General features: G+C 51.2%; 3 protein-coding genes and 3 pseudogenes across 4 annotated transcripts; 3 read left to right on the top strand and 3 right to left on the bottom strand.

Annotated features, from left to right (window-relative positions):
* The window catches only part of LOC116994220, an 18,028-nt pseudogene extending 13,097 nt beyond the window's left edge, over positions 1–4,931 (top strand).
* A 5,858-nt stretch (positions 4,932–10,789) lies between these two features.
* Positions 10,790–21,130, top strand: LOC116994224 (annotated as a pseudogene).
* Positions 21,131–28,502: 7,372 nt separating this feature from the next.
* SELENOI (selenoprotein I) lies at positions 28,503–53,985 on the top strand. 2 transcript variants are annotated; one of them, XM_033055814.1, is made up of 10 exons: positions 28,503–28,686; positions 42,218–42,286; positions 42,554–42,662; positions 44,602–44,676; positions 45,469–45,731; positions 47,429–47,537; positions 48,956–49,004; positions 49,394–49,574; positions 50,336–50,518; positions 52,239–52,304. In XM_033055814.1, exons 1-10 carry the CDS (start codon positions 28,639–28,641, stop codon positions 52,302–52,304), a joined length of 1,152 nt encoding a protein of 383 aa, XP_032911705.1. In that variant the 5' UTR covers positions 28,503–28,638. The 2 variants fall into 2 exon arrangements, with proteins under 2 accessions (XP_032911705.1, XP_032911704.1); XM_033055813.2 differs by having other exon boundaries at positions 28,545–28,686; positions 52,239–53,985.
* Positions 53,986–69,311: 15,326 nt separating this feature from the next.
* Positions 69,312–94,009, bottom strand: LOC116993660 (interferon-induced very large GTPase 1-like). Its single transcript, XM_033054489.1, is given in 5 exon segments — positions 69,312–69,978; positions 70,198–73,775; positions 73,888–76,313; positions 76,316–76,420; positions 93,897–94,009. Coding segments are annotated over 4 exon segments (6,774 nt in total). The 5' UTR covers positions 76,419–76,420; positions 93,897–94,009.
* Positions 84,999–130,915, bottom strand: LOC116993556 (annotated as a pseudogene).
* On the bottom strand, positions 111,434–122,817 carry LOC116993558 (interferon-induced very large GTPase 1-like). Its single transcript, XM_033054310.2, has one exon. It carries the CDS (start codon positions 120,733–120,735, stop codon positions 113,425–113,427), a length of 7,311 nt encoding a protein of 2,436 aa, XP_032910201.1. The 5' UTR covers positions 120,736–122,817; the 3' UTR covers positions 111,434–113,424.
* Positions 130,916–141,169: the final 10,254 nt, after the last annotated feature.

Here is a 141,169-nt window from a genome sequence, read left to right as displayed (position 1 = left end):
ACATAGGATGCAGAAAATATGCACAGACCTGGAAGACACTTTCATAACACCTCAGTCACCCAGTGAATCCCAATCCAAGTCAGACAGTAGCCAATCCAAAGCAGATGAAGCAACTGCAAGCCAGGAGTTCCTCCAGTTGCTCAAACGCCTTGGACTTGAAAGTCACTATCCAAGAAAAATGGGGATGGGAGATTTCCACACCATCAGCAAGACATCTCTGCAGGACAGCCAGCCCAGGAAGGACAAGGAACTGCCATTATACTTCTTACAAAAGCTGTTAACTGTGGATTACCAGGTGAGGTACCTGACTTGCTGGGATGACAGCAACACAAAATCTGCAGCAGAGCCGCGAAACACAGTGAAAGATTACCAAGACTCAGTCTCCTTTAAACAGTATTTTTATGATTTGAAGAAAGCAGTTACTGAACGTACAAACAGGGACGGCCATGTGCACCCCATGGACCTGCAGATGGCCATTTTCCACTGTGCTGATGACTTCCTGAGACAGACCCTTGCAACCAAGCTGGCGTTCTGCCAACTGGCGCTGCCTCTGCTGCTGCCCAACCCGGGCACTTCACACATTGAGTTCCCACTCTACACGTTCAGTCAAATCCAAAGGAGCTGGAAAGAAGTGGAGAAATCAGGAAAGCAGGCCCAAACAAAGAGTTACAACAACAAACTCCTCTTCCAGGCACAGACTCCCATCGTGTCCTTCATCCGCATTGGCAGCTCAGCCTCCTCTTCCAAGTCTCAGCTCCTGAACGCTCTGCTGAGCAAACGCAAACACGACACTTTCTTCCACCGCCACTGCAGAGGCAGCACCAGAGAGCGCTTGCTGATGGAAGGGGTGGTGGAGATTGCCTGGTACTGCCCCCATGGAAGCCCTGATGACACCTTTGAGAGCTGCGTGGCTTTCTGTAACCTGCATGGAGACGCCAGGGATTACGGAGCACAGCTGCAGTTCCTGCAGGACATCTCTGCTGTCAACGTGGCTCTTGTGTCTGATTTGGAGAAAATGGACAACAGGGGGGAAAAGCTTCTGCAGGACCTGTGGCAGTCACAAAGGCCTTTGGTTTGTCTTCTCACGGAAGAAGAGAACATTGAAACTGCACAATCCGGCAAAACCATAACAATAGGGATCAGTAAAAGAAATGAAGCAGAACTGATGGACCAGCTGACCAAAATTATCAGGAATCTCCTGGAAGGGTCTAACCCATGTTTCAGCCTGGATGCCTGTGCGGACAAAGCTCGCCAGCATGGATTTGTGGTGGATGCAGACCGATCCGCGTGTGTGACAGCCAAAGCAAAGGCAAAGGAGCTGGTGGACCTTCTGAAGAAAGAGAAGCTATCTGAGATCAAATCCCAGCTGCTGCCACTTCAAGGAAAACTGTGGTACCAGTGGTGCAAAAAGGACAAAGAACTCACTCGCCTGCAGGAGAAGGGGAACAAGAGCATTGAGCATCATCGCAGCCAAATTGAAAGTGAGAAGAAAGCAATAAGAAGAAAACAACTTGACCGAGCTTTCCCTCTCAACACACTGATGAAATCATTCCTTGGCTTTCTCCAGGTCCTGCCAGCAGATACCAAGAAGTATTTCCTGCAGTGGATGAAGGTCTTTATGGATGAGCTGTCCTGTGGTCGCCTTGGAGAACTGAGGAGAGACTATCACAACTTATGGACTGAAATCCAGTCACGAAAAAAAACCAAGAAAAAACCTAGTGTGAATGATCCATTGCAGAGTCACTTGGATACTGTCTCTAATGAAATCAACGATTCATCCATTGGCCTGGAGCACCTTCTGAGGGAAGCAGGGCAGATTTATGAAGCTCTGGAATTACTGAACTGCAAGAAAGAAAATTTTGCCAAACTGCCAGAAATTGCAGCAGAGCTGATGGTTTCAGGCTATCCTGTGGAGCTGATGGATGGGGACGCTTCTTACCTGCCCCTGCGCTGGGTGGGAGCAATCTTTGACAGCTTAATTGAGAGGCTGGGGGACAAACGAGTGTTTGTGCTCTCCGTGCTCGGCATCCAGAGCACAGGCAAGTCCACCCTGCTGAATGCCATGTTTGGTCTGCAGTTCAACGTCAGCGCGGGGAGATGCACCCGCGGAGCCTTCATGCAGCTCATCCCAGTGGCCCAGGAGCTGCAGCAAGACTTGGGCTTTGAATATGTGCTGGTGATTGACACAGAGGGACTTCGTGCCATTGAGATGGCCAATAAACAGTCCCTGAACCATGACAATGAGCTGGCCACCTTTGTCATTGGTGTTGGCAACTTGACTGTGATCAATATCTTTGGAGAAAATCCATCAGAAATGCAAGATGTTCTCCAGATCGCTGTGCAGGCTTTCCTGAGGATGAAGAAAGTCAATCTTTCTCCAAGCTGCATCTTTGTGCACCAAAACGTGGGAGAAGCAACTGCCAAGGAGCAGAACATGGAAGGACAAAGGCGTTTGCAGGAAAAGCTGGATGAAATGACTGTGGTAGCTGCCCAGCAGGAATTCTGTGATGTCTCCTCCTTCAGCGATGTCATTGGCTTTGATGTGAACACCCACATTCACTACTTTGCTCACCTGTGGGAAGGAAATCCCCCAATGGCACCACCCAACCCCACCTACAGCCACAACGTCCACCAACTCAAGAGCAAAATCCTCCAGGCTGCCAAGCAGCAGTCACAGCGCAGCATTTTGAGGCTCTCGAGCCTGAAAGATCGTATTGGTGACCTCTGGAATGCTTTGCTGAATGAAAACTTTGTTTTCAGCTTCAAGAATTCCCTGCAGATTGCTGCATACAGGAAACTGGAAAGTGCCTATAGTCAGTGGACCTGGAGGCTGAGGAGTCACTTCTTAGATGTACAGATGAGACTGAATAACAAAATTCGGAATGGGGACTTGCAGAATGTCACCAGAAAATACCTTGAAGGGCTGGTGCAAGAGACAAGTGATGCCATTGAGAAAGAAGTGGAAAAGTATTTCAGGGAAGACAAAGATCATGAGACACTTGGGCAGTGGAAATCAAGCACAGAGCTGAAGCTGAAAGAACTAAAAGAGACTCTTCTTCATGAAGCGAAAAAGAAATGTGAGAATCTTATTGAGCTACAGAAGGAGCAGAGGAAACTGGATGAAAGGAAGTTGGAATATGAAGCCAAGCTCCTGAGAAGGAGTAGGGAACTGGCTGTGACTCTGAAAGGGAAGAGCCTCAGTGAGAGAGAACTGAAGGACAACTTCACTCTTGTCTGGAACAGTTGGATTGCTGAAGTCTCTCGTGCTGCTCCTCCACCGGAACGGGTGGATATCGATGCAGATATTGAAGATGTCCTCCTGGAGCACTTTAAGGAGCCAGGTTTCCCTGCACAGGTCAGGTCGTATCCCAAAGACACAGGATTTGATTTTGTCTTGCAGAAACACATCTCGAAGAAAAAGTGGTCAAGGTATTTCCCAGTTTTATGGAGCATTTCCAGTGCTGATGAGATCAAGTTTCATCACATCACAGATGACATCATAGCATGTGTGAAGGCAAATATTGATAAGAAGGAACAGGAGAAACAGGATTACAGTCGAAATTTTATTCATGAAATACTCAATGAAGTACAGAAAGGAGTTAACTCTGTCCCCAGCAATTCAAAATGGACTTTTAACAGAGAGTACATCAAAGATTTGTCTGTGTATCTGTGCAAAATGGCAGCAGAAAGGTTTAAAGCCATGCATGAAGCATTCCAAAAGGCAAATGACCCAGCTGTGTACCTGAGCAGCAAGAGAGAAGATTTCTTCCAATGTTTCCAGATTTCCTGCCAAGGAGCCACGTCAATCACAACTTTTGCTGTTTTCCTTTGTGACAAGATTGAACCAGCTCTTAGCCGGGCAGTCTTTGAGAGGACGGCTAGAGACATTGCTGAGGACATGAAGAGCAAATTCCCAGACTTCAGGGGCAACAGAGCCAATCTAGAAGTTTGTATCCTGAGATATCTGGCAGAACAAGAAAATTTCGAGTATTTCAAGCAGTACCTTACCTCTCCAAAAGAGTTTTTTCAGAGTTACATTGAGACACAAGTTAAGAGTCATTGTTTAGATGGGAGTAGGAGGCTCAGGATGTTTTTAGAGTCTTCCCTTGAATCTCTCTATGGAAACATCCTGTCAGCTGTTTCTTTATCAACCCAAATTGTCAAAGACAAAAAAGACAGAGAAGACCAAACCTCTCTTTGGCTGGACGAATTTTGCAGGCAACTGGCAGAGGTGATCAACTTGCCCAGAAGTGAGCTGAAGGGCATTGAGCACCAGGAGGTCACAGACATTGAGTTCCTGAGCAGTGCCATGGCAGAAGCTCTGGTTGACCTGAGGAACAGGCTCATGAAATTATTGGCTGATGCTGACATGAGCTCATTTCCAAGGCAGCCTCACACCATCCTGGCAGAGCATTTCTCAGGGTGCTGGGAGCAGTGTCCCTTTTGTGGGGCTGTCTGCACAAACACCATACAGAACCATGATGGAGACCATCAGCTGGTCTTCCATCGCCCAGAAGCTTTGAAGGGATTCAGACGGTTCAAGAGGTTAAATGATAGATGGTATGATACACAGGAACTTGTTATTGATATTTGTTCCAGCCGTGTTGCAAGTGACTGCAGATTCAGAGTTGATAGTGATCACCCATTCATACCTTACAAAAAATACCGTGATGCTGGACCTCCTTATTCCATTTGGAGAATTCTTCCTGATTCATCCATGCAGGCATACTGGAAATGGTTTGTGTCTCATTTCAGGACAGAGCTGGAAACTTTCTGCAGAGGGAAATTTCAGGGAAGTGGAGAAATCCCTGAGGCGTGGCAGAGAATTTCCAAGCAGGAAGCACTGTCTGAGCTGAACAGGCTTTAGGCCACATCCATGAGAAGGAAGAATCACAGTGGCTTTGCAGTTTAGGAGAATTTTGTACCAGGCTCTCCACAAAACATAGTAACAGTGACGACATTCTCAAGCCCAGTGAAGACAATGGTATCCAATTGTTCCCAAATTTGGTGAAATAAGGCACATTACCGTGGCCATTGCTCTGCACATCCCTCGCTTCACGAGAAAGCCAGAGTCCTCCTGTCTTCTTGCCATAAACATTTCCCTCAGCTTTGTCCTAGAGCCAAACCAAATCCCTCCTTGGGGTGATCAGCCTTGTGGCCAAGCCTGAGCCCAAGGGCCAGGGCAAGGGCAAAGGCAGCACTCAAAGCGCCCCTTGGCTCAGCTGCTGAAAGACATGAAGGGATTGCTGGAGTGTGAAAACAGAGGGCTCTCTGAGTCCCTCAGAGAGAGAACAGTATGTAGGAATTGAACTAAAATTTTTAGAAAAAGTAAAGGATATTAAGCCACAAAGGCATGAAGTAGAGGTGTAAGTTTTAGTTCTAAGTAAGAAAAAGTATTATTAAGTTGCATAGATATGAAGTAGGAGTATAAATCTTAGTTTTTAAGTAAGTAGAAAAATGCTTTAAGTGCCTTTAAAGAGCAAATGCCTTTGAATCTGATGCAAAAAACAAGCTTCAAAAATAAGTTTCAGAAAGCTCAAAAATATAGTTTTAGACATAATAAAAACATAGTAAGAATATTGTTTACGTTTTCAGATAGTACAGGTAAGGATATAGGTACAAATTTTACACGGACTTTGATATTATAAAACCACAATTCTAATAGATTTACAAAAAATACTTCAAGTTTGTATTTTTAGCTCATTAGGTAATTTGGAAATAAAAATCTGTGCACTGGGGAGAGACTTGCCTCCCTTGCTCTCTCTCTTCCTCCACCATCATCATCATCACTACCACCACATGAAAGAAGAAGAGGAAGAAGTAGAGGAGAACAGAAGAACAACCAGAGAGTTTTTGCCTTTACTCAGGACTCTGTATTAGACTGCAGCTTCTGTCCCTGGTTGAAGCTCAGTACCAGGCCACAGCTTCTACCTCTACCCAGGATTCTGCACCAGAGAACTGCTGCTCCTGCCTCTGCCCAGGACTGTGCACCAGAGAGCTGCTTCTGCTTTAACAGGGACTCTGTGCTGAAAGCTTTAACACAGACTTTATAGCTTTAGACTCTTGTATTTGAGACTGAAGTGCTTCTGTAATAAAAACCTTGACAGCAACCAACACCTGCTCTGCTCTTTTGAACATACAAACCCATAACAATGGCAGCAAGGGACAGTGCCCCAGAGGCAGTTTTCCTGCAGCAAGGAGGTGTCCTGCTCAGAGAAAGGGCTGTGGCACCTGAGGCCAGCTCCATGCTGGCTGCAAGCTGGGCTGCTTGGCTTTTGGCTGTCATCCTTCCCTCCCTCACTGCAGCCTCCTGGATCAACTGAGGCTGTTCTCCCAGCAGGAGCTGTTGTGCCTCAGGGCTCAGGAAAGCAGCTTCACTGTCTGCAGGGAGAGCACAGAGGGCAGGAAGCCCCAAACCACAACACAGCGGAGCTGTTGGAGCGGAGCGGCAGGACCGGGGGTGCTGTGGGCGGCTCGGGGCACAGCCCGGCCGCGCTGCAGCCGCAGCTCTCGGCACTGGGGGGGTCCGGGTGCCGCTGCTGAAGATCTCGGCACCGCTGCTGCTGCTGCTCGGCTGCCTGCAGTCCGCAGCTGCGAGCGGAGCCGTCGGCAGCGGGCAGGAGGCGAGCGGGGGGAAGGAAGGGGCGAGCATTGCGGCCAGGGCAGCCGGCAAGGTGCTCGCCGCCGGGCACAGCGTCTGCTCGCCCGCGCCTGCTGCCGCGGAGCCGCCGAGGGTGGCGGGGCCGCCAAGGGCGGGGGAATCCCGGGACACAGGGGAGGAACCGACGCAGAGAAACTGGCAACAGCTCTGGCACAGGGACACAGGAGGTCGGGACAAGTCCGGGCATCCAGAGCCGCCCTGGGCCAAAGGGCTGCGCCCGCCTGCCGATCTTCCCTGAGCCGGGAAAGCGGGCTTGGAACACGGGGGGAAGGAGGGAAAGGGCTTTGGAACTGGGGACCCCATCCCCAAAGCGATCCCCAAACACTCCCCGATTTTTAGACTCACTTAACAATAACGTGAAACAAAGGAAAACCTTAGAGACAGAAAAAAACCCTGGAGCTTGGACAGAATGAATTTTGCTTACCTCTTGGTGCCAAAAAGAATTTATATGAACAGAGTCCCAGGTAGAATCAGGAAAATGCTTAAAAATCTGAAGACTAAAAAACTTAAGATAGTCGCTTAAAAGATTTTCCCAGAAAACTTGAAATCTCCCTTATAAAGGATTCCAAAAACTTTGTAATATAAGCCCCTCTCAGGAGGAGTAAACCTAGGGTTCCCATCCAGGCGATCCCACTCCCTTCCTCTGAAAAGCAAAGCAGAAGACCCGAATAGAATTCAGTGCACAGAAAACCCCAAATCAGCCAACTCACCATCTCTCTCCGGCAGCGCTGGGGCCCACAGGCTCTCAGGAAATCTGCTGGCAGGTGCTCAGCCCCATCGGCCGCTCCTCAGAGATCCTCTGCTCATCTCCCAGGGCAGCCCAGGCTCCCGGGCTCTCCTCACATCGCCTCTGCTCAAACGCACAGGGCTCTCCTCGCACAAGCAGCGGCCCAAAGGCGGCTGAGTCCTGCAGCCCCTGCAGCAGCCGCTCTCTCCAGGGACTCCCTGGCTACAAGTCCCAGCGCTTCGGGGGCCACTTGCCGCACTCCGGGGCTCCGCTGCTCTTCTTGCCGGGCTGCCGCCACCTTCCTGCACAGGCGTCCAGCAGGGGATGTCCCCAGGGCCACAGGCACGGCCCTCAGCGGCGAGTGACTCCAGCTCTGCTCATTGCCAGCTCTCCTGGGCACTCACTCTTCGGCCACACGGGGATAAAGGACACGAGCCTCCCACAGCGTTCCACAGAGAGCAAAGCCTTTATGATAGGAGACCACTCTGGGAAGGGTGCCAGGGTGACACCTGCCCGAACTTGGAAAAAACAGGGATTTCTATGGGAAAGGCAGGGGGAGGGGCAGAGCAGCAGGGCAAATAGTCTGAGGGCTCAGGAACCAAAGGCAGGGCTGGAGAGCAGCGGATTGCAGGCTATTAGCACAGACAAACAGAGCACGGTGGGGGCACTTTCTTCTGCACAGCAACTGCTGGGGACTCGCTGGGAGGTAAATCTGTGGAGAGAATTGTAACTGCTTCTGGCCCCCAGGCCTTGGCCCTGCAGGGAGTGCAGGGAGTTCCTGTGCTGAGGGATTATTGCCCTGCACACCTTGGGACTGCTGAGCCATGCTGGGAACATCTGTAAAACGAGTTTACCTTTTCTTTTTGTGTAGAAGATGAGAAAAATAAATCACACTTTGTAAAGCAGCCCAGAAGTCCTGTCTCTCTGCTTCATTCAGAAAAAAGAAAAAATCCCCATAAGTAGATCCTGGGAGCAACAAGCCCACACTTCAAAGATGTGACATGGGACCAATAAATCCACAGGTAAGAAACCTCATTCAAACTGAACTCATAATCTCTGTATCATATTATCTGCAAAGGGCCTTTGCAAGTAAAATGACAGAAAACAAGTTACATTGTTTTAATCAAAAAGAAACGGGGAATTGTCACAGCACAAGCTGGCTTGTAGCTAGGCAATTAATTCAGCCATAGATAAGAAATGCAATTTAATTAGCCTGCTTCAATAACAACGCCACTTGGTGAACAATGATAAGATATATTCAAACCCAAACAGAGATTTCACCCAACTACATTTCATCCTAAGCTGCAGACACCTCACTGGTCAGAGAGCTGAGCAGCCTGAACTCCCAACCAATCATCTGTCATGAGCAGGGAAATTTCAACGCTCTATTTAAGAAGGGTTAAGAAGAATAAAGAGGATTTTGTCACACGGATCACAGAGGGTCCTGTCTTTGTCTCCAACCATGACCCCAGTTAATGCCACAGGGGCCCAGGTGTGCCCAGGTGGGCAGGAGGCCAGTGGCCCCTGGGCTGTGCCAGCTCTGGGGTGGCAGCAGGGCCAGGGCAGGGCCTGTCCCCTGTGCTGGCACTGCTGGGGCACCTCCAGGGCTGGGGGCAGCTCTGGGCCCCTCCTGCCAGGAGAGCCCTGGAGGGGCTGGAGCGTGTCCAGGGAAGGGAACAGAGCTGGGCAAGGGGCTGGAGCCCCAGGAGAGGCTGAGGGAGCTGGGAAAGGGGCTCAGCCTGGACAAAAGGAGCCTCAGGGGGGACCTTGTGGCTCTGCACAACTCCCTGCCAGGAGGGGACAGCCAGGGGGGGTCGGGCTCTGCCGCCAGGGAACAGGGACAGGACAAGGGGAAATGGGCTCAGGCTGGGCCAGGGCAGGCTCAGCTTGGACAGCAGCAGGAATTTCTGCATGGAAAGGGTGCTCAGGCCTTGGCAGGGGCTGGCAGGGAGGTTTGCAGTGCCCATCCCTGCAGGTGTCCAAGGAGGGGCTGGATGTGGCTCTCACTCCTCTGAGTTGGGGAAAAGGTGAGGATGTCCCCTGCCAAGAAAGCTGCAGCCAGGCACTGTTCCTGCTTTGCTTTCTCTGCTGGAGAGGTGTCCAAGGAAGGCCAGGTTGGACGGTGCTTGGAGCAGCCTGGGACAGTGGAAGGTGTCCCTGTCCTGGAATGGGGCAGCCACTGCTGCTCTGGGAATACCTGTCTCACAAATCTCACAGGGAACAATTCTGTCCCAATATCTTATCTACCGCAGAAAGAGAGCAGTGGGAAGCCATTCCCCCTTGTCCTGTCTCCCCAGGAAAATAATTCAATCATCAGACCCAAAAAGAATACTTCCCCTTTCACATTCTGCTGCAGTAAAGCGCCTGATTTCCTGTAATTACCGAGCTGCCTCTGGAACAGGAAAAGCCGCTCCCAGCGGAGAGCCAGGGCTGCATAAAGAGGGGCTGTGCTGGACTTGTCCCGTGCCAGGAGCTGCGGGACACGGCGGGAGAAGGTCGGGCCCTGGGGATGAGCTGTGGGCTGGGAGCCGGGAGCAGCAGGGAGCGGGATCTTGTTGCTCTCCTGCCTCCTGTTGCGTGTGTTTGCCACGGCTGCGGAGATGGCAGGGCAGGAGCAGAGGGCTCTGAGGGCAGCGGGCGGGCGCTGTCTGCTCCGAGCCAGGGCTGCAGGAAGCCGCCTTTGCTGGCAGCCGCTTTGGGGGAGCTCGGGGGAGCCGTGTGCGCTGCGGGGGCTGAGCTGGGAGGGGGCCGGGCTCAGAGCTGGGGCCGGATGGCTGCGCTCCCCGCAGGGCAGAGCCATGGCACTGATGCCGGGGGGGCTCCTGGCCCCCGAGCCGCTCCTTCGGGAGCAGGGCAGCTCCGTGCCCATCAGGGGCACGCACGGCACATCGTGCTCTGGCCCCAGCCCAGAGTCACTTCTTCCTTCTCCTCGCCATGCACGGAGGGTGGCATTCTCCTCTCTCCCAGTGGGAGCGGCACCACCCGGAGCGCTCTGCTCCCTGGGGACAGCCCCACAAAGGTGTCCGTGTTCCCAGAGCCCCTTGCCCGGGGGCAGGGCTGGGGAAAACACTCTCGGGGGGCTCTTCCCATCAGACGGGCTGCAGGCATTGCCACGGCAGCTCCTGCTGCCAGCCTTGCTGCTTCCCTCCTTTGCTTCCAAGGCTGAACTGGATGCCGAGCTGTGCCCTGAATGTGCTTAGTGCCTCTCTGCGGGCACTGACACGGTCGCTGGGGCTTTTTCCCTGTTCCTGCAGCAATGGGAAGCCGTGCAGGGACTGCCAAGGGTGCCTGGGGGCAGGTTCAGGCTGTGGCTGGGCTGGAGTTCATGTTGTCCAGGGCAGCCTCTGGCTCCTGAGACTGAACCAGCACTGGCAGTGCTGCAGTGGGAGAGGATTTGGGAGGGGACAGGGCTGGGACAAGTGGCTCAAGTGGACAAGGTGCAGCAGTGACCCTGAGGCAGCAGTTCCCTTCCTGAGCAGCTGTCCCACACTGGGGCTCTGCTGGCCAGGGAGCAGCTGGACATGTGCCCAGCGAGGGCACTTGGTGCCCAAAGTCCCTGCTGTGCTCTGCCAGCACGCCCAGCTTTCCTCTGCTGCTGCACTGCCCTTCTCTGGAGCCAGTGGCTTTTCCTGTTCTGCTGTCCCCAGGGGAGGAGAAGGGTTGGCCTCCAGTGCTGCCTGCAATGAATCTGCCGTGCTCATGGGTTGCCTTCTCCTGACTGGCTGCTCTTCTCCTTTAGGATTTTGGGCCTTTCCTTCCTGCTGCTCTCCCTCCTGAGCTCTCCAGTGGTTCCCATCTCCTTCTGCACAGCCTGCCGTGTGCCCCAGGCCTGCCCCTGCTGCTGTGCTGTGTCCCCTGAGCTGGGGCCCTGGGCTGCCGGTGTCTGCTGGAAGCCAAGGCTGGGAGAACGGGAGCATCTGCTGTGAGGTGGGTGAGGGCAATCAGAGCACACAGCCCTTGCTCAGATTGCCCAAATCTGCAGAGATTCCTGAGGGAAAGCTGCCCTTGAAGGCTCTGGATTGGACTGGAGCCTTTGGATCTATACCTGAGTCCAAGTCCCTGGGATTGATACCTGTGCTGGTAAGAGTGTTGTGGCCTTGGTGGGATGGAGGCTGAATGCTCAGAAGGATTTTTTTAACGAAATAAATCTCTTTAATAGCCAATGATGTAAGACTGGGAGAATATTCAGGGTTTTCAGACAGTTTCAAGAACCCCAGATGTTTAAAGGCATGTGTCCATTGGAAGGGCCAGGTCAGTTAGGGTGAGGGTTATGGAATGATGGAATGGCCTGAGTTGGAAGGGACACACCAGAGTCCTGGGAGAGGCATAATGGAAAGCTTTACTGAAATCCAAAAAGCTGGCTGTCCTCTGTCAACTACATAGGTCAATAAGTTATGAAAGTAAATTTAAGCTTATGAGCAGAACTCTCCCTCTCGAGTCGGTAGTGTCTGTGACCCATGATTGCCTTGTCCTTCAGTGATTTTTCCATAAAAACTAAGTAGCAGTGGTGGACATGTACTCGCTTAAAAGACAAGTGTCTGTCAAGAAAGGTGGGAACCTTCCTGGAACCGAGAATATGACCCCCTTCTCTCCATGTTATTATAACTTTGAAATTATTTCAGGCAAAGATGTGGATAAAGGAATAGCAGGTATTTACTAGAGTATAAATATGCTTATATGTGTGCCCAGAGAAAAATAAAAACAACAGCAGCAGCAACAAACAGAACCAGAAACCCAATCTCAGCCTTGTCTCGCCTGTCAGGTGGCCACCCCTTGGTGCAGTTCCAGGCACAGCCAGCAGGGGCGCTGGTGGCTCCTGGCCAGGCAGGGTTGGTGCAATGATTCCTCCACGCCTGCAGGGGGCGCTGTGGCGCCTCGCCGCTGGAAATGGTGGCTCTGGCACAGGGGAGAGGAGAGTTGGCTTGGCCTGCACAGCTCACAGGGAGCACCGCTCTCAGTGCCACTGCAGAGCTGGGATGGTGAAATGGAGTGGAGCAAAACACCCCGAAGGAGTGGGAGATGGCTGGGGGATCGCTCCTTTGTGCAGATCAGCAGTGATGGCTGGTCCTGACTTCAGATCTGCTGAGGTTGGGGGTTGCTCCCACGTGTGGGTTCCCAAGAAGCTGAGGAGTAGAGAAGCAAGCTGGCATGACTTGGTCACTGAAGAAAAAAAAAAGAAAATCCAGGAGGGGAGCAAAAAAAAAATCCACAGGTCAGACCGACTGCGCTGCATGGTCCCTGTGTTATCACCCCTGCTGGAGGGAAGAGCAGCCCCTGGCCCCAACCCCACAGAATCCTGGGCAACCGTTCATCCATTGTCATGTTGCTCAGTCAGTGGGGGAACAGTGACAATTGCAGACACAAACCAAAACCAACCTCGCTATGGGTAAGAACCATCCCTAAAACAGGACCCAAACACTTCCAGACCCATTTTCCAGGGACCCTCTGCAATTCACTCCTAAGCAGTCTGAAATACACTCCCCTACAGCCAGGGTTAAAGGTTTGCAGAAACTTTTCCTACTGTCACCAGAAATTTTAAGTTCAGTGGCTCCATGGTGGCTTTGGCTCAGATGGCCACCAATGGGCAGTTGGTAGACAAGACCCTCTGTTAAAACAAGCTGAAGACGATGGAGGGCAGCTTTCTGAGTTGGATCCCAAAGTCTCCAGCCTCTCCTGAAGGGCCACCAGGATGCCCCAGGCACAGCTGTGGGCAGGGACAAGGTGGATTTTCCCCCCTGAGTGTGCCAGGAAGCAGCTCCTGGGAAGAGGCATGAGTGGGGTGAGGGAGGGGCTGCGCTGGCAGCTGGAGCAGGAGCACAGGTCAGAGCCCGTGTGGCCGTGCTGGGCAGGAGGGAGTGTGTCTGGGGAGTGTGGGGTGCCATGGGGGAGTGGAGTGTGTGAGCACTGCCTCCGGGTGCTGGGAGCAGCAGGCTGGGCCAGGCAGAGAGCAGGGCAGCCGTGGGGCTGGGCAGAGGGTGCAGGATGCAGGCAGGGCTGTTGGGTGGGCAGAGGGGCTGTGCCAGTGCTCCAGGGAGCCAGGAATGGCCTGGGTGTGTGCACTTGTGGATTCAGGAGTTCAGCTGGGAGGATGTGGGTGATGGGGAAGAGAGCACCTTGTCCAGGGCAGGTTGTGGGGCTGAGTCTGTGTGTCTGTGTTGTCACTGGGAAACAAACTCAGCTTCAGGGTTGAGCCTGCAAACAGGAAAGCAGCAGGCACATCCAGGCTGCTGGGAAGGACACCCTGGCTCTTGTGCCATCCCAGGCTGCGCTCCAGCAGCCGGGTGGGAGCAACCCCAGGGCCGCAGCTGCTGCAGAGCCTCTGCCAGGAGGCCGGGGCCTCTGACAACACCTCAGGGAAAGTCTCTTTGCTTCCTCCACAGCCATGGCCTCACAGGACGACACTCAAGAAAAGGATGCAAAGGCAGAGCTCCTGGCAGAGGCATTTCAGAAGGAAGGACTGGATGCTGGATACTGGCTGCCCAAAGTGTCACAGATCCTGGGAATCAAGTGCAGAGAAGCCCTGCAACATCTGGAATATGAAGACTACCTCAAACTGGAGTGTGAGGTACGACACAACTGGGAGAAAAAGGCACTCCAGAAACTCCTGAAAATAACAGATGACAAAACAGCCTCTAATGTGGTGCAGAAGGAGCACGTGGAGAAGACAAAGCAAAGGCAAGAAGTGGCCAAACAAGCCCTGAATGATCTTACAGAAATGCTCAACAGCGACAGCCAAAGCCAGGATGCACTGAGGGAGAAAGCAGAGACTCTGTGGCAAGCCATGGAGATTCCCAAAGAGTTCTGGCCATCACCAAAGGAACCCTTGGCAGATATGCTGGAGAGCATCCATAAGCAGCTGGAGCAGCAGCAGATGTCAGTAGGCAGGAGGGAGAAGATCCCTGACTCCGAGGTGCTGAGGCGGGCATCGGGGGGACTGGCCCTGCAGGGCATCTACAGAACCAGCAGAGCTGGAGATGTGCTGGCAACGCGAGAGCAGCTCCTCAGGGTTCCTGAGGGATTCCAGCTCGCTGGTCCAGAGCAAGGATCAGTGTTTGAGAGGAGGGAGTTCTCCTCCTCTGCAGCAGAATCCACTTTCACCAAGTCCATGGAGCAGCTGGGGTACAGCCTGAGTGTTTCTGGCAAATTTGCATTCGGGGGGATTAATCTGGGACAGAGTGCAGATCCCAGCAGCTCCTCGCAGTCACAGGACACCCACCAGTCCCACTCTGAGCAGAGCTACTTCTGCACCACCATGTTCCAGTACATCCCCCTGGCCTCCTGCTACTTCCAAAGGCATCAGCTTCGCCTCTCGGATGCGGCTCTGCAGGAGCTGCAAAACATGGAACAGATTTTGAGCTTCACTCGGAAAGTAGACAACCCCAGGTTTCTGAAGATGTGTGAGAGCTTCTTCAGCAGGTTTGGGTCCCACATAAACCAGGGTCCCCTCCATTTTGGGGGTATATTCTGGTGGAAGGCATTTACAAAAGGATTCAAAGCCAAGCAGTGTGAAGAATTGAAGCATCAAACATCAGAAGCACTAAACAGCTTTGTCAGGAAGAGCTATGGTGACTTCCTAGAAAGTGCTGCAGGGGGCCTGGATCTTTCCAAATCCTTCTCTAAGGCTTCTGCCAAGGGAAGACCTGCAGAGTGTTCCCATTCAGCCATTCAGCTTTACGTGGTCAACACAGGGGGCCCAGCAGACACAGCTTCTCGTCCTCAGTGGAAAACGGGGCTCGTGTCTGATAACACAACGTGGTGCGTTATCGACCGCGGCTTTGAGCTGATCCCAGTGTGGGACGTCATCCTGTGCAATCACTGTGAGGATTTTAAGTCTGCTGGTCAGATGAGCAGAGCCCTCAGGGATGCGTACAGAGCGCTGACGAATCAGAGCATTGGCACCATTTTTGAAGAAGAAATGAGCAGTGCAGTGCAAGAGGCCAGAGATTTCATGGAGACTGTGAAGGCCTGGGAGGTGACGGTGGATGAAGGGAAGCTGCTCATGCTGATGGAGCTCAAAGATGATCTGAATGCAAAAACCGGGAACCACAGTGTGTGGATCAACGTGTGCCTGTCCCACAAAGCCCTGCAGGACTTCCTGGTGAAGACCGTGCGGAGCTGCCAGGAGTCACCTCCAGAACACCCCACCTTAATCAAGGTAATGCTGAGAAGCCTCCTGGATCCTCATATCTACTCTGTCAAGGACTTCCCCGAGGCTTTCCTCGTTATGCAATGGATCTTCCAGACTGAGCCACGGCTTCCCAGATGTCCCAAAATCTCTAAACTTGGAGACCTACTAATAATACTGCAGCAAATGAAGGAGCACATCTATGCTGTCACCTACACACGAGGAAACTCGGCTTCTGCCATTCATGAAGCAAAGATAAAAGCCACCCTGACCAGCAGCCTCGCCATTTATTCCTTACTCCAGTCTCTCCAGGAACAGGCTGAGAAGGACATGGAACTGTTGGTGCTCTTGATTGCGACCAGCACAGGGTACCAGGTGGAAAGCAGCACTTTCCAGCACCTCCTTGGACACCCAGAAATTCAATACATGGCCAAGGAAATGCAAGCGGCACATGAGGAGTACGTGAACCTGAAGGAGCAGGATGCCGACAGAGCTGAGGCCTCCCTTCTGCTGACGGGTCTGACTGTGACACCAGAAAGTCAAAAGCTGTCCCCTGAGCAGAAGAGGGAACGTTTAGTTTTCATGGAGGATCACATGAAAGGCTTGTGGTCCTCACGGATAAAGAATCTCCTCCAAAAGCACAGAGCAGGCACAGAATGGGAAAGGCTGGAACAGGACTTGCATTCCTTGATCAGTGGGTGCTTGGATGACAAAGGGGATGAAGAGAGGATGCAGAACATACTCATAGACCTGGAAGACACTTTCACAACACCTGAGCCACCCAGTGAGTCCCAATCCAAGTCAGACAGCAGCCAATCCAAAGCAAATGAAGCTACTGCAAAGCAGGAGTTCCTCCAGTTGCTCAAGCGCCTTGGACTTGAAAGTCACTATCCAAGAAAAATGGGGATGGGAGATTTCCATACCATCTGCAAGACATCTCTGCAGGACAGGCAGCCCAGCAAGGACAAGGAACTGCCATTATACTTCTTGCAAAAGCTCTTAAATGTGGATTACCAGGTGAGGTACCTGACTTGCTGGGAAGACAGCAACCCAAATTTTGCACCCCTGCCACAAACCACAGAGCATGATCACCAACACTCCTCTGAACATTTTTTTGATGATTTGGAGGAAGCAGCCCCTGAATGTGTGAGCAGGGATGGCCATGTGCACCCCATGGACCTGCAGATGGCCATTTTCCACTGTGCTGATGACTTCCTGAGACAGACCCTTGCAACCAAGCTGGCGTTCTGCCAACTGGCGCTGCCTCTGCTGCTGCCCAACCCGGGCACTTCACACATCGAGTTCCTGCTCTTCGCTCTCAGCCAAATCCAAAGGAGCTGGAAAGAGGCAGAGAAGTCAGGAAAGCAGGCCCAAACAAAGAGTTACAACAACAAACTCATCTTCCAGGCACAGACTCCCATCGTGTCCTTCATCCGCATTGGCAGCTCGGCCTCCTCTTCCAAGTCTCAGCTCCTGAACGCTCTGCTGAGCAAACGCAAACACGACACTTTCTTCCACCGCCACTGCAGAGGCAGCACCAGAGAGCGCTTGCTGATGGAAGGGGTGGTGGAGATCGCCTGGTACTGCCCCCGTGGAAGCCCTGATGACACCTTTGAGAGCTGCGTGGCTTTCTGTAACCTGCATGGGGACGCCAGGGATCACGGAGCACAGCTGCAGTTCCTGCAGGACATATCTGCTGTCAGCGTGGCTCTTGTGTCTGATTTGGAGCACATGGACAACAGGGGGAAAAAACTTCTGCAGGAGCTGTGGCAGTCACAAAGGCCTTTGGTTTGTCTTCTCACGGAAAGAGAGAACACAGCAAATGGACAATCGAGCAAAAAAATAAAAATTGGGATCAAGAACAGAAACGAATCAGAACTGATGGACCAGCTGACCAAAATGATCAAGGATCTCCTGGAAGGGTCGAATCCATGTTTCAGCCTGGACTCCTGCGCGGACAAAGCTCGCCAGCACGGATTCGTGGTGGATGCAGATCAACCCCCTTGTGTGACAGCCAAAGCAAAGGCAAAGGAGCTGGTGGAGCTTCTGAAGAAAGAGAAGCTGTCTGAGATCAAATCTCAGCTACTGCCGCTTCAAGGAAAACTGTGGTACCAGTGGTGCCAAAAGGACAAAGAACTCACTCGCCTGCAGGAGAAGGGGAACAAGGGCATTGAGCATCATCGAAGCCAAATTGAATACGAGAAGAAAGCAATAAGAAGAAAGCAATTTGAGCAAGCTTTCCCTCTCAACCCACTGATGAAATCATTCCTTGTCTTTCTGCAGTCCCTCTCGGCAGATAGCAAGAAATATTTCCTAAAGTGGATGAAGATCTTTATGGACGAGCTGTGCTGTGGTCGCATTGAAGAACTGAGGAGAGACTATCACAAGATATGGAATGAAATCCAGTCAGGAAAGAAAAACAAGAAAAACCCCAAGATGATTGATTTATTGCGGAGTCGCTTGGATGCTGTCTCTGATGAAATCAATGATTCATCCATTGGCCTGGAGCACCTTCTGAGAGAAGCAGGGCAGATTTATGAAGCTCTGAAATCAATGAACTCCAAGGAAGAGAATTTTGCCAAACTGCCAGAAATTGCAGCAGAGCTGATGGTTTCGGGGTATCCTGTGGAGCTGATGGATGGGGACGCTTCTTACCTGCCCCTGCGCTGGGTGGGAGCAATCTTTGACAGCTTAATTGAGAGGCTGGGGGACAAACGAGTGTTTGTGCTCTCCGTGCTCGGCATCCAGAGCACAGGCAAGTCCACCCTGCTGAATGCCATGTTTGGTCTGCAGTTCAACGTCAGCGCGGGGAGATGCACCCGCGGAGCCTTCATGCAGCTCATCCCAGTGGGCCAGGAGCTGCAGCAAGACTTGGGCTTTGATTTTGTGCTGGTGGTTGACACAGAGGGACTTCGTGCCATTGAGATGGGCAATAAACAGTTCCTGAACCATGACAAGGAGCTGGCCACCTTTGTGATTGGTGTTGGCAACTTGACTGTGATCAATATCTTTGGAGAAAATCCATCAGAAATGCAAGATGTTCTCCAGATCGCTGTGCAGGCTTTCCTGAGGATGAAGAAAGTCAATCTTTCCCCAAGTTGCTTCTTTGTGCACCAAAACGTGGGAGAAGCAACTGCCAAGGAGCAGAACATGGAAGGACAAAGGCGTTTGCAGGAAAAGCTGGATGAAATGACCAGGGTAGCTGCCCATCAGGAATTCTGTGATGTCTCCTCCTTCAGTGATGTCATTGCCTTTGATGTGAACACCCACATTCACTACTTTGCTCACCTGTGGGAAGGAAACCCCCCAATGGCACCACCCAACCCCACCTACAGCCACAATGCCCAGCAACTCAAGAGCAAAATCTTCCAGGCTGCCAAGCAGCAGTCACAGCGCAGCATTTTGAGGCTCTCGAGCCTGAAAGATCGTATCGGTGACCTCTGGAACGCTTTGGTGAATGAAAACTTTGTTTTCAGCTTCAAGAATTCCCTGGAGATTGCTGCATACAGGAAGCTGGAAACTGCCTTTAGTCAATGGACCTGGAGGCTGAGGAGTCACTTCTTAGATGTACAGATGAGACTGAACAACAAAATTCAGAATAGAGACTTGCAGAATGTCACCAGGGAGCACCTTGAAGGGCTGGTGCAAGAGACAAGTGATGCCATTCAGAAAGAAGTGGAAAAGTATTTCAGGGAAGACAAAGATCATGAGACACTGGTGCAGTGGAAATCAAGCACAGAGCTGAAGCTGAAAGAACTAAAAGAGACTCTTCTTCATGAAACAAAAAAGCAATGTGATAACCTTATTGAGCTACAGAAGGAGCAGAATAAATGGGATACAAGGAAGTTGGAATATGAAGATGAGCTCCTGAGAAGGAGTAGGGAGCTGGCCATGACTCTGAAAGGGAAGAGCCTCAGTGAGAGAGAACTGAAGGACAACTTTACTCTTGTCTGGAACCAGTGGATTGCTGAAGTCTCCCGTGCTGCTCCTCCACCAGAATGGGTGGATATCGATGCAGAAATTGACGATGTCCTTCTAGAGCACTTTAAGGAGCCAGGTTTCCATGCACGGATCAGGTCATTTTCCAAAGACAGCAGATTTTCTTTTGACCTGGAGAAACACATCACAAAGAAAAAGTGGACAAGTTATGTCCGAGATCCCAGGAGCTTTTTTGATGCTGATATGATCAACTTTCACCACATCACAGACAACATCATAGTACGTGTGAAGGAAAACATTGGTAAGAAGGAACAGGAGAAACAGGATTACTGTCGAAATTTTATTCATGAAATACTCAATGAAGTACAGAAAGGTGTTGACTCTGTCCCCAGCAATGCAAAATGTACTTTTAACAAAGAATACATCATAGATTTGTCTCTGTATCTGTGCAAAATGGCAGCAGAAAGGTTTAAAGCCATGCACAAAGCATTCCAAGAGGCAAATGACCCAGTCATGTACCTGAACAGCAAGAGAGAAGATTTCTTCCAATGTTTCCAGATTTCCTACCAAGCAGCCACTTAAATCACAACTTTTACTGTTTTCCTTTGTGACAAGACTGAAGCAGCTCTTAGCCGGGCAGTCTTTGAGAGGGCGGCTAGAGACATTGCTGAGGACATGAAGAGCAAATTCCCAGACTTCAGGGGCGGCAGACCCAATCTGGAAATTTGCATCCTGAGATACCTGGCCAAACAAGAAAATTTTGAGTATTTCAAGCAGTACCTTACCATCTCTAAAAGTTTTTTTTTTACAGAGTTACATTGAGAGATGAGTTAAGAGTCATTGTTTAGGTGAGAGTAGGAGGCTGAGGATGTTTTTAGATTCCTCCCTTAATCTTCTCTATAGAAACATCCTGTCAGCTGTTTCTTTATCAACCCTGTGGTGAGCCAGAAAGATCGTGCGGAAGACATCGCGATGTATGAGGAGTTAGGGCACACCCTCTCCGTGACGTTAGCCTATCACAGCTGTACCAACTGTACTTAAGCCGGCATTTGCCGGGTAATAAATGCACTTCACCATCCACCCCATGGGTGTCTGTGTGTGATTTGGCCCGTCAGGCATGTAAGGTGTTAGCCGACGTGTCCCGTCCTAGGAACTGGGTCGCTATGCCTCCACCTGCGAGGCAACATATGGTGCCGAAACCCGGGATCGCCCCCCGGTGTACAGGTGAGGGAAGGTCGCCTCTCGACGTTCGGGTGAGGGAACGTCGTCTACTGCCCCAGGGGTGTAGGCGGATAGCCCCCTGACGTGCGAGTGTGGGCGGATAGCCCCCTGCTACACGGGCGCGGGCGGTCGGGTGACGGGATTCACGCCGGTTCAGGAGGGACGGTCGGAGCGGCTGGACCGACTTCGACGGGGAGGACGCTCCCAGAGCCGTCGAGATGGAGGCGCTCGGCGAGGTAATCGGGGAATTGCATAATCAGTGGGGGATAAATGTTAAAAGAAAAGATTTGGAGTGCGCAGTCACAAGACTGGTAGATGTGGGTGCGATAGACCGTCCTGTGGACGTGTTGCATCCGGAATGTTGGGAAAAATGCCTCAAAGCACTCGCTAAAGATGTAATAATCACGGGATCGAGTAAATGTTTAAAGAGTTGGGGGAAGGTCATGCGAGCTCTGGAAAGGGCTCTATCAGAGCAAGAAATTTGGAAAGCAGCTCGCAGCTGTTTAAAGATCACACCTAAAGTGGGGGTGGCCGCCGCCATCCAGACTGCGTCTGGCGATCGCGCGGGGTCGAAAACTAACAACCGCTCACGGCCCCAGTCCCTTATCTCACCCCCTAATCCAGCTACTAATCGGTCGCCAGACTGCGGGAAAGTATTTGAGCCTCAGGGCATTTTTAAAGAGCCGAGCCCTGAAGAAGTTTTTAAAAAGCCACTGCCCCTTGCGTCACAAAATGGCGCTGGGGAAGAGGGAGAGGGGCGGGGCGAGAGGTCCGTTCCCGCCACAGGCATGCGCAATTGTGAACACCAGGGGGAGGGCGCGGCTGGCAAGAGGGAGGAGACCCCAAGATCCAACCGGGGAGCTCACCCCAAAACACTCCCCTGGGAGGAGGAGAACTCCTCCAAAGAAGGGCAGAGAAGGGGAGGGGGAAGAAGAAGGCGGAGTTCGGGCAAAAGTCACCGGTGGCCAGAAGCTCCTTACCACTCCACTTCCGCCGACTCGGATGGCGAGTTCGGGTGGGCCGGACAGACATCACGGCACGAGTGGTGGAGAAGTCGAGGACACACAGGGCGATGCACATCCAGTGCAGAATCAGAATCCGATTCTGATAGAAATAATGCGCCAGCCGTTCCCATCGAACATACCGGCTCGTTTACACCGCGCGCAAACAAAAGGGACCCACCGGAACCAGGAAGTGAAGGTCCCGGAGCTCCGAAGTTTAGTGTCAAAAGCCAAGGGTCCAATTTTAGAGGGCAGCAGCACAGAGGGACGTTTAAAACAGGAAAAGGACACCGGCTATCCTGCCGATGTTTCGTGGCCAGGGGTGGCTCCAGCTACATTTCACTCAGCGTCCACGGAGACAGGAGGGTTTGTCCCCGGGACATGCCCTCGGGAAGTTCGGCAACTGCCTTGCTCATCTCAGAACCGAACTTGTCGGAACATGTGTGTGTGTTTTGCAGACCTTGCCAGGTCGATATTCGCCTTGCTAACTCGTTCTCCTGCAGTTGCTATAAATGTGCCTTACCAAGACAGCAGGCACATGTTAACATTTTTTAAGCGTATGAGGAAGTTTACACCACAACGTTTGCTAATGATATTTGTGTACATTGCACTGGCATCGTATATTGCTAGCCATTCGAAGAACTTAGAGATGTTGCTTCCTTTAACATCATAAATTTGAGGAACCAAAAATTGAGTGAATTAGTTTGGTGAAAAGCATTTTATTGTTAAATTGAAATCGTGTGATTTTCTAAAATATTTATCCCTTACCACTTTTCAATATTTAGTAAAGGTTGGGTTTTAAAATGTAATGGGAAGAAACATTTTGCCTAGTCTAATATCTCAGCCCTGGCCAGGTTGGAATATTAGCTAAGCAAAGAACGCTTGCCATTGAAACCTTCTCAGTCTCTTTCAATTGTGGCCAGATTGGAATTGGCTGACAAGGGGAGAAAATTATAAAGTTCAGATATTTCCGAATTAAAATCGAAAACAAGTAATTTGGACGGATTGATTCGATCTTGCAAGGGCTAGAACCTTTTCCTTTGAAGGGAACACAGAGAATCTTGTCCGGAAAAGATTCTCTTGGGTTGTCATTTGAAAGGAAGGTTCTCGAGCAATATTAAACACTAAGATGAGATTGTAAAATATCGGGAATTGTGGTTTTCACCAAACTAAGGTAATTCAAAATACATGTTTTCGTCTGTTGTGGTTTCAAAAAAAAAAAAAAAGCGGGGGAGAGAAAGACAGGAGATTTGCCCTAAGGCATCAGGGCATCAAATCAGCCAGTCACAAAAGAAGAACATCTAGCTCCCATCCACGCAGCAGTCCTTCCATCAGCTTCTTCTCACACCAGGACTGCGGGCGCTCTTCCTGGAGGGGCACCGGGTCCCCGTCCAGCAATCCAGGTGGGAGCACGCCCACACATCCGAGAATTCCTCTGCCAGCGCCCTGGTGCGCAGGCTCAGCTGCATGTACGCAATCACAATGAGCTGCTCCGAGTCTGAGTCCGAGCCAGAGTCTGAGTTCCTGCTCTCAGCATTCTTGCCGACCCTCAGCATTCCCACGAAGCTCCCATAAATCTCGGTGGGAATTCCGGCATCCTGGCCAGCTCCTGATGGATTCCCGGCTCGTGGAAAATTCTCCCGCTCTCCTCGTCTCCTCGCACCCGGGATTCCAGGACAAGTACCAGGTCATGTCACAGAAACGGTAGTTTCTCGGCTCAAAGATTTGCTCCAGGAAGTACTCTTCCACATGGTAATCATTTATTTCATCATTTCTGGCCCAGTGTATCCAAGTCCTGCTCCATGCACACCATCGCAGCTTGCACAGCACAGCATGTACGCTTCTCTCGGATATGTGTGAGGATCAAACTGCTGTCTCAATGCCCTCCTAGATATATACATGCCTCTAAGCCGTCTCTGGTGCATGGCATCCCGTGCAATAGCACCGGGCAGACCGTTGTTGAGAGAGTGGGTCGAACTCTGAGAACTTCTGGGAAGTACTGGCAGGGACAGAAGGTTTTACCAATTCCATTCCCCGAGCGACCAAGTGCGCATACCAGCGACCGCACTGCCAGCATTAAATCAGTTCCCCAGGGGGGATGAGATAAATAGTCCTGCCCAGAGATGCTGAACCACCCGAGCACTAGAGAAAGGCCCACAAGTTATAGTTAAGAACAGACTAAAGGAGTGGGAACAAGGTAGGAAACTAGTGCTCACGGGGCAAGAGTACGTGGCAGTAAAAAAGGATGATGTTATCAAGTGGTACCCTTAAAAATCCATAAAGCCCATGCTGCCTAATAATACTGATGAAACTAACGAGATCTCTGAGTTTCTTTTGACAGGTTTGCCGCCATGATCCATCTTCGTGCTTCGGTGTTCCGTCATTGCCAAACCCGCTTCATCGGCCAAGCAAAGAACTCGAAGACAAGTTCCAACAATTGCCAAACACTCCGGCAATGAAATCAGTTCAGTTCCCCTGTTTACCCAACAGCCCTAGTTTATCACCCATATGTTCACCCTAGTAAGACCAGTTGCAGTTGTTGTTCCCGTGTTAATGTTCAATCCCCGTTTCATAAGTAAACTAGCCCAGTTCGTTAAATCCCATTTGAATAAAATTGATGTTATGATTTTAGAGCAAAGACAGTTAACTTAAAACATTTCAGCCGTTTGTTTAACCTGTTAACCTGATGAGTTACATAACCGAGTTGTAGCCGTGTTCAAACGTTTAAGATGTTCTGTGCAGTATTACTAACATGTTCCACGAGTTATTACTAACATCAGTTTAGTACAGTTACGAAGGCTTAACCGGTCATGGAGAGGGGGGAAATGTGGTGAGCCAGAAAGATCGTGCGGAAGACATCGCGATGTACGAGGAGTTAGGGCACACCCTCTCCGTGACGTTAGCCAATCACAGCTGTACCAACTGTACTTAAGCCGGCGTTTGCCGGGTAATAAATGCACTTCACCATCCACCCCATGGGTGTCTGTGTGTGATTTGGCCCGTCAGGCATGTAAGGTGTTAGCCGACGTGTCCCGTCCTAGGAACTGGGTCGCTATGCCTCCACCTGCGAGGCAACACAACCCAAATTGTCAAAGACAAAAAAGACAGAGAAGACAAAATCTCTCTTAGGCTGGATGAATTTTGCAGGGAACTGGCAGAGGTGATCAACTTGCCCAGAAGTGAGCTGAAGGGCATCGAGCACCAGGAGGTCACAGACATTGAGTTCATGAGCAGTGCCATGGCAGAAGCTCTGGATGACCTGAGGGACAGGCTCATGAAAGAATTGGCTGATGCTGACATGAGCTCATTTTCAAGGCAGACTCACACCATTCTGGCAGAGCATTTTTCAGGGTGCTGGGAGCAGTGTCCCTTCTGTGGGGCTGTCTGCACAAACACCATACAGAACCATGATGGAGACCATCAGTCGGTCTTCCATCGCCCACATGTTTTGACAGGATTCAGATGTAGGACATATTTATTTCCCATAATGTATATTCCACAAACACGGGTCATTGATACTTGTTCCAGCCTTATAAAAAGTAATGCCTCATTCAGAGTTCATGATTGCCCATTGACCCCTTACAAAGAATACCGTGATGCTGGACCTCCTTATTCCACTTGGAACATTCTTCCTGATTCATCCATGCAGGCATACTGGAAATGGTTTGTGTCTCGTTTCAGGACACAGCTGGAAGATTTGTACAATGTGGAATTTCAGGGCAGAGCAGAAATCCCTGAGGCGTGGCACAGAATTACCAAACAGGAAGCACTGTCTGAGCTGGACAGGCTTTAGGCCACATCCATGGGAAGGAAGAACCACGGTGGCTTTGCAGTTTAGGAGAACTTTGTACCAGGCTCTCCACAAAACGTAGTAACAGTGACGACATTCTCAAGCTCAGTGAAGACAATGGTATCCAATTGTTCCCAAATTTGGTGAAATAAGGCACATTACTGTGGCCATTGCTCTGCAATTCCCTCGCTTAATGAGAAACCCAGAATCCTCCTGCCTTCCTGCCATAAACATTTCTCTCTGCTTTGTCCTAGAGCCAAACCAAACCCCTCCATGGGGTGATCAGTCTCATGGCCAAGCCTGAGCCCAAGGGCCAGGGCAAGGGCAAAGGCAGCACTCAAAGCACCCCTTGGCTCAGCTGCTGTGAGACAAGAAGGGCCTGTTGCAGTGTGAAAACAGAGACCTCTCTGCGTCCCTCAGAGAGAGAACAGTATGTAGGAATTGAACTAAAATTTTTAGAGAAATTAAAGGATATTAAGCCACAAAGGCATGAAGTAGTGGTGTAAGCTTTAGTTTTAAATAAGTAGAAATATTATTAAGATGCATAGATATGAAGTAGGAGTATAAATCTTAGTTTTTAAGTAAGTAAAATTATGCTTTAAGTGCCTTAAAGAGCAAAAGCTTTTGAATCTGTTGCAAAAAACAACCTTCAAAAACAAGTTTCAGTGAGAGCTCTAAAACACAGTTTTAGACATAATAAACACATAGCAGGAATATTGTTTACATTTTTCAGATAGTACAGGTAAGGATTTAGGTACAAATTATACACAGACTTTCATATTAGAAAACCATAATTCTAATAGATTTAGAAAAAAATGCTTCAAGTTTGTGTTTTTAGCTCATTGGGTAATTTGGAAATAAAAATCTGTGCATTGGGGAGAGGCTTGCCTCCCTCACTCTCTCTCTTCCTCCACCATCATCATCATCACTACCACCACATGAAAGAAGAAGAGCAGAACAGAAGAACAACCAGAGAGCATCTGCCTCTTCTAAGGACTCTGTATTAGACTGCAGATTCTGCCTCTGCTTGAGACTCTGTACCAGGCCACAGCTTCTACCTCTACCCAGGATTCTGTACCAGAGAACTGCTGCTCCTGCCTCTGCCCAGGACTGTGCACCAGAGAGCTGCTTCTGCTTTAATTGGGACTGTATGGTGAAAGCTTTAACACAGTCTTTATAGCTTTACACTCTCGTATTTGAGACTGATGTGCACCTGTAATAAACAACTTGACAGCAACCAACACCTGCTCTGCTCTTTTGAAGATACAAACCCATAACAATCCCAACAAGGGACAGTGCCCCAGAGGCAGTTTTCCTGCAGCAAGGAGGTGTCCTGCTCAGAGAAAGGGCTGTGGCACCTGAGGCCAGCTCCATGCTGGCTGCAAGCTGGGCTACTTGGCTTTTGGCTGTCATCCTTCCCTCCCTCACTGCAGCCTCCTGGATCAACTGAGGCTGTTCTCCCAGCAGGAGCTGTTGTGCCTCAGGGCTCAGGAAAGCAGGGACACGAGCGCTCCAGGGCTCAGGCAGTGCTTTCACTCCCTGTCTCAGAGCTGCTGTGTCTCTGCCCAGGGCAGCTGCTCCTGCTCAGGTGCCTGGGGCTGCTGCCCTTCCCTCCAGCCCTGAGCCCCGGCAGGAGCTGCTCCTGCCCTTGGCCTGGCTGCTGAGCAAAAGCCTTTGGAATGGCCCATGTGGAGAACCCTGTCAGTGTCAGTGGCCAAGGGAGGCAGCACAGGGAACCAAGCCTGGCCTGTCACACACAAGGAGGGCTGAGAAGGTTGATCCCAGCGAGGTTCTGTCCTCTGGAGCTGCTCAGCTGGGAACCTGCAGGACAAAAGGGGAACAAACCCAAACTCTGCCAAGCCCAGCCCTGGCCAAGCAGAGCCAGAGCCAGTGACAGGAGCCAGAGCTGGGCCATGTGAGCGTGTGCTGCAAGGGCTGAGTGCCAGGGACTGGGGACACCTGGGCTGGGAGGAGATTTGGGCCGGCTCCCCCAGCCAGACTGGCAGTGGAGGTGCCCCTGGCCATGGTGTCACCTCCTGGACTGAGTGGGGAATGTCCCAGTGCAGCTACTGGAGGGGACCCAGTGCCACAACTGGGTGCAGTGGAGAGGGCCCAGTGCAGCAAGGGGGGTGGCCTCAGCCCTGGGCTGGGCTATCAGGAGGCTGCAGGGTCCCTCCCCTGCTCCCTCACCTGTGCCAGCTGTCCCAGCTGCTCCAGTTCAGCCAGGCTGTTCTCTGCACCTTTCCCTGTCTCTGCCAGCACTCCTTGGCCAAAGTCTCCCTCAGTGGGGTCGTCTGGCACCTCCTTCCTTGCAGGCCCTGCTGTGGGGACGAGCTCAAACAGCTTAAAGGTGTTTTCCAGCCTTCACAATCGTTGGATGTGGTTCCTTCCAGTGAGACTGGGATGCAGCAGCTCTGCCAGGCTGCACCACTTGGGGTGTGGTGCCCCTGTGTAAAACCCCTAAACAGTTAAATATAAAGGGCTAAACTGAGGTTCCTTTACTCTGGGTAGGCACACAGGAGATATATCTAGCATATATTCTCAAGAGGCCAAACTTACAGAGCGCTTTGACAGCAAAAGATAAAAATTCAAGGAATTTGATTGACGTTTTGCAGTCTCTGATACCCTGCCTGCCTGGGAGCTGCTGTTGCTGCTCCATCCCTGGCAGTGTTCAAGGACAGGTTGGACAGGACTTGGAGCACATGGGATAGTGGAATTTGTCCCTGCCCATGGCCGGGGGTGGAACTGGATGGGCTTTAGGGTCTCTTCCCACACAGAATCCATGAGGACTTAAGAATGAGGACATAAGAATGGTACAGGGATACCTTTGAGCCCTTTCTGCTACCTAAAGGAGATCCCAGAGAGACGGAGAGAGACATCTTAGCAGGGCTGGATTGCCAGGACACGGGGAATCGCTGCACGCTGTGGTTTTTGGGATCTTTTTTTCCCGCTTTTCTTGCTCCCCTCACGCGTGGGGCCCTCCCGGCCGCCAGGCGGCGCCGTCACGGCGGGGCGGGGCGGGGCGCGGTGACGTCACGGCCACGCCGGGTGGGCCGATGCGGCGGCGGCGGCGCCGGGAGCAGCGGGAACGGCCCCGGGAACGGCCCCGGGAACAGCGGGAACAGCGGGAACAGCGGGAATAGCGGCCCCGGGAGCAGCGGGAATAGCGGCACCATGGAGTACGTGAGCCCCGAGCAGCTCGCCGGCTTCAGCAAGTACAAGGTAGCGGCGCTGGTGGGAGCGGGCTCGGGGCCTGGCGCCGTGAGGGCAGCGCTGAGGGGCGGCCGGGCCTGCCGGGGGCGGCCGGGGGAGGTTGGGGTGCGAGGAGAGGGGGAGGCTCCAGCAGGGCCTGGGAGCCGGGGTGGGATCTTCGGAGGGGCTGCAGGGAGACCCAGGGTGTGGGGAGGGGATGTGGAGGGAGTCCCGGGTTTGGGGTGTAGGGAGGGACCGCAGTGAAAGCCGAGATTGGAAGGGAGCGAGGGCGATCTGTAGGGCGGGCCGAGGTCTGGGAGGGTCTGCAGTGAGGTCTGGGGTTTGGGGTTTGCAGCGATGTGCGGGGTTTGGGGGACTGCAGTGAGATTGGGGTGGGAGTTTCAGTGAGCCCCAGGGTTTGGTGGGTTGCAGTGACACACAGAGGGGTTTGGGGGCGGGGGTTGGTGCTGCAGTGAGACCTGGGATGGTGGCAGGGAGCTGCAGGGGAATGTGGAGTGGGGGGACAGGGTGTTGCAGGGAAACCTGGGTTATGGGATGAGGCTCCAGTGAGATATTGGGGTTTCAGGGTAGGGGCAGCTCTGCAGTGAGAGCCCGGTTTGGGAGTGGTTACAGGGAAACACAGGATTTTGGGGCATGGCTGCAGTGAGACCCGAGCTTTGTGGGTTGGGGGGCTGCAGAGAGACCCGGGGTTTTTTGGCAGAGGAATTGCAGTGAGTGAGAGCCGGGATTTGGGGGGCTGTGGTGCATCAAGGACCTGTGTAGTGAAGGTGGGACTGTGTGTGTGACATGGGACCCTCCTTGCTGGGATGATCAGGGTGTGACTGGCAGCTTCCCCTCCAGGGAGGCAGTGGTGACCTGTCCCCACACCCAGCAGCTCTGGGGCTGTCCCCAAAATGAAGGGACTGCAGAGGGGGCTGTGGGTTACCCGGGAGCAGGGCTGGCCCAGGAACTGCCCCCATGGAGCTCAGGGCTGCCGTGCTCCTGCCCCATGGCTGCTCCATGCAGTCACAGCCGTGGAACCCATGTCCTTCCTGTCTCTTCATGCCAAACCTTGTCTTGTCCAAAGCCTTGGGAAGCTTGGAAGGAAGTGCTGGTAGTGCCAAGAGTCTCTGCTGTGGCATTTAAATCCCGGGGACTGATTTTGGGCCAAAGTAGGCAACATCCTTAACACGGGGGAATGCTGGATCCTGTGTTTATGTGGAGAGGAGGGTGTTTTCCATTTTTGCTTCTTCTCCCACACCAGCAGTGAAGTAAAAAGGCTTCACCTCATCTTTGCTTTGCTCTTGTTGTGGGATCCATCATGTGGGCCCACATTCCAGTCGTCCTTCCAGGGTGGCTCGTGGGGTGTCACTTAAGAGTGTGGGACAATCAGGGAGCTGTCTGTGGGGCTTGCTCACACTCCTCTTGCACTCTGGTGAGGTGGAGAGAAATGGACTTGTGAGAATGACTTGGATCTCTGATGTATCAGGGTGCATGAGATTCCCTGTGGAAGGCTGGCTGTGTGGGGATTCATCAGGAAAATTTCCATGTGTTTAGAAAGGAAGTGAACGACCGTGGGTTTGTGTGGGTGCTGGAGAAAGTTAATCCAAACATTCAGCTGTGAGCCAGGCCTCCCAAAGGGACGGGCTTGGCTCCTGCAAAGTCGGTTCTTTTGCTCCAAGAGGGAGACTGTTGGATGTTCAGCCTGTTTCCTGTCGTGCTGGAGGGATTGGTGGGGTTGCTGCCGTCCCTCTCAGCACCTGTGCAGGCACAAGGGGGTCTCCAGCCCTTCTGGATCGTGTGGCAAGGACCAAAGCTGCTCCCAGGTTATTTCCTGAAGACTGCTCTGACAGAAATGCTCCTGCAGTTAAATCTAGGAACAGAACCCTGAAAGGCACTGGAGGTGAGGAGAAGGATCCTATGCAGCATAAAAAATCAGCTGCTCCCTGTCCCATTTGGGCACTGGTGGGATGCTCCTGGCCTTGCTTTGGGGGCACAGGGCTGCAATGTGGGAGCAGGGCTCTGATGGAGCTGTGTCCCTAGGACAGGAGGAGCTTTGCCCCGGAGCCTGTGGTGTCACTGAGTCCGTAGAGACTGTGACAGGAATGGGTGGGTACACTCCAAGATCACCATCTGTGCTCCACTCATGTCTCTGCCCTGCTGCCTTCCTTGCTTCCTCCATGTCGTATTTCCTTGGGGAGCTTTGTTCTTGGCTATTTTAGCCTTGGGAACGTGCTGATCGAGCAAAAATCTCAGTACTGGGTCACATATTCCAGCCTTGAATTAGGCGTTGGGGCTTGGTGTGCTCTGCCCTTTGCAGCTTCCAAAGCTGGGTTACCTTGTCAGAATCACAAATGGGGTTGGAAGGGACTTAAAGCCCATCCAGTGCCACCCCCTGCCGTCGGCAGGGACACCTTCCACTGTCCCAGGGTGCTGTCCAACCTGGTCTGGAACACTTCTAGGGATGCAGCAGCCACAGCTTCTCTGGGCACCCTGTGCCAGGGCCTGGCTGTGCCTCAGCCTTTAAGCTGTGCCTGGCACAATCTCTCCAGCTACACACCATGGATTTGGAGAAGAGCAGGTGGATTTGGGGGCATGTGAAGGAGGCAGCAAGTCCCAGGGAAGGAGACTGTCCCTGGAGAGGAGCTTCATGCAGGATGATCCACAGCCTTCTCCAGGCCTGGCTGGGTCACTCCTGCCATGGAGCCAGGAGTCCAGATGGTTTCAGTTTGCAGTGTGCACGTTCCTGCTGGCTGGGGGCGAGACAGGAGTGTGCTCCTGCTGTCCCAGGCTGGCAGGGACAGAGAGGGATCGGTGCTCTGGCTGTTCTTAAAGGGACACTGAGGAGCTCCTGAGCAACACAAGGTGCAGCACTGGCAGAGAGGGTGTCAAAGTTTAATGGTGCCAGGGAAGATTTCCTTGGGGTGTTGGTGCCAGCAGCTGGACACGAGCCCAGGGGTGCCCAGGTGGGCAAGAGGCCAGTGGCCCCTGGGCTGTGCCAGCTCTGGGGTGGCAGCAGGGCCAGGGCAGGGCCTGTCCCCTGTGCTGGCACTGCTGGGGCACCTCCAGGGCTGGGGGCAGCTCTGGGCCCCTCCTGCCAGGAGAGCCCTGGAGGGACTGGAGCGTGTCCAGGGAAGGGAACGGAGCTGGGCAAGGGGCTGGAGCCCCAGGAGAGGCTGAGGGAGCTGGGAAAGGGGCTCAGCCTGGACAAAAGGAGCCTCAGGGGGGACCTTGTGGCTCTGCACAACTCCCTGCCAGGAGGGGACAGCCAGGGGGGGTCGGGCTCTGCTGCCAGGGAACAGGGACAGGACAAGGGGAAATGGGCTCAGGCTGGGCCAGGGCAGGCTCAGCTTGGACAGCAGCAGGAATTTCTGCATGGAAAGGGTGCTCAGGCCTTGGCAGGGGCTGCCCAGGGAGGTTTGCAGTGCCCATCCCTGCAGGTGTCCAAGGAAGGGCTGGATGTGGCACTCACTGCTCTGGGCTGGGGACAAGGAGGGGATCAGGCACAGCTTGGGCTCCATGGGCTGGGAGGGCTTTTCCAACCTCAGGGATGCTGGGATTCTGTGCCTGTAACACTCCTGCAGCAGGGAATTCTTTGGCTGGAGGAAATATCAATCTGGAGGCAGGCTAAGCTAACCTGGGCAGGGAGGGACCAAATCCCTGCTCTGCAGCTGATGTGTCCCAGCCCTGCCTGGCAGGGGCTGAGGCTTCCCCTGAGGCCGCACAAATGCCAGCTGGGTCTGCTCCAGCCCTTGGCACTTGTCAGCCTGGGCCAGGGGGTGGCTGCTCCTGGCAGGCTGGAGCTCTCCATATCCAAACTGCAGTGCTTCTTTGGAGGCCATGGAGCAGGATTTGTGTATCCCCATCCCAAGGGAAAAGCAATGCAGGCCCCCTGTTCTGGTTGGGTGTTGAATGTCCTCTGCCAAAGCCCAGAGCTCTGTTGCTGTCAGGTGTGGGATGTCCCCTGCCAAGAAAGCTGCAGCCAGGCACTGCTATTCAGGCACTGCTATTTCTGACTGGAAACTTGCAGTTGGATGCCAGAGATCAGACTCTTAACAACTGTCTGCAGATGGCCTTGTGGCCAGCTTCTGGGCAGCCTCCTTCTGTAAATGTATGGATGAGGGAGAAATTGGGCCCTCGGGAATGTTTGCAGAGTTCTGTTCTGCTTTGCTTCCTCTGCTGGAGAGGGATTTGGGACAAGGGATGGAGGGACATCACACAGGGAATGCCTTCCCACTCCCAGAGGGCAGGGCTGGGTGGGATCTGGGGCAGGGTGGGCAGGGCTGGCACAGGGTGCCCAGGGCAGCTGTGACTGCCCCTGGATCCCTGGCAGTGTCCCAGGCCAGGTTGGACACTGGGGCTGGAGCAGCTGGGACAGTGGGAGGTGTCCCTGCCATGGCAGGGGTGGCACTGGATGAGGTTTTAAGGTCCCTTCCCACCCGAATCACTCCGTGATTTGATGATTCTGAGTGAGGACACAGCTCTGCAGCTTCATGTGTCCTTGGCAGTTGCAGCCACCTCTGATGGTTTGTCCCTGTCTTTCCCTATTCCAGTCACATGCCTTGCCTTCTCTGTAGCCTTTTCTCACCCAGCCTTGTCTGAGCTGCTTGTGTTTCCGTGTTGTCCAGCTCTACCCTCAGGGATCCTCTCCTCTACCAGTGCCTTTGGTGTATGGAACCGCTGATGATAATTCCCAGGGCCATGATCCATGTGTGGCTCTTTGATCCAGGTCCCACAGGAGCAGGGAAGGTGTTTGAGTGACAAGTGTTGTGTGGGAAGTTCTGGCTGCACGTCAGTGTCTGTTCCCCTGGTTCTCTCTGCAAGTACAAGGTTTTGTCCTGATGCCACGTGGGCCTCAGGCTTATCCTCAGGGATCTTGGGGCAAATGCCAGCGAAGGAGGAGGTGGGAATGCCACTCCTTACCTGAGGCACACAAGGAATGGAGAGGGAAGGTGGTGACATGTGTCATGTTTGAGTCCAAAGGTGGACCAGGCTGGTGGCTCACCCCAGAAGCTTCTGGAACCAGCGTGAGTTCAGCAAGAAGAAACTCAAGTGAGGCTTGGGAAGGACCTTTTATAGCAAAGCTGCTGCTCCAAAAACCCCCAAACACTTCCATTCAGTATCTGAGCAGGAGCTGGTGGTGGCCTTAAGGGACCTAAAGGTGCTCTTTAAAATGCTGTTTGTTAGAGCTGACACTCTGAGTAGGGAAAAGTAAAATACTGCATCCATTTGGATGGTGGGAGTCCTGGGTGGGAGAGCAGCAAATGGGGCTCTGATCCATGCAATTGGCAGGCCCCATCTGTAGAAAATCCTTCCCACATTTGATTATTCAAGTTCTTTAAGGGTTTTCTCACAGAAAAACAACTGTTCCTCATTTCCAGTGCTAGATGGAAAGGGAGAGCTCGGAGACCTGGGACACTGAATACACCCAAGGATCAAGCTTCAGGGATTTCCATTTAGTGTGGAGAGCATTTTCCATCTGGATGCTCTCTTCCCTTTTCTGCACCTTTCTTCCAACACTCCAGGTGCGAGCCCAGCTGCTGGTGCCATCTGTGCCCTGGAGAAGAGGGTGCTGTGCCCCTCAACCAGAAATCCTATTGCCTCCAGACTGGGAGTGGCACGGGGAGCAGGGCTGCAGATGCTGGGAAGCAGATGGCTGGAAGCTGTTCCTGGCAGGATTCTCTAGGCTGCTCTGGAAACAGGAGCCCTGAAGAGATCTCTGCAGGGTGTTCAGAAACACGGATGGCAGCTCACACTGATGGAACAACAACACTGGGAGCAAGGGAAGCAGCAAGGGAAGCGTTTTGCTGCTGGGCTGTGGCTGTGAGGCTCAAGGCCACAGTGATTCATTAAAGGCCAGTGCCTCCCCCAGCCTGCCAGCTCGGCTTCTCCTTAGCAGGAAGGGTGAGAAGGAGGGGAAGCCTTTGAGCCCAGCTCTGGAATCACTTAACTCCTTCCCCAAGGGCTCTTTTAATTGCTCTGAGACAGCCGGGTGTGTGGCTGCCTTTAAACACACGCAGCTTCCCAAGGCGCTGCCTGGCACTTGCTGAGCACCTCCTAGGCTCTGTGATTTCCAAGTTAGAGGCGCTTTTCTTCCTTCTCCTCCTTTTCTGTGGTTAAATTGAGGGGGTTGAACCACTGCCCAGCTCAGCTTGTCCCTTGCAGCTCTCATGGTCTGAAAAGTGCCGTGGTTGGAGACAGCAGCAGTGCTTATGGATTAACTGGGAGCGACTCAGCTCACGAGCCTTGGCTGAGCTTTTCCCCTGTGCTAAGCGATGAGATGAGGGGAAGGAAGGGATTTATGCAGCTTTCTAGAGACACTTCTGACGTGCTGGAAGGTTTTGATGAGTGATGAACTGGTGCCACTCCCGTGACTTGCTCTGGCTGTGTTTACACTGCCTCATCCAGAGCAATGCTGAAATTGCTGCTAGAGTGCTGCTGGTTTCTGAGCAGTGGCCTTTACTCTACAAGGTGTCAAAGGTATTGAACCATGTTTTGGTAGGGGATTCCCAAACTCGCTTGTTTTTAGCCACACAGTGGTGGTGATGAAGCTCATTGTGGTCAGGACCTACTGCAGCTTCAGTCCCCAGTAGGTCCTGCAAGGTTTCCAGCAGGAGCTTCAGACCTCTGTGGCTTTTTGTATGAGACAGTGACTGGCTCAGGGACAGGCAGCTTGTGGCTGTATTGGCTGCCACACCTCCCCTGGGCACTTCCAGGGATGGAACAGCCACACTGCTCTGGGCACCCTGTGCCAGCCCTGCCCACCCTGCCAGGGAACAAGATCCCAGCCAGCCCTGCCCTGTGGCACTGGGAGCCATTCCCTGCGTCCTGTCCCTCCATCCTTGTCCCCAGTCCCTCTGCAGCTCTCCTGGAGCCCCTTCAGGCCCTGCCAGGGGCTCTGAGCTCTCCCTGGATCCTTCTCCTGTCCAGGTGAGCACCCCCAGCTCTCCCAGCCTGGCTCCAGAGCAGAGGGGCTCGGTGCCTGCAGCAGCTCTGGGACTCCTCTGGGCTCTCTGCAGCAGCTCCAGCTCCTGCTGCTGTTGGAATCCCCAGGGCTGGGGTCTCACCTGGGCACAGGGGCACAAGGACAGAATTCCCCCCCTTTCCTACTGCCCACACTGGGGCATCAGCTCAGGGCTGGGGGATTTCAGGTGTCAGCCAGGTCCTGTCCATTTTCCTGGATTGCTTGTCCTGTCCCACAGCAGGATCCCTCTGGGCTCTTCCCTTGTGGTGCAGGTGAATCACACAACTCCTGCTGTGCCCATCCTGTGCCATCCTGCTGTGCCTGCTGCACCCATCCTACATCCTCAGGCCCACCTGGAGCAGGAGGCTGCTGTTCCCAGCTGGTGGCTGGGGACATCTGCTAACAGAGGTGCTTTTCATGGATGTGAGCACAGTGGAGCAGCAGGAAGCTGCATTCCCAATCCCAGCTGTTCATTTGGGCACAGAGGTGCCATGATGAGCAGCCACAGGAGGGGAAAGAGTGGTTGAAGTGGTGACAGTGCTAAGCCTGCTTTGGCTGTGTGGCTTTTCCATGTGCTGGAAAAGCCTCTGTCCTTGGCTGGGTCCCAGCTCGTGCCTTGAGTGTTGCAAGGTGCGCAGAGCCATCATTTAAACAGAGCGTGGGCTGCTTGTCAGCCCATCTTGGGGCTCTTTAATTGCACTGAAAGTTTGCTGCAATGTTTATTGGTGTCTGCTGAGTCTTGGCTACAGGGAATTCCACCAGAAGAGTTACTCATTGCTAATGAGCAGCAAGTCTTTGGCTGTGCAGAGGGCTTGGAAGAGAACTGGGAGTGCATTGTGGAAATTCAAGGATCACTTCCCGTGGCTGGCTCTGAAAGTGGCTGCATTACAAGGGTTTGTGTCAGTGACCTGACTCGCTCGGCTTCCCATCTTGCACAGAACTGCATGTCAAGTGTGGGGGTTTTCCTGTTAATTGTGAATTTCTTCTTTGTGGAGAGGCAGGAATGTGCTTTGGAAAAAAAGGTTTTATTTGTGCCCTTCACAAAGGCTCAGTTGAAACTTGGGGGTGGCATTACCCCTCCTTCACTGCAGTGCCTTGCTTTACCTGGAATCATCTCCTGATGTGTGTGGGCTTGTGGCTTCCTTGAATGGAAAAGTTCAACTTGATTTCTTTTTCTAGGGATTGTAAGAAATTCTCTTTTCTTCCACTAACGTGGGCATTATCACAGAATGAATCCCAGACTGGTTTGAATGGGAAGTGACTTAAAGATCATTTAATTCCAACCTTCTGCCATGGGCAGGGATACCTTCCCCTGTCCCAGGGTGCTCCAAGCTCCATCCAGCCTGGCCTTGGACACTTGTCAGGGATCCAGGGGCAGCCACAGCTTCTCTGGCCAGCCTGTGCCAGGGCCTGCCCACCCTCAAAGGGAATCATTCCTTCCCGCTATTTTTGAAGCCCAAACCAGCTCTGGCAACACAGCAAATTCTCTTGGCAGTCCCAGTGTTATTGTACCAAGTTTCCTGTTCCTCATTTTTGACTCTGCATTTTCTCCCCCTCCCCACTCCAGTCTTTCTCCCTCAAATCAGTGCTCTCATCCCTCCCTCTGGATTGCCACTCCAGAGGTTCACTCCTGACTGCATTTCTGAAGGTTCATCATTCCCAGCCCTGTGCAGCTGATCACCTCACTCTCATGACCCATATTCATGGATGTTTGATGCTCCCAAACAGAGAGAACTCTTGGATGCAGCTGGAATTGGCAGGCTGCTTCCCAAAGCCTGCCATCAACATCAAGTGTTGCTCCACATGATGTGTCCCTGGGGAAATGACTTCCCCTGCACCAACACAACAGTGAGATGGGGTCAGGACTTGGCACCAGGGTGATGGGGCCAAATCCCAGCTCTGTCCCAGCCTAGGGTGATTCCATGCTGGGATAGAGCCACAGCCTGCTCAGTGTCCCACCTGGAGCTGCTCTGCTGCAGAGAGAGACTGAACTGGATTCTACTCTGGGAGGGTGGGCAGGCCCTGCACAGGGTGCCCAGAGAAGCTGTGGCTGTTCCATCCCTGGAAGTGTTCCAGGCCTGGTTGGACAGGGCTTGGAGTGGCCTGGGACAGTGAGAGGTTTCCCAGCTCATGGCATGGAGTGGCACTGGATGAACTTTGAGGTCCATTCAACCCAAAGCAATCTGGGATTTCGTGAATCTCCCAGCTGGTGTCTGAGAACCAAGGTGTGTTAGCAGGGCAGGAATGTGTTTTTCCCAGTGAATTAGCACGTGCTGTGGGGACTGGGGAGCAGGAGGGGGGCTTCTGCTCAGTGTGGCAGTTCCTTATCGAGGAATGGGGCTCTGGCCTTGCTGGGACCCTGCAAGTGTTCAGTGCTGGGCCCCTCCTGCCAGGAGAGCCCTGGAGGGGCTGGAGCGTGTCCAGGGAAGGGAACGGAGCTGGGCAAGGGGCTGGAGCCCGAGGAGAGGCTGAGGGAGCTGGGAAAGGGGCTCAGCCTGGACAAAAGGAGCCTCAGGGGGGACCTTGTGGCTCTGCACAACTCCCTGCCAGGAGGGGACAGCCAGGGGGGGTCGGGCTCTGCTGCCAGGGAACAGGAACAGGACAAGGGGAAATGGGCTCAGGCTGGAGTCCCCATCCCTGGAGGGATTTAAAAGCCCTGTGGACGTGGCACTTGGGGACATGGGGCAGTGGTGACCATCCCTGGAGGGATTTAAAAGCCCTGTGGACGTGGCACTTGGGGACACGGGGCAGTGGTGGCCTTGGCAGTGCTGGGGATGGTTTGACTCAATGTTTGGAGAGGACTTTTCCATCCTCAGTGGTTCTGGGACTTTTTGCTGTGTTTTGGAGCATCGTTCATTGCTGGATGTCTAAAACCTGCCCTGTGAACCCAAGGTAGGAGGAGGGGACACACTGAAGCTGCAGCTGGGGCACACAGCCAGGACATCCACATCCTTCCTGCAGCTTCCTGGTGGGAACCAAACCCCTGTGCTCATGTGGTGGGTGCAGCTCTCCACTGCCAACATGCTCCCTTCTGGTGCCAGCTGAGAAGTGACCTTGGAAAAGACAAACAGGGCTCGAGTTAATCAGTACCATTGAAGGGTGAGGTGACTCCTCACACGCTGGCCAAGGGTGGGCATAGGGCAAACGTGCCTTGTTTTTCCTGGCACAGCTCTGCTCACTTCCATTCACTGGGATTGGTTGAGTTTTCTGCCTCCTGGCTTATCTTGAGCCTGAGGGGAGAAGGTTCTCAGCCTTGTGCCCTCTGTGTCTTTAAGGAGATTGGTAGGGAACAGCCTCATGGACCTGCTGGAGCTGCTCTGCTGAGTGCCCTGCTCCTCCCTGGAGCACCTGTGAGCATGGTGGGATGTACAAATCCATCTTTGCTGCTCCAGCCCAGCTGGGTGTCACAGCCCAACACCAGACACTGGTGATGGTGTGAATCACACCAGGCACATGGTGGGATTCTTGGCATGTCCTCTGCAGGGCCAGGAGCTGCACTTGATGACCCCTGTGAGTCCCTCCTAACTCAGGATACTCCAGGATCCTCTGGCAGTGCTGCTGGCTCCCAGTAACCAGATTACTTCAAAGCAGAATTGTTTTTTCCGGGGCAGGAAAACCATTAGTAGAATCTGGGCTATAAATCTGTATTTTTTTCCTCTTTGGACACATAATTGGATCTCCCAGAGGCATCCTGGTTGTGTGATTAATGCTGGGTTGAAGCCATACAAGCCATTTGTGTCTGTAAATCCCATAACGACACCAGCCAGCTCGTCTGCGACGGCACCACAGCCACGGGGCCTGTCCCCACCTCTTGGGGTGTCTGTGGTTCCCTGGCACGGCCAGGGGGCTCCTGTGTGGTGCCAGTGGTAAGATTGCTGCTGCTGGTTTTGCTCTTTCCCTAAGGAGTTCTGACCCAAATCCCGAGGAAGCTGTCTGGGCTGCATTGGCTCCTCCCTGCAGCCCTGAGGAGAAGCTGTGTCTGTGAGCATGGAGCTGTTTTAGAGCAGGGCCCTTTACAAATGCCTGCCTGCTTTGGGAAGAAGACTCTGGGGTGTATGAAATTCCTTCTGGGCACTTCTGCTTTTCCTTTACCCTTCTTTCCGTGAAAAAGGGGCAGAAATCCAGAGTCCAGGCTGGTGGGAATCATTGATTGTGATAGAAGAACAATTTAGGGATGTTAGTCACTGGTATGTGGAGATCCAAAATGCAGAAGATGACACTAATTTCCAGTGAGGATGAGGTGAGGGAATGATGAAGCCAGTGCTTCAACACTGTAGAAGTGAAGGGACAACTTTAGTAATGTTTGTAAGGAAGAGCCTGACAAGGAAAAGCAGCTGGAGGAGGCTGGGCATGGCCAGGATACTCTTGGGATCTGTCCCTGAAGATGCCTGGCAGCTCATTGATATTCTGGGAGCAGCTGTCCTGGGCAGGCAGCCGTGTCCTGGCTGTCCAGAGTGCTGTCCCCAAGGGTGGCAGCCAGCCTGTCACCAGAGCCAGCCCTGGTTCTGTCCCTGTGGCCCAGGGTGTCCCCAGAGCGGGCACAGCATTGCTGGCCTTGCTCAGCACACAGAGAATTGTCCTGGCTGGAGCTGGGGGGCATAGGAGGGATCTAAAGCTGTGGGAGAGCAACCAAAGGGCACAGACATTGGGAAGGGTCTGGAGGGGCCACACAAGGCTTGTTCAGCTGGAGAAGAGACTGAGAGGAGGGCTCATGGGTGTCAGCAACTTCCTCCCGAGGGGCAGCTCTGATCTCTGCTCTCTGTGACAGGGACAGCACCCAAGGCAACTGCTGGAGCTGTGTCAGGGAAGGTCAGGCTGGAGATCAGGGAAAGGTTCTTCTCCTTGGCACTGCCCAGGCTCCCCAGGGAATGGGCACAACCCCAGAGCTCCAGGAGAGTTTGGATAATGCTCCCAGGGATGCACAGAGTGAGATTGCTGGGGATCTCTGCAGGTCCAGCAGTTGGACTCCATGATCCCTGTGGGTCCCTTCCAACCCAGGATATTCCATGGTTGTATTAGCAAACCTCTGCAGAGCAGCTGCCCTTTCTCCAAGAAACAGCTCTTCCCAGGTCTTTGAGTTCTGCAAGCAAGGTGGGAACATGTGTGGCCATGGGGAAAGGCTGTTAATTGAATATTGTCCCCAGTCCTTGCAGGGAGAGAGGAAAACTTCCTGAGCCGTGAGCCTGGTGAAACTTCCCTGAGATATCTTCCAAGCACGGGCATGGAGGCTCTGGAGTGTTTCCTTTGCCTCACTCCAACCCTTGCATCTGTTCTCTTGTTCCAGGCTGTTTTGGGGATAATGAGATTAAATCAGTCTCTCCTCCTCCCCTAACTAGTGCTTCAAATCCTATTATCTTGTAAAGCATTTGGAATTCTGCCCCCCAAAATTGCATTAAGCTGAGATGGAAATTCCTTGTGGCTTAGAGTTGCCTCTGTACAGCTTTGGGGTTTGTTGCTTCTTGCTCTGCAGCTCCTGTGGCTTTGCTGGTGTGGGGACACAACCTCTGGGGCTGAATCCCAGGGAGAGGGACTGACCCTGCACAGGGAGGGCAGGGAAGGGCTGGGGGTGCTCACCTGGACAGGAGAAGGAAGGATCCAGGGAGAGCTCAGAGCCCCTGGCAGGGCCTGAAGGGGCTCCAGGAGAGCTGCAGAGGGACTGGGGACAAGGATGGAGGGACAGGACACAGGGAATGGCTTCAAACTGGAAAAGGGGATTTGGATGGGATCTTGGGCAGGAATTGTTCTGTGGGAGGATGGGGAGGGGAGCTGCCCCTTTAGGGAGGCAGTGTCCAAGGCCAGGATTCTGTGGTTGGGGTTGGACTGGGGCAGACACCTGTGCTGGAGCTGGGGGTATTGTCCCGAGCAGGTGGGTGAGCAGCAGGTTCTGCCCAGCCCAGCACTGAGCATGTGAGCCCAGGAGTTTGGTAGCCTGTGGAATTGTTCTTGGGATTCTTATCAAAGTGTTCCTGGGAGAAGAGGACTTTAGCCAGGGTAATCTGTTTGGAAGGGGCTGTGAGAGCAGATAACAGCTCACGCTGCTCTCGAGAGCCAAATGATGTCAAATTTTAACTTTCTCACTGGAAGTTGTTTCATGCCTTTTCTAGATCTTTGATTTTTATTTCTATTTTTGTTTCCCCCACCACAAACATACCCTGAGCACCTCAAATGTTGTAGAAGTGATGGGATGGGGGTAAGAGCTCTCCTTCCCCATTCCCTGAGCTCTCTCTGGTGAAATCTCAGCTCCTCAGTGGAGAGGGGCCTCTGAAACCCATCGTGCTCAATGGGCTGGAAGTGGGGATGGAGACTGGGACCAGCAAGGGAGCAGAGGGGTCACAGCAGAGCAGATAACACTGCTCCTCATCCAGGTGGGGCAGAGCAGTTGGAAGCAGTTGAAAGCATCAGCATCTTAGTCTTTGCCTGTATCCACTCAGAGAGCTGGATTGGCATTTCCAAAGGGTGGAGGATTGCTGGGGGGGTACATCAGGAGTCCCCTGGGGGTTCCACACAGGATGGGGCTCAGAAGCTTCCAGATCTCTGCCTTTTTCTGTGAGTTGCTGGAGCCCTCCCTAACTGTTGGGTTTTGTTTCCCTTTCCCAGTACAGCGCCGTGGACAGCAACCCCCTGTCCCTGTATGTCATGCATCCCTTCTGGAATGCTGTTGTGAAGGTGAGTCCCTGTCCCCCAGCCCAGCCCAGCTCAGCTCTGTAACACCATCAGCTGCTTCATTTGTGGTGCCACTAATGAGTGAGGGCTGCCTGCAGCCTGCCCCAAATCCCTGAATTCCTGCATCCCAGCCCCATGCTTCCTGCTGCACTGGGATGCTCCAGCTGCTCCTGGCAGTGTTGTCTAACACCCAGACTGTGCCTGGAGCAGTGCCTGCTCCTCAGTCCATGTTTTAATGAGTTCATCTGTTCTTTTGCTGCTTTCCCATAGATCTTCCCTACCTGGCTGGCCCCAAATTTGATAACGTTTTCTGGCTTCCTGCTGCTTGTCTTCAACTTCTTCCTCATGGCATACTTCGACCCTGACTTTTATGCTTCTGGTAAGGCTGCATGTTCCTGGTCAGATGGGAAATCTGTCACCTCCTCTGCTGGGAATTCCAGTGCTCCTTGGTGAGGCCTCTGGGTTTGGGCCTTTCCAGAGTGACTGGAACAGAGGAGGGGATTGAACTCGCTGGGTTTTGTGACAAGGACTTGTCTGGGTGTGACAATGTCCCTCTGGCTGCCAGGGGAAGGTGCTCCTGGCTGGCAGTGGGCTGGAGAGGGAGGAGGAAACAGCTGGAATCCTGGGTTGGAGTTGGCTCTGCCTGCAGAGCAAACAACCCAGTGCCCTTGTTTGAAAATCTAACAGGAAAATGTTAGGAAGTGCTGCTTCCCTGAAATCAGCAGGTAGAGCCTTGTTTTTCACATCCCAGCTCATTCCCTTTTTGGCAAAACCACCACCAACCACATCAGACTAACAAGGCCAGATCTGCTTTCTGAGCTTCACTATTCACAGCTTTAAACTTTCTAACAGTCCCCATGTTCATCTGTCTGTGAATCCAATGGTTCTCTTGTGTCCCTTTGCACATGGAGGAGTCCCAGGGAAAGGATTAATGCAGTGTGACAATTCTCAGGAGCTTCTCTGTGTTTTTCTCTCCCTTAGACCCTGCCAGGTCTGGTTTAGGTTGCTCAGGAGAGTTTGTGTAGTTCTTCTAAACTGGAACCCATCATCAAAACACAGTTACATGGCAGAAATCCTGGTTTCTTGGAATTGCCTTTATTGGTAGATAAGTCAAGGCTGCTGAAGGCTCGGGTGGCATCTGTGGGATTGGGGCTGGTGTGGTCCATGAGCCATGAGAAAAGCTGTCAGTAGCTCAAGGTGAAAACCCCCAGGACATCAGACCTCCAGAATCATGGAATCTCAGAATGGTTTGGGTCGAAGGAACCTTAAAGCCCGTCCAGTCCCACCCCCTGCCAGGGGCAGGGACACCTCCCACTGTCCCAGGGTGCTCCCAGCCCCAATGACCCACCCAGCCCCAATGTCCCACCCAGCCCCAATATCCCACCCAGCCCTGCCCTCTGGCAGTGGGAGCCATTCCCTGTGTCCTGTCCCTTCATGCCTTGTCCCCAGTCCCTCTGCAGCTTTCCTGGAGGCCCTTTAGGCCCTGGAAAGGGCTCTAAGAGCTCCCTGGAGCCTTCTCTTCTCCAGACTGGACGTCCCCAACTCTCCCAGCCTCTCAAAAATTGGCTTTGGAAGGATGGAGAAGCTCATAACCCTTTCACATACACGTTTTGCATGTCCTGCTTGGAGAGAGAGAGCTTTTCCCAGTGCTGGTGAATTTTGTGCCTTCCCTCCTCCTTGGATGGCTTTGCAGTGATGCCCTCCCTCCCCTTGCTGCTGGAAAGGCACCATCCTGATGCCCTGAGGAAACAGGAGGTGGCATTTCACAGGATCGTTGTTCCCCCAGGAGATCCTGCTGCACAAGGATGATCCCTGCCTCTCCCTGCCCTTCTCAGTGCCCCTTTGGGCTCCCTGATTGCAGCCAGCCCTGCTGGCTCGCTGCCTGAGCCGTGCTGGAGGAGGTGGAGGTGCTATTAGGGAAGAGCTCGGTTTCCATTGGCAGGATGGGACTGGAGACTGGGCGGGGAATCCTGGCATGTTCCTGCGGGGGCAGGGAGTTGCCACATCAAAGAGGCTCCACTTGATGCTCTGTGAGCAAGTGGCTGAGGAGTGTCCTCTGCACACACTTCCATGGCCTGGAATGGCATTACAGAGCTGGCCCCAGTTCTCAGATCCCATGATTTTGGAGAGCTGGAACAAAGGACAAATATGGAAGGCAAAGTCCTCACTGACATGGCTGTTGTGGGGCAGCTCTGCCATCAAGTCCTGCAAAGCTCACATCCCAGATTCACTGTTTGTGTGAATAAAATAAAAACAAAATAATCCCTCTGCAAGCACGTGCTGAGCTGTCCTGACTCGGGTCTGTCTGATCCCTGCAGCTCCTGATCACCAGCACGTTCCAAACGGCGTGTGGATTGTGGTGGGGCTCCTCAACTTCATGGCCTACACGTTAGGTAAGAGTTTCCAGGGTCACCTCCTCATGCTGTGGTTGTGTTGTCCCCTCTCTGAGCCCATGGAGAGTGTTGGATTCTGTGCTCTTGCCAGGAGCAGTTCCTGGGAGCTTTACAATCCACATGCATATCCTATCTCCACATCTGCTTTGCAATGTGGAGACAAGGAAGTTGTCCCAGAGCATCTGATGGGAGAGGAGGATACTGGAACTGACTTTGAGATGAACTGTGAAACTGCCTTGGGTCTGCTTTAAATAACCAAAGAATGCCAGAATGGTTTGGGGTGGAAAGGACCTGCAAAATCCTCTGGTTCTACCCCCTGCTATGGGCAAGGACTTCTCCCACTGTCCCAGGCTGCTCCAACCTCCATCCAGCCTGGCCTTGGGCACTGCCAGGGATCCATGGGCAGCCACAGCTGCTCTGGGCACCCTGTGTCAGGACCTCCCCACTCTCACAGCCAAGAATTCCTTCCCAATATCCCACCCAAATTTCCCCTTTCCCAGTGGGGAGCCATTCCCTGTGTCCTGCCCCTCCAGGCCCTTGTCCCAAGTCCCTCTCCATCTCTCTTAGACCTTCTTTAGGCACAGGAAGAGGCTGCTTTAAGGAATATAGAGGAAGTACAAAGAAATAAATACAATCTCATCAGACTGTTGCATTTTTCAGCCTCCCATGGAGCAGGGGGTAGGAAGCCCACTCCTTGGTCGAGGATGGAGGTGGGGAAATCTGCCATTCCCTGGCCCGTTCCTTTGTGTGGAATGTCCAGGAAAGCTCCCATGTCTCTCCCCCTTTTCCCAGACGGCGTTGATGGGAAGCAGGCACGCAGGACCAACTCCAGCACCCCCCTGGGAGAGCTCTTTGACCACGGCCTGGACAGCTGGGCCTGCGTGTACTTTGTGGTCACCGTGTACTCCACCTTCGGCCGGGGTTCCACCGGCGTCAGCGTCTTCGTCCTCTACCTCCTGCTCTGGGTGGTCTTGTTTTCCTTCATCCTCTCCCACTGGGAGAAGTATAACACAGGGATTCTCTTCCTGCCCTGGGGATATGACGTCAGCCAGGTGGTGAGTACACGCCCTGAGAAGCTGCTGAGGGGTGCAGTGCTGCCCACTGAGGGGTGTTGTGTGGATCCAGAGCCCTGTAAAGTATATAATCAATCCATGGAGATGGACTCTCCATGACAAACAAGGTTTGAAAGATGGGCATTGCCTTGGCTCTCCTCTCCCTGGTTCCTACCCACCAGAATTGTTGCTTTACTTAGTTCCCTTCATGGTGCCAGTGTGGGGAAATTGTAGCCTGGAAGTTGGGGATGCCTTTTGGCACTACCAGGATCTGGGTCAAAAATTCAGCAGAGATAATTGGCTTTTTAATTGCTGTTCCTGCAGCAAAGATTTCTCCTGGGGAGGTGCCCCTCCAGACCATGGTCCCTGGGCAGTGGGTCTTGAGACTGATGGTGATGGATCCCTTGGGGTGTTCATTCTTGGTGTATCCATCCCTCCTTAGGGAATTCTCTGCAGGAAGCTCTTCCTGAAGAGAACTGGGACCCAGGGATGAGGCAGTTCACCTGGATTTGCTGGCAGTGCCTTCCCCCTAGCCCAGGTTGCTCCAAGCCTGGCCTCAGACACTTCCAGAGATGAGGGAGCCACAGCTTCTCTGGGCAACCACCCTTATTGTAAAAAAGCTTCTTCCTTATAACTTGTTATTTTATATCCATTTATTTATCTTCTGGCTTGTCAGGGTGGGAAATGCAACGAGTTGGAAGGAGAGTTCAATTAATGCAGCTGCATTAATTGGAATAATCATCTCTCCTACTAAAAGGAGGCCAGAGCTGGTCCCTGACTGTACTCTGATCCTTTCTCCCAAAATGTTGCTTAACCCAGGTCTTTGAGCTGCCTGCTGGAGAAAGGCAGGGGTGGAGGGCAGAGCAGCGTGTTCTACCCAGCTTCAGGGGACTATTAAAGCTGAAATAGCCCTGGTGAGCTTCTCCCTGTAATCCAGCAGCAGATGGATAAGGAAGAGTCCCTGAGTGACCCCTCCAGGGTCACTACAGCTTGTGTAAAACCTGGGCTTTGGTCACCTCGAGAGTTCAAGGCATCTCTCCTGCAGCTCCTGGTCATATTTCATGGAATTTCATGGATTCTCATGGGATCAGTGAGGTTGGAAAAACCCTCTGAGACCATTGAGTCCAGCCATGGCCTCAGCCCTGCCAAGGCCACCACTGGCCCATGTCCCCAAGTGCCACTTCCACGTAGTTTTTATATTCCTCCAAGGATGTGACTTTACCACCTCCTTGGGCAGCCCCTGCCAAGGCCTGAGCACCCTTTCCATGCAGAAATTCCTGCTGCTGTCCAAGCTGAGCCTGCCCTGGCCCAGCCTGAGCCCATTTCCCCTTGTCCTGTCCCTGTTCCCTGGCAGCAGAGCCCGACCCCCCCTGGCTGTCCCCTCCTGGCAGGGAGTTGTGCAGAGCCACAAGGTCCCCCCTGAGGCTCCTTTTGTCCAGGCTGAGCCCCTTTCCCAGCTCCCTCAGCCTCTCCTGGGGCTCCACTCACACTTCCTCTACACCTGGTAACGTGGGATATTTGTGGATTTGTTTTATTTTTCTCCTGCTGGTGGGTAGGACTGAACATGTCATAGCTTAGAGCTGCATTTCCCTGGAACTGCCTGGCACACACCATGCTGCCAACCAGGTGCTGCCAGCCCAGGTGCTGCCAGCCTTGCCCATCACATTTCTCACCCTTGCTTGTCCTGTGCTTTCTTTCAGACCATTTCAATTGTCTACATAGTGACAGCCTTTGTGGGAGTTGAGGCCTGGTATGCACCTTTCCTGTTTAATTTCTTATATAGAGACCTATTCACTGCAATGATTATTGGTAAGAAACTCCATGTTGAAGCCTGTCTTTTAAACTGCACCTTTTTCCCAAACCCCCTGCTAATGACCTGCTAACACTGCTCTGTTTGCTGCCCCGGGCTGTTGTTGAAGTGACTAATTGAGGGTGTTCTCACAGCCTGCCCTTTCCCAGCATTTCAAAACAGGGTTGTCTCCTGCAGAGTTATTTTGGAGAACTGCACTGACTTCACTCCAGAGAAGCTTAGTTTGTCTTCAGTGAAGCCTGGGGATAAATCCAGTGTGATAAACACAGAATTTCCAGGGGATAAAGCCCAAAGGGTGCAGGGGGTGGTGGGACCTGGCTCTCAGTGGAGCCTCCCCAGCCTTGGGCTGGTTTTGGGGGGTCAGGACACTTTTGTTTTGATGCTCTGGGGCTCCCTCTCACCCCAGAGCCCAAACACTGTGTGGGAGGGAGGTTGCAGACATGGAGGTGGGTGGGAGCTCTGCTGTTTGGGGATCCTGCCCTCCATCTACCCACCTGAACATTACATCATCATCATCATCATTAAACTGAAATAAAAGCCCAGCCTTGCTCTCCTGTGGTCAGGCAAAATAACTGCAAAGGCTAGAGCTGAGCTGGTGTTGTTCAATTCCATTAACTCACAAGTTCTGCTCAGTTTATTTTCTGTGTCCCTTCAGGTGTTCTTTGTAATTGCTTAATTTTGAGTTAATTGGTGTGTTAAATGTACTTCTTGCACTTGTATCTGGTGGATGTTGCCAGCTTTCCTTTGACAGCTGTGTGACTTCACATGAATAATGGATGTGCTTTTCCTATATGAGAAACTGAGCCCAATTCCCACACGGGGGAGAGGAGCTGGGTTATTAAAGCAGGAATATTTCCAGCTCTGCTCACACACCTTCTGCTGGGTAAACAGGGAAGGAGTTGTGCTGGAACATCATGGGTGGTGTTGATGGTTCTGATTGAGGTCAGGATTTTTCAGTTATTTGGGTGCTTTGTATCATTTATCCAGTTAAATGTCAACTTTTTGGCAGTGTGGCCACTGGAAATGTTTGCACACAACCAGAGAAACAGCAAATTGCCTTTGTTGTGAAAATTCTTGTGCCCAGCCATGTCATTTGAGGAGTGTGGACTCATGTCTCATTAGAGTTGTGTTATAATTAAGCTTTGTCACTGTTCAAAGCACAAAACCGAGCTCCTTAATGCAGCCCTTTCAAATGGAAATGTCTTCAACTTACAGCAGACTTTAACTTTTAATTACAGCTCTTGGGCCAGACTTGGGAGCAGCTACTTCCAAAAGTGCTGAGCTATTCCTGGAGCACCCTCAGAGCTATTTTTGGTGCAGGGAACTTAAATTAGAGCCCAGCCTGAGGCCCCTGACTGGGGGTGCATGGGGTGTCCCCTCTGCCCTGGGGCACTAATGTGGCACTTTTCTCTTCCAGTCTGTGCCCTCACTGTGACCCTGCCCATGAGCCTGTACAACTTCTACAAGTGAGTTTGTAGAATCCCAGGAGGGTTTGGGTGGGAAGGGACCTGAAAGTTCATCCAGTGCCACCCCTGCCATGGCAGGGACACCTCCCACTGTCCCAATTCCCAGTGTCCAGCCTGGCCTTGGGCACTGCCAGGGATCCAGGGGCAGCCCCAGCTGCTCTGGGCACCCTGTGCCAGCCCTGCCCACCCTGCCAGGGAACAATTCCTGCCCAAGATCCCAGCCAGCCCTGCCCTGTGGCACTGGGAGCCATTCCCTGTGTCCTGTCCCTCCATCCCTTGTCCCCAGTCCCTCTGCAGCAATCCTGGAGCCCCTTCAGGTTCTTACTGCAGGCAGCACCAGGGATTTCTCACTAATTCCATGTATTTTCATTTCTTTGCTTGTTTTTCAGGGCCTATAAAAATAACACCCTGAAGCACCACTCTGTCTATGAAATCCTGCTGCCCCTCGTGTCCCCAGTGCTGCTGTTCCTGCTCTGCACCACCTGGATCTTCCTGTCCCCCACTGACATCCTGGAGGTCCAGCCCAGGCTCTTCTATTTCATGGTTGGAACAGCCTTCGCCAACATTTCTGTAAGAGCTTTTGCTTTATGCTTGAGAAACTGAGGAATTGGTTAAATTGGGTTTTCACATGTGTTGTGAGCAGTAAAGCACTAATGGGAAAGGAGTTCCTGCTCCTTTTGGGGATAAATTTAAAATGGGAGGACTAAATTTTTAATCAAAATTTAATGTAGCTGCATAGTGGTCGAATCATGGGATTGTTAAAGTTGGAAAAGCCCTCTGAGACCTTAGAGTCCAACTGGCCCCCAGCATTGCCAAGGTCACCCTGGGTTCCACATCCAGAGGGTTTTAAAATCTATCTAGGGATGGGACTCCACCACTGCCCTGGGCCTTTTCCAATGTTTACCACCACTTCCATGGAGAAATTCCTACTGCTGTCCAAGCTGAGCCTGCCCTGGCCCCTTTTCCTGTCCTTGTTCCTGTGAGCAGAGCCCAACTTCCCCTGGCTGTCCCCTCCTGGCAGGGAGTTGTGCAGAGCCACAAGGTCCCCCCTGAGGCTCCTTTTGTCCAGGCTGAGCCCCTTTCCCAGCTCCCTCAGCCTCTCCTGGGGCTCCAGCCCCTTGCCCAGCTCCGTTCCCTTCCCTGGACACGCTCCAGCCCCTCCAGGGCTCTCCTGGCAGGAGGGGCCCAGAGCTGCCCCCAGCCCTGGAGGTGCCCCAGCAGTGCCAGCACAGGGGACAGTGTGACAGATCACACCCGTGACCATCCCCTCTGCTCTGGGGACAATCACCTGTGGCTCCCAGCAGGCTCAGGCTGTGTCTCTGTCCCCTCAGTGCCAGCTGATCGTGTGCCAGATGAGCAGCACACGGTGCCAGCCCCTCAACTGGATGCTGCTCCCCATCGCGGCCGTGCTGCTGCTGGTGGTGTCCGGGCTGGCTCCAGGCAGTGAAACGCTCCTGCTGTACCTGCTGACCGCCTTCCTCACCCTGGCACACATCCACTACGGAGTGGTCGTGGTAGGTGGCAGCTCCTGGGCTGGGCTGTGGTTGGGAGTGCTGCTGGTTGGGGTAGGCAATGGTTCTGGAGTGGAGTTTGGGCTGGATTCCTTGTGAGAGGATTGGGAAGGTAGCACGGGGTTGAAAGGGACTGCACAGGATTTGACAGGGGCTGTTCTTATCCTGGGGTGTGTCAGAGGTGGAGATCAAGCACAAAATCCTGGAATAGTTTGGGATGGGAGGGACTTGAAAGCTCATCCAGTGCCACCCCTGCCATGGCAGGGGCACATCCCACTGTCCCAGGTGCTCCCAGCCCCAATGTCCAGCCTGGCCTTGGGCACTGCCAGCAATCCAGGGGCAGCCCCAGCTGCTCTGGGCACCCTGTGCCAGCCCTGCCCACCCTGCCAGGGAACAATTCCTGCCCAGGATCCCCCCCCAGCCATGCCCTGTGGCACTGGGAGCCATTCCCTGTGTGCTGTCCCTCCATCCTTGTCCCCAGTCCCTCTGCAGCTCTCCTGGAGCCCCTTCAGGCCCTGCAAGGGGCCCTGAATCTCCCACTGAGGGCTCCAAGATGCTGGGAGAGCCAGGCTGCAGTGGGGAACATTTTCCTGCTGGGGAAAGTGGGAGCACAGCAGCTCCAGGGCCTGCCCTGCTGCAAGAGCTGTGCACAGACCCAGGGATTGGTTTCCTCCTCATGCTCTGCCTGGCTCCCTGAGTTTTGGTTAACAGAGAGAACAAACCTGGAGCAGCCCATGGTCCTGCTGGGAATGCCCTGGGAGCTGCTGAGGAAGGGGGACAAGGGACCACATGTCCCAGCTGTAGTGGGAACACCCTCCTTGGTTAGCCCCTTCCCCTGGGAGTCCCAGTTCTGCCCCAGAGCCTGTGGAGTCGAGTCCCAGCTGTAATTACAGCCAAGGAGTAATAGCCAGGTTGCCTTGTCTTTCCAATTAGCGTAATGAGGCTTCTGTGCAAGACGGATTTGAATTACTAAGAAGCTTAAATAAATTTGGTCTTGGAATCACAGCTGGAGATGGGGCTGAGCGGGTGGTGTAATCCTCCCAGGAGATTCCCAGTGCTCTGCTCCTCTCTGCTCCCTCTTTCCCTCCCTCTGGCTCTCCAAGGGCCCATCTGTGCCAGCTCCTCTTCCAGGAGGAAAGTCACTTTGAGCTGAAGAGCCTTTAAAGGCTTTGGGATTGGGCCATAATCCCAAACTGCTCTGAATTTGGGAGGAATGATTAGGAATAAAGCCTCTGCCCTGACTGTGTCCAGATCAGCCTCCTTTTGCAGGCAGTAAATATCCAGCTCCCACTTTGAATGGATTCAGGAATATTTTATACAGATCTCTGAGATGATCAAATTAATTTAAATAAAGGAGGAGGGTAAAATCCTGCAGGCCTGGGCTCTGCATTGCCAACTCCTGCCCCTGCAGAGGGCAAGAATGGAGGGTGAGCCTGCTCCCAGAGAGACCTGGCTGTTGTTTGGGAAGGTTGGGAAGGCAGCAGGGCTGCTCCCTGTGAAGCCATTGCCTGGGAACAGGGACAGGGACACAGGCTGGGGTGGTGTGGAGAGATTGGGTGGCAGGGGCTTGGTGAGAACAGGGAGCAGGTCTGGGGCTCTGCCTGCTCTGCTGCTCATGTCTAGGGGCTGGGATAACCCCCTGGTATGTGGGATAACTTTTTGGGATCCAGGATAACCCCTCAGGATCCGGGATAACCCACTCCCATGTCTGCCTCGTCCCCAGGTGAGCCAGCTGAGCAGGCACTTCAACATCCGGCCCTTCTCCCTACGGAAACCCACTCCGGACTGACTGGGAGCAGAGGAGGAGAAAATCGGCCTGCGGGCTGCAGAAGGACTGTAAATACCTGCTGCAAATACCTGTAAATACTTCAGCCATCACCACAGATCAAACTATCCTCTGGACAGGGCCAAGGACACGCGGGATCCGCTGCAGCCGGGGCGGGGCTGGGCCGGGGCGGCTCCTGCTGCTCTTCCATCCCTGCAAGCTTCGGGTTTTGGGTGGAGCTGGAGGAGGAGGAGCCTTTCAGGTCGCTGTTACTGTACCTTAGACCAGCTGAATGTTCCCAGAGAAGCCTCTGACTCCGGCCCTTGCTCAGGGAAAGCTGCTTGGGGATGCAATTGCTTTACCTGAGCAAAGCACCTTGACCTGACACCAAAACCAACACAGCTGATTGCTCCAAGGGCAGGGGGACATCCTGGGGTGGTTCCTGGCTGTCCCCAGTCCTGCTGTCTGGACAGCCCCTGAGCTGGGCTGGTACTCTGGGAGCAGATGGTGCCAGTTCTCCCACATTCTGTCCTGCCTTCCTGCTTTTGGGCAAGTACTCACTAGCACCTTTGCTGTCTTCTTTTTTTTTTTTTTTTTTTTTTCCCTAAAGGCTGGGGGGAAAAAAGATAAGACACTCAAAACTTGTAGTTCAATCCTAATTGGGAGGCTTGGAAAATCAGGGCTCAATTTCCCAAAGGAATGGGAATGTGGCTTCTATGTGTTGTGTGGTACCTGGGGCCATATCTGAACATGTTGCTGTGTGTCCATGTGTGTTCCCAGTCTGGGAATGGGGTCTGGGCTATGGAAGGTTGCTGAGACTACAGAACCAAGCTCTCCCCATTCCTACCAGCATGGATTTGCTGTTGTGGCTCCATGGGTCCCTTCCTGCTGCCTGATCCCCTTTTCCACAGCCAGGAACAACCTGGCCCTTCCCAACTGCAATTGCACCACTGGGAGAAGGACCTGAAGCCCTGTGTTGGTCCTGTGTGCACCTTCAGGATGCTCCCAGGGGTGGGAACCTTTCCAGATCTCCCTCTCTTTGTCCCCAGCACCCGCGTGTCTCATCTCTTTGTTTACTGTCCACTTGTCAGAGATGTGTTTCCGTTGATTTGGTTTTTTAATTTGTTTTTATAATTGAGTTCGAGTGGGGTGGTGAAGACTGAATGCTGATTTTCTTTCCTGTTGGCTTGATTCAATGAAGACCTGTGCTTGAATGAAGAGTGTAGCTTAAACCCAGGCTCTGGAAAGGCTGCATCCGGAAGCGAACAAGCACAGCTGATTGTGCAGGTGGAACTACCATGGGAACAAAGTCCTCTAGACACTGATTTTGTTGTGCAACGTGGGGCTTCACAGCCTGGTCAGAGCAGTCTCCTTCTGCTCTGGGAAACCTTCAACCTGTAACTGCTATTTAATGCTTTTTCTTTTGGAAATCGGAATCACTGTCACGCCGACGAGGAGACTGGAAACCCCTGAGGTTGAGCTCCTGAGTTCAGGAATTGCTTGGTCAGCCCCTGGGCAGCTCATGGGCAGCCCTTGGTCAGCCCCTGGTCACGGTACAGCCTGTGAGGAGCAAACTGGGCCCTTCCCAGGGCTGCCATCCGTCGTGGGAGGCTCCACTTCTCCGTGTGCTCACGTGTCCCTGGGGCTGGGAGAGGGGGCGGATGGTTTTCAGAGTTTATTTAATAAAGTAGCTTCCTCCAATCCATTTTACTGATATTGTACAGAAAAAAAAAAAAAACAAGCCTCCATGGACAAATGACTTGGGCTGCACCTGAGGTTTTGACTCCTGCTATTTTGTGAAATAGAATTATGGAGATAAATTTAATTTCTGCTCGCACAGGAATCAGAGGGAATCTTCATCGGGGACACAGCTCCCTGTGGGACTTGTTCAGATAGCAGAGCTGGGCTGGTAACACTGAAAAATGTGGATGTTGAATGATTTTCTGTCTAGTTTTGTGTTTGCCCAAGCAGGGAAGAACTGAGCTGTTCCCTCAGGTTTCCAGCTGAACTCTAGGCTCCCAAACTTGGCACTTCCCATGGGCATCACTGACTTCAGAGGATTGGGATGTTGCTGAGGCTGGGAGGAATTTCTTGACTTGGTGTGTAGGAAAAACATCCCTCTCCAAAACTGGAACTGCTTCCTCTGCACAGGTTTATCTTGGGGGAGTTCTGGCTCTTTGGTGCCTTAAATTTATTGCACCTTGAAAGTAGAAAAATTCTCCTTAAATCAGCGCTGGGGTTTGGGCTGGCAGAGATGGAGCACAGCCCGTCCCAGTGCCCAGGCAGCTGCTGGGGAGGGGGGTTCTCCTTGGGCTCTTAGAAATCCAGTGATTTCTGCTCCTGGATTCCAAGAGGGGAGTAGAAACGAGACCAAACCCTGTGTGGCAGCTGAGAAAAAACCCTTCTATTGCCCACCATGGGTTTAGGTCTTCAGAATTGAAGTGTTGTTGGGTCTGTGCTGCTGGTCACTGGCTGGGCTCTGTCCTTCCCATGGGTTGTGCTCCTGGGGATGGAGAGGGCAGGTCCTGGCTCCTCAGCTCCTTCCTGGTGCCCAAGAACTGGTCTGTGTTGTCTTTTCATCCATGGATAGTGTTTAGGTCAGGTTGCTCCAAGCCTGGGACCCTTCCAGGGATCCAGGGGCAGCCCCAGCTGCTCTGGGCACCCTGTGCCAGGGCCTGCCCACCCTGCCAGGGAACAATTCCTGCTCAAGATCCCACCCAGCCCTGCCCTGTGGCACTGGGAGCTATTCCCTGTGTCCTGTCCCTCCAGTCCCTCTGCAGCTCTCCTGGAGCCCCTGGTTGGTCACAGTGGAGTTTGGCAGCTGCCTTTCCTCATAACCATCATCCACCTGCCCCAAGGCTTTTCCAGAACTGGGAGCTCCTGAGGCTCTGGGAGCATCTTTAAGCTCCATAAATCGAGCTGGCCTAGTGTCACCTCCTGGCCCATCAAGGATCTGCAGCTGGGAGTCAGATTTGGTTTGATCTCAGCTCCAGTGAGGCCCCTGAACTCTTCTCCTCCCAGAGCATCCATGGCTGCTTCTGATAGAGCTGGAAATTCCCTAGGGAAGGGATGCTTTCAGAAACCAGCCTTGGGTCCTCTTGATTTTGCCCATCTCTACCTCTGAGCTGTGTCAAAGCAGTGGCTGAGGTGACACACAGGCTGCTCTTGGTGGGACAAGGACAGGACAGAGGAAATGACTTCAGGCTGTGCCAGGGAAAGTTTAGGGTGCATATTGGGAACAATTCCTGCCTGGAAAGGACTGTCCATCCTTGGCACAGCTGTCCAGGGCTGCAGTCCCCATCCCTGGAGGGGTTTAAAGCCCTTTGGATGTGGCACTTGGGGACATGGGGCAGTGATGGCCTTGGCAGTGCTGGGGATGGTTTCACTTGATGGGCTCAGGGCTTTTCCAACCCCAATGATTCCTGGTGACAATGGGAGGCACCCTGACCTCTTTGCCTGTGGAATACCCTCTGGCCCATCCAGGTGTGCTCAGACCTGGCTGGAGAAGTCCCTAGCTGCTCTCCAGGGAAGTGGCTGGGCCATCCCTGCCCCAGGAGCAGAAATTCTCGGGATGATTTGCCCCAGCCCACAGCACCTGCGGAGCCCGTTTGGTCAGAGCTGTTTGGAGACCCTGGAATCTGCCCCCATCCCTCTCTGCCAGCAGGGACAGCGCCCTACTCCTGTCCCTTGGGCTGGAGGGGACACTGATGCTGGCAGTGCTGTGATCCCAGGGGCCCTGATGGCTTTCCCAGAGTCCAGAGTCTGGGGGCTCAGGTACTGCAGTGGGTGTGAATTCCAGTCTGTTCAATGCTACTGCTGAAATATTTATTGTGTTTAAGCCAAACAGAAAACGAATAAAGTTCAGAAAATAATAAAATTTTCCACACCTTTTACTGGTGTTGGTCTTCTTTTTTTCTACTGAACTTGGTGAAGAGGAAAAGGTGGAGCAGGGAATGGGCTGGAGGGCAGGGGGCAGAGATGGATTCAGCAAGAGTGATTTCAGTGGGAAGGGATGTTCAAGACCATCTCATTCCATGGGCAGGGACACTTTCCACTGTCCCAATTCCCAGTGTCCAGCCTGGCCTTGGGCACTGCCAGGGATGCAGGGGCAGCCCCAGCTGCTCTGGGCACCCTGTGCCAGCCCTGCCCACCCTGCCAGGGAACAATTCCTGCCCAAGATCCCACCCAGCCCTGCCCTGTGGCACTGGGAGCCATTCCCTGTGTGCTGTCCCTCCATCCCTTGTTCCAGGTCCTTCTGCAGCTCTCCTGGAGCCCCTTCAGGCCCTGCAAGGAGCTCTGCAGATCCTTCTCTCCAGGCTGCACATCCTCAGCTCTCCCAGCCTGGCTCCAGAGCAGAGGGGCTCCAGCCCTTGGAATGCCTCTGCAGGATGTGTGGGTGCAGCAGGGCTGGAGACGCTGAGTAGCACGAGGGACACAGGTGACAGCAGTGACAGCTGTGACAGCAGTGACAGGGTGAGGCTGGAGCTGTCCCAAGAGCCGCAGAGGAGGCTGCAGGCTGGAAGCCAACCTTGAGCAGAGCACTGTGGCCTCTCCCGGGCTCTGGGCCGTGTGCTGCCCCCGGGATAAAGCCTAGGTGTATTAAGTGATGCCTCCTCTTTCCTCAGCCTCCACAGCTTCCCCTAAGCGGATTGCAGCGGTAGGTGTAATGGAATTAAGGGATTGCTGATGACAATAGGTTTCGGTAGCATACCGGGTGCCAGCATCACAGGCTGCTCTCACCTTCCTGGGGCTGCTCCAACCCTTTCAGGAATGCTCCCACTTTCCCGGCTCTGCTCCCACCTTCCTGGGGCTTCTCCCACCTTCCTGGGCCTGCTCATAACTTCTTGGGGCTGCTCCCACCTTCCTGGGGCTTCTCCCACCTTCCTGGGCCTGCTCCTAACCTCTTGGGGATGCTCCCACCCTCTCAGAATCTAAGAATCTAATCTAAATCAAGCATTCTAAAGAAGTTCCCTTTCTGCTGTATATTGAAACACTGGGGAAAGGGGATGGGTCTTCTTGACAAGAAAACAATTGGTTGAATATTGTAACTATTGGTGGCCAATCTATGTGTTGAACAATGAAGAAAAATAGCCAAAGAATGATACTTTGATATATAACACCCTATTATAATTAATGTTGTTATGTCACTGGGAAGGAAAATGGGATGAAGTATTGTATGTCAATTTATTTCTCACGGAACCATCATCTGGTACAACAGAAGGATGGTGATGTAGCACCTAAAAATGCCCTGGTGTTACCAGGGAAAAAGGAACAAGGGCAGAAACCTGGAAGATTCTGTTCAGCCTGAACTACAGGAGTGGGTTGCCTTGAAGCTGGAAAGAGAGAGTGTCCTGGTTTAACAGACAGGTGTCTGCCAAGGAGGTGAGAACCTTCCTGGAATGCAAAGATGACCCCCTCCCTCCTAATTATTATAACTTTGAAATTACTGGGCTTCTTGCAAAGATACGGGAAAAGGAATACATGTTCTTCACTAGGAAATACAGATATAGCTATAGATGCTATAGATACTATAGATATAGATATAGATGCTATAGATATAGATACAGATAAAGATATAAATATAGATATAGATAATATAGATACAGATATATAATGTAGCCATAGATAGATATGATAAAGATAAATATAGAGATATATAGTAATAGATACAGAGATACAGATATATAGATATATAGATATAGAGATATAGAGATGCTATAGATATAGATATAGAGGTATAGATATAGATATAGATATAGATATAGATATATAGATATAGATACAGATATAGGTATAGATATAGATACAGATATATATATAGATATAGATAAAGATATAGAGATACAGATATATAGATACAGATATACAGCTATAGAGATAGATATATAGATATAGATATAGAGATACAGATATATAGATATAGATATATAGATATAGAGATAGATATATAGATATAGAGATATAGATATAGATATAGATAGATATAGATACAGATGCTATAGATATAGATACAGATAAAGATATAAATATAGATATAGATAATATAGATACAGATATATAATGTAGCCATAGATAGATATGATAAAGATAAATATAGAGATATATAGTAATAGATACAGAGATACAGATATATAGATATATAGATATATAGATATAGAGATGCTATAGATATAGATATAGATATAGATATAGATATAGATATAGATATAGATATAGATATAGATATAGATATAGATACAGAGATATAGATATAGAGATATAGATATAGAGATAGATATAGAGATATAGAGATATAGATATAGAGATACAGATATAGAGATATAGATATATAGATATAGAGATAGATATATAGAGATAGATATATAGATATAGAGATACAGACATATAGATATAGATATATAGATATAGAGATAGATATATAGATATAGATATAGATATAGATATAGATATAGATATAGATATAGATATAGATATACAGATATATAGATATAGATATAGAGATAGATATATAGATATAGATATAGAGATATAGATATAGATATATATAGATATAGATATAGATATAGAGATATAGATATATAGATATAGATATAGAGATATAGAGATAGATATATAGATATAGATATAGATATAGATATAGAGATATAGATATACAGATATATAGATATAGAGATATAGATAGATATAGATATAGATATAGATATAGATATAGATATAGATATAGATATAGATATAGATATAGATATAGATATAGATATAGATATAGATATGGATATGACAGACAAACAACAGCAGCAGCAACAAAAAGAGAACCACCCAACCAAAACAACCCCACGCAACCCACTACCAGCCTTTCCTCACCTGTCAGCAATTTCCCCTTTGGTGCAGTTCCACGCACAACCAGCAGGGAGCGCCATCGGCTCACATTAGGGAGCAGTGGCTGCAGTGCCGCCCCTGCGGCTCCGGGGGGCGCTGCTGTCTCCCAGCGAGGCAGAGGGGCCACAATGGTCCCCCAAGGGTTCCTCTGTGGCTTCAGGGGCACTCCAATGTGGGCTCAGAAACCTCCAGAGTGGGAGTGGGAGCTCGGGCAAAGGAAAATGACAGGGCATAATCACGCGTGGTGTTGGCATCAGTGCCTGTCTTTCCTGAGATGGGGCAAAGGGGCTAAACTGCATCCCTGGAGTAACAAGCTGGAACAGAGGAGGCGAGCAGACCCAAGGCAGCGAACTAAACTGGAGCAATGTCCCCACAGAAGCCTGTCTTACTTTGAGAGACAGGTGCTTATTTAAGAGAGGCATAAGCCTCTCTTGAAATGGGAAATGTAAACCCCCTCCCTCCAAATTATTGTAATTTTGAAATTAAGGAGCTCTCAGCCAAAGATACAGGAATAGGAATAACAGTTCTGTACTAGGAGAATTAAAGTAATACAAAAAACCCAAACCCGAAACACTGCCAGAGTCAGAATCCAAGCTGACACCCCGTCAGTCAGTCAGGGTGTTGGTAGCAGTCCCCTTAAGTGGTGGCTGCATCCTCCTGCAGTGACACATTGTCTTAGTTTGGAGGACAGGTGTCTGCTAAGACAGGCAGGAGCCTCTCTTTGAAATGGAGACTGTAAATCCCCTCCCTCATAATTATTATCATTCTGAAATTAAGGGGCTCTCAGGCAAAGATATGGGAATTAGGAATAACAGTTTTTTACTAGGGAAATTTAAAAAGAAGTGCAATACTACAAAGAAACAAACCCCAAACCCTGACAAAGTCAGAGTACAACCTGACACCCTATCAGTCAGGGTGTTGGTAGCAGTCTGATTAAACGGTGGCTTTTGCTAAGTTTGTTTCTCAGTTCTTGAAGGCTTTTTCCCTCAGTGATTTTAGCGCGGTTTTAAGCAGCCCATTGCACCGTTTAACTTTCTTGGCAGCTGGTGGATGGTAAGGGATATATCTATTTAATGCTATGTTTTCTGGCTTAGGTATTGAAATGAGTCTCGTTGTCTGACTCAGTTCTCTCAGGGGTACTATGCTTTTAAAGGACTTGTTTCTCAAGTCCTAGGATGGTGTTTTGAGCGGTGGTGTGAGGCACAGGGTAGGTCTCTAGCTATCTGTTGGTGGTTTCCACCATGGTCAGCACGTAGCGCTTGCCTTGGCGGGTCTGAGGCAGTGTGATGTAGTCAATCTGCCAGGCCTCCCTGTACTTATATTTGGACCAACGCTTACTATACTAGAGAGACTTTACTTGCTTGACTTGCTTGAAGGCAACACACATCTCACAGTCATGGATAACTTGAGAAATACTGTCTATGGTTAGATCTACTTCTCAGTCTTGTGCTCACTTACAGATGGCATCTCTGCCCTGATGACTTGAGGCATTGTGGGCCTATCGAACCAGGAACAATTCTCTCTTGTGCTGCCAATCTATCTGTGACACCTCTATCTTTGAGGCCTGATCAACCTGCTCGTTGTGTTGGTGCTCTTCATTAGCCCGACTCCTTGGGACATGGGCATCCACATGACGGACCTTCACGGGTTGATTCTCTACTCAAGTAGCAATGCCTTTCTACTTATCAGCTGCTCAGATTGGGGTTTTTTTACATTGCTAGTTTGCTTTTTTCTACTTTTCTAGCCAACCTTACAGAGCATTGGCTACAATCTGTGTGTCAGTATAAAGGTAGAGCTTTGGCTACTTCTCTCTTTCAGCAATGTCTAGGGCTAGCTGAACAGCTTTGAGTTCAACAAGTTGACTTGATCTACCTTCTCTTTCGGTAGCTTGGGCAACCTGTCGTGTGGGGCTCCATACAGCTGCTTTCTACTTTTGGTTCATCTTCAGGATGCAGCAGGAACTGTCGGTGAAAAGAGCGTAGTGTATTTCATCTGCTGGCAGTTGGTTGTACAGTGGGACTTCTTCAGCTTGGGTTACTTGTTTTTGCTCTTCATCAGTGAGACTAAAAATTTTACTTTCTGACTAGTTCATAATTAAAATCTTAGGGCGATTTAGGTTTTTAATGCAGGCGCGTTGCATGATGAGGGCAATTTACTTGCTCTATGTGATGTTGGTAGCATGGTGAGTAGAGGGAACTTTTTTTGAACATCTACCCCACTGGTAGTCAGGGTGCCAGGAGGAGTTGTGCTTCTGCTTCTGTGCTAATCACTTCTGAGGCAGCTTGGACTTTTTCATAGGCAGCTAAGATCTCTTTCTCTGTGGAGTGTATTTGGCTTTGGACTCTCTATAGCTTCGGCTCTAGAATCTCAGAGGTTGATCTTGAGTCTCCCCAGGCACTTTCTGCCAAAGGCTCTAGGACAGACCATGGCTCTCGGCTGCAGAATAAAGGACATTCGTTACCTCTGGTCTTGTCCTGACTGGACCAAGGGCTACTGCATGAGCAATCTCTTGTTTAATCTGGGCGAAGGCTTGCTGCTGCTCAACACTTTAGTGGAAATAGGTTTTTTTGCGGGTGACTAGAGAGGGCTCACAATCTGACTGTACTTGGAAATGTGCATTCTCTAAAAGCCTATGGCACTTAGGAAAGCTTGTGTTTCCTTCTTGCTGGTTGGCAGAGACATCGTGGTGATCTTATTGATGGCTTCAGTGGGGATTTGGCGTTGTCTGTCTTGCCACTTTACTCTTAGGAACTGAATCTCTTGGGTAGGTCTTTTTGACTTTGCTGTTCTTGATGGCAAAGCCAGCTTTCAGGAGAATCTGGATGATCTTCTCTCTTTTCTCAAATATTTCCACTGCTGTGTTCCCTCACACAGTGATGTCATCAATGCACTGCAGGTGTTTTGGAACTTCACTTTTTTTCAGTGCAGCCTGGATCAGTCCATGGCAGATGGTGGGGCTGTGTTTCCACCCCTGGGGCAGACGATTCCAGGTGTACTGCACGCCCCTCCATGTAAAGGCAAACTGAGGCCTGCACTCTGCTGCCAGGGGAATGGAGAAAAATGCGTTGGCAATGTCAATGGTGGCATACCACCTTGCTGCCTTGGACTCCAACTCGTACTGGAGCTCCAGCAGGTCCGGCACGGCAGCGCTCAGTGGTGGAGTCACTTCGTTCAATGCACAATAGTCCACAGTCAATCTCCATTCTCCATCAGACTTGCACACAGCCCAGATGGGGCTGTTGAAGGGTGAGTGGGTTTTGCTGACCACCCCTTGGCTCTCTAGCTCACAGATCACCTTGTAGATAGGGATCACAGCATCTCGATTCATCTGGTATTGCCAGCGGTGAACTGTCAAGGTGGCAATTGGCACTTTTTGCTTTTCTACTTACAGGAGTCCCACTGCAGATGGGTTTTTTGATAGTCTAGGCAAAGTGTTTAACTGCTTAGTGCTCTCTATCACTACAGCAGCTATTCCAAGAGCCCACTTGTATCTTTTTGGCTCTTTGTAATAGCTGCTCTGGAGGAAGTCTATGCCTAGAATAGATGGAGCTTTTGGGCTAGTTACAATTGGATGGTTTTGCCACTCTTTCTCAGTCAGGCTTACCTCAGCCTCTAGCAAAGTCAGTTCTTGCGATTTCTTCGTCACTTTAACAATGGAAACAGGTTCTTCCCCCGCATGTTCTTCTCTTACAGGTTCTTCTCTTGATGGTATCAAGGTACAATGTGAGCTAGTATCAACTAACGCCCTATGTTTTTGTGTCTCTGATGTGCCAGGCAGGAACCTCTCTTTGAAACGGAGAATGTAAACCCCCTCCCTCCAAATTATTATAATTTTGAAATTAAGGGGCTCTCAGGCAAAGATATGGGAATTAGGAATAAAAGTTCTTTACTAGGGAAATTAAATAGAAATGCAGTACTACAAAGAAACAAACCCCAAACCCTGACAAAGTCAGAGTACAACCTTACACCCTATCAGTCAGGGTGTTGGTAGCAGTCCAATTAAATGGTGGCTGCAGTCTTCTTGCAGATGAAGCAGTGGTCTTGTAGAAGGTTTAGTTTCCTTTTGGAAGTCTAGTGGTGATGTGGAGAAATCCAGTTTCCTTCTGGAGTCCAGTGGAAAGGGCTACTTGGCGTCTCAGAATTTCAGTTTTTATCTAGGTAGGAAAGGCTGGGCTCTCCCCCCTGACTGGAGCAACTCTCAATGGGATGAAGTACAGTAATTTCACAAATACAAGCCGCACCGTTTTGACCAAAATTTTGCTCCCATACCAGAAATGCGGCTAATACTCAGGAGCGGCCAATATGTGAATAATTTTCTGACATTTTCAACCCCGGGAGTGCAAACCAAGTCAGTGCAAACTGCAAAGTCGAGCTCCTGCCAGTAAAACCCTGCATTTACGCGGTTGTTACAAATTAGTTACTCTGTTGCGTGGCGAGTGGAGCTGCTCCGTGCAGGCAGCACAGGGGGTGAGGAAGGCGGGGCAGCTCTCTCCTGCTTAGCCCTGCAGCTCGGGGGAAGCAGGGGCTCTCTCCTGCTTGGCCCCGCGGCTCGGGGGGGCTCCTGTCCCCGCGTGCCACCGCCGCAGGAGCAGGCAGGCTACATCCCCGCCTCCCATCGCTGCCGCAGGTGCCGGTGGGCTCTGTGCCCCACCCTGCCGCCGCGGGGCAGTGCCGGGCCGGGGTGACCGAGCCCAGCGGTGGCAGTGGCTGGCCCCGAGGGGCCCCGCCAAATGGCAGCGCCGAGCTGGGCCACCCAGCCCTGTCGGCAGCCCCAAGCCCTCATGGCCCGAGCCGAGCCAGTAAACCCCGCCCTGCCACGGTTCTATTACTATTTGGCAACTTTGTTACACGTGGGTCCTCGCTGCGAACGACAGAGCGGCTTATACTGAGGTACGGCTTATTTATGGACAAAGAACAAAATGTTTGCCAACACCCGGCGATGCGGCTTATACTCCGTGCGGCTTGTATTCGTGAAATTACTGTAATTTTATCAGTCACACAGTGGGATTCAGTGGGCCATGAGCAGAAGATAACTCCCTGGAGGAAGGATGGATTGTGAAAAGACAAAGAGTAATGCCCTACTGGTTTCAATGGATGGCCCATTAGTGTGGAGAGTTAGGGATAGGCGTGCGGAAGACATCGAGCTGTACGGGTAGATAGGACCCCTCCCCTCTGCATTCGAAGTTGTCTAACCCCTGCTCGGCAGCCGGCTGCACCCAGCCGGACATGAGCAGAAGGAAACGACGCCGACTGCCCAAGTTATAAAAACCCCTGTAATCTTTTAATAAACGCCATTTGCCATCTACCAAATTGGTGTCTGCGAGCATATGGACCAAGTGGCCCTGGGGTGGGTCGCCGTGCCGTTCCTGAACCAGGTCGCTACGCCTTAGGAAGGTAACACATTAACAGAATATCTCCCATGGAGATAAGGATCACTGCCCCACCTGGTCACAACAGATGGTGATAGAATAGATACTTTGATCACATCTTGTATTGTATCTCAAGACATAGATGTGGTTCTGTAAAGCAGTGGTCATGTAGAAGGCTGCAGTTTTCCTCCAAAGGTCCAGTGATGATGTAGAAGGGTCTGGTTTTCCTCTGGAATCCAGTTGTCACGATCCGCTCACACAAGCGGGAGTCGTGATCGTTTGTTTGACCTCGGGGTGCAAAAGACACATAACAGAGGAACTTTGGTTTACTCACAGCAAACAGCAATGCACCTTTATTAAGTGCCAACAACACAGTTTTGCGATAGGGGAGATAAAGGAAAACAAAGTAAAGAGAGAGAGAGAAAGAGGGAGATGGGGAATAGCTACCAACAGATGTGACTATATCCTTGTGGTCTTCAGCCAATAGAGATATCTTCTGCCTGTGGGGAGATCTCAGAGGTTTTTCCAAGAAAGTCACATTTTTTATAGTCCTCTTCCAAAGCGAATGGTATCTGGCCAAGAGGTGGAGAGATTTATGGTCTACTGTGTGCGGAGATCCGTTGCTCCAAGAAGTAGGTGTATACATGCGGAACACAATGCTCCCAACCAGTACACTGCTCGAAAGCAGCGTACCGTGGTGAACAGCAGGCACCTGCAAGTCCCTTGGCAAGCATGCACCTTGACCAGGCCAGAAATTCCTGTCTAAAGCGAGTGGGATCCCCAGGGTCTCAGTCTCTGTTCTTACGACAAGCATGAGGTAGATGAGGGAATCTTCAGACCGCCTCTTACACCAGTGGAAAAAGGCTGCTCTGATGTTCCAAATCTCAATTTTTATGTAGGTAGGAAATGGTTGGCTCCTCCCCTGGCTGGAGCATCTCCCAATGGGATGATGGAATTTTTTCAGTCATGCACTGAGACACAATGGCCCATTAACAGGAGGTATCTCTTGGAGGAAGGATGGGTTGTGGAAAGGATCAAGAACACTGATGGGGATAAATACACACCCCATGTCACATCCCGCCTTGCAGGCCAAGACAGAGCCAAATGCTGTCTGTAACACAGTCGACTGCTATCCTCAACTGCTGTGCCAAAAAAGTGGTCATAAACCAGCTCCGCTCCCCCCACCCAAGACAAGAGACCCAGAGTCCACCCCAATACATCTCACAGTATTGTGCCACAACTCCTGAAGAACCTGCCTTCCCCGGCATGACTCCCAAACTCTTGTTCCCCTGGCCCAGTCACTACAGTGGTATGTGAGAATGTTTGGTCATTTTTTTTTTCTTTCTTAATTGCCCCCAATTTGTCTCCTGGATAACCCCTTCCCTTCACAGCATCTTTCCTCCAGGTAAGACATGGGAGAAAATTCCCTGAAAAAACCCAAATCTACAACAGAGAGGAAGAGGATTTAATAATGTTGGTAGCTAATGTTGGTGGTGTTTCAGGAGCTCGCGACAACCACCTGTGTATTTGGTAAGTCTCTGTTTCTCAGCCCAAGCACCAAAGACGGAGTCAGGAGTCATCTTCTGTAGTTTCCAGAGGTTGTTTATTTTATCTTATCAAAGAAGTTCTTTTCCTGACCAGCCGAGGTCCATTCAACAGGTCAGTCCAAGGCACACTGCCCACCTTTAGGGCAGTATTATCTTTTTATACTATAAACTATGTGAACGTTATTTACCTTTATCTTCCAATACCTATCACTTATATTGTACAGTCCAGTTCTACTCTAAATCAATCTAAATGTGCCAACATCACGTAGAAGATGGATGCCAAGAAGAAGGAGAAAGAAGGACAGAACACGTCAAATTTCTCCATCTTGACCCTGGACTCCTATTCTAAAAAATCTTAAAAATTTACTTTTTCACCTTGTGATAAACTGACTTATACTCTACTTACTTTTTGTGACTTGTAACTCTTCATACAAAGGTGATAATTTTTCCCATGGATTAAAATCAAAGGCACAGGGGTCTTGGACTCTGTACCAAGGCTTCTGAGCCCCCTGCCAGGGTCTCAAGCCATCCAAGGCAGCCAGAGGGATGTCTTGGGTTCCCACAGGTAGCTCCCCAGCCCTACGGATGAAGAGGAAGGAGGGCATGGATTTAGAGAAATTTAGGCCAGTGGCAGAGAGAACATGCTGAGGAGGAGAGAGAAGAAATGAGGAAAGGGGGGGCGATTCAAGCCCCTCAGGTGAGCAGTAGTGCAGATGGACTCATCATGGTAATGATGCCTTTCTCAGTAACCGAGTTAAGGTCTTGGAAGAACTTGGTAGGAACTTAAAGGGAAAATTCTGAGAAGTGAGGCCTTTGAGATGACTGTAAGGACCTGGGATCCTGACTGGAATGATGCTCAGGTGGTTTTAGATACATTGCCGAATGTAGATGAGAAGACAGCGGTGGTAGCAAAGTCAAGGGAAGAGGCAGAACAAGTTCATAACCAAAATGTGTGACCAGGAAAAGCAGATCAATGTTTTCCCCCCGCTGATCCAAGACTGGATCCCAACTGTCAGGAAAATTAATCCACAAACACCAGAGGTTTATGTCCAAAAAGGAGACAGAGGTGTCTTGATACTTTATTTGAATTAAGGGAAAGGTCAGGGGCATTTCCTGTGGGGTCTCTTGAGTTGTTGGAGGACGCAGCCTCCTTTCTATCCTAATTTCTGGGCTGCATTTCCCTCTCTTTCTCCATCGGCTGAGGTACTTGACTGGTACAGACTTCCCAAATTACCTAATACAGATATCCTTCTAATGTGTACCTGATCCCCCTTTTCTTCTTCCTGGTGTCTCTGTTCTTTTTCTTTAAGTCTGGGGATTTAGTACAGCCTGGAGTGAGTAACAATCTGTATCAATTAGTGGAATTCCCGCAGAATTTGTGATTCTCCCATTGCTTCTTTCACCTCTCAGTATCCAGTTTTATTTACCAGCAGGCCCACAGTTTGTAAATTCACCTCCTTCTCAATCCATTCACAACCAACCAGGACACAAACATCTTTTGACCAGATATCGGAGATTAATCATTTTTTTTGGTATGAAACATGCAATTCTAAAGGCCGTAATTATGTCAGAATTGTATCAAGTAATTCAAGGAAAGAACGAGTTTCATTCCAATTTCCATCAACTGGAAATTAATGGATACATTAATGGATACAGGTGGGAATTTTGTTAACATGGATCCTGACAGAGAAGGAGATGTGTTACAAATGGCAGTCGTAATTACGGGACAACTGGCTCCGGACATTACAAGGAAGTTACAGACACTGAGGGCAGAGGTCTCCAGGAAGATCAATAAAATTGTTAGAAACTGCAAGGAAATTATCTGATAACCCAGGGTTGGCTTGGGGAGGTAAAGATGGAAAACTCATGGCTGCTCTGAAGGGACCCAGAGGAGAGAGAGGAGTTACTGGGGAAGAGACAGAGCAGGTTGAAGATATTTTCAGTGATGACCACTAGGAAAAGATGAGTGTACAGGGTGTAGGGGTGATTTTATGATGACACTCTATTCCCTTATTTTCTGCTCTAAGCCCAGGAATGATTCCTGTAGCTTTAAGGTGGGTCAAGAAAAGCAACAGCGATGCCTTACAATTTAGTTTTTACCTTTTTTCGATCCTATAATACTTTAGCATTAAATTCTAAAACTACATGGCTTGTCAGCTCCTGTTCTTCCATTTTATTCAGACAAAAAAATTCCCCTAGGCCTGAAGCTCAAGGATACCCCACTGTCTCAGGTCCCACAAAGTAGAAAGAAAAGTGAGTTAGGGAGGAGCAAACCGGGAGTACAGTAATTTCACAATTACAAGCCGCACCGTTTTGACCAAAATTTTGCTCCCACACCGGAAATGTGGCTTACACTCAGGAGAGGCTAATATGTGAATAATTTTCTGCCCTTTCCAACCCTGGAAGTGCAAACCGAATCAGTGCAAACTGCCAAGTTGAGCACCTGCCAGTAAAACCCGGCATTTACGCGATTGTTACAAATTGGTTACTCTGTTGCGCGGTGGGTGGAGCCGGGCTCTGTGCAGGCAGCACGGGGCGGGGGGAGAGGCAGGGGAGCTCCCTCCTGCTGGCCCCGCGGCTCTGGGGGGAGGCAGGGGTTCTCTCCTGCTGGCCCCACGTCCTGTGGGGATGCGGGGGCTCCCTCCTGCTGGCCCTGCGGCCCAGGAGAGGCGGGGGGCTGCGTGCTGCCATCCCTGCGGCCCGGGGGGAAGGAGAGGGGCTCCCTCCTGCTGGCCCGGGGGGAGGCAGGGGGCTCCCGTCCCTGCGTGCTGCCGCCGCGGGAGTGGGGGGGCTCCATCCCCGCCTCACACCACTGCCATGGGTGCCGGCGGGCTCCATGCCCTGCTCCCACCGCGTCGCAGCGCCGGGACGGGGAGAGTGAGCCCAGCGGCAACTGGCCCCAAGCGGCCTTGCCGAGCGGCAGTGCCGAGCCAGGCCACCTCGCCTCGTCGGCAGCCCTGAGCCCTCACGGCCCGAGCCAAGCCAGTAAACCCCACCATGCCGCGATTCTGTTACTATTTGGCAAATTTGTTGCACGCGGGTCCTTGCTGCGAACGACAGAGCGGCTTATAATTGGGTGCGGCTTATTTATGGACAAAGAACGAAATGGACGAAGAACGGCTGCAGTAAAGCACTTTATTTCACCAAATTTGGGGTCAACTGAGTACCACTGCCTCCACTAGGCTTGAGAGCATTGTCACTCTAACTGCATTTTGTGGAGAGCCTGGTACAAAGTTCTCCTAAACTGCCGAGCCACTGTGGTTCTTCCTTCCCATGGATGTAGCCAAACACGTGTCAAGGTCAGACAGTGCTTCCTGCTTGGTAATTCTCTGCCACGCCTCAGAGATTTCTCCTTTGCCCTGAAATTTCTTATTGTACAAATCTTCCAGCTCTGCCCTGAAATGAGACACAAACCATTTCCAGTACACCTGCGTGGATGAATCAGGAACAATGTTCCAAGTAGAATAAGGAGGTCCTGCATTGCGGTATTTCTTGTAGCAGATCCATTGTTGATCACCAACATTGAATTTACAGTTGCTTGAAACAAGGCTGGAACAAATATCAATGACCAGGTGGTCTGTCTCACGCCACCTGGTTCCCATCAAAGCACGTGGACGATGGAAGTCTGACTGATGGTCTCCATCATGGTTCTGTATCAGGTTTGCGCAGACAGAGCCACAAAAGGGACACTGCTCCCAGCACCCTGAAAAATGCTCTGCCAGGATGGTGTGGGGTTTCCTTGCAAACGAGCTCAGGTCAGCATCAGCCAATTCTGCCTTGAGCTTGTCCCTCAGGTCAGTAAGAGATTTTGCCATGGCACTGCTGAGGAATTCAATGTCTGTGACTTCCTGTTGCTCGATGCCCTTCAGCTCACTTCTGGGCAAGTTGATCACCTCTGCCAGTTCCCTGCAAAATTCATCCAGCCAAAGAGAGATTTTGTATTCTCTGTCTTTTCTGTCTTTGACAATTTGGGATGAAAAATAAACAGCTGACAGGATGTTTCCATAGAGAGATTCAAGGGAGGAATCTAAAAACATCCTCAGCATCCTACTCTCATCTAAACAATGATTCTTAACTCGTCCCTCAATGTAACTCCAAAAAAACTCTTTTGGAGATGTAAGGTACTGCTTGAAATACTCAAAATTTTCTTCTTCTGCCAGGTATCTAAGGATGCAAACTTCCAGATTGGCTCTGTTGCTCTTGAAGTCTGGGAATTTGCTCTTCATGTCCTCAGCAATGTCTTTAGCCGTCCTCTCAAAGACTGCCTTGCAAAGAGCTGGTTCAATCTTGTCACACAGAAAAAAAACAAAAGTTGTGATTGAAGTGGCTCCTTGGCAGGAAATCTTGAAACATCGGAAGAAATCTTCTCTCTTGCTGTTCAGGTACACAACTGGGTCATTTGCCTTTTGGAATGCTTCATGCATGGCTTTAAACCTTTCTGCTGCCATTTTGCACAGATACAGAGACAAATCTATCATGTACTGTCTGTTAAAAGTACATTTTGCATTGCTGGGCACAAAGTCCACGCCTTTCTGTACTTCATTGAGTATTTCATGAATAAAATTTCTACTGTAATCCCGTTTCTCCTCCTCCTTCTTATCAATGTTTGCCTTCACACACGCTATGACGTTGTCTGTGATGTACTGAAAGTTTTTCAGAACAGTACTGGAAATGCTCCTGGGATCTGGAATATAACCTAATAACTTTTCCTTTGAGATGTGCTTCTCCATCTCTAAAGAAAATCTGATGTCCCTGGGAAATGACCTGATCTGTGCATGGAAACCTGGCTCCTTAAAGTGCTCTAGAAGAACATCTTGAATTTCTGCATCAATATCCACCCATTCTGGTGGACGAGCAGCACGGGACACTTCAGCAATCCAACTGTTCCAGACAAGAGTAAAGTTGTCCTTCAGTTCTCTGTCACTGAGGCTCTTCCCTTTCAGAGTCACAGCCAGCTCCCTACTCCTTCTCAGGAGCTCAGCTTCATATTCCAACTTCCTTGTATCCAGTTTCCTCTGCTCCTTCTGTAGCTCAATCAGATTCTCACATTTCTTTTTCACTTCATGAAGAAGAGTCTCTTTCAGTTCTTTCAGCTTCAGCTCTGTACTTGATTTCCACTGGAGCAGTGTCTCACAGTCTTTGTCTTCCCTGAAATACTTTTCCACTTCTTTCTCAATGGCATCACTTGTCTCTTGCAGCAGCCCTTCAAGGTGTTCTTTGGTGACCTTCTGCAAGTCCCCATTCTGAATTCTGTTGTTCAGTCTCATCTGTACATCTAAGAAGTGACTCCTCAGCCTCCAGGTCCATTGACTAAAGGCACTTTCCAGTTTCCTGTATGCAGCAATCTCCAGGGAATTCTTGAAGCTGAAAACAAAGTTTTCATTCAGCAAAGCATTCCAGAGGTCACCAATACGATCTTTCAGGCCTGAGAGCCTCAAAATGCTGCGCTGTGACTGCTGCTTGGCAGCCTGGAGGATTTTGCTCTTGAGTTGCTGGGCGTTGTGGCTGTAGGTGGGGTTGGGTGGTGCCATTGGGGGGTTTCCTTCCCACAGGTGAGCAAAGTAGTGAATGTGGGTCTTCACATCAAAGCCAATGACGTCGCTGAAGGAGGAGACGTCACAGAATTCCTGCTGAGCAGCTACCCTGGTCATTTCATCCAGCTTTTCCTGTAAACGCCTTTGTCCTTCCATGTTCTGCTCCTTGGCAGTTGCTTCTCCCACATTCTGGTGCACAAAGAGGCAGCTTGGGGAAAGATGGACTTTCTTCATCCTCAGGAAAGCCTGCACAGCGATCTGGAGAACATCTTGCATTTCTGATGGATTTTCTCCAAAAATATTGATCACAGTCATGTTGCCAACACCAATGACAAAGGTGGCCAGCTCCTTGTCATGGTTCAGGGACTGTTTATTGGCCATCTCGATGGCACGAAGTCCCTCTGTGTCAACCACCAGCACAAAATCAAAGCCCAAGTCTTGCTGCAGCTCCTGCCCCACTGGGATGAGCTGCATGAAGGCTCCACGGGTGCATCTCCCCGCGCTGACGTTGAACTGCAGACCAAACATGGCATTCAGCAGGGTGGACTTGCCTGAGCTCTGGATGCCGAGCACGGAGAGCACAAACACTCGTTTGTCCCCCAGCCTCTCAATTAAGCTGTCAAAGATTGCTCCCACCCAGCGCAGGGGCAGGTAAGAAGCGTCCCCATCCATCAGCTCCACAGGATACCCCGAAACCATCAGCTCTGCTGCAATTTCTGGCAGTTTGGCAAAATTGTCTTCCTTGGAGGTCATTAATTCCAGAGCTTCATAAATCTGACCTACTTCTCTCAGAAGGTGCTCCAGGCCAATGGATGAATCATTGATTTCATCAGAGACAGTATCCAAGCGACTCTGCAATGGATCATTTACACTGGGTATTTTCTTGTTTTTCTTCCCTGACAGGATTTCAGTCCATAACTTGTGATAGTCTCTCCTCAGTTCTTCAAGGCGACCACAGGACAGCTCATCCATAAAGAACTTCATCCACTGCAAGAAATACTTCTTGGTATCAGATGGCTGGGCCTGGAGAAAGCCAAGGAATGATTTCATCAGTGGGTTGAGAGGGAAAGCTTGCTCAAGTTGCTTTCTTCTTAGTGCTTTCTTCTCAGTTTCAATTTGGCTGCGATGATGCTCAATGCTCTTGTTCCCCTTCTCCTGCAGGCGAGTGAGTTCTTTGTCCTTTTTGCACCACTGGTACCACAGTTTTCCTTGAAGTGGCAGCAGCTGGGATTTGATCTGAGACAGCTTCTCTTTCTTCAGAAGGTCCACCAGCTCCTTTGCCTTTGCTTTGGCTGTCTCACACGCAGGTTGATTTGCATCCACCACAAATCCGTGCTGGCGAGCTTTGTCCGCACAGGCCTCCAGGCTGAAACATGGATTAGACCCTTCCAGAAGATCCCTGATCATTTTGATCAACTGGTCCATCAGTTCTGCTTCGTTTCTGTTCTTGATTCCTATTTTTATATTTTGGCTGGATTGTCCAGCTGCAACGTTCTCTTTTTCTGGGAGAAGACAAACCAAAGGCCTTTGTGACTGCCACAGCTCCTGCAGAAGCTTTTTCCCCCTGTTGTCCATCTGCTCCAAATCAGACACAAGAGCCACATTGACAGCAGATATGTCCTGCAGGAACTGCAGCTGTGCTCCGTGATCCCTGGCGTCTCCATGCAGGTTACAGAAAGCCACGCAGCTCTCAAAGGTGTCATCAGGGCTTCCACGGGGGCAGTACCAGGCGATCTCCACCACCCCTTCCATCAGCAAGCGCTCTCTGGTGCTGCCTCTGCAGTGGCAGTGGAAGAAAGTGTCGTGTTTGCGTTTGCTCAGCAGAGCGTTCAGGAGCTGAGACTTGGAAGAGGAGGCCGAGCTGCCAATGCGGATGAAGGACACGATGGGAGTCTGTGCCTGGAAGATGAGTTTGTTGTTGTAACTCTTTGTTTGGGCCTGCTTTCCTGACTTCTCCAACTCTTTCCAGCTCCTTTGGATTTGGCTGAGGGCATAGAGCAGGAACTCAATGTGTGAAGTGTCCGGGTTGGGCAGCAGCAGAGGCAGCGCCAGTTGGCAGAACGTTGCAAGGGTCTGTCTCAGGAAGTCATCAGCACAGTGGAAAATGGCCATCTGCAGGTCCATGGGGTGCACATGGCCATCCTTGCTTGCACATTCTGGGGCTGCTTCCTTCAAATCATTAAAAAACTGATCAAAAGAGTGTGAATTTTGGTAATCTTTTGCTCTGTGTTTTGGTAGTGGTGCAGATTTTGTGTTGCTGTCATCCCATCAAGTCAGGTACCTCACCTGGTAATCCACAGTTAACAGCTTCCATACCTCTTACTATGTTCTGCATTCTGTGTTCATCCCATTTGTCATCCAAGCACCCACTGATCAAGGAATGCAAGTCCTGTTCCAGCCTCTCCCAGTCTGTGCCTGCGCTGTGCTTTTGGAGGAGATTCTTTATCTCTGTGGACCACAAGCCTTTCATGTGATCTTCCATGAAAACTAAACGCTCCCTCTTCTGCTCAGGGGACAGCTTTTCACTTTCTGGTGTCACAGTCAGACCTGTCAGCAGAAGGGAGGCCTCAGCTCTGTCAGCATCCTGTTCCTTCAGGTTCACGTACTCCTCATGTGCCGCTTCCATTTCCTTGGCCATGTACTGAATTTCTGGATGTCCAAGGAGGTGCTGGAAAGTGCTGCTTTCCACCTGGTACCCTGTGCTGGTCGCAATCAAGAGCACCAACAGTTCCATGTCCTTCTCAGCCCGTTCCTGCAGAGACTGGAGTAAGGAATAAATGGCGAGGCTGCTGGTCACAGTGGCTTTTATCTTTGCTTCATGAACAGCAGAAGCAGAGCTTCCTGGTGCGTAGGTGATAGTATAGATGTGCTCCTTCATTTGCTGCAGTGTTTGGATGAGGTCTTCGATCTCAGAGATTCTGGGAGATCTGGGAAGCAGCGGGTCAGTCTGGAAGATCCATTGCATAATGAAAGAAGCCTCAGGGAAGTCCTTGACAGAGTAGATATGAGGATCCAGGAGGTTTCTCAACATTTCCTTGATAAAGGTGGTGTTTTCTGGAGGTGACTCCTGGCAGCTCCGCATGGTGTTCACCAGGAAGTCCTGCAGGGCTTTGTGGGACAGGCACACGTTGATCCACACACTGTGGTTCCTGGTTTTTGCATTCAGATCATCTTTGAGCTCTATCAGCATGAGCAGCTTCGTTTCATCCACCGTCACCTCCCAGGCCTTCACAGTCTCCATGAAATCTCTGGCCTCTTGCACTGCACTGCCCAGTTCCTCTCCAAAAATGGTGCCAATGCTCTCATTCGTCAGCGCTCTGTAGGCATCTCTGAGGGCTCTTCTCATCTGACCAGCAGACTCAAAATCCCTGCGGTGATTGTAGAGGATGATGTCCCACACTGGGATCAACTTAAATCCGCGGTCGATAACGCACCACGTTGTGTTATCTGACACGAGCCCCATTTTCCACTGAGGTAGAGAAGCTGTGTCTGCTGGGCCCCCTGTGTTGACTGCGTAGAGCTGAATTTCTGTATGGGAACTCCCTCCTGCTCTTACGAAGATACAGGGCTTTGTGCTGGATTTAGAAACATCCGAGGCCTCTTCTGCCCTCCCCAGGAAGTCACCATAGCTCTTCCTGACAAAGCTGTTCTGTGCTTCAGACGTTTGTCGCTTCACCTCTTCCCGCTGCTCGGCTCGGAATCCTTCTGTGGACGCCTTCCACCAGAATATTCCCCCAAAGTGGAGGGGACCCTGGTTTATGTGGGACCCAAACCTGCTGAAGAAGCTCTCACACCTCTTTACAAAGCTGGGGTTGTCTTCTTTCCTAGGGATGCGCAAAATCCACTCCATGGCTTGAAGCCTCTGCAGAGCCGCATGCGAGAGGCGAAGCTGATGCCTTTGGAAGTAGCAGGAGGCCAGGGGGATGTACTGGAACTTGGTGGTGCTGAAGTAGCTCTGCTCAGAGTGGGACTGGTTGGTGTCCTGTGACTGTGGGGAGTTGCTGTGATCTACACCCAACCCCAGATTAATCCCCCAGAATTCAAATTTGGAAGAAACGCTCACGGTGAACCCCAGCTGCTCCATGGACTTGGTGAAAGTGGATTCTGCTGCAGAGGAGAACTCCCTCCTCTCAAGCACTGATCCTTGCTCTGGACCAGAGAGCTGGAATCCCTCAGGAACCCTGAGGAGCTGCTCTCGTGTTGCCAGCACATCTCCAGCTCTGCTGGTTCTGTAGATGCCCTGCAGGGCCAGTCCCCCCGATGCCCGCCTCAGCACCTCAGTGTCAGGGATGTTCTCCCTCCTGCCTGTCAACAACTCCTACTGCTGCTCCAGGTGCTTACGGATGCTCAGCAGCATTTCCTTCAAAGGTTTCTTTGGTGATGGCCAGAACTCTTTGGGAATCTCCATGGCTCGCCACAGAGTCTCTGTTTTCTCCCTCAGCTCATCCTGGCTGTACCTGTGCCAGCGGCTGTTGAGCATTTCTGTCAGATCGTTCAGGGCTTGTTTGGCCACTTCTTGCCTTTCCTTTGACTTCTCAAATTGCTTCTTCTGCACGTCTTTACAGGCTGTTTTGTCATCTGCTATTTTCAGGAGTTTCTGGAGCGCCTTTTTCTCCCAGGGATGCTGTACCTCACACTCCAGTTTGAGGTACTCTTTGTATTCCAAAAGTTGCAGGGCTTCTCTGCACTCGATTCCCAGGATCTGTGACACTTGGGCAGCCAGAATCCAGCATCCAGTCCTTCCTCCTGAAATGCCTCTGCCAGGAGCTGTGCCTTTGCATCTCCCTCTTGTGTGTCCTCCTGCGAAGCCATGGCTGTGGAGGAAGCAAAGAGACTTTCCCTGAGGTGTTGTCAGAGGCCCCGGCCTCCTGGCAGAGGCTCTGCAGCAGCTGCAGCCCTGGGGTTGCTCCCACCCGGCTGCTGGAGCCCAGCCAGGGATGGCACAAGAGCCAGGGTGTCCTTCCCAGCAGCCTGGATGTGCCTGCTGCTTTCCTGTTTGCAGGATCAACCCTGAAGCTGAGTGTGGGTCCCAGGGATAACAAAGACAGGGACACACATAGACACAGAGACAGGTACACACACACACACACACACACACACACACACACTCCCTCACTCAGCCACACAACTTGTCTGGACAAAGTGCTGCCTTCCCAGCTGAACTCCTCAATCCACAAGTGCACACACCCGTGGCATTCCTGGCTCCCTGGAGCACTGGCACAGCCCCTCTGCCCACCCAACAGCCCTGCCTGCATCCTGCACCCTCTGCCCAGCCCCACGGCTGCCCCGCTCTCTGCCTGGCCCAGCCTGCTGCTCCCAGCACCCGGAGGCAGTGCTCACACACTCCACTCCCCCATGGCACCCCACACTCCCCAGACACACTCCCTCCTGCCCAGCACGGCCACACGGGCTCTGACCTCTGCTCCTGCTCCAGCTGCCAGCACAGCCCCTCCCTCACCCCACTCACGCCTCTTCCCAGGAGCTGCTTCCTGGCACACTCAGGGGGGAAAATCCACCTTGTCCCTGCCCACAGCTGTGCCTGGGGCATCCTGGTGGCCCTTCAGGAGAGACTGGAGACTTTGGGAGCTGGCTTGGAGACGTGCTGTTCATCATCTGGTGCACTGAGGGTCTCGTCAGCCAAGTGACCATTGGTGGTCATCTCAGCCAAAGCAACTGTGGAGCCACTGAGCTTAAAATCTCTGGGAAATGCAGATAAAGAGCCTGCAAACTGTCAACTGGACACCAGTCTTGATATCTTTTTGGTTTTTCACATTGCCACACAATCCCAAGAATTGTCCCAGTCTTCATTAACTTGCACACTGGAGAGATTTATATACTTCAAAATATCCTTCTGAGCATTCAGCCTCCATCACACCAAGGCCACAATGCTCTTAGCAGCACAGGTATCAACCCCAGGGGCTTGGAGTGACCTAGAGATCTGAAGGCCCCTGAACCTTTCCAGAGCCTTCAGGGGCAGCTTTCCCTCAGGAATCCCTGCAGATTTGGGCAATCTCAGCAAGGGCTGTGCGCTCTGATTGCCCTCACCCACCTCACAGCAGATGCTCCCGTTCTCCCAGCCTTGGCTTCCAGCGGACACCGGCAACCCAGGGCCCCAGCTCAGGGGACACAGCACAGCAGCAGGGGCAGGCCTGGGGCACACGGCAGGCTGTGCAGAAGAAGATGGGAACCACTGGAGAGCTCAGGAGGGAGAGCAGCAGGAAGGAAAGGCCCAAAATCCTAAAGGAGAAGAGCAGCCAGTCAGGAGAAGGCAACCCATGAGCACGGCAGATTCATTGCAGGCAGCACTGGAGGCCAACCCTTCTCCTCCCCTGGGGACAGCAGAACAGGAAAAGCCACTGGCTCCAGAGAAGGGCAGTGCAGCAGCAGAGGAAAGCTGGGCGTGCTGGCAGAGCACAGCAGGGACTTTGGGCACCAAGTGCCCTCGCTGGGCACATGTCCAGCTGCTCCCTGGCCAGCAGAGCCCCAGTGTGGGACAGCTGCTCAGGAAGGGAACTGCTGCCTCAGGGTCACTGCTGCACCTTGTCCACTTGAGCCACTTGTCCCAGCCCTGTCCCCTCCCAAATTCTCTCCCACTGCAGCACTGCCAGCGCTGCTTCAGTCTCAGGAGCCAGAGGCTGCCCTGGACAACATGAACTCCAGCCCAGCCACAGCCTGAACCTGCCCCCAGGCACCCTTGGCAGTCCCTGCACGGCTTCCCATTGCTGCAGGAAGAGGGAAAAAGTCCCAGCGACCGTGTCAGTGCCCGCAGAGAGGCACTAAGCACATTCAGGGCACAACTCGGCATCCAGTTCAGCCTTGGAAGCAAAGGAGGGAAGCAGCAAGGCTGGCAGCAGGAGCTGCCGTGGCAATGCCTGCAGCCCGTTTGATGGGAAGAGCCCCCCGAGAGTGTTTTCCCCAGCCCTGCCCCCGGGAAAGGGGCTCTGGGAACACGGACACCTTTGTGGGGCTGTCCCCAGGGAGCAGAGCGCTCCGGGTGGTGCCGCTCCCACCGGGAGAGAGGAGAATGCCACCCTCCGTGCATGGCGAGGAGAAGGAAGAAGTGACTCTGGGCTGGGGCCAGAGCACGATGTGCCGTGCGTGCCCCTGATGGGCACGGAGCTGCCCTGCTCCCGAAGGAGCGGCTCGGGGGCCAGGAGCCCCCCCGGCATCAGTGCCATGGCTCTGCCCTGCGGGGAGCGCAGCCATCCGGCCCCAGCTCTGAGCCCGGCCCCCTCCCAGCTCAGCCCCCGCAGCGCACACGGCTCCCCCGAGCTCCCCCAAAGCGGCTGCCAGCAAAGGCGGCTTCCTGCAGCCCTGGCTCGGAGCAGACAGCGCCCGCCCGCTGCCCTCAGAGCCCTCTGCTCCTGCCCTGCCATCTCCGCAGCCGTGGCAAACACACGCAACAGGAGGCAGGAGAGCAACAAGATCCCGCTCCCTGCTGCTCCCGGCTCCCAGCCCACAGCTCATCCCCAGGGCCCGACCTTCTCCCGCCGTGTCCCGCAGCTCCTGCACTGGGACAAGTCCAGCACAACCCTGATTCTTTATGTAGTCCGGGCTCTCCAGCGGGTGCGGTTTCACGTGTTCAGAGCCAGTGGGGTAATTCCTGGAAATAAGGTGTTTTACTGCAGCGGAATATAATGTAGAATCATTCTTTTGCAGTCTGATTATCAAATTATGGTCCAATTTCCATACCAGCTCTCACACAGGTGGTGCTGAGTCAGAAATCGTCTTGCAGATCTCTGACCCTTAATTACTCTGATGAATGCTGATGATAATATTGTAAAATGGGACATTTGGATATACATACTTGTAAAAACAGTAGTACAGGGACTTTGGACAAAGGCTGGGAATGGCTTCCTACTGCTTAGGGCAGGGATAGATGAGATACTGTGAAGGAATTGTTCCCTTGGAGATTTGTGACAATGGAATTCTCACAATGGCTGTCCCATTCCAAGACAGGGACACCTTCCACTGTCCCAGGCTGCTCCAAGCACCGTCCAACCTGGCCTTCCTTGGACACCTCTCCAGCAGAGAAAGCAAAGCAGGAACAGTGCCTGGCTGCAGCTTTCTTGGATGGGGACATCCTCACCTTTTCCCCAACTCAGAGCAGTGAGAGCCACATCCAGCCCCTCCTTGGACACCTGCAGGGATGGGCACTGCAAACCTCCCTAGGCAGCCCCTGCCAAGACCTGAGCACCCTTTCCATGCAGAAATTCCTGCTGCTGTCCAAGCTGAGCTTGCCCTGGCCCAGCCTGAGCCCATTTCCCCTTGTCCTGTCCCTGTTCCCTGGCAGCAGAGCCCGACCCCCCCTGGCTGTCCCCTCCTGGCAGGGAGTTGTGCAGAGCCACAAGGTCCCCACTGAGGCTCCTTTTGTCCAGGCTGAGCCCCTTTCCCAGCTCCCTCAGCCTCTCCTGGGGCTCCAGCCCCTTGCCCAGCTCCGTTCCCTTCCCTGGACACGCTCCAGCCCCTCCAGGGCTCTCCTGGCAGGAGGGGCCCAGAGCTGCCCCCAGCCCTGGAGGTGCCCCAGCAGTGCCAGCACAGGGGACAGGCCCTGCCCTGGCCCTGCTGCCACCCCAGAGCTGGCACAGCCCACGGGCCACTGGCCTCTTGCTCACCTGGGCACCCCTGGGCTCCTGTGGCATTAACTGGGGTCATGGTTGGAGACAAGGACAGGACCCTCTGTGATCCGTGTGACAAAAGCCTCTTTATTCTTCTGAATCCTTCTTAAATAGAGGGTTGAAATTTCCCAGCTCATGACAGATGATTGGTTGGGAGTTCAGGCTGCTCAGCTCTCTGCCCAGTGAGGTGTCTGCAGCTTAGGATGGAATGTAGTTGGGTGAAATCTCTGTTTGGGTTTGAATATATCTTATCATTGTTCACCAAGAGGCGTTGTTATTGAAGCAGGCTAATCAAATTGCATTTCTTATCAATGGCTGAATTAATTGCCTAGCTACAAGCCAGCTTGTGCTGTGATAATTCCCCGTTTCTTTTTGATTAAAACCATGTAACTTGTTTTCTGTCATTTTACTTGCAAAGGCCCTTTGCAGATAATATGATACAGAGATTATGAGTTCAGTTTGAATGAGGCTTTTACCTGTGGATTTATTGGTCCCATGTCACATCTTTGAAGTGTGGGCTTGTTGCTCCCAGGATCTACTTATGGGGATTTTTTCTTTTTTCTGAATGAAGCAGAGAGACAGGACTTCTGGATTGCTTTACAAAGTGTGATTTTTTTTTCTCATCTTCTACACAACAAGAAAAGGTAAACTCGTTTTACAGATGTTCACGGCATGGCTCAGCAGTCCCAAGATGTGCAGGGCAATAATCCCTCAGCACAGGAACTCCCTGCACTCCCTGCAGGGCCAAGGCCTGGGGGCCAGAAGCAGTTACAATCCTCTCCACAGATTTACCTCCCAGCGAGTCCCCAGCAGTTGCTGTGCAGAAGAAAGTGCCCCCACCGTGCTCTGTTTGTCTGTGCTAATAGCCTGCAATCCGCTGCTCTCCAGCCCTGCCTTTGGTTCCTGAGCCCTCAGACTATTTGCCCTGCTGCTCTGCCCCTCCCCCTGCCTTTCCCATAGAAATCCCTGTTTTTTCCAAGTTCGGGCAGGTGTCACCCTGGCACCCTTCCCAGAGTGGCCTCCTATCATAAAGGCTTTGCTCTCTGTGGAAGGCTGTGGGAGGCTCGTGTCCTTTATCCCCGTGTGGCCGAAGAGTGAGTGCCCAGGAGAGCTGGCAATGAGCAGAGCTGGAGTCACTCGCCGCTGAGGGCCGTGCCTGTGGCCCTGGGGACATCCCCTGCTGGACGCCTGTGCAGGAAGGTGGCGGCAGCCCGGCAAGAAGAGCAGCGGAGCCCCGGAGTGCGGCAAGTGGCCCCCGAAGCGCTGGGACTTGTAGCCAGGGAGTCCCTGGAGAGAGCGGCTGCTGCAGGGGCTGCAGGACTCAGCCGCCTTTGGGCCGCTGCTTGTGCGAGGAGAGCCCTGTGCGTTTGAGCAGAGGCGATGTGAGGAGAGCCCGGGAGCCTGGGCTGCCCTGGGAGATGAGCAGAGGATCTCTGAGGAGCGGCCGATGGGGCTGAGCACCTGCCAGCAGATTTCCTGAGAGCCTGTGGGCCCCAGCGCTGCCCGGAGAGAGATGGTGAGTTGGCTAATTTGGGGTTTTCTGGGGCTGAATTCTATTCGGGTCTTCTTTCTTTTTTTTTTTTTTTTTTTTTTTCCCACTTCTGGGTAAGGCAGTGGGACCACCAGGATGGGGGTGTAAGCTTGGGAAGCCCAGACTTATTCCTGCTGAGAGGGATTTACATTACCAAGTTGTGGGAACCCTTGTTCGGGGAGATTTTAAGTTGTCTGGGAAAGGTCTTTGAAGAGGGTATCTTAAGGTGTTTATTCATTAAATTTTTCAGCATTTTCCTGATTCTACCGGTAATTCTGCCTCTTTAAATTCGTTTTTGGACCGTGCGGGAAACGAAATTTTTTGTCTAAGCTGCAGGGGAATTTTCTGTCTTTAAGTTTAACCCTTTGCTTCACATAATTGTTAACTTAGTAGAAAAATCGGGGAGTGTTTGGGGATGGGTTTGGGGATGGGGTCCCCAGTTCCAAAGCCCTTTCCCTCCTTCCCCCCGTGTTCCAAGCCCGCTTTCCCGGCTCAGGGAAGATCGGCAGGCGGGCGCAGCCCTTTGGCCCAGGGCGGCTCTGGATGCCCGGACTTGTCCCGACCTCCTGTGTCCCTGTGCCAGAGCGGTTCTGGCCAAAGCGCCCTGGATCTGGCGCTGATCTCCAAAGCTGCCCCCTGTCCCCAGCTGCAGCTCCGGCTGTTGCTGCACAAGGCGGCGTAGCCGATGTGTCCGGCGCCGGCATTTGGTGTGCCCCGGTTCCCAGTTTGGCTGGGCTCTCTTTTCAATCTCGCCACCCCCTGCCGCTCCTCCGCCCGCGCAATCCATCGCCCCCGGCCCCTTCTGTGCAGAGCTGGCCTCAAAGGACAGTGCAGGAGGGAATCTTTCCCGATGGCTCGCAGCTGTCCTGATTGCCAAGAGTGCAAACACCTGTGTGTGCCCCATCAGTTTGGGGCTGGAAAAGAGTGGGTTCGCTGCCCAGCAGCTGCAGGCACTTGCAGCTGGAGTTGGAGCATGAGAGCGAGAGTTGCTGGAGTAAGAGAAGGAGTGTGCTGGCTGTGCTGTGAGGAGGTGAGGGACATGCGGCCGGCAAGGGGCAGGTCTGGTGAGAAGATGATGTGTGGGGACTGTCAGGGTTAGGCGGCCGGGAAAGGGACAGCTTGGGGTGAGCCAGTGATGGAGAGTGGGAAGAAGGAGTCAGTGCTGTGTGGAGCTGCTCTAAGCGTAGGGATCAGTAGTGTGTGAAGGTGGCTCTGAGAGAAAGAGTCCGATTTGCATGAGAGAGAGGTGTGTGACAGAAGGCATGTAGAGTTTGCAAGTGAGGGACTGGTGGGGATGCCAGTTAAAGGGTGGAGGTGACAGCAGCCGTGTCCGTGTGAGATATGAACGGTGCCAGCCAGGCAGCCGAGCAGCAGCGGTGCCAAGGCTTTCAGCAGCGGCACCCAGAGCTCCCCAGTGCCGAGAGCTGCGGCTGCAGCGCGGCCGGGCTGTGCCCCGAGCCCCCCACAGCACCCCCGGTCCTGCCGCTCCGCTCCAGGCAGCTCCGCTGTGTTGTGGTTTGGGGCTTCCTGCCCTCTCTGCTCTCCCTGCAGACAGTGAAGCTGCTCCTGGAGCAGAGACCCTGAATGGAGCAGAGCCTCTGCTGCCACCCCCCTCCCCCAGTGTCACCTCCCTGTCCCCTGCCTGTCTGCAGCACACACAGCTCGAGTCAGCCCCAGCTGTGGCTCCCCTGAACACAAAGGAGACGCAGAGCAGCAGAGGCCAAATCAACTCCTTTATGAGCAGAGGCTGCAGGGGATGAGGCTGCAGCAGCCCTTCAGCCAGCTCTCCAGGAGGGCTTGGCCCTGGCACTGCCAGCGGGGTTGCAGCAGCTGCTCAGCAAAAGCCCCTCACAGCTCCCTGGGGCAGAGCCAGCTGGTGCCACCTTGTCCAGAGCACGGCTCCGGAGCCACCAGCCTGCCTGGACAGCACCAGCACTGCCCCCAGGGCTGCTGAAGAAGGTGCTGGCACACAGGATTCTCCACATGGGCCATTCCAAAGACTTTTGCTCAGCAGCCAGGCCAAGGGCAGGAGCAGCTCCTGCCGGGGCTCAGGGCTGGAGGGAAGGGCAGCAGCCCCAGGCACCTGAGCAGGAGCAGCTGCCCTGGGCAGAGACACAGCAGCTCTGAGACAGGGAGTGAAAGCACTGCCTGAGCCCTGGGGCGCTCGTGTCCCTGCTTTCCTGATTCCTGAGGCACAACAGCTCCTGCTGGGAGAACAGCCTCAGTTGATGCAGGAGGCTGCAGTGAGGGAGGGAAGGATGACAGCCAAAAGCCAAGCAGCCCAGCTTGCAGCCAGCATGGAGCTGGCCTCAGGTGCCACAGCCCTTTCTCTGAGCAGGACATGTCCTTGCCGCAGGAAAACTGCCTCTGGGGCACTGTCCCTTCTTGGGATTGTCATGGGTTTGTATCTTCAAAAGAGCAGAGCAGGTGTTGGTTGCTGTCAAGTTGTTTATTACAGAAGCACATCAGTCTCAAATACAAGAGTTCAAAGTTATAAAGTCTGTGTTAAAGCTTTCAGCACAGAGTCCCAGTTAAAGCAGAAGCAGCTCTCTGGGCACAGTCCTGGGCAGAGGCAGGAGCAGCAGTTCTCTGGTACAGAATCCTGGGTAGAGGTAGAAGCTGTGGCCTGGTACAGAGTCTCAAGCAGAGGCAGAAGCTGCTGTCTAATACAGAGTCCTGAGGAGAGGCAAAAACTCTCTGGTTGTTCTTTGTTCTCCCGTTTTTCTTCTTCTACCTCTTCTTTCATGTGGTCGGGGTGATAATGATGGTGGTGGAAGAGAGAGAGTGAGAGAACAAGCTTCTCTCCAATGCTGAGATTTTGATTTACAAATGAGCCAATGAGCTAAAAACACAGACTTGAAGCATTTCTTCAAAACCTAATAGAATTATGGTTCTATCATATGAAAGTTTATGCACAGTTTGCACATACAGCCTTTCTGTTCTTTCTGAAAAATATAAGCAGTATTCTTACTATGTTTCTATTATGTCTAAAACTATGTTTTTCATCTCTCACTGAAGCTTGGTTTTGAAGCTTCTTTTTTTGCACGAGATTAAAAGGCTTTTGCTCTTTAAGGCACTTAAAGCATATTTTTTCTACTTAAAACTAAGATTTATACTCCTACTTCATATCTTTGCATCTTCATAATAGTTCTACTTACTTAAAACTAAAGCTTACACCTCTGTTTCATGTCTGTGTGGCATAATACACTTTAATTTCTCTAAAAATTTAATTAAATCCCTACATACTGTTCTCTCTCTGAGGGATTCAGAGAGGTCTATGTTTTCACACTCCAACAGTCCCTTCTTGTCTCACAGCAGCTGAGCCAAGGGGTGCTTTGAGTGCTGCCTTTGCCATTGCTCTGGCCCTTGGGCTCAGGCTTGCCCATGAGGCTGATCAACCCAAGGAGGGGTTTTGGTTTGGCTCTAGGACAAAGCAGAGAGAAATGTTTATGGCAAGAAGGCAGGAGGATTCTGGTTTTCTCATGAAGAGAGGGAATTGCAGAGTGACGGCTGCAGTAATGTGCCTTATTTCACCAAATTTGGGGACAATTGGATACCACTGTCCTCTTTGGGCTTGAGAACATCATCATTGTAACTGCATTTTGTAGAGGGCCTGGTACAAAGTTCTCCTAAACTGCAAAGCCACTGTGGTTCTTCCTTCCCATGGATGTGGCCTAATGCCTGTCCAGCTCAGACAGTGCTTCTTGCTTGGTAATTCTCTGCCACGCCTCAGGGATTTCTCCTTTGCCCTGAAATTTCCCATTGCAGAAAGCTTCCAGGTGTGTCCTGAAATGAGACACAAACCATTTCCAGTACGCCAGCATGGATGAATGAGGAAGAATTCTCCAAGTGGAAACAGGAGGTCCACCCTCACGGTATTTCTTGTAAGGTATGAATGGGTAATCACTATCAACTCTGAATTCAATGTTGCTTGCAACATGGCTGGAACAAATATCAATTACCAGTTCGTGTGTATCATACCAACTCGCATGTAACCGCTAAACCGTCTGAATCCCCTCAAAGCTTGTGGGTGATGGAAAACCAGCTGATGGTTTCCATCATGCTTCTGTATGGTGTTTGTGCAGACAGCCCCACAGAAGGGACACTGCTCCCAGCACCCTGAAAAATGTTCTGCCAGGATGATGTGAGGCTGCCTTGAAAATGAGCTCATGTCAGCATCAGCCAATTCTTTCATGAGCCTGTCCCTCAGGTCATACAGAGCTTCTGCCATGGCACTGCTCAGGAACTCAATGTCTGTGACCTCCTGGTGCTCGATGCCCTTCAGCTCACTTCTGGGCAAGTTGATCACCTCTGCCAGTTCCCTGCAAAATTCATCCAGCCAAATGGAGATTTGTCTTCTCTGTCTTTTCTGTCTTTGACAATTTGGGTTGATAAAGAAACAGCTGACAGGATGTTTCTATAGAGAGATTCAAGGGAGGACTCTAAAAACATCCTCAGCCTCCTATTCCCATCTAAACAATGACTCTTAACTCGTCTCTCAATGTAACTCTGAAAAAACTCTTTTAGAGATGTAAGGTACTGCTTGAAATACTCAAAATTTTCTTGTTCTGTCAGGTATCTCAGGATACAAACTTCCAGATTGGCTCTGTTGCCCCTGAAGTCTGGGAATTTGCTCTTCATGTCCTCAGCAATGTCTCTAGCCGTCCTCTCAAAGACTGCCTTGCGAAGAGGTGGTTCAATCTTGTGTCAAAGGAAAACAGCAAAAGTTGTGATTGAAGTGGCTCCTTGGTAGGAAATCAGGAAACACTGGAAGAAATCTTCTCTCTTGCTGCTCAGGTACACAGCTGGGTCATTTGCCTTTTGGAATGCTTCGTGCATGGCTTTAAACCTTTCTGCTGCCATTTTGCAGAGATACAGAGACAAATCTATGATGTACTCTGTGTTAAAAGTCCATCTTGCATTGCTGGGGAGAGAGTTAACACCTTTCTGTACTTCATTGAGTATTTCATGAATAAAATTTTGACTGTAATCCCGTTTCTCCTTCTCCTTCTTATCAATGTTTGCCCTCACACATGTTATGATGTTGTCTGTGATGAGCTGACATTGGAACACGATGGCATTACTAATGCTCCTGGGATCTGGGATGACATCTAAAAACTTTTTCTTCATGATGTGTTTCTCTGAATCAAAAGAAAATCTTCTGTCCTTGGGAAATGATAGGATCTGTTCACAGATATGTGTTTCCTTGAAGTGCTCTAGAAGGGCATCTTCAATTTCTGCATCGATATCCACCTTTTCCAGTGGAGGAGCAGCATGGGTGACTTCAGTAATCCACTGCTTCCAAACTGAGTTAAAGTAGTCTCCCAGTGAAACAGAATCCAGTCTCATCCCTGTTAGAGTCACAGCCAATTTCCTACTCCTTCTCAGGAGCTCAGCTTCATATTTCACCTTCCGTGCATCCAATTTCTTCTGATCCTTCTGTAACTCAATAAGATTTTCACAATGCTTTTTCGATTCATGAATAAGAGTCTCTTTTAGTTCTCTCAACTTCAAATCTATGCTTGATTTCCACTGAACCAGTGTCTCACAGTCTTTGTCTTCCCTGAAATACTTTTCCACTTCTTTCTCAATGGCATCACTTGTCTCTTGCACCAGCCCTTCAAGGTCTTTTCTGGTGACATTCTGCAAGTCCCCATTCTGAATTCTGTTGTTCAGTCTCATGTGTACATCTAAGAAGTGATTCCTCAGCCTCCAGGTCCACTGACTATAGGCATTTTCCAGTTTCCTGTATGCAGCAATATCCCGGGATTTCTTGAAGCTGAAAGAATTTTCATTCAACAAAGGGTTTTAATTAGGCAAAGCATTCCAGAGGTCACCAATACGATCTTTCAGGCCTGAGAGCCTCAAAATGCTGCGCTGCGGCTGCTGCTTGGCAGCCTGGAGGATTTTGCTCTTGAGTTGCTGGACGTTGTGGCTGTAGGTGGGGTTGGGTGGTGCCATTGGGGGGTTTCCTTCCCACAGGTGAGCAAAGTAGTGAATGTGGGTCTTCACATCAAAGCCAATGACGTCGCTGAAGGAGGAGATGTCACAGAATTCCTGCTGGGCAGCTACCCTGGTCAATTCATCCAGCTTTTCCTGCAAACGCCTTTGTCCTTCCATGTTCTGCTCCTTGGCAGTTGCTTCTCCCATGTTTTGGTGCACAAAGAGGCAGCTTGGGGAAAGATTGACTTTCTTCATCCTCAGGAAAGCCTGCACAGTGATCTGGAGAACATCTTGCATTTCTGATGGATTTTCTCCAAAGATATTGATCAGAGTCATGTTGCCAACACCAATGACAAAGGTGGCCAGCTCATTGCCATGGTTCAGGGACTGTTTATTGGCCATCTCAATGGCACGGAGTCCCTCTGTGTCAATCACCAGCACAAAATCAAAGCCCAAGTCTTGCTGCAGCTCCTGGGCCACTGGGATGAGCTGCATGAAGGCTCCGCGGGTGCATCTCCCCGCGCTGACGTTGAACTGCAGACCAAACATGGCATTCAGCAGGGTGGACTTGCCTGAGCTCTGGATGCCGAGCACGGAGAGCACAAACACTCGTTTGTCCCCCAGCCTCTCAATCAAGCTGTCAAAGATTGCTCCCACCCAGCGCAGGGGCAGGTAAGAAGCGTCCCCATCCATCAGCTCCACAGGATACCCTGAAACCATCAGCTCTGCTGCAATTTCTGGCAGTTTGGAAAAATTCTCTTCCTTGGGGATCATTATTTCAAGAGCTTCATAAATCTGCCCTACTTCCCTCAGAAGGTGCTCCAGGCCTACGGATGAATTGTTGATTTCATCAGAGACAGCATTCAAGCAACTCAGTAATGGATGATTCACCTTGGGGTTTTTCTTTTTTTTCTTTCCTGGCTGGATTTCAGTCCATAACTTGTGATAGTCTTTCCTCAGTTCTTCAAGGTGACCACAGGACATCTCATCCATAAAGACCTTCATCCATTGCAGGAAATATATCTTGGTATCTTGTGGCTGGGCCTGTAGAAAGCCAAGGAATGATTTCATCAGTGGGTTGAGAGGGAAAGCTTGGTCAAGTTGCTTTCTTCTTATTGCTTTCTTCTCAGTTTCAGTTTGGCTGCGATGATGCTCAATGCTCTTGTTCCCCTTCTCCTGCAGGCGAGTGAGTTCTTTGTCCTTTTTGCACCACTGGTACCACAGTTTTCCTTGAAGAGGCAGAAGCTGGGATTTGATTTCAGACAACTTCTCTTTCTTCAGAAGTTCCACCAGCTCATTTGCCTTTGCTTTGGCTGCCTCACATGCGGGTTGATCTGCATCCACCACAAATCCGTGCTGGCGAGCTTTGTCCGCGCAGGAGTCCAGGCTGAAAGATGGACTAGACCCTTCAAGGAAATCCCTGATAATTTTGGTCAGCTGGTCCATCAGTTCTGCTTCATTTCTGTTCTTGATCCCAATTTTCATGTTTTGGCTGGATTGTCCAGTTGCAATGTTCTGTATTTCCGTGAGAAGACAAATCAAAGGACTTTTTGACTGCCACAGCTCCTGCAGAAGCTTTTTCCCCCTGTTGTCCATGTGCTCCAAACCAGACACAAGAGCCACATTGACAGCAGATATGTCCTGCAGGAACTGCAGCTGTGCTCCGTGATCCCTGGCGTCTCCATGCAGGTTACAGAAAGCCACGCAGCTCTCAAAGGTGTCATCAGGGCTTCCACGGGGGCAGTACCAGGCAATCTCCACCACCCCTTCCATCAGCAAGCGCTCTCTGGTGCTGCCTCTGCAGTGGCGGTGGAAGAAAGTGTCGTGTTTGCGTTTGCTCAGCAGAGCGTTCAGGAGCTGAGACTTGGAAGAGGAGGCCGAGCTGCCAATGCGGATGAAGGATACGATGGGAGTCTGTGCCTGGAAGATGAGTTTGTTGTTGTAACTCTTTGTTTGGGCCTGCTTTCCTGACTTCTCTGCTTCTTTCCAGCTCCTTTGGATTTGGCTGAGAGCGTAGAGCGGAAACTCGATGTGTGAAGTGCCCGGGTTGGGCAGCAGCAGAGGCAGCGCCAGTTGGCAGAACGCCAGCTTGGTTGCAAGGGTCTGTCTCAGGAAGTCATCAGCGCAGTGAAAAATGGCCATCTGCAGGTCCATGGGGTGCACATGGCTGTCCTTGGTTGCACATTCAGAGGCTGCTTCCTCCAAATCATAAAAAAACTGTTCAAAAGAGTGCGAGTTTTTGTAATCTTTTGCTCTGTTTTTTGGTAAGGGTGCAGAATTTGTGTTTCTGTCATCCCAGCAAGTCAGGTACCTCACCTGGTAATCCACAGTTAACAGTTTTTGTAAGAAGTATAATGGCAATTCCTTGTCCTTGCTGGGCTGGCTGTCCTGCAGAGATGTCTTGTTGATGGTGAGGAAATCTCCCATCCCCATTTTTCTGGGATAGTGACTTTCGAGTCCAAGGCGCTTGAGCAACTGGAGGAACTCCTGGTTTGCAATGGCTTTATTTGCTTTGGATTGGCTGCTGTCTGACTTGAATTGGGACTCATTGGGTGGCTCAAGAGTTGGACAAGTGTCTTCCATACCTCTTACTATGCTCTGCATTCTCTGTTCATCCCATTTGTCATCCAAGCACCCACTGATCAAGGAATGCAAGTCCTGTTCCAGCCTCTCCCAATCTGTGTCTGCACTGTGCTTTTGGAGGAGATTCTTTATCTGTGAGGACCACAAGCCTTTCATGTGATCTTCCATGAAAACTAAACGCTCCCTCTTCTGCTCAGGGGACAGCTTTTGACTTTCTGGTGTCACAGTCAGACCTGTCAGCAGAAGGGAGGCCTCAGCTCTGTCAGCATCCTGCTCCTTCAGGTTCACGTACTCCTCAAGTGCCGCTTCCATTTCCTTGGCCATGTACTGAATTTCTGGGTGTCCAAGGAGGTGCTGGAAAGTGCTGCTTTCCACCTGGTACCCTGTGCTGGTCGCAATCAAGAGCACCAACAGTTCCATGTCCTTCTCAGCCCTTTCCTGGAGAGACTGGAGTAAGGAATAAATGGCAAGGGTGCTGGTCACAGTGGCTTTTATCTTTGCTTCATGAACAACAGAAGCAGAGCTTCCTGGTGTGTATGTAACAGCATAGATGTGCTCCTTCATTTCCTGCAGTGTTTGGATGAGGCCTTGAAGCTCAGAGGTTCTGGAAGACCTGTGAAGCAGCTGCTCACTCTGGAAGATCCATTGCATAATGAAGGAAGCCTCAGGGAAGTCCTTGACAGAGTAGATATGAGGATCCAGGAGGCTTCTCAACATTTCCTTGATAAAGGTGGTGTTTTCTGGAGGTGACTCCTGGCAGCTCCGCACGGTGTTCACCAGGAAGTCCTGCAGGGCTTTGTGGGACAGGCACACGTTGATCCACACACTGTCGTTCCTTGTTTTTGCATTCAGATCATCTTTGAGCTCCATCAGCATGAGCAGATTCCTTTCATCCAACGTCACCTCCCAGGCCTTCACATTCTCCATGAAATCTGTGGCCTCTTGCACTGCACTGCCCAGTTCCTCCCCAAAAATGGTGCCAATGCTCTGATTTGTCAGCGCTTTGTACGCATCCCTGAGGGCTCTGCTCATCTGACCAGCAGACTTAAAATCTGCACTGTGATTGCACAGGATGACGTCCCAGACTGGGATCAGCTGAAAGCCGCGGTCGATAACGCACCACGTTGTGTTATCAGACACGAGCCCCGTTTTCCACTGAGGAAGAGAAGCTGTGTCTGCTGGGCCCCCTGTGTTGACCGCGTAGAGCTGAATGGCTGTATGGGAACTCTCTGCAGCTCTTCCCCAGACAGAAGCCTGTGATAAGTATTTGGAAACAACCAGGTTCCCTGGCTCACTTGCCAGGAAGTCACCATAGCTCTTCCTGACAAAGCTGTTCAGTTCTTCAGACGTTTGATGCTTCACCGCTTCCCGCTCCTCGTCTGGGAATCCTTCTGTGGACGCCTTCCACCAGAATATCCCCCCAAAGTGGAGGGGACCCTGGTTTATGTGGGAGCCAAACCTGCTGAAGAAAATCTCACACTTCTTCACAAATGTAGCGTAGTCTTCTTTCCTAGGGATGCGCAAAATCCACTCCATGGCTTGAAGCCTCCGCAGAGCCTCATGCGAGAGGCGAAGCTGATGCCTTTGGAAGTAGCAGGAGGCCAGGGGCACGTAGTGGAACTTGGTGGTGCAGAAGTAGCTCTGCTCAGAGTGGCACTGGTGGGTGTCCTGTGACTGCGAGGAGCTGTTGGGATCTGCACTCTCTCCCAGATTAATACCCCAGAATCCAAATTTTTCAGAAACGCTCATGCTGAACCCCAGCTGCTCCATGGACTTGGTGAAAGTGGATTCTGCTGCAGAGGAGGAGAACTCCCTCCTCTCAAGCACTGATCCGTGCTCCGGACCGGTGAGCTGGAATCCCTCAGGAACCCTGAGGAGCTGCTCTCGCGTTGCCAGCACATCTCCAGCTCTGCTGGTTCTGTAGATGCCCTGCAGGGCCAGTCCTCCCGATGCCCGCCTCAGCACCTCGGTGTCAGGGATGTTCTCCCTCCTGCCTGCTGACATTTCCTGCTGCTGTTCCAGCTGCTCACGGATGCTCTGCACCATTTCCCTCAAGGGTTCCATTGGTGATGGCCAGAACTCTTTGGGAATCTCCATGGCTCGCCACAGAGTCTCTGCTTGCTCCCTCAACTCATCCTGTCTGTAGCTGTAGCTCCAGAGCATTATACTCAGATCATACAGGGCTTGTTTGGCTACTTCTTGCCTTTCCTTTGTCTTCTCCAAGTGCTTCTTCTGCACCTCTTTAGAGGCTGTTTCTTCATCTGTTATTTTCAGGAGTTTCTGGAGCGCCTTTTTCTCCCAGGGGTGCCGTACCTCACACTCCAGCTTGAGGTAGTCTTTGTATTCCACATCTTGCAGGGCTTCTCTGCACTCGATTCCCAGGATCTGTGACATTTTTGGCAGCCAGTATCCAGCATCCAGTCCTTCCTTCTGAAATGCCTCTGCCAGGAGCTGTGTCTTTGCATCTCCCTCTTGTGTGTCCTTTTGTGAAGCCATGGCTGTGGAGGAAGCAAAGAGACTTTCCCTGAGGTGTTGGCAGAGGCCCCGGCCTCCTGGCAGAGGCTCTGCAGCAGCTGTGGCCCTGGGGGTGCTCCCACCCGGCTGCTGGAGCCTGGCCTGGGATGGCACAAGAGCCAGGGTGTCCTTCCCAGCAGCCTGGATGTGCCTGCTGCTTTCCTGTTGGCAGGATGAACCCTGAAGCTGAGTGTGTGTCCCAGAGATAACACAGAAACATAAACAGAAACACACACACACACACAGACACACTACCTCAAACAGCCACACAAACTGTCCTGGACAAGGTGCTCCCTCCCCATCAGCCACACACTCCCAGCTGAACTCCTCAATCCACAATTTCACACACCCAGGGCCATTCCTGGCTCCCTGGAGCACTGGCACAGCCCCTCTGCCCACCCAACAGCCCTGCCTGCATCCTGCACCCTCTGCCCAGCCCCACAGCTGCCCTGCTCTCTGCCTGGCCCAGCCTGCTGCTCCCAGCACCCGGAGGCAGTGCTCACACACTCCACTCCCCCATGGCACCCCACACTCCCCAGACACACTCCCTCCTGCCCAGCACGGCCACACGGGCTCTGACCTGTGCTCCTGCTCCAGCTGCCAGCGCAGCCCCTCCCTCACCCCACTCACGCCTCTTCCCAGGAGCTGCTTCCTGGCACACTCAGGGGGGAAAATCCACCTTGTCCCTGCCCACAGCTGTGCCTGGGGCATCCTGGTGGCCCTTCAGGAGAGACTGGAGACTTTGGGAGCTGACACGGAGAGGTGCTCTTCCTTATCTGCTTCTCTTTAGCATAGAGGTACTCGTCAGCCAAGTGACCATTGGTGGCCATCTCAGGCAAAGTCACCATGGAGCCACTGATCTTTAAATCTCTAGATACAGGACGAAGAGTGGCAGCAAACCTTCAAATTGGCACTTGCCTTGAAAACTTTAGGTTTTCTGACACTGTCAGGCAACCCTGAAATTTTTCTCAGTCTCATTTCCCATGGATACCAGACAAATTTATTTCTTACAAAAAATCCTTCTGAGCATTCAAACTCCGTCCCACCAAGGCCACAACACCCTTACCAGCACACCTACTGATCCCAGGGGCTTGGACTCACCTAGAGATCTGAGGGCTCCTGAACCCTTCCAGAGCCTTCAGGGGCAGCTTTCCCTCAGGAATCCCTGCAGATTTGGGCAATCTGAGCAAGGGCTGTGTGCTCTGATTGCCCTCACCCACCTCACAACAGATGCTCCCGTTCTCCCAGCCTTGGCTTCCAGCAGACACCGGCAGCACAGGGCCCCAGCTCAGGGGACACAGCACAGCAGCAGGGGCAGGCCTGGGGCACAAGGCAGGCTGTGCAGAAGAAGATGGGAACCACTGGAGAGCTCAGGAGGAAGAGCAGCAGGAAGGAAAGGCCCAAAATCCTAAAGGAGAAGAGCAGCCAGTGAGGAGAAGGCAACCCATGAGCACGGCAGATTCATTGCAGGCAGCACTGGAGGCCAACCCTTCTCCTGCCCTGGGGACAGCAGAACAGGAAAAGCCACTGGCTCGAGAGAAGGGCAGTGCAGCAGCAGAGGAAAGCTGGGCGTGCTGGCAGAGCACAGCAGGGACTTTGGGCACCAAGTGCCCTCGCTGGGCACATGTCCAGCTGCTCCCTGGCCAGCAGAGCCCCAGTGTGGGACAGCTGCTCAGGAAGGGAACTGCTGCCTCAGGGTCCCTGCTGCACCTTGTCCACTTGAGCCACTTGTCCCAGCCCTGTCCCCTCCCAAATTCTCTCCCACTGCAGCACTGCCAGCGCTGCTTCAGTCTCAGGAGCCAGAGGCTGCCCTGGACAACATGAACTCCAGCCCAGGCACAGCCTGAACCTGCCCCCAGGCACCCTTGGCAGTCCCTGCACGGCTTCCCATTGCTGTAGGAAGAGGGAAAAAGCCCCAGCGACCGTGTCAGTGCCCGCAGAGAGGCACTAAGCACATTCAGGGCACAACTCGGCATCCAGTTCAGCCTTGGAAGCAAAGGAGGGAAGCAGCAAGGCTGGCAGCAGGAGCTGCCGTGGGAATGCCTGCAGCCCGTTTGATGGGAACAGCCCCCCGAGAGTGTTTTCCCCAGCCCTGCCCCCGGGCAAGGGGCTCTGGGAACACGGACACCTTTGTGGGGCTGTCCCCAGGGAGCAGAGCGCTCCGGGTGGTGCCGCTCCCACTGGGAGAGAGGAGAATGCCACCCTCCGTGCATGGCGAGGAGAAGGAAGAAGTGACTCTGGGCTGGGGCCAGAGCACCATGTGCCGTGCGTGCCCCTGATGGGCACGGAGCTGCCCTGCTCCCGAAGGAGCGGCTCGGGGGCCAGGAGCCCCCCCGGCATCAGTGCCATGGCTCTGCCCTGCGGGGAGCGCAGCCATCCGGCCCCAGCTCTGAGCCCGGCCCCCTCCCAGCTCAGCCCCCGCAGCGCACACGGCTCCCCCGAGCTCCCCCAAAGCGGCTGCCAGCAAAGGCGGCTTCCTGCAGCCCTGGCTCGGAGCAGACAGCGCCCGCCCGCTGCCCTCAGAGCCCTCTGCTCCTGCCCTGCCATCTCCGCAGCCGTGGCAAACACACGCAACAGGAGGCAGGAGAGCAACAAGATCCCGCTCCCTGCTGCTCCCGGCTCCCAGCCCACAGCTCATCCCCAGGACCCGACCTTCTCCCGCCGTGTCCCGCAGCTCCTGGCACGGGACAAGTCCAGCACAGCCCCTCTTTATGCAGCCCTGGCTCTCCGCTGGGTGCGGCTTCACGTGTTCAGAGGCAGCAAGGTATCAAGCATTTTACTGCAGCAGAATGTGAAAGTGGAACCACCCTTTTGGAGTCAGATAATTGAATTATGGTCCAAAATCCACACCAGCTCTGATGCGGGTGGCACGCCCAGTCAACATTTGTCTTGCAGACCTCTGACCCTCTTTTACTGTGCTCATTGCTGGTAATGATATTGTAAACTGTGATACTGGGATCTGCATACATGTAAAAAAGCAGGAGAGGGACTTTGGACAAGGGCCTGGAGGGACAGGACAAGGGGGAATGGCTTCCCACTGCCCTCTTGCTGGGATAGATGAAATATTGGGAAGGAATTGTTCCCTGGGAGATTTGTGAGAATGGAATTCCCAGAGCACCATGGCTGCCCCATTCCAGGACAGGGACACCTTCTACTGTCCCAGGCTGCTCCAAGCACCGTCCAACCTGGCCTTCCTTGGACACCTCTCCAGCAGAGAAAGCAAAGCAGGAACAGTGCCTGGCTGCAGCTTTCTTGGCAGGGGACATCCCACACCTGACAGGAACAGAGCTCTGGGCTTTGGCAGAGGACATTCAACACCCAACCAGAGCAGGGGACCTGCATTGCTTTTCCCTTGGCATGTGGACACACAAATCCTGCTCCACGGCCTCCAAACAAGCACTGCAGTTTGGATATGGAGAGTTCCAGCCTGCCAGGAGCAGCCACCCCCTGGCCCAGGCTGACAAGTGCCAAGGGCTGGAGCAGACCCAGCTGGCATTTGTGCGGCCTCAGGGGAAGCCTCAGCCCCTGCCAGGCAGGGCTGGGACACATCAGCTGCAGAGCAGGGATTTGGTCCCTCCCTGCCCAGGTTAGCTTAGCCTGCCTCCAGAGGGATATTTCCTGCAGCCAAAGAATTCCCTGCTGCAGGAGTGTTACAGGCACAGAATCCCAGCATCCCTGAGGTTGGAAAAGCCCTCCCAGCCCATGGAGCCCAAGCTGTGCCTGATCCCCTCCTTGTCCCCAGCCCAGAGCTCTGAGTGCCCATCCAGCCCTTCCTTGGACACCTGCAGGGATGGGCACTGCAAACCTCCCTGGGCAGCCCCTGCCAAGGCCTGAGCACCCTTTCCATGCAGAAATTCCTGCTGCCGTCCAAGCTGAGCCTGCCCTGGCCCAGCCTGAGCCCATTTCCCCTTGTCCTGTCCCTGTTCCCTGGCAGCAGAGCCCGACCCCCCCTGGCTGTCCCCTCCTGGCAGGGAGTTGTGCAGAGCCACAAGGTCCCCACTGAGGCTCCTTTTGTCCATCTGAGCCCCTTTCCCAGCTCCCTCAGCCTCTCCTGGGGTTCCAGCCCCTTGCCCAGCTCCGTTCCCTTCCCTGGACACGCTCCAGCCCCTCCAGGGCTCTCCTGGCAGGAAGGGCCCAGAGCTGCCCCCAGCCCTGGAGGTGCCCCAGCAGTGCCAGCACAGGGGACAGGCCCTGCCCTGGCCCTGCTACCACCCCAGAGCTGGCACAGCCCAGGGGTCACTGGCCTCTTGCCCACCTGGGCACACCTGGGCTCCTGTGGCATTAACTGGGGTCATGGTTGGAGACAAAGCCAGGACCCTCTGTGATCCATGTGACAAAATCCTCTTTATTCCTCTGAATCCTTCTTAAATAGGGGGTTGAAATTTCCTGTGTCATGACAGATGATTGGTTGGGAGTTCAGGTTGCTCAGCTCTCTGCCCAGTGAGGTGTCTGCAGCTTAGGATGGAATGTAGTTGGGTGAAATCTCTGTTTGTGTTGGAATATATCTTATCATTGTTGATTGTTCACCCAGGGGCGTGTTTATTGAAGCAGGCCAATCAAATTGCATTTCTTATCTATGGCTGAATTAATTGACTGGCTATAAGCCAGCTTGTGCTGTTGCAATCACCAGCTTCTTTTTAATTAAATAAAAGGAAAAGAGAATGCAAAAGATGCAGGTTGTTGTCCATTATCTTATTTGCAAGGTTCCTTTGCAGGTAAGATGACACAGATAGCATGATCTAAATTTGAATGAGGCGTTTTACATAATTTCATAAACTTAGCTCTTCCTGTTGGCAGTGTGTTCCATGTATCCCTGGAGCTGCAGCACTTATGTTCTGGAGCTTTTAGGAGAAACCACCAACCTTTGGTTTAATGTGTCCCAAATTTAACTGGTTAAAGTTACAAATTACATCTCTAGTCTAGAAATAAAAAAACATTTAACCATTTAATCTGACATTATAATTTAAATCTATGAATAGAAACATCAACTTCATAACTGTGAGAACAAAACCAACTTAACAGAAACAAGCACTTTTAATGTTTTAAAATGCCATGTTCTCTTTCTGCTATGGCTTGTCCTGTTGCTCATCTGGGAATAGCAGTGTGGTGTGACACACCCCAGAGCTGTAGGAAATGTCTTGTTTTCTGTGAAATGATGATGTCAGGGATTCCCAAGGCTGCAAAGCCGATCGCCAGCGTGGGAAGCATCCCAGCCTTTTGCTCCTGTGTGTGCTGTGCCCGTATTGCTGATGAAAAGGTGTCAATTGAAATGTCAGTATATTTTAGATGGCCAAATTCAGGGATGTGTTTGATATCTGTTTTCCTGATTTAAGAGGTTTTGGTTTGTGAATTGGAGATTTCCCAGCCAATGCACCAATTTATTGTGGTGGGACTAGAGCTGGCCAAATTGCCAGTGCATCCACCAGAATTATTTACTCATTTCCTGCTGTGAGATAGGATTAGAAGGAAGGCAAAGCAGGGTCAAATTTTAAAGGGTGTAAAGAAAATTTTATTAATTGAAACTAAAAGAAAAAGTAATAAGGATCAGAATAAAAGCTTTATAACAGTTATCCTATCCCCACATCCTCTTTTCTTTCCCGCTGACAGTGTACAGAAACAATTCAATCAGTTTATCACCTCTAAAATAGTCTTTCTCCAGTTTACTTAGGGAGCTAAAATCCAAGGTATCAGTGAAGATAGAGGTAAAATATCAAAGGAAGACTACAGAAGTCTTCATCACAAAACCACCAGAAGACTGACAACCACCACAGAAGCAACTGATGCGTGCGTGAAACAAAGAAACTGCTGTAAAATCATGACACAGCTCTATGCAAATATGAATATGCTCATGAAATGCTGTAATTGTGAAACTGAGTGGAAGGATTATTGAAATGCGACTTCAGGCTAAAGGAGATTGAGTGAGTTTTTGGTGGAGATCCCCCTCACTCCCAGTGCTAAAATAACCAATACCTGCTCTGCAGCTGTTTGCCTAGAGAGTTTTATTTTCTTGCCCAGTTTTTGGCTTCACAAGGCAATGATAGAAAATCCAGGTACCTGTTTTCTCCAGGATCCTACCAGTGCCCATTACCTGCTGTAATTCTTTCTGAGCTAATCATGGTTCCACATGCACAATTCCACCATTCAGACTGAATGAATTCTTAACTCCTAAATTCTGAACTCTTCAGACTGAAGACATTGGGTGTGGAGGAGCATCAGGGCCAGACTGGGAGGGCTGTGGGGAGCAGGGAACCGAGGTGCCATAGCCGGGGAGCAGCTGCTGCTTTCCCAGCTGTGCTGTGAGGTGGACACGCTGCTCCTCACCCTGGAAGAGCTCCGGGAGCAAGGGAGCCCCAGGAACTCTCCTCGTCTCCTCTCTCTCTGTGACAGACACCAGGATTCCCTGGTGTTATAAATTCACGAGAAATTATGATCTCTCCAATGATTATTTATTAACAGAAGGCAAACAGCGATGGGTGTGCCGGGGAGTCACCGCTGCACCAATGACGCACGCTGCTCAGCATTAGTTCCACCTTTTCACTCAGTCTGAGTTTCATTTTCCTGGTATCCCCCTCCTTCTTTGGTTTCCTTGATTCCATATCGATGGTTGCCTTCTGCACAGGCTTTGGCTGTGCTAGGGGGTTCTTTGCCCCCTTTTGGTGGTCTTTTGGATGAAGGCTCGTCATCTTCCTCCGTGTGTTTTTGTTGATCTTTCTGCATGAGTATTTATCAGCTATTTATATAACTATATTTGTTTGCTTAATAAAATTGTTTTCACAATGTGGTTATTTTCGTTCCATGCAAGCAAATATAACCACAAGTTCCTTATTTTTATGCAAGCAGACAAAATCAGAAGTAAACCACAAATCCTCTTAAGCAAGCATTTCTCCTAAGCAAGCATTTCTTTAAGCACGCATTTCTACAATTTATCTTTTATCCGTGTCTTATTTAACTTTCTTACAACTGATATTTATGATCATCCCAATCAGTTATTCCACTCATACAAGATTTGCAGGGCCTTACTTTTAGTATTGCCTTGTAACATGATTCACACAGGCATTTTTCACACCTGCCCAGGGTGTCCTATATTATATATAGGATTACATAATTATATAATCCTTGTATCCCCAATCACCTCTTCTGCTTATGCTACATATTAAGTTCTGTGACTTTAAAACTAGTTCAGAAAGGGAAGAGGGAGAGAAAAAGTGCAAAATTTTTGATCAGAGATTACACTTAACTCCACCACATCCTTCTCACAGACAACATTGTTGTCTGTAATAGACAACAAGAGAGAATTCTCCTTTGCTTTTTAGTTGGTTTTTAGCTAGGTGAAGCAAAGAAGTTCCCCGGACTACAGTTTTTTGTTGGAGTGTGTGAAACAGAGACCTCTCTGAATTCTTCAGAGAGAGATCACCTTGCAGAAATTGAATTAAAACCTTTGGATGAATTGAAGTATATTAAATCAATCATACATGAACTAGAGGTGTAAGTTTAAGGTTTAGGTAAGTAAATAAGTAAGTTTAAGTAAGTAAGAATAAGTTTTAAGTGCCTTAAAAAGTAAAAGCCCTAGACACCAGTGTAGAAAACAAGTCTTAAACCAAATCTCAGTGAGAGCTCAAATACATAATTTTAGACATAATACAAATATAGTAAGAATATTGCTTACATTTTCCAGATAGGACAGATAGGCCATGTGTGCAGATTATACATAAACTTTCATACTAAGAATGGAATTCTATTAGCTTTTAAGAAATGCTTCAGATTCATGTTTTTAACTCATTGAGCAGTTTGTAAATAAAAATCTGTGTATTGGAGTGAGAGCTCTCTCACTCTCTCTCTTCTTCCACCATCATCATCATCACTATCAGAACATGAAGAAGAAGAGGAAGAAAAAGGAGAAAAGAACAAAAGAAAAAAGACCAGGGAGCATCTGCCTCTCGAGACTCTGTACCAGCCTCTGCCTCTGCTCAGGACTCTGTCCAAGGCTGCAGCTCCAGCCCTCCCAGGGCCCTGCACCAGGAGCTGCTTCTCTTCTAATTAGAAATTTACTTCAGTTTGGGACTCTGTGCCAAAAGCTTTTAGCACAGATTTTAACACTTGGGACTCTGCCTTTTGAGGCTGATGTGCTTTTACAATAAGCAACTTTATAGTAACAACAACTGCTCAGCTCTTTTAAAGAGAACAACAATCCTGACAGTTTTTTTCTTTTCTCTTGAAGTTGTTAAACCTACTGTAGACTAAAAACTCAGAAGAACAGCAAGAGCCCACACCTATGGCCCAGCAGGGCCTGGCCCAGGCCCAGACAGTTTCCAAGGCCAAAAAGACTGATAACAAAGTGAGTGAGCCAAGCTACAACCCACAAAAGGGGCTTTTCTGAATTTGTCATCTCTTCAGAGCAACAAAAGGTTTTGTTGTTTAGTATTGTTCATTTTTTGTGCTAAACTCTGCTTTCCCGGATAAATGAAGAATTTTTTTCCAGTTGTCTCCAAATTAATCTTTTCTCAAACCGGCTGGGGGAGGGTCCACTTAAGTCTGCATTCTGAAAGAGCCCCTTTAGAAGTTTTCTCCCAAACTTACCCTAAACCAAGACACAGGGCAAAGGGAGAGGCAGCAGGAATTCTGAGAGGATGTGCCCAGGAAGCAGCGGGACAGAGCAGAGAAGGACAAAAGGGCTGGAAAAGTGGCCAGTGCTGAGGGGGTTCCCCACTGTATTGGGTTTGACGTGGCCTGGTTTTTGGTAGTGACAGAGACACAGAGGGAGTTTGTGTGAGAAGCTGCTGGGAGCTCCCACCCTGTCTGGCAGAGCCGGGATTTTTTCTTTTTTCTGAATGAAGCAGAGAGACAGGACTTCTGGGTTGTTTTAGAAAGTGCAGTTTATTTCTCTTCTCTTCTTCACCAGCAGAAAGGGTGAGTTGTTTTACAGACGTTCCCAGCATGGCTCAGCAGTCCCAAGGTGTGCAGGGCAATAATCCCTCAGCACAGGAACTCCCTGCACTCCCTGCAGGGCCAAGGCCTGGGGGCCAGAAGCAGTTACAATCCTCTCCACAGATTTACCTCCCAGCGAGTCCCCAGCAGTTGCTGTGCAGAAGAAAGTGCCCCCACCGTGCTCTGTTTGTCTGTGCTAATAGCCTGCAATCCGCTGCTCTCCAGCCCTGCCTTTGGTTCCTGAGCCCTCAGACTATTTGCCCTGCTGCTCTGCCCCTCCCCCTGCCTTTCCCATAGAAATCCCTGTTTTTTCCAAGTTGGGGCAGGTGTCACCCTGGCACCCTTCCCAGAGTGGCCTCCTATCATAAAGGCTTTGCTCTCTGTGGAACGCTGTGGGAGGCTCGTGTCCTTTATCCCCGTGTGGCCGAAGAGTGAGTGCCCAGGAGAGCTGGCAATGAGCAGAGCTGGAGTCACTCGCCGCTGAGGGCCGTGCCTGTGGCCCTGGGGACATCCCCTGCTGGACGCCTGTGCAGGAAGGTGGCGGCAGCCCGGCAAGAAGAGCAGCGGAGCCCCGGAGTGCGGCAAGTGGCCCCCGAAGCGCTGGGACTTGTAGCCAGGGAGTCCCTGGAGAGAGCGGCTGCTGCAGGGGCTGCAGGACTCAGCCGCCTTTGGGCCGCTGCTTGTGCGAGGAGAGCCCTGTGCGTTTGAGCAGAGGCGATGTGAGGAGAGCCCGGGAGCCTGGGCTGCCCTGGGAGATGAGCAGAGGATCTCTGAGGAGCGGCCGATGGGGCTGAGCACCTGCCAGCAGATTTCCTGAGAGCCTGTGGGCCCCAGCGCTGCCCGGAGAGAGATGGTGAGTTGGATAATTTGGGGTTTTCTGGGCACTGAATTCTGTTCGGGTCTTCTGGTTTTTTTCCCCTCTTTCTGTGCTGAGCACGGGAGAGAGATCACCAGGGTGGGAAGCCCAGTTTTCCTCTTCCTGAGAGGGACTTTTATTGTGAAGTAAGGCTTTAATTCATTGGATTTTAAAGCATTTTCCTCATTCTACCGGCGTTTCTGTCTTTTTAAATTCTTTTTGGCACGTATTGGGAAAGCAAAATTTATTCTTTCCATGACCCAGGGGATTTTTCTGTCCCTAAGCTTATTCGTTTGCTTCATATTATTGTTAAGTTAGTAGAAAAATCGGGGAGTGTTTGGGGATGGGTTTGGGGATGGGGTCCCCAGTTCCAAAGCCCTTTCCCTCCTTCCCCCCGTGTTCCAAGCCCGCTTTCCCGGCTCAGGGAAGATCGGCAGGCGGGCGCAGCCCTTTGGCCCAGGGCGGCTCTGGATGCCCGGACTTGTCCCGACCTCCTGTGTCCCTGTGCCAGAGCTGTTCCCATTTTCTCCGCGTCGGTTCCTCCCCTGTGTCCCGGGATTCCCCCGCCCTTGGCGGACCCCGCCACGCTCGGCGGCTCCGCGGCAGCAGGCGCGGGCGAGCAGACGCTGTGCCCGGCGGCGAGCACCTTGCCGGCTGCCCTGGCCGCAATGCTCGCCCCTTCCTTCCCCCCGCTCGCCTCCTGCCCGCTGCCGACGGCTCCGCTCGCAGCTGCGGACTGCAGGCAGCCGAGCAGCAGCAGCAGCAGCGGTGCCAAGGCTTTCAGCAGCGGCACCCGGACCCCCCCAGTGCCGAGAGCTGCGGCTGCAGCGCGGCCGGGCTGTGCCCCGAGCCCCCCACAGCACCCCCGGTCCTGCCGCTCCGCTCCAGCAGCTCCGCTCCGCTGGAACACGCCCCGCGCAGCGATCAGGCGCCCTCAATCCTCTGCTGAGGACAACAGCAGCGGCACCTGGGCTTGGGACTGCGAGTCCAAGCACCGCTGGGCGCAGCCACGGAGGGACGGACCCGGGAGGGGGACGGGGAGCTGGCCCGAAAGATCTCAGCCTTGCCAGCTGTGCCCTGCTGGACGCCTCTCCAGGAAGGTCGCGGCAGCCCGGGCAGAGCAGCACCGGAGCCCCTGGACCGCGGCAACGAGACTGATGGTTACATGGTCTTTTAAGGATTTATCAGCAGCTCCTCTCAGAAAAATCACTTCTTTGGGTTGGTTGCAAAGCAAAACCAGCACACTTAACCCCTGCCTATCCATTATTCCCCTCCCCAACAACTTCATGATGATAATAGGAAAAAATTCACTGCTAAGCCCAAACACAGAACTGGATCCCTACACTCCAGCGGGATCACAGCGATGCCACGGAGTCCAGGAGGTGACACCATGGCCAGGGGCACCTCCACTGCCAGTCTGGCTGGGGGAGCCGGCCCAAATCCCCTCCCAGCCCAGGTGTCCCCAGTCCCTGGCACTCAGCCCTTGCAGCACACGCTCACATGGCCCAGCTCTGCCTCCTGTCACTGGCTCTGGCTCTGCTTGGCCAGGGCTGGGTTTGGCAGATTTTGGGTTTGTTCCCCTTTTGTCCTGCAGGTTCCCAGCTGAGCAGCTGCAGAGCACAGAACCTCGCTGGGATCAACCTTTCCCTGGATATTGTGGTTTGGGGCTTCCTGCCCTCTCTGCTGTCCCTGCAGACAGTGAAACTGCTCCTGGAGCAGAGACCCTGAATGGAGCAGAGCCTCTGCTGCCACCCCCCTCCCTCAGTCCCACCCCCTGTCCCCTGCCTGTCTGCAGCACAGAGCTTGTGAAAAACAAGTTTCACTTTCCTGGTATATTTTAAAATAGACATTTTAATGAAAGACAGTAAGAGTCAAATAATAAAGCAAATGAATACATGACCAGATGCTCGGCTTCCAGCCAAGAACACACCCTAGCTCAAGAAAACACTTTGTTAAATTCATCAACATGTTGCATATTCATAGACATTTATGCCTTATTCAAAATCATTTCCCCCCCCAAAGTATAAATTTACTATTTTTGTAGGGACACCCCTGTCATCTACTCCCTGATAAATAAATTCCTTCCCTGGAGGTCTGGTTGTCTTCATCCAGAGAGGATAATCTGAGAATTTCCTGTTTATCTTTTTGCCATTCTCTGAGCTAGTTACATGAACAAAAGCTTTTAAATCACCATGTTGTAGTCCAAGGAAAATATATTTATTACACTAGTATTTCTAAGTATTTTTAATAACTAAAACAACCTATATTCATACAGGGAAATTTTCCAGCATTATGTATATAGCATTCATTTTAGTATTTGCAAAAAGCCAATAATATAATATGTACTTATAAATGAGCTCAAGTCAGCCCCAGCCGTGGCTCCCCTGAACACAAAGGAGACCCAGAGCAGCAGAGTCCCAATCAACTCCTTTATGAGCAGAGGCTGCAGGGGATGAGGCTGCAGCAGCCCTTCAGCCAGCTCTCCAGGAGGGCTTGGCCCTGGCACTGCCAGCGGGGTTGCAGCAGCTGCACAGCAAAAGCCCCTCACAGCTCCCTGGGGCAGAGCCAGCTGGTGCCACCTTGTCCAGAGCACGGCTTCGGTGCCACCAGCCTGCCTGGACAGCACCAGCACTGCCCCCAGGGCTGCTGAGGAAGGTGCTGGCACACAGGATTCTCCACATGGGCCATTCCAAAGGCTTTTGCTCAGCAGCCAGGCCAAGGGCAGGAGCAGCTCCTGCCGGGGCTCAGGGCTGGAGGGAAGGGCAGCAGCCCCAGGCACCTGAGCAGGAGCAGCTGCCCTGGGCAGAGACACAGCAGCTCTGAGACAGGGAGTGAAAGCACTGCCTGAGCCCTGGGGCGGTCGTGTCCCTGCTTTCCTGAGCCCTGAGGCACAACAGCTCCTGCTGGGAGAACAGCCTCAGTTGATCCAGGAGGCTGCAGTGAGGGAGGGAAGGATGACAGCAAAAGCCAAGCAGCCCAGCTTGCAGCCAGCATGGAGCTGGCCTCAGGTGCCACAGCCCTTTCTCTGGGCAGGACACCTCCTTGCTGCAGGAAAACTGCCTCTGGGGCACTTTGCCTTGTTGTCTCACAGCAGCTGAGCCAAGGGGTGCTTTGAGTGCTGCCTTTGCCCTTGCCCTGGCCCTTGGGCTCAGGCTTGGTCATGAGGCTGATCACCCCAAGGAGGGGTTTGGTTTGGCACTAGGACAAAGCAGAGGGAAATGTTTATGGCAAGAAGGCAGGAGGATTCTGGCTTTCTTGTTAGGCGAGGGAGTTGCAGAGAGATGGCTGCAGTAATGTGCCTTATTTCACCAAATTTGGGAACAATTGGATGACATTGTCTTCAATGGGCTTGAGAGCATCGTCACTGTAACTGCATTTTGTGGAGAGCCTGGTACAAAATTCTCCTAGGCTGCAAAATCACTGTGGTTCTTCCTTCCCATGGATGTGGCCAAACACCTGTCCAGCTCAGACAATTCTTCGTGCTTGGTAATTCTCTGCCACACCTCAGGGATTTCTCCTTTGCCCTGAAATTTCCCATTGTAGAAAGCTTCCAGCTGTGTCCTGAAATGAGGCACAAACCATTTCCATTACGCCTTTGTGAGTGAATCAGGAAGAATTCCAAGTGGAATATGGAGGTGCAGAATCACAATATTTTTTGTAAGGGATAAATAGGCAATCATGAACTCTGAAATTAGGCAGCACTTTTACAAGGCTGGAACAAGTATCAATGACCAGTGTTTGTGGATTATACATGATTGGTCATAAATATGTCCTACATCTGTAACCCATCAAATCTCTTGGGCGATGGAAGACCAGCTGATGATCTCCATCACGTTCATGTTTGGTGTCTGTGCAGACAGCCCAACAAAAAGGACACTGCTCCCAGCACCCTGAAAAATGCTCCACGAGGATGGTTTGGCCCTGCCTTGTGTCACGATCTGCTCAACCTGAGCGGGAATCGTGATGGTTTGTTTGACCCCAGGGTGCAAAAGACAAACAGCAGGAGACTAAAGTTTTATTCAGCCACAAGCAGCAATGCACTTTATAGTGTGCCAGCAACTCAGTTTGCAATAGAGGGGAGAGAGAGATAAAGGAAATAAAGTAAAAGGAGGGAGAGGGAGAGAGAAGGATGGGGAATTGCTACCAACAGATGGGACAACATCCTCGTGGTCTGCAGCCAATAGACACGTCTTCCATCTGTGGGGAGAAAGAGGTCTCAAAAGTCTCTTAAGAAAGTCATCATTTGATAGTCCTTTCCCAAAGTGAGTGGCCTCTGGCCAAAAGGTGGGGAGATTTATGGACTATTGTTTGCGGAGACCGTTGCTGCTAGAAACAGGTCCGGGACAGAACACTACAACCAGGACACTGCTTGAGAGCAGCGTACCATGGCAAGCAGCAAGCACTGGTAATAAACCTGCAAATACTCCCTTGGCAAGCATCCACCTTGGCCAGGCCAGAAACTCCTCTCCAGAGCGGGTGGTGGAGTCTCAGGGTCTCAGTCTCTGATGATAGTCGTGAGGCAGATCAGGGAATCTTCGGAGCGACCCTTACACCACCCCGTGACTCACGATCATTGTCAAGAGCGCTCGTTTGTGGTGTTTTTGCAAAGTCTTCAGGACTCGTCTGAGTTGGTAGCATATCCTGGAAAAGAGAGACAGAAGAATTTTTAGAATAGAAAAGTAGGAAAAAGATAAGGGACAGAAAAAAGGAAAAAAGAGAAAACAAATAAAGAATCAATTTTCAATTACAATATATATATATACAATTTTTCATTACAAAGAAGTAATCAATTTGAATTTAAAATACAACTAAACTAAACAATTTTAAATCAATATTCAAATGAAAATGCAACCAAAAATAATCAATATTCCAAATGCAGCACCACTACAATAAGCAATTTTAATTAATACCATGGTTTATCTTATTTTAAATCATACAGTTTGTCTTGTGTCAATAATCTTATGAGTGTCAACAGTGACTGATTTGTGTATATTCAAAATAGAGGTCAATTGCGTTAACTGTTCCATCATTTTCCAGTTCATGATGTAAAGGATCGCTGATAAAACCAGTCAAAACTAAAATAAAGAGAACGGTGATGGGATGACACAATTTTTTCAGGACACCTGTGGCAGTAGGTGACCACTCAGAAAGAGTATCCCACCACATGTGCTGGGTATTTCTCTTTACTGTTTCCAGAACACAATGAATTTCTTTCACATTGTGATGAACAGTTATTAAGGTTTTTTGTCCATTTTTCTTAATCCTTTCCAAAATTTCCATTAAGTCTTGGTGAAGCAACAATTTCTTTACCAGAGTGAGATTCATCCCAATGGGAGTTAGCAATATATGGGGGATCAGTGTGTAATTGGACTGTAAAAGGTGATGAGAGGCAACTGGGGCTACAAAGGAAAATCATGTCCTGCAATTTTAATAAAGTTACACAAAGATTTGAATGATTTTTAGTACTCACTACTAAATCTTCTACAAAAACCCTACCACAAGCAGTTCTTAAGCGTGCACACCCATTGCCTATATACACCAGCACCATCAGGAATCTCGTTTGGAGGATTTTCAAAGCTGCAATCATTCTCTTCTGTGTCTAAACAAATATTTTGAGCTCTGATTGCATTACTTTCACAGATAAACCCCTGTTGTTCCTGGACAATGCAAACTTCCAAATTGACAGTTTGCCCCTTCTCAGCAATTTGATGGGCCCATTCTCTATGCCCGAAAGGATTGAGAACAGCTCCATCATGATTCAGCCCTAATCCAATGCTAGGGAATATTGAATGCACGGAAGCATTGCATATTGTCAGTACGAAGGCTGTGGCTGTGTTTGTGCTGGGGTCATAGGTAAAATTCAGCAGGTTCCACCAGCACTGGAATTCTCTTTCAAAATCAGTGGCATTATCCCAGATTATTTTCCTAATTTCAGTAGGAAGAGTGCCTTCCTCGCCTTCTCTTATAATTGAGGCAGCAACTTACTGCATCCACAATTGAGCCTGGATACAGTTGAGAGCCAGAGAAAAGTTATTTTGCGTAGCACCGAGTGCATCAATTATCAATTTGTGGTCATTCACATTTACCTTTTCCTAATTTGGTAATATGTTTGATAACAACAACTGTTAGGTTCCCAAGGCTGTTAAGGATGACTGCAGTGGTTGCTGAAATTTGGTTAAACCTCCAGTTGTGGTAGCCAATTTATTCATCAGTACTTCTGAATCAATGCTATTCAAAATTCCCAATCCTGTTCCCACAATACTGGTTATGTCTCTTGTCATTCGTTTCTTAAAAGGATCTCGCTTTCGCAACCAGGTTGTGCACCCCTCAAAAGAGGTGTGCAGAAAAGGTGAACAAGCCGGTTGAACTTCTGAGACATTGTTTTGCATTGACAATTTGACTTAAGAGACGACACAGGATTAAACAATATTGGTTGTTGGCTAGTTTTCTTAATTCCATATGGTCCAATTTAAAAAATCTTTGGGCTCAGCATAACTAGTGGTTGGGTGGTAGGGATTACAACATTAACATCAAGTTATCCCCAGTATTTTGTATTATTTTTACCACACATAAGTTTATGGGAAAAATTGTACAACGGTTAAGTTTTAGCCAACAATTCTGATTTTGGATTTCACAAAGGAGAACACTGCCGTGAGATCCTGTGCCATAACTGTATATTCGATGAGGGATTCAGCAATTAATCTTTATGTCTCACGGCATTCTTCTCTGAAAGGTAAACACAACAGAATCTGCCACAAAGAGGCAGGAGGTTAAAATGATGGAACTATCTAGCATGTGAGACAGACTGGAATTCTGTTAACTTCCCCATCATTTTGCTGCCAAAAAGGAGACCACTCTGTACCTCCTTTAAACACAGCACAAGAGTCAGTGTAGATGCAAGCAAAAGAGGCAATCTGTACCTCAAGTTAGAAAACACTGCAAACAGCTATCAGCTCCCCAGCCTGAAAACTGCCTCCTCCTACACCAGAGCAAGTGTGAAGGACTACTGCCTTGTATTTCCACAGTTTTTTCTCTCGTTTGGTAGAAACATTAGTGAACCAAGAATTTGCTGTTTGTTTGGGGGAGAAAGGAGAGACTACTTTGATTACTGAGGAAGGTTTGTTTTGGCTAAAAGCCAAGCTCTCAGTTTCTTGAATTGCCAGATTTTTTACAGCTCCTTCAGTTACTGAGAAGATGTTACAGTAATGTTTGATCTGGGCATACCACTTCCTAACTGAGGATCTCTGGGCCATCCCATCATGGGGGAGGGTCCCAGTGGTGGCTGTAATGTGTTTTCTCCAGAACACTAATAATCCTAAAGCTTGGTGGAAATCTTTCCTGGATTCAGGCACTTTTTGATCTAAAGAGTTTAGAGTATCTCCCACTACTTCTATTTCATCTTCTCCCACAAGGATAACATCAACATATTGATAAACAGCCACATTGTCAGGTGGCTGCCACATTGTCAGCCACATTGGGTTTCAGGACTGGCCATACAGGAGAGTGAAAAGGAGAATGAGTATTAATTATTGCTCCTTGGTCTTGCAAATCTTGTATAACTGGTTTGATCCCTTCTTTGGCACCAGAGGGAAGAGGGCATTGTTTTACATTTACAGGTAATTGCATAGGTGATTCATAGCCAGCAGTGAATTTTATTTCATGCATCATTTGCAAGCAGGCAGCTTTGGGAAAGTTTTCTAGCAGTTGATTGGGGGTTCCAGTTAAAGCTACACAGTCTCCCCTTTCCAAGGGGTTAAGCCCCCTGCCCAACAAGCTGCGCTCTGAGTTAGGGACCATGGGTTGTGTTTGTCTCCTGTTGTTAAGAAAAGCCCATGTCCCCAGTACCCACTTGGCTTCTTGTTCTGAAAATTCAGTAGCAGTGTATGGGATTCCTTTAGTGGTTATTTGTGGGTCAAAATCCTCATCATTGATACAATTGAATTCTGTTTTAATTACAGGTATTAAGCTAGGGCAGCAATGTTCCTCACAATTTTTTATCAGTTAGTTCCTTTTGAGGATATATTTGAATAATTTTCTTCTCCCCTGTTTCCTTTGGTGAGTCAGTGTGTTTTAAAGTTTGAGTGTGTTCCTGTGTGTTCCAGCTCTTAAAAAATGATTCTCATCCCACAAAGAATGAACTTCATCCCTTAACAAATGAATCTTATTCCTCAAAAAATGATTGTCATTCTTTTCTTCATCTAGTTGTTTTTGCAAGATTCCCACTAAATTTTGTAGAGACTCAATAATTGTTCTTTCCTCACTTCTTTGCCTAGACTGAGTTTCTAGAGCTGCCTAAGGCAGGTTCCCAAAACTGAACAGACAGTGGTCTTAGTTCGGCCCAGTTTGAATTTTGTTTGATGTCGCAAAGAACATATCCTATCAATTACATTTTCTAGATTAAACCAGTTACTGTGCACCCACTCTTCACCCCCCTGGGAAGGTCTGGCGTTGTATTGAGCTAACAGAGTGTAAAATGCAGCTTTATCTTTTGCACTATGATTTTCAGTCATTTTGAGAGGGGGAAGTAAAACCACTGCAGGGAGGTTAATTACAGTAATTTCACGAGTATAAGCTGCACCCTTTTGACTAAAATTTTAGTCCAAACCCGGAAGTGTGGAAATTTGCCAACCTGGAAGTGTGAGCCCACAGCAGCCCCGAGCCAAGCCGGAGCCTGCCTGGTCCCAGCAGCAGCGGGGCAGTGCTGAGCCGAGCCTGCACGGCCCCGAGCTGAGCCAGTAAAGCCCATGATCCCACGATTCTGTTACTAACTGGCAACTTTGTGAAAGTTGCACGCGGATCTTCACTGCGAACGAAAGTGCGGCTTATATATGGACAAAGAATGAAAAGTTGCCGACACCCGGAAGTGCGGCTTATAATCAGGTGCGGCTTACACTCTTGAAATTCCTGTACTTAAGTTACACACACAGCCTTCGTTGTGTTCAGCCATTCTCCTCCCTGGGTGGGAGAAGAAACCGAAGTTACACACACACACTCAGCCTGTGCAGTGCCCTTCCTCACTTCAGGGAAGGTCAATATTAAACATACACACACAGCCTGCACAGTAATTCCATCACTTTGAGGGAAGTCAATATTATACACACAGCCTGTGCAGTAATCCCCCCTCACTTCAGAGAAGGTCGATATTACCCATACATACACAGTCTGTGCAGTAACCCCTCCATCTCACTTTGGGGGAAGTCAGTATTACACACAACAATAAAAAACAAGAAAAGCACAGTCCTGCCTTTTGCACCAAGAGATCTTTTGTGAAATTCTGAAGACAGAGCCCTCAAACAAATGTAGGGATGCTTATTCACCTAGGCGTGTGGAGTTTGCAGGAAATCTGAAATGCTCCCCTTGCTTTCTAGAGAAGCTCACACAGTTTGAGGTGGCCAGCTAGGTGCAGCTGGAGCAAGATGTACTTCCCCTGTTACAGATTACACACAACCCTGCAACCCTTCTGTCTATCAGGAATCCTGTCTGTGACACCAGTTTAATGTCACGATCCGCTCATCCTGAGCGGGAGTCGTGATGGTTCGTTTGACCCCAGGGTGCAAAAGACAAACAGCAGGAGACTAAAGTTTTATTCAGCAGCAAGCAGCAATGCGCTTTATAGTGTGCCAGCAACTCAGTTTGCAATAGAGGGGAGAGAGAGATAAAGGAAACAAAGTAAAAGGAGGGGGAGAGAGAGAAAGGATGGGGAAGTGCTACCAACAGATGGGACAACATCCTCGTGGTCTTCAGCCAATAGACGCATCTTTTGTCCATGGGGAGAAAGAGGTCTCAAAAGTCTCCTAAGAAAGTCATCATTTTATAGTCCTTTCCCAAAGTGAGTGGCCTCTGGCCAAAAGGTGGGGAGATTTATGGACTATTGCGTGCGGAGACCGTTGCTGCTAGAAACAGGTCCGGGACAGAACACTACAACCAGGACACTGCTTGAGAGCAGCGTACCATGGCAAGCAGCAAGCACTGGCAATCAAACCTGCAAATAGTCCCTTGGCAAGCGTCCACCTTGGTCAGGCCAGAAACTCCCCTCCAGAGCAAGTGGTGCGGTCCTGGGGTCTCAGTCTCTGATGATGGTCGTGAGGCAGATCAGGGAATCTTTGGACTGACCCTTACACAGAGGCACCTCCACTCCCAGTCTGGCTGGTGGAGCTGGCCCAAATCCCCTCCAAGCCCAGGTGTCCCCAGTCCCTGGCACTCAGCCCTTGCAGCACACGCTCACACGGCCCAGCTCTGGCTCCTGTCACTGGCTCTGGCTCTGCTTGGCCAGGGCTGGGCTTGGCAGAGTTTGGGTGCGTTCCCCTTTTGTCCCACAGGTTCCCAGCTGAGCAGCTGCAGAGCACAGAACCTCGCTGGGATCAACCTTCTCAGCACTCCTTGTGTGTGACAGGCCAGGCTTGGTTCCCAATGCTGCCTCCCTTGGCCCCTGCCACTGCCCCTGGTTTCCCTGGATGTTGTGGTTTGGGGCTTCCTGCCCTCTCTGCTGTCCCTGCAGACAGTGAAGCTGCTCCTGGAGCAGAGACCCTGAATGGAGCAGAGCCTCTGATGCCACCCCCCCGCCCCAGTGCCACCCCCTGTCCCCTGCCTGTCTGCAGCACACACAGCTCAAGTCAGCCCCAGCTGTGGATCCCCTGAACACAAAGGAGACACAGAGCAGCAGAGTCCAAATCAACTCCTTTATTAGAAGAGCCTGCTAATTATTTCACCAAATTTGGGAACAATTGGATACCATTGTCTTCATTGGGCTTGAGAGCATCATAATTGTAACTGAATTTTGTGGAAAGCCTGGTACAGAGTTCTCCTAAACTGCAAAGCCACTGTGGTTCTTCCTTCCAATAGATGTGACTAACGCCGCTCCAGCTCGGACAGTGCTTCCTGCTTGGTAATTCTCTGCCATGCCACAGGGATTTCTCCTTTGCCCTGAAATTTCTTATTGTACAAAGCTTCCAGCTGTGTCCTGAAATTAGACACAAACCATTTCCAGTACGCCTGCATGGATGAATCAGGAAGAATGTTCCAAGTGGAAACAGGAGGTCCAGCATCACGGTATTTTTTGTAAGGTGTCCATTGTTGGTCATCATGAAATCTGAATGTGCAGTCACTTGCAACAAGGCTGGAACAAATATCAATGATGAAGTGGTCTGTCCCATGCCATTTGAATCCTGTCAGTGCTTGTGGGCGATGGAAGACCACCTGATGGTCTCCATCATGGTTCTGCATGGTGTTTGAGCAGACAGCCCCACAAAAGCGACACTTCTCCCAGCACCCTGAAAAATGCTCTGCCAGGATGGTGTGAGGCTGCCTTGAAAATGAGCTCAGGTCAGCATCAGCCAATTCTTTCTTGAGCCTGTCCCTCAGGTCACCCAGAGCTGTTTTCATTGCACTGCTCAGGAACTCAATGTCTGTGACCTCCTGGTGCTCAATGCCCTTCAGCTCACTTCTGGGCAAGTTGATCACCTCTGCCAGTTCCCTGCAAAATTCATCCAGCCAAAGAGAGATTTTGTCTTCTCTGTCTTTTTTGTCTTTGACAATTTGGGTTGATAAAGAAACAGCTGACAGGATGTTTCCATAGAGAAGGTTAAGAGAGGAATCTAAAAACTTCTCCAGCCTCCTACTCTCATCTAAACAATGACTCTTAACTCGTCTCTCAATGTAACTCTGAAAAAACTCTTTTGGAGATGTAAGGTACTGCTTGAAATACTCAAAATTTTCTTGTTCTGCCAGGTATCTCAGGATGGAAACTTCCAGATTGGCTCTGTTACCCCTGAAGTCTGGGAATTTGCCCTGCATATCCTCAGCAATGTCTTTAGCTGTCCTCTCAAAGACCGCCTTATGAAGAGCTGGTTCAATCTTGTCACAAAGGAAAATAGCAAAAGTTGTGATTGAAGTGGCTCCTTGGCAGGAAATCTGGAAGCATTGGAAGAAATCTTCTCTCTTGCTGTTCAGGTACACAACTGGGTCATTTGCCTTTTGGAATGCTTCATGCATGGCTTTAAACCTTTCTGCTGCCATTTTGCACAGATACAGAGACAAATCCATTCTGTACTCCTTGTTAAAAGTACATTTTGCATCACTGGGGACAGAGTTAACACCTTTCTGTACTTCATTGAGTATTTCATGAATAAAATTTCGACTGTAATCCCGTTTCTCCTCCTCCTTCTTCTCAATATTTGCTTTCACACGTACTATGATGTGGTCTGTGATGTGCTTTAAGTTGATGACATCAGCACTGGAATTGCTCCACAGTTCTGGCATGAAGCCTAGGAACTTTTTCTTTTTCATGTGCTTCTCCATGTCAAAAGAAAATCCTCTGCTTTTGGGAAATGAACTGATCCGTGCATGGAAACCTGGCTCCTTAAAGTGCTCTAGAAGGACATCTTCAATTTCTGCATCGATATCCACCCGTTCTGGCGGAGGAGCAGCATGGGAGACTTCAGCAATCCACTGGTTCCACACAAGAGTAAAGTTGTCCTTCAGTTCTCTATCACTGAGGCTCTTCCCTTTCAGAGTCACAGCCAGCTCCCTACTCCTTCTCAGGAGCTCACGTTCATATGCCAACTTCCTTGCATCCCATTTATTCTGCTCTTTCTTTAGCTCAATAAGAGTCTCACATTTCTTTTTTATTTCATGAAGAAGAGTGTCTTTTAGTTCTTTCAGCTTCAGTTCTGTGCTTGATTTCCACTGAACCAGTGTCTCATGGTCTTGGTCTTCCCTGAAATACTTTTCCACTTCTTTCTCAATGGCATCACTTGTCTCTTGCAGCAGCCCTTCAAGGTGTTCTCTGGTGACCTTCTGCAAGTCCCCATTCCGAATTTTGTTGTTCAGTCTCATCTGTACATCTAAGACCTGACTCCTCAGCCTCCAGGTCCACTGACTAAAGGCAGTTTCCAGTTTCCTGTATGCAGCAATCTCCAGGGAATTCTTGAAGCTGAAAACAAAGTTTTCATTCAGCAAAGCATTCCAGAGGTCACCAATACGATCCTTCAGGCTCGAGAGCCTCAAAATGCTGCGCTGCGGCTGCTGCTTGGCAGCCTGGAAGATTTTGCTCTTGAGTTGCTGGGCGTTGTGGCTGTAGGTGGGGTTGGGTGGTGCCATTGGGGGGTTTCCTTCCCACAGGTGAGCAAAGTAGTGAATGTGGGTCTTCACATCAAAGCCAATGACCTCACTGAAGGAGGAGACATCACAGAATTCCTGCTGGGCGGCTAACACAGTCATTTCATCCAGCTTTTCCTGCAAACGCCTTTGTCCTTCCATGTTCTGCTCCTTGGCAGTTGTTTCTCCCACGTTTTGGTGCACAAAGATGCAGCTTGGGGAAAGATTGACTTTCTTCATCCTCAGAAGAGCCTGCACAGCGATCTGGAGAACATCTTGCATTTCTGATGGATTTTCTCCAAAGATATTGATCAGAGTCAAGTTGCCGACACCAATGACAAAGGTGGCCAGCTCGTTGTCATGGTTCAGGGACTGTTTATTGGCCATCTCAATGGCACGAAGTCCCTCTGTGTCAATCACCAGCACAAAATCAAAGCCCAAGTCTTGCTGCAGCTCCTGGCCCACTGGGATGAGCTGCATGAAGGCTCCACGGGTGCATCTCCCCGCACTGACGTTGAACTGCAGACCAAACATGGCATTCAGCAGGGTGGACTTGCCTGAGCTCTGGATGCCGAGCACAGAGAGCACAAACACTCGTTTGTCCCCCAGCCTCTCAATTAAGCTGTCAAAGATTGCTCCCACCCAGCGCAGGGGCAGGTAAGAAGCGTCCCCATCCATCAACTCCACAGGATACCCCAAAACCATCAGCTCTGCTGCAATTTCTGGCAGTTTGGAAAAATTGAATTTCTTAGAGTTCATCAATTCCAGAGCTTCATAAATCTGCCCTATTTCCCTCAGAAGGTGCTCCAGGCCAATGGATGAATCGTTGATTTCGTCAGAGATGGCATCCAAGCGACTCGGCAATGGATCATTCACCCTGGGTTTTTTCTTGTTTTTCTTTTCTGAGAGGATTTCAGTCCATAACTTGTGATAGTCTCTCCTCAGTTCTTCAAGTCGACCCCCGGACAGCTCGTCCATGAAGACCTTCATCCACTGCAGGAAATATTTCTTGGTATCTGCTGGGTGGGACTGCAGAAAGCTAAGGAATGATTTCATCATTGGGTTAAGAGGGAAAGCTTTGTCAAGTTGCTTTTTTCTTATTGCTTTCTTTTCATATTCAATTTGGCTTCGATGATGCTCAATGCTCTTGTTCCTCTTCTCCTGCAGGCGAGTGAGTTCTTTGTCCTTTTTGCACCACTGGTACCACAGTTTTCCTTGAAGCGGCAGTAGCTGGGATTTGATCTCTGACAATTTCTCTTTCTTCAGAAGATCCACCAACTCCTTTGCCTTTGCTTTGGCTGTCACACACGTGGGTTGATCTGCATCCACCACGAATCCGTATTGGCGAGCTTTGTCTGCACAGGCGTCCAGGCTGAAACATGGATTCGACCCTGCCAGGAGATCCCTGATCATTTTGATCAGCTGGTCCATCAGTTCTGCTTCGTTTCTGTTCTTGATTCCTATTGTTATGATTTTGCTTGATTGTCCAGTTCCAATGTTCTCTTTTTCTGTGAGAAGACAAATCAAAGGCCTTTGTGACTGCCACAGGTCCTGCAGAAGCTTTTTCCCCCTGTTGTCCATGTGCTCAGAATCGGACACAAGAGCCACATTGACAGCAGAGATGTCCTGCAGGAACTGCAGCTGTGCTCCGTGATCCCTGGCGTCTCCATGCAGGTTACAGAAAGCCACGCAGCTCTCAAAGGTGTCATCAGGGCTTCCACGGGGGCAGTACCAGGCGATCTCCACCACCCCTTCCATCAGCAAGCGCTCTCTGGTGCTGCCTCTGCAGTGGCGGTGGAAGAAAGTGTCGTGTTTGCGTTTGCTCAGCAGAGCGTTCAGGAGCTGAGACTTGGAAGAGGAGGCCGAGCTGCCAATGCGGATGAAGGAGACAATGGGAGTCTGTGCCTGGAAGATGAGTTTGCGGTTGTAACTCTTTGTTTGGGTGTGCTGTCCTGACTTTTCCACCTCCTTCCAGCTCCTTTGGATTTGGCTGAGGGCGTAGAGCGGGAACTCGATGTGTAAAGTGCCCGGGTTGGGCAGCAGCAGAGGCAGCGCCAGTTGGCAGAACGCCAGCTTGGTTGCAAGGGTCTGTCTCAGGAAGTCATCAGCACAGTGGAAAATGGCCATCTGCAGGTCCATGGGGTGCACATGGCTGTCCCTGCTTGGACGTTCAAGGGCTGCTCCCATCAGATTATCAAGGAAGTTTTCAAAGGAGACTGACTGCAGGTCGTTTTGCTCTCTGGTTTGTGGCATGGTTGCAAGGCCTGGGTTGTTCTCTTCCCAGCAAGTCAGGTACCTCACCTGATAATCTACAGTTAACAGCTTTTTCAGGAAGTATAATGGCAGTTCCTTGTCCTTGCTGGGCTGCCTGTCCTGCAGAGATATCTTGCAAATGGTGCGGAAATCTCCCATCCCCATTTTTCTTGGATAGTGACTTTCGAGTCCAAGGCGCTTGAGCAACTGAAGGAACTCCTGGTTTGCAATGGCTTCATTTGCTTTGGATTGGCTGCTGTCTGACTTGGATTGGGACTGACTTTGCGGCTCACCTTTGGTAAAGGTGTCTTCCAGGTCTACGAGTATTTTCTGCATCCTTTGTTCATCCCACCTGTCATCCAAGCACCCACTGATCAAGGAATGCAAGTCCTGTTCCAGCCTCTCCCAGTCTGTGCCTGCGCTGTGCTTTTGGAGGAGATTCTTTATCCGTGTGGACCACAAGCCTTTCATGTGATCCTCCATGAAAACTAAACGCTCCCTCTTCTGTTCAGGTGACAGCTTTTGACTTTCTGGTGTCACAGTTAGACCCATCAGCAGAAGGGAGGCCTCAGCTCTGTCAGCATCCTGCTCCTTCAGGTTCACGTACTCCTCATGTGCCGCTTCCATTTCCTTGGCCATGTACTGAATTTCTGGATGTCCAAGGAGGTGCTGGAAAGTGTTGCTTTCCACCTGGTACCCTGTGCTGGTCACAATCAAGAGCACCAACAGTTCCATGTCCTTCTCAGCCCGTTCCTGGAGAGACTGGAGTAAGGAATAAATGGCGAGGCTGCTGGTCATGGTGGCTATTATCTTTGCTTCATGAACAGCAGAAGCAGATCTTCCGGGTGTGTAGGTGATGGTATAGATGTGCTCCTTCATTTGCTGCAGAGTTTTGATGAGTTCTTCCAGCTCAGAGATTTTGGGAGATCTGGGAAGTGAGTGCTCCGTCTGGAAGATCCATTGCATAATGAAGGAAGCCTCAGGGAAGTCCTTGACAGAGTAGATATGAGGATCCAGGAGGGTTTTAAATATTACCTTGATAGAGGTGGTGTTTTCTGGGGGTGACTGCTGGCAGCTCCGCACGGTATTCACCAGGAAGTCCTGCAGGGCTTTGTGGGACAGGCACACGTTGATCCACACACTGTGGTTCCTGGTTTTTGCATTCAGATCATCTTTGAGCTCCATCAGCATTTGCAGCTTCCTTTCATCCACTGTCACCTCCCAGGCCTTCACAGTCTCCATGAAATCTCTGGCCTCTTGCACTGCACTGCCCAGTTCCTCTCCAAAAATGGTGCCAATGCTCTCATTCGTCAGCGCTCTGTAGGCATCCCTGAGGGCTCTGCTCATCTGACCAACAGACTTAAAATCTGCACTGTGATTGCACAGGAGGACGTCCCACACTGGAATCAGCTCAAAGCCGCGGTCGATAACGCACCACGTTGTGTTATCAGACACGAGCCCCGTTTTCCACTGAGGAAGAGAAGTTGTGTCTGCTGGGCCCCCTGTGTTTACCGCGTAGAGCTGAATGGCTGTATGGGAACTCTCTGCTGCTCTTCCCTGGACAGAAGCCTTTGAGCTGCCTTTAGAAACATCCAAGGTCCCTTCTACACTGGCCCCAAAGCCACCCCAGCTGACCCCGACAAAGATGTTCAGTGCTTCAGACGTTTGTCGCTTCATCTCTTCCCGCTGCTCGGCTCTGAATCCTTCTGTGCATGCCTTCCACCAGAATATCCCCCCAAAGTGGAGAGGACCCTGGTTTATGTGGGATCCAAACCTGCTGAAGAAGGTTTCACATATCTTCAGCAAGGAGGGGTTGTCTTCTTTCCCAGTGACCCCCAAAATCTGTTCCATGTCTTGCAGCTCCCTCAGAGCCGCATCCGAGAGGCGAAGCTGATGCCTTTGGAAGTAGCAGGAGGCCAGGGGGATGTACTGGAACTTGGTGGCGCAGAAGTAGCTCCGCTCAGAGTGGGACTGGTGAGTGTCCTCTGATTGTTTGGAGCTGCTGTGAGCCACACCTGCTCCCAGCTTAATCCCCAAGAATGCAAATTTGGCAGAAACGCTCAGGCTGAACCCCAGCTGCTCCATGGACTTGGTGAAAGTGGATTCTGCTGCAGAGGAGGAGAACTCCTTCGTCTCAAGCACTGATCCTTGCTGTGGACCAGTGAGCTGGAATCCCTCAGGAACCCTGAGGAGCTGCTCTCGTGTTGCCAGCACATCTCCAGCTCTGCTGGTTCTGTAGATGCCCTGCAGGGCCAGTCCACCCGACGCCCGCCTCAGCACCTCGGTGTCAGGGATGTTCTCCCTCCTGCCTAGTGACATCTCCTGCTGCTGCTCCAGCTGCTTATGGATGCTCTCCAGCATTTCTGCCAAGGGCTTCTTTGGTGATGGCCAGAACTCTTTGGGAATCTCCATGGCTTGCCACAGAGTCTCTGCTTTCTCCCTCAGTGCATCCTGGCTGTGGCTGTGGCTGTTGAGCATTTCTGTCAGATCTTTCAGGGCTTGTGTAGCCTTTTCTTGCCTTTGCTTTGTCTTCTCCAATTGCTCCTTCTGCACCTCTTTAAAGGCTGTTTTTTCATCTGTTATTTTCAGGAGTTTCTGGAGTGCCTTTTTCTCCCAGGGGTACCGTACCTCACACTCCAGCTTGAGGTAGTCTTCGTATTCCACATGTTGCAGGGCTTCTCTGCACTCAATTCCCAGAATCTTTGACACTTTGGGTAGCCAGTATGCAGCATCCAGTCCTTCCTTCTGAAATGCCTCAGCCAGGAGCTGTGCCTTTTCATCTCCCTCTTGTTTGTCTTCTTGTGGAGCCATGGCTGTGGAGGAAGCAAAGAGACTTTCCCTGAGGTTTTGTCAGAAACCGCAGCCTCCTGGCAGAGGCTCTGCAGCAGCTGCAGCCCTGAAGTTGCTCCTCCCGGCTGTTGGAGCTTGGCCTGGGATGGCACAAGAGCCATGGTGTCCTTCCCAGCAGCCTGGAATTACTTGCTACTTTCCTGTTTGCAGGATTAACCCTGAAAGCTGAGTGTATATCCCAGAGACAACACACACACACACACACACAGACGCACACATAGACACACACACACAGATTTACAGAGACAGACACACAGACACAGAGACACACACTGAACTGGAGAGTTGCCCTCCCCTCATCTGCTGCTCATTAGCACACAGGGTCTTGTTAGGCAGGTGACCCTTGTTGGCCATCTCAGCCACAGCCACTGTGGAACCATTGAGCTTAACATCTCTGGTGACAGGAGTAAAAGTGCCTGCAAATCTTCACCCCTTTCCTTGAGAGGAGCAGACTTCAGGCAGCTCAGGGCCTTGTTTCAGATGACCCCTTGGAAATGGCTCTAGAAGGTGCCGCTACTGCTAAAACTGAGATCCCAATGCTGGGAGCTGCCTTTTTTGTTGTTGGACCCCAAACCCCTGCCAGGATGCCCTCTCTCTTCAGTTTGCTATCTCCAAGCATCCTGTTGGAGCACCATGATTGATGCTGCCCCCTGGGCATGTGAGCAAAAGTTCTTTTCCATCCCCTTCCTATCTGGGACACCACCACCATCGATCCCAGCACCCTGCAGCTGTGTGGGATTGTTGCACCTGCCGTGTCCATGGGAATCTGCCTGCACTCACTGCCAGTGGTGACGGTAACTGCGCCACAGGGGAAAGGTGCCTGCAGCTGAGAAAGACTGAAACTGTTCTGTTTGTTTTTAATTCCATAGTTGTTGTTTTGTTTGTCTTGTTAGATATACTAGTAAAGAACTGTTAATCCTATCCCCCCTATCTTTCCCTGAGAGTCTCTTAACTTCAAAATTATCCTAATTCACAGGGAGAGATTTATTTACTCCATTTCAAGGGAAGGCCCTGTTTTTCCTTAGGAGACCCTTGCTTTTCAAACCAGGACACACATGGGTCCTGAGGGCATTGAGAGGAAAAGGTGAAAACAGAATAAAAGTTCTTGAGTAACCTAATTTTATGTGCTAGGTGGTTCCATGTGGTCTAGCTTACCCTGTTTCGGGTTTCACATGGTCACATTGCTTACATTTGCAGGCCCTTATCTTAATACGGGTTCTATAACTAAGGCTACAGTGGCTGTTATCCAGTTCATTTTGAGGGTTGATAAGGTGAGAAATTAATGGATTTTTATCTACCTCTGGAAGGCAGGTTCATGGATTCAGAGCTATCACACACTAACTGTATTTTTTGGGGGTTGCTTCAATAATGGTACTTACTGTGAGGAAGTGACAGCAAGGAAAATTTCCTCCCAATCCTTCACCTAGTTTTTTAGGTCCATCCCACCAGTTTTCGAAGGGTTCAAATCCTCTCTAAGTGCTAATGATATCATACAGTGGCTGGTGCTGCTGATATGCCTGTTAAACCTGTTCTATTTAACATTCAGAGATAAGGAGAGATTGGCTTGGATAACCACCCTGATACCTACCACAGGAAATAGGGATGCTGCCCCACAGCTCAACCCTGCCCCATAGCCCTCAGAAATGAACCACTGGGATTGGGTGAGGGTTCTAGTAAAGGAGACATGTGAAATGGACCAGACACAGAAGGAGTGCATCTCCCCAGCTGGTGAGAAACCCTCCCCCTACCCTAAGGAGGGAGAGTCTGATGGTGCAGCAGTGAAACCCACAAACGTTACATCTGTCCAGGTTCCAGCTGAACTGCAAGGGCAGTCACGGCCAGCAGCAGTCACCCCTGTGGAAACTAAAAAGTCTAAGATGAAAACAAAGCACCTAGGTAATAAGGATAAGAAAGGAGGGCCCTCACAACCAGCAGGGGAGCCAGAGGTTGAGATCATCACTGTGTTCCTGTTGTATGAAAGTCTCCGTAATCTGCAAAAAGACATTGTGTGATGGGGATGTGAGGCTTTTACAACTTGGTTACTTCAGATGAATCAGGTGTGGACCAGGCATTCATAAGGGAACCAGGGCTCCTTTCTGCAGCTTTTAATGAGTTTAAGGGAGAGGTTTGTCCACAGAGAGAGAATGCAGGAGTACCATCATAGAATGTACTGGAAGACCTTTGAGGAAGGGATCCAAAAGCTGGGAGAAGTGGCAGTATTGGAGGTACTCCTTGGGAGGGATGGACAGCATGACAATACATCTCAATACACCACCTTCATTGCCATGATTAATGCTGATAACTACCAAGAGACAGTGGGTTCTGTCACCAAGAAGCTTAGGAGCTAGGAAAGTATGATCAATGGCCCAATGCAGGCTCATGTGTCTGCTGTAATTAGGAGCCTTTAAGAGGAGATAAGGGAGATGAGGGAGGAGGTGAGGAGGAACAATTCCCATATGGCACCTGTGCAAGTCAGGCCCCAGAGTCAGGGCCCCGTGTCCCCCAGCTAGGGAGAGAGGATACAGCTCACGAGCTGACCTGTGTTTTTTTCTGTGTGACCATGGGGAAGACATGGGAAAATGGGATGGGGAACCCACTTCTGTCCTGGCAGCACAGGTGTGTCAACTTAGGGAGGGAAACACTACCCAAGGGAGTTCTGCTAAAGTGAAGGTAGCCTCAGCCTCCCATAATCCAGGTGCAAGGTATTAAAGAAAGGAGGATAATCTGTCAGACCCACTTGAAGGAACCTCTAGTATGTATGACCAGGAAGGAAATAGTAACCAGGGCTAGAGGGGCTCTGCCTCTGGCCAGGGAAAGGCACGGGAAAACCAGGTCGTTTGGACAGTGTGGATTCAATGGCCTGGCACATCAGAGCCACAAAAACAAAGGGCGTTAGTTGATGCTGGTGCACAGTGTACCCTGATACCATCAGGACATGTGGGGGCAGAACCTGTTTCCATTGCTGAGGTGACAGAGGGGATCACAGCAATTGACTCTGTTGGAAGCTGAGGTGAGCCTGACTGGGAAGGCGTGGCAGAAACATCCGGTTGTGACCGGCCCAGAGGCTCTGAGGAATAGATTTCCTCTGGAATGGCTATTGCAAAGACACAAGGGACTCAGATGGGCTTTTGGAATAGCTGCTGTTGCGGTAGAGGGCATTAAGCAGTTGAGCACATTGCCTGGGGGATTGTCAGAAAACCCATCTGCAGTGGGACTCCTGAAGGTGGAAGAGCAGTAAGTGCCAATTGCCACCCCAACAGTGCACCACCGGCAGTACCGGACAAATTGAGATGCTGTGATCCCCATCCACAAGATGATCCATGAGCTGGAGAGCCAAGGGGTGGTCAGCAAAACCCACTCACCCTTCAGCAGCCCCATCTAGCCTGTGCCCATGTCTGATGGAGAATGGACTATTGTGCATTGAACGAAGTGACTCCACCGCTGAGCGCTGCCGTGCCGGACCTGCTGGAGCTCCAGTATGAGTTGGAGTCCGAGGCAGCAAGGTGGTATGCCACCACTGACATTGCCAACGCATTTTTCTTCATTCCTCTAGCAGCAGAATACAGGCCTTAGTTTGCTTTCAGCTAGAGGCGCATGCAGTACACCTGGAGTCGTCTGCCCCATGGGTGGAAACACAGCCCCACCATCTGCCATGGACTGATCCAGGCTGCACTGGAAAAGGGTGAGGCTCCAGAACACCTTCAATACATCAGTGACATCATTGTGTAGGGGAACATGGCAATGGAAGTATTTGAGAAAGGAGAGAAGATCATCCAGATTCTCCTGAAAGCTGGTTTTGCCATCAAGAAGAGCAAAGTCAAAGGACCTGCCCGAGAGATCCAGTTCCTGGGAGTAAAGTGGCAAGATGGACGGTGCCAGATCCCCACTGAGGTCATCAATAAGATCACCGCAATGTCTCCACCAACCAGCAAGAAGGAAACACAAGCTTTCCTAGGTGCCATAGGCTTTTGGAGAATGCACATTCCCGAGTACAGTCAGATTGTGAGCCCTCTCTACCTGGTCACCCGTAAGAAGAACGATTTCCACTGGGGTGCTGAGCAGCAGCAAGCCTTCACCCAGATCAAGCAGGAGATTGCTCATGTGGTAGCCCTTGGGCCAGTCTGAACTGGACCAGAGGTGAAGAATGGGCTTTACACTGCAGCCGGGAACCATGGCTTGTCCTGGAGCCTTTGGCAGAAAGTGCCTGGGGAGACTCGAGGCCGACCTCTGGGATTCTGGAGCCGAAGCTACAGAGGGTCTGAAGCCAACTACACTCCCACAGAGAAGGAGATCTTGGCTGCCTATGAAGGAGTCCAAGCTGCTTCAGAGGTGATTGGCACAGAAGCACAACTCCTCCTGACACCCTGACTACTGATGCTGGGGTGGATGGTTGAAGGAAAGGTTCCCTCTACCCACCGTGCCACTGATGCCACATGGAGCAAGTGGATTGCCCTCATCAAGCAGTGCATCCATACTGGAAACCTGAATCGCCCTGGGATTTTGGAGATAATTAAAAACTGGCCAGAAGGTGAAGACTTTGGTCTCACTGATGAAGAGGAGCAGGGACAAGTGAGCCGGACTGAGGAAGCCCCACCGTATCACCAACTGCCAGCAGATGAAATACACTACGCTCTTTTCACCGACGGTTCCTGCCGCATCGTGAGGATGAACCAGAAGTGGAAAGCAGCCGTATGGAGCCCCACATGACAGGTTGCACGAGCTACCAAAAGAGAAGGTGGATCAAGGCAACTTGCTGAACTCAAAGCCTGTGCTGGCTTTGAATGGAAGTCACTTAAGAAGAAAGCACACACCCAGTGGAGTATTTTCTATGAGAACTTTTTCTGTGAGTTGCTGAGACCAATTAGAAAGATAATTTCATAATTGACAGCCTGGGGAACCAATTAAAAAGTTATTTTGCTTCTATGAATCGCATTGGTTAAAGTAAAAAGCTCTCTTGACTTCCAGATTTCAAGCAGGTAACACTCGACCTGGCTCCGGCGCGGCCCTCGCCATGTGGCCCAGCTGGGCAGGGTTGGGCTCGGGAGCTGCCGGGCCCCGTTTTTTATAACCAGGGGCCCTGATGGCCATGGGAGAGAGATGGAGAAGCCCTTTCCACCAGCTCAGAGCAGCCATGGGGAGATAAAGCTTTCCCCAGAACAGCCTGAGATCCTGGCATGGCTCCAGCATGACCCGGCCCAGTTCCTACACCTATTGTGTGAGATTTTAATCTTTCCAATGCTCAGATAAGACTTGCAAACCTTCTATTTGCCTCCTTTAAATGAGAAGTAATAGAACAAAAAATAATACACTAAAGTCAGTGAAGTAAGAACCCAGTTTCCAGAATAAGAAGAGATTGAGGAGACGCCGTGAAGGGTGGCTGAAAAAAACCTTTTTGTAAGCTATGGAGTGGACTGAACTACACTGAAAATTCCAATAAATCGTAAAAAAACTCATTGGGGGTTGAAGTATTTGAGAAAAGGATCCCCTTCCCCAAGGGATTGGGAGTCTCTGTTTTGGAAAATAAAAAACCGAACAGAAACATTTGATTAAAAAAAAAGATAAAAAGAACTTTTGCCTTTAATCAGCTTGCCCTTAGAAGTAATACCCCATGAGTTTCATGGCCCACAAACACAGCTCTGGGAAGGCTGTGAAGATGAAAAATGTTTCACAATTTTGCAGATTTTCCCAAGAAGATGCAAATCGTGACAGTAAAGACACAAAAAACTTTATTCTTTTCTTGGAAAAGTTCCCTATAATCAAATATCTTGGGTTGCAATTCAGGATGTGAGCAAAATTATCTATTCTATCACCATCTGTTGAGACCAGTTGGGGCAGTGATCCTTGTCTCCATGGAAGATATTCTGCTAACGGGCCATCCATTGAAACCAGTAGGGCATTGTTCTTTATCTTTTCACAACCCATCCTTCCTCCAGGCAGTCATTTTCTGCTAATGGCCATTGAGTCCCACTGTGTGACTGATAAAATTACTTTATCCCATTGAGAGTTGCTCCAGCCAGGGGGGAGAGCCCAACATTTCTTATCAAGATAAAAACTGAAATTCTGAGACACCAAGTAGCCCTTTCCACTGGACTCCAGAGGGAAACTGGATTTCTCCACATCACCACTAGACTTCCGAAAGGAAACTGCACCTTCTACAGGACCACCACTTCAACTGAACCACATCTGTCACTGCAAGAGCACTGCAGCCACCATTTAATCGAACTGCTAGCAACACCCTGACTGACGGGGTGTCAGGTTGCACTCTGACTTTGTCAGTGTTTGGGGTTTGTTCTTTGTAGTACTGTATTTCTATTTTAATTTTCCTAGTAAAGAACTGTTATTCCTAATTCCCATATTTTTGCCTGAGAGCCCCTTAATTTCAAAATTATAATAATTTGGAGGGAGGGGGTTTACATTCTCCATTTCAAAGACAGGCTCCTGCCTTTCTTAGCAGATACCCGTCCTCCAAACTAGGACACCAAAAAAAGAAAAAAACTTCTCTCTCTAAAGCGAACTAAAATGATTATTTAAGTGAAAGACTGACTAAAGTGTCTCTGTATGTTGTTGTTAAAAAAATGTGGAAAGTGGGGGGAGGAGGGAGTAATCCAGAAATCTTATTCCAAATTTCTTATTTTCTCTGTGTTATTAATAAATTTCTTCTTTATACCCTTTTACCTTTTAATCCTGTAAATCCTATCTCAAAGAAAAAATTAAGTGTATTAAAATTGGCAAATCTAAACTAAACCAAGAGAAAGCTGTTCAGCTGGCCCTGGACATTGCTGAGAGAGAGAAGTGGTCAAAGCTCTTTACACTGATTTATGCATGGTAACCAATGCTCTGTGGGGTTGGCTGGAAAAGTGGAAAAAGGCAAACTGGCAACGTAAGAGAAAACCAATCTGGGCTGCTGATGAGTGGAAAGACATTGCCACCCGGGTAGAGAAGCTACCTGTGGAAGTTCGTCATGTGGATGCAAATGTCCCCAAGAGTTGGGCTAATGAAGAGCACCGACACAACGAGCAGGTAGATCACGCTGCACAGATAGAGGTGTCACAGATAGATTGGCAACTCAAGGGAGAGGTATTCCTGGCTCAATGGGCCCATCATGCTTCAGGTCATCAGGGAAGAAATGCCACGTATAAGAGGGCACGAGACCGAGGGATGGATCTAACCATGGACATTATTTCTCAAGTTATCCGTGACTGTGAGACGTGCTGCCGTCAAGCAAACCAAGTGGGTGAAGCCCCTCTGGTATGGTGGGCGTTGGTCCAAATATAAGAACAGGGAGGCCTGGCAGATTGACTACATCACACTGCCTCAGACCCGCCAAGGCAAGCGCTACGTGCTGACCATGGTGGAAGCCACCACCGGGTCGTTGGAGACCTGCCCTGTGCCTCACGCCACTGCTCAGAACACCATCCTGGGCCTTGAGAAACAGGTCCTTTGGAGGCATGGCCCCCCTGAGAGAATTGAGTCAGACAATGGGACTCATTTCAAGAACAGCCTTATGAACATCTAAGCTAGGGAAGATGGCTCATGAGCAAAGTTTCTTCTCCATCCCCTTTCTATCTGGGACACCACCGCCATCGATCCCAGCGCCCTGCAGCTGCGCGGGATTGTTGCACCTGCCGTGTCCATGGGAATCTGCCTGCACTCACTGCCAGTGGTGATGGTAACTGCACCACAGGGGAAAAGTGCCTGCAGCTGAGAAGGAGTGAAACTGTTCTGTTTGTTGTTAATGCCATAGTTGTTGTTGGGTTTTTTTTGTCTTGTTAGATATACAGTAATTTCACGAATACAAGCCGCAGCAATTTGACAAAAATTTTGGTGGAAACCCGGAAGTGCGGCTAATAGTCGGGGGCGGCTAATATGTGAATAATTTTCTGACATTTACAACCCCAGACATGCCAGCCAGGGTGCCGAGCCAAGCACTTGCCAGTAAAAGCCGGCATTCCGCGATTGTTACAAAGTGTTACTCTGTTGCCCTGGCTCCCTGCAGGCAGCACGGGGGGCGGGGAAAGAGGCAGGAGAGCTCTCTTCTTTCCTCCTCTGTCGCAGCCCGGGGGAGAGACGGGGGGACCCCGCGCCGCCATTGCCACGGCTTGGGGAGGAGGGGGGGCCCGCGCCACCATTGACGCGGCTCGGGGAGGAGTGGGGGGGCTCTGCTCCCACCCTCCGCTGCCCTGGCGGGAGCAGGGGCTGCTCCGTGCCCGGCCGGCACCACGGTGCGAGCGGGGCATGCTCTCCATGCCCGGCCGGCACCACGGCATGAGTGGGGCATGCTCTCCGTGCCCAGCCGGCGCTGTGGCGGGAGCGGGGCCGGGGCGAGCAAACCCAGAGGCGGCGGCCAGCCCCAAGCAGCAGCGCTGAGCTGGTCCACCAGGCCCCGTCAGCAGCCCCTAGCGGGCCGAGCCTGCACAGCCTTAGTTGAGCCGGTAAACCCCCCGCCATGCCGCGGTTCTGTTAGTATTTGGCAACTTTGTCGTACGCGGGTCCTCGCTGCGAACGACAGAGCAGCTTATATTCAGGGTGCGGCTTATTTATGGAGAAAGAACGAAATATTTGCCAACAGTCAGAGATGCGGCTTATACTCAGTGCGGCTTGTATTCGTTAATTTACTGTACTAGTAAAGATCTGTTAATCCTATCCCTTTATCTTTCCCTGAGAGCCTCTTAATGTCAAAATTAATTCACAGAGGAAGGGATTTATTTACTCTGTTTCCAGGGAAGGTCCTGGTTTTCCTTAGGAGACCACTGCCTGTCAAACCGGGACATCCATTAACCCTTGGAGTTGATCAAGGACACCCAGTTAATCAGAGCTTTTTGCATTTCAGTAAAGATTTCCATCCTTCCTCACACCGAACCCTGGTGTGTCCCTTGCAAGTCAGGCCATTCCATCATTCCATGATTCTCACCCTAAAGAATGTGGTGCGCTCACAGGACACCTGCATTTAAACCTTTTGGGTTTTGACACTGTCACACAATCTTGAAAATTGTCCCAGTCTCACTTCACTTGGATACTGGAGACATTTATTCCTTGCAAAAACACCCTCTGAGTATTCAGCCTCCATCCCACCAAGGACACAACACTCTTACCAGCACAGGTATCAATCCCAGGGGTTTGAGAAATCTGAGGGCTCCTGAACCCTTCCAGAGTCTTCAGGGGCAGCTTTCTCTTGGGAATCCCTGCAGATTTGAGCAATCTGAGCAAGGGCTGTGTGCTCTGATTCCCCTCACTCACCTCACAGCAGATGCTCCCGTTCTCCCAGCCTTGGCTTCCAGCAGACACCGGCAGCCCAGGGCCCCAGCTCAGGGGACACAGCACAGCAGCAGGGGCAGGCCTGGGGCACACGGCAGGCTGTGCAGAAGAAGATGGGAACCACTGGAGAGCTCAGGAGGGAGAGCAGCAGGAAGGAAAGGCCCAAAATCCTAAAGGAGAAGAGCAGCCAGTCAGGAGAAGGCAACCCATGAGCACAGCAGATTCATTGCAGGCAGCACTGGAGGCCAACCCTTCTCCTCCCCTGGGGACAGCAGAACAGGAAAAGCCACTGGCTCCAGAGAAGGGCATTTATCTTGGATTGTAATATAGGAGGTGACCAAAAGTATCTGTTCTATCACCATCTGTTGAGACCAGATGGGGCAGTGAACCTTATCTCTGTGGGAGATATTCTGCTAATGGGCCATCCATTCAAACCAGGCCTGGCATTGTTATCTTTTCGCAACCCATCCTTTCTACAGGGAGTTATCTTCTGCTGATAGCCCCTTAAGTCCCCCTGCATGACTAATAAAATTGCTTCATCCCATTGAGAGATGCTCCAGCTAGGAAAAAAAGCCAAGCCTTTCCTACCAAGATAAAAACTGAAATTTTGAGACACCAAAGTCCACTTTTTCCACTAGATTTTCAAAGGAAAACCGAACTTCTCCAAGTCATCACTAGACCTTCAGTGAGAAACCACACCCTTCTACAAGACCACTGCTTCAACTGAACCACATCTGTCACTGCAAAAAAACTGTAGCCACCATATAATGAAACTGCTACCAACATCCTGACTAACAAGCTGTCAGGTTGTATGGGTACTTTGTCAGTGTTTGGGGTTTATTCTTCTATTGTATTTCTATTTTAATTTTCTTAGTAAAGAACTGTTATTCCAAACTCCCATATCTTTCCATAAGAGCCCCTTATTTTCAAAATTATAATAATTTGGAAGGAAAGAGTTTACATTCTCAATTTCAAGAAGAGGATCCTGCATTTCTTAGCAGACACCTGTCCTCCAAACTAAGACAGCAGTCCAGCAGCAGAGGAAAGCTGGGCGTGCTGGCAGAGCACAGCAGGGACTTTGGGCACCAAGTGCCCTCGCTGGGCACACGTCCAGCTGTTCCCTGGCCAGCAGAGCCCCAGTGTGGGACAGCTGCTCAGGAAGGGAACTGCTGCCTCAGGGTCACTGCTGCACCTTGTCCACTTGAGCCACTTGTCCCAGCCCTGTCCCCTCCCAAATTATCTCCCACTGCAGCACTGCCAGCGCTGCTTCAGTCTCAGGAGCCAGAGGCTGCCCTGGACAACATTAACTCCAGCCCAGCCACAGCATGAACCTGCCCCCAGGCACCCTTGGCAGTCCCTGCACGGCTCCCCATTGCTGCAGGAACAGGGAAAAAGCCCCAGCGACCGTGTCAGTGCCCGCAGAGAGGCACTAAGCACATTCAGGGCACAACTCGGCATCCAGTTCAGCCTTGGAAGCAAAGGAGGGAAGCAGCAAGGCTGGCAGCAGGAGCTGCCATGGCAATGCCTGCAGCCCGTTTGATGGGAAGAGCCCCCCGAGAGTGTTTTCCCCAGCCCTGCCCCCGGGAAAGGGGCTCTGGGAACACGGACACCTTTGTGGGGCTGTCCCCAGGGAGCAGAGCGCTCCGGGTGGTGCCGCTCCCACCGGGAGAGAGGAGAATGCCACCCTCCGTGCATGGCGAGGAGAAGGAAGAAGTGACTCTGGGCTGGGGCCAGAGCACGATGTGCCGTGCGTGCCCCTGATGGGCACGGAGCTGCCCTGCTCCCGAAGGAGCGGCTCGGGGGCCAGGAGCCCCCCCGGCATCAGTGCCATGGCTCTGCCCTGCGGGGAGCGCAGCCATCCGGCCCCAGCTCTGAGCCCGGCCCCCTCCCAGCTCAGCCCCCGCAGCGCACACGGCTCCCCCGAGCTCCCCCAAAGCGGCTGCCAGCAAAGGCGGCTTCCTGCAGCCCTGGCTCGGAGCAGACAGCGCCCGCCCGCTGCCCTCAGAGCCCTCTGCTCCTGCCCTGCCATCTCCGCAGCCGTGGCAAACACACGCAACAGGAGGCAGGAGAGCAACAAGATCCCGCTCCCTGCTGCTCCCGGCTCCCAGCCCACAGCTCATCCCCAGGGCCCGACCTTCTCCCGCCGTGTCCCGCAGCTCCTGGCACGGGACAAGTCCAGCACAGCCCCTCTTTATGTAGCCCTGGCTTTCCGGTGGGTGCGGCTACACCTGTTCAGGGGCATCGAGGTAATTCCAGGGAATCAGGCGTTTTACTGCAGCAGAATGTGAAAGTGGAACCACTCTTTTGGAGTCAGATTATCAAATTATAGTCCAAATTCCACTCCAGTTCTGATTCAGGTGGCTCACAGTCAACATTTGACGTGCAAACCAATTATACTTAATTACTGTCCTGAAGGCTGGTATTAATGTTGAAACTGTGTCAATTACATATGCATTCCTGTAAAGAAAGCAAGAGACGGACTTTGGACAAGGGCCTGGAGAGCCAGGACAAGGGGGAATGGTTTCCCACTGTCCTCTTGCTGGGATAGATGAGATATTGGGAAGGAATTGTTCCCTGGGAGATTTGTGAGAATGGAATTCCCAGAGCAGCAGTGGCTGCCCCATTCCCAGACAGGGACACATTCCACTGTCCCAGCCTGCTCCAAGCACCGTCCAACCTGGCCTTCCTTGGACACCTCTCCAGCAGAGAAAGCAAAGCAGGAACAGTGCCTGGCTGCAGCTTTCTTGGCAGGGGACATCCCACACCTGACAGGAACAGAGCTCTGGGCTTTGGCAGAGGACATTCAACACCCAACCAGAGCAGGGGCCTGGATTGCTTTTCCCTTGGCATGTGGACACACAAATCCTGCTCCACAGCCTCCAAACAAGCACTGCAGTTTGGATATGGAGAGCTCCAGCCTGCCAGGAGCAGCCACCCCCTGGCCCAGGCTGACAAGTGCCAAGGGCTGGAGCAGACCCAGCTGGCATTTGTGCGGCCTCAGGGGAAGCCTCAGCCCCTGCCAGGCAGGGCTGGGACACATCAGCTGCAGAGCAGGGATTTGGTCCCTCCCTGCCCAGGTGAGCTTAGCCTGCCTCCAGAGGGATATTTCCTGCAGCCAAAGAATTCCCTGCTGCACGAGTGTTACAGGCACAGAATCCCAGCATCCCTGAGGTTGGAAAAGCCCTCCCAGCCCATGGAGCCCAAGCTGTGCCTGATCCCCTCCTTGTCCCCAGCCCAGAGCACTGAGTGCCCATCCAGCCCTTCCTTGGACACCTGCAGGGATGGGCACTGTAAACCTCCCTGGGCAGCCTCTACTAAGGCCTGAGCACCCTTTCCTTGGAGAAATTCCAGCAGATGACCAACCTGGGGTTTCCCTGGCCCAGCCTGAGGCCATACCATTGTCCTGTCCCTGTTCCCTTGGCAGCAGCACGGCTCAGAAATCACAAGATTTGGAGGGCTATTGGTCTTTGGCAATGGAACACCCTGTGCTTCAGTGAAGGATTGCAGCAGGAGGGTGAGAAGGTTCTATAAGTCTCCCCTGAGATATACCTCTGAAACAAGTTCCCTTACAGTTTTTGGCAAGGCTGACCACTTCCCTGCAGATTTGCATTGGCCCTATGCCCCTGGACTTACCTCGGTCTGCAGATCCATGAGAGAACCATTGTGCCCCAGCAGCTCACCATCAAGGATGACCCCAAGACCCCAAGGGATCTTCACCAGTTATGCAGATCCATCAGCTGGGTACATCCCCTGCTGGGGATCATGAAGGAAAACACTGCCCCACTCGTCAGCCTTCTACGTGGTGGTGAGGATCTGGATTCTGCATGAGCTCTCACCCCGGAGGCCTGAGATACCATCTGCAAAATCCAGGAGGCCCTGTCCTCACGACAGGCACACCATGCTGAGCCCAGCCTACCTCTCCTGTTGTCCTGGTTTAGGGGACAGTATTGCCAGGAAACAGGCAGGAGCTTTTCTCAAAATGGAGAGTGAAAATCCCCTCCCTCCCAGTTTACTATAATTTGGAAATTAAGGGGTTCTCAGGCAAAAAAGTATGGGTTTAGGAATAACAGTTCTTTGCTGATATATCTACAAGACAAACAAGAACAACATCAGCTATGAAACAACAGAACAAAACTCAGTCTCAATCCCATTTCCAGTCACAGACTGTCTTCTCTGCACGGTCCCGGTGGAGCTGGGCAGCCTCCTCTCAGTCGCAGCAGCTGCAGGAGCGGGGAGGCGGAGGCGGCAGTGGCAAGTCTGTCCCAGGTGGGAGAAGGGTGAAGGAAAAAACTCCGCTCACCGTTTGCGTCCTGGTTCTCAGCACTGTCCTCAGAAGCAGGCGGCTGTAGCAGTGCCGAAGTGCAGGGCAGGAGGTCCCACCACGGAGAAAAACCTCTCTTCCCCCTGTTTGGGCCAGCGAGACAGAGAGTGTCCCCTCGAAAGCACACAGCAACCCACGACCATCCACCCCCACCACCCTCTTTTGTGTTGAGTACAGTAATTTCACGACCATAAGGCACACCGGACTATAAGGCGCACTATTTTTTTGCAGCGAGGCTCCGCCCCAGCTCCCCCTGCGTGGTTGCTGGCCTGGGCCCTGCCTCAACCCGGCAGCCATTGGCCCCCGGGTTCGCCTCCACCCGGCAGGGGCGGTGCCGCAGGCCCCCTGGCCCGCATTCACCCGGCAGCCATGGGCCCCCGGGACCATCTGGACCTGGGAGGGGCGGTGCTGCGGGCCCCCTGGCCCGCATTCACCCGGCAGCCATGGGCCCCCGGGACCATTTGGACCTGGGAGGGGCGATGCCGCAGGCCACTGGGCCTGCCTTCTCCCGGCAGCCATTGGTCCCCAGGCCCGCCCCTGCCCGGCAGGGGCGGTGCCGCAGGCCACTGGGCCCACCATCTCCTGGCTGCCGTGGCACTGCTGGCTCCCCCCACGGCTCACAGCTCACACTTCCGGTTTGGCAAATTTAGAAACTTTGTAGATAATATAAGGCGCACCGGACTATAAGGCGCACTTCCAGGTTCGAAGGAAAATTTAAGTCAAAAGGGTGCGCCTTATAGTCGTGAAATTACTGTAATTCAAAGCTAAAGGAGCCGCCAGGCCAGCTTTCTTAGCGTGATAATGGGAAAAATTTCTCCACCGAGGGAAAGAGTAAAGAACTCCCCCAACCCCCAACACCTGTTTACTATAGTTGGTAAGACCCCCTGTTTCTACGGGTTGATTTTTCAATGGGATCCGCAATTTAGAGACCTTTTATTAATACTTGAGGGGATCTTTACAAATAATCAGCCTACAAAATCAATAACCACTCCTCAAGAAATGATGGCACATTTAATAAAAACATCCAGAATTCACCTCTTCTCTCTTGCTGGGTGTGAGTTCACATGCATGTACATGCCATTGACTACTGGGGATCTGGAGAATTTGCCCCTGTCCAATGAGAACCTCCAGTTCACCCTGGATAGCTACCCAGGCTAAATTTCCATCCAGGTGTCAAAACATAGCCTTTTTTTTTTGTGATTCAGCCTTTAATCTGATCGCAAAATTAATCCAAAGTAGGACATGTCTCAAAGCTCTAACCATTTTTACCGATGGCTCAGGGTCATCCCACAAGTCGGTGATGACTTGGAGGGATCCCAGGATTTAGGAGTGGGAGTCTGATGTCCGAGTGGTGGAGGGATCCCTACAGATTGCAGAGTTAGCAGCTGTCGTTAGAGCCTTTGAGAAGTTCAAGGATCAACCCCTTAATTTGGTCACAGATTTGGCCTACATTGCTGGGGTAGCTATGAGGGCTGAGCATGCTTTTCTAAAGGAGGCCTCAACCCCAAATTTGCACAAATTGCTTTCTAAACTAATCCGTCTTATCTCCCACAGAAAGCAACCTTATCATATTGTTCATGTGAGGTCACACACAGACCTCCCAGGCACTGTCGCAGAACGGAACAAGACAGCAGACACATTAGCCATGGCAATGGGGAGTGCCAACCTTCTGGACACCTTCGCACAGGTGAAACTCGCCTGCTCCTTTTACCACCAAAATGTACCTGCCATGGTGAGGATGTTCAAGTTGTCAAGTGGTCTTCAAGTGTTGCTGGTTATTGTGGCTACATATCTGAATTGCCAGGCCTACCAAATTCTGCCTGTGAGCTCTGGAGTTAACCTCTGGGGCCTTGCTAGCTGCCAGTTATGGCAATCCAATGTCACACACATTTCCTCATTTGGCAAACTAAAATATGTCCGTGTATCTATAGATATGTTCTCTGCAGCCATGTTTGCATAGGCCCACGCAGAGAAACTGCCAGGCATAGCATTTGGCGTTTACTCCTTGCATTTGCTACCCTGGGAGTCCCAGATCAAATTAAGACAGACAATGGGCCCAGTTACGCCTCCAGCAAGTTGAAGGGTTTCTTCGACTGGTGGAGGGTAAAGCACAAGAGGGGCATAGCCATTAATCCCACAGGGCAATCCATTGTGGAAAGGACCCACCAGGCCATCGAGAGAGTCCTTGATCAACAGCAGGGAGGAACAGAGATTATGTCTCCCATGGAGAGACTCTGTAAAGCTCTCTACATTATTACAGTAATTTCACAAGTATAGGGCGCACCAGAGTATAAGGCGCACTTCCGGGTGTCGGCAAATTTCTGAACTTTGTTGATATATAAGGCGCACCGGAGGATAAGGCGCTTATTTTTTGCAGTGAGGATCCACGTGCAACAAAGAAACGAATTAGTAACGCATCGCATGATCGCGGGGTTTACTGGCAGGTGTTCAATTTGCAACCATTTCTCACGGATTGGCGTAGCCTTTAAACGCAGCCCCAGGCCCTCCCCGTGCCTTGAGCCCTAGCACTCCTGCCCACCCCGGGCGTCGGCTGGCATGGCTGGCGTGGTTTGGCCCCAGCAGTGCTGTCACTGCTTCGGGCTGCTGCGGCGCGGCTCATGGTTTGGGGCTCCAGTAGCTGTGGCTTGCGGCTCAGCGCTCCCGTGGGGCCGCTACCACTTGCAGCTTGACGCTCCCGCAGGGCTGCCCCCACTCGTGGCTCGGTGCTCCCACCGGGCCACCCCCACTCGTGGTTCAGGGCTCCCGCAGCGCGGCTCGCGGCTCGGCACTCCCGCAGGGCTGTCCCCCAGTCGCGGCTTGGCGCTCCCGCTGGGCTGTCCCTCCTGGCAGCTCGGCTGACGGCTCACATTTCCGGGTTGGTAAATTTTCAAACTTTGTCCATATATAAGGCGCTGTGGGGTATAAGGCACACTTCGGGTTCGGACCAAAATTTTAGTCAAAAGGGTGCACCTTATACGTGTGAAACTATCGTATTTTCCTAAACTGTACATCATTAGAGCCTGACACACCGTACTCTGGCACTTCTCGAATTCGGCCTGATCTAAGCTCACTGAGAAACCACTGGTTCTAATCAAGGACCCAGAAACACATGACATTTCTGGGCCTTTCCTGCTCATTAACTGAGGGAGGGATAATGCCTGTGTTTCATTGCCATCTGGCCCATAATGGTTCCCAGGAAAAAAATATCAAACTATACTTTGGCCCAGCAAACAATACCTCCACAAAAAAATAACAGCCATCCTGAGTCCAATGCAGAACTCAGCTCTGCATGGAAAAGGAGATGGCATTGACTACCAGCACCGACGAGAAACCATTGGCCTGTCACCAGATCGCAAACACAATAACTCGTGACCTGACCAGACCACTTAATCACAGGCCAGAAATACGTGCAGCAGCTACTGATACAAACAAGTTATTACCCAGTTATTCCCAAACCCTGCCTCCCCAAACCCCACCCACCTGAGCCTTTACCTGTCCCATTTCCTTCTTCCTCTTTTCAATCCTAGTTTTACTTCCCTATACCCTCTACCCAACCCCTTCCTAAGTCTTTTCTTTAAACAAAGAACGGGCAATGGAAAGGGAGGAGGGAGGAAGAGAACCCCTCCCCTTCACCTAGAAACTAACAAATTTTGTTTATATTCCCCATCAGCAACCCCATCCCCGTCCAAAGATTAAATTCATCTACTTTGGCATTGCCCTCACTGTACCACATGCCCTCAGCTGGGTTGTCCCACAGCCCAGTCATAATGTTTGGATGACCCTAGCAAGGACACTAAAACAAGATTACTTGTGCCTGTCCATGGGCAACGTAGACAACCCATTGTCAATGTGTCTGGTAGGACTGTCATTCTTGGCTGGTGATTATAACACCCTCATATGCACCACACTGAAGATGATTATTCCTCCCTCTTACACACCACAGGTTACAGACCCAACCCAGCTCACACCTGGGATACCTGGATTATTGCATTAATGCCCACAAGAGAAGAACTCCCAGAGCTGGACCTGTTAGGGTCTTCAAAAGCTGAATTCTGTGCGAAAATTTTCTATAAGCTTCATTATGGAAAATATGGTTATGGCTGGATGACGCCTCAAGATGTTAAAGCATGATAGAGGAAAGAGGTAACCCCACCTAAGACCGTTTCTAAGAATTCTGGGAATTGGTGCAATTACACCAGCCCTACTTTGTCCGTGTCCAATCGAGATTCCAGGTGGCTGCCAAAGGGGGTCTTCTTTATCTGTGGTGACAGAGCATGGGCCAGGATCCCCTCACGCCTTCAAGTGGGTCCCTGTAGCCTTGCTACCCTCACCCCAAACACAACAATTCTTCAAGACTTAAAGAATAATTTGGCACACAAATTGGCAAGCCAAAAAAGATTCTGTACGCAATTTGATAAAAACTGTGATTCTCAAATTGCCAACAGAAACAAAGCAAAGAGGGTGGTAGTCTCCCTGTTTTACCTTGAGTGGCCACAGCTAAAGCCCTTGGTGTGCTAAATTACCTGGGGTGTTGGCTTAGCAAGCAGGTCAGTGCAACATCTACCACCCTTGGCGATCTACTCAAAGATGAAGAGACTACCAGGCACGCAACACTGCAAGATTGGGAAGCCATTGATTTCCTGCTCTTAGTCCACGGACATGGCTGTCAAGACTTTGTGCTGTTTCAACTTAACATGTCGCACTGAATCTATCCCAAAGAGAAACCAGTTGCTAAAAGATCAAGTCCACCAGATCAAGACTGAGAAAAAGATCACGGATGGATTTAATTACAGTAATTTCACGACTATAAGGCGCACCCTTTTGACTAAAATTTTCCCTCGAACCCGGAAGTGCGTCTTATAGTCCGGTGCGCCTTATCTGATGTACAAAGCGGCGAAATTTGCCAAACCGGAAGTGTGAGCTGAGAGCCGTGGGGGGAGCCGGAAGTGCCACAGCAGCCGGCTGGGGGCGGGCCTGGAGGCCCGCGGCACTGCCCCTGCCGGGTGGAGGCGGGCCAGGGGGCCCGAGGCACCGCCCCTCTCCGGTCCAGGCAGTCCTGGGGCCCCATGGCTGCCGGGTGAATGTGGGCTAGGGGGGCCGCGGCACCCCCCTTCCCGGGTGGAAGCAGTCCCGGGAGCCCATGGCTGCCGGATGAAGGCAGGCTAGGGGGCCGGCAGCAACCCCGCTCCTGGGTCCAGGCAGTCCCGGGGAGCCATGGCTGCCGCGTGAATGTGGGATAGGGGGGCTGCGGTACCCCCCTTCCCGGGTGGAAGTAGTCCCGGGAGCCCATGGCTGCCAGATGAAGGTGGGCTAGGGGGCCGGCGGCACCCCCGTTCCTGGGTCCAGGCAGTCCCGGGGGCCCATGGCTGCTGGGTTGAGGCGGGGCCTCGGCCAGTAACCACACGGGGTGAGCTGGGGGCGGGGCCTCGCTGCAAAAAAAAAGTGCGCCTTATAGACCAATGCGCCTTATCTGATCTACAAAGTTGCAAATTTTGCCGAATCCGGGGGGTGCGCCTTATAGTCCGGTGCGCCTTATAGTCGTGAAATTACTGTATTTTCTTTGACAGTGGGGACTCAAAGATTGGATGGGGTTTTTTTCAGCTGAGTGCTTTTGGATTTCTTTTCTGTTGTTCGTGTTTTCATGTTTTTACATTGCTTTAAAAAGGCCATTATGGAAGGTTTTTAAATAAAAAGAGAAGAGGGAGTTTAGAACAGGAACCGCCTGCACTCCATGGAGGAGCCAGGCCTGAGGGCCAGAAAGATCTAAAAGACTCCCCAGAGGTATGCCTCCCAAGCGAGTCCCCTTACAGTCAGTGGTGAGAAGAAAGGTACCGCTCATGGTGCGCTGTTTCTTCATGGTAATAGCCTGCACCCTGATGGTGTCTTGCCGTGTTTTAGTTTTAAGCCCTCAGACTATTTGCCCTGGTGCTCTACTGACTGTCTTCCCCATATAAACCCCAGTTTCTGCCCAGTTCAAGGGAGCTCTCACCTCTGGCACCCTTCCCAGAGTGGCCTCCTATAATAAAGGCTTTGCTCTCTGTGGAACGCTGTGGGAGGCTCCTGTCTTCTATCCCCGTGTGGCCCGAAGAGTGAGTGCCCAGGAGAGCTGGCAATGAGCAGAGCTGGAGTCACTCGCCGCTGAGAGCCGTGCCTGTGGCCCTGGGGACATCCCCTGCTGGACGCCTGTGCAGGAAGGTGGCGGCAGCCCGGCAAGAAGAGCAGCGGAGCCCCGGAGTGCGGCACAGAGCCCCAGTGTGGGACAGCTGCTCAGGAAGGGAACTGCTGCCTCAGGGTCACTGCTGCAGCTTGTCCACTTGAGCCACTTGTCCCAGCCCTGTCCCCTCCCAAATTCTCTCCCACTGCAGCACTGCCAGCGCTGCTTCAGTCTCAGGAGCCAGAGGCTGCCCTGGACAACATGAACTCCAGCCCAGCCACAGCCTGAACCTGCCCCCAGGCACCCTTGGCAGTCCCTGCACGGCTTCCCATTGCTGCAGGAACAGGGAAAAAGCCCCAGCGACCGTGTCAGTGCCCGCAGAGAGGCACTAAGCACATTCAGGGCACAACTCGGCATCCAGTTCAGCCTTGGAAGCAAAGGAGGGAAGCAGCAAGGCTGGCAGCAGGAGCTGCCATGGCAATGCCTGCAGCCCGTTTGATGGGAAGAGCCCCCCGAGAGTGTTTTCCCCAGCCCTGCCCCCGGGAAAGGGGCTCTGGGAACACGGACACCTTTGTGGGGCTGTCCCCAGGGAGCAGAGCGCTCCGGGTGGTGCCGCTCCCACCGGGAGAGAGGAGAATGCCACCCTCCGTGCATGGCGAGGAGAA

Source organism: Catharus ustulatus, chromosome 3 (assembly GCF_009819885.2).
Source record: "Catharus ustulatus isolate bCatUst1 chromosome 3, bCatUst1.pri.v2, whole genome shotgun sequence".
NCBI lineage: Eukaryota > Metazoa > Chordata > Aves > Passeriformes > Turdidae > Catharus > Catharus ustulatus.
Note: the sequence above shows the minus strand (reverse complement) of the source record. Positions and strands in the feature narration are given on the sequence as shown.

Coding starts and splice junctions, on each gene's coding strand:
- SELENOI (XM_033055814.1), top strand. CDS start 28,639: ATGGAGTACGTGAGCCCCGAGCAGCTCGCCGGCTTCAGCAAGTACAAG. Junction 44,677..45,468: donor CTTCATGGCCTACACGTTAG/GTAAGAGTTTCC, acceptor CCCTTTTCCCAG/ACGGCGTTGATGGGAAGCAG. Junction 47,538..48,955: donor ATTCACTGCAATGATTATTG/GTAAGAAACTCC, acceptor TTTCTCTTCCAG/TCTGTGCCCTCACTGTGACC.
- LOC116993558 (XM_033054310.2), bottom strand. CDS start 120,735: ATGGCTCCACAAGAAGACAAACAAGAGGGAGATGAAAAGGCACAGCTC.